Source organism: Carcharodon carcharias, chromosome 11, assembly GCF_017639515.1.
Source record: "Carcharodon carcharias isolate sCarCar2 chromosome 11, sCarCar2.pri, whole genome shotgun sequence".
In the NCBI taxonomy this organism is placed as follows: Eukaryota; Metazoa; Chordata; class Chondrichthyes; order Lamniformes; family Lamnidae; genus Carcharodon; species Carcharodon carcharias.
The window spans coordinates 94,546,048-94,671,364 of NC_054477.1; the positions used below are offsets into that span (position 1 = coordinate 94,546,048).

The 125,317-nt window shown below is 43.0% G+C and overlaps 1 protein-coding gene across 1 annotated transcript; it reads left to right on the forward strand.

Moving 5' to 3' along the window:
- Window positions 1–14,379: 14,379 nt before the first annotated feature.
- Window positions 14,380–98,628, forward strand: LOC121284135 (piwi-like protein 4). The gene is made up of 19 exons (XM_041199308.1): window positions 14,380–14,456; window positions 22,360–22,485; window positions 33,126–33,340; window positions 36,960–37,081; window positions 41,120–41,200; window positions 45,018–45,215; window positions 46,439–46,550; window positions 51,829–51,955; window positions 53,832–53,949; window positions 59,320–59,431; window positions 61,737–61,921; window positions 71,813–71,885; window positions 79,545–79,742; window positions 80,403–80,503; window positions 82,358–82,428; window positions 87,192–87,345; window positions 93,450–93,575; window positions 94,352–94,499; window positions 98,512–98,628. The coding sequence occupies exons 1-19, from the start codon at window positions 14,405–14,407 to the stop codon at window positions 98,626–98,628; spliced, it is 2,436 nt and encodes an 811-aa protein (XP_041055242.1). The 5' UTR covers window positions 14,380–14,404.
- Window positions 98,629–125,317: the final 26,689 nt, after the last annotated feature.

Here is a 125,317-nt window from a genome sequence, read left to right on the forward strand (position 1 = left end):
CTGTGTTTTTTTCCATCTTGTTTATTTCATATTTCATTTTCTTTCCTTTCAGAAGACATTTAGGATCCTGTCATTACACCCCTCTAGATGCATCTTTTGTATCTTTACTTGTCCTATTACTATTTCCTTTGGCCTTGCACTATGAAACCTTTTGTCATTTAATCTCTCTTGCCCTCAACCCCATTACAGATATTTCCCTTTTGTTCTTTGTCCAGCTTCTCCTTTCACTTGCTCAAACGTATTACGTTTCTAATTTTGCGCCAGTTCTGAAAGATCAAAGATTTGAAACTGTGTTTCTCTCTCCACAGATGCTGCCAACCTGCTGAGTATTTCCTGCATTTTTCAGTTTAGTTCAGATTACCAGCATCCATATTATTTTGCTTTTGACCAAATGTGATATGCTGTATACTCTGCAGAGTCTGTCCAGGAAACCATTTCCATTCCTCCTGGGAGCATAGCAAGTCACAGGGATTTTGGAAAAGCATATGGAATCTAGCTTTATGTATCTGTGAGAATCTACAAAATTGCCAAATTCTGAACTTGTTTGTAGCAAGAACGTAACTTTGTTCTTGCAAATCTAAAGATCAGACCCAGAAGCTGATTTAACAATGCCATGCTGAAGTCCTTTATAGGATTAAAATTAAAATGCATCCACACTGAATATGGGGAAAGAGTGTCTGAATTCATTATGCTCACTTGTGGCAGGTGAAGCTCCCAACTGGGAATGAAATTTCATAATATCTGCCCTTATGGTCCTTGCCTATTGTTATGATAAGGCAGGTGGTAATTGCCAGGCTGACCAAATCTTAAAGGGAAACTTGGCCAAGCTATCACAACGGTTTGCAATTTGTATTTTTATTACAAGGAGGTATGTGTACTGAAGTCAGAAGTAAAGATTCCACCACCACTTTTAGAGATTTTAAATGTTAAATTGAAAAATTAATAAAAGAAAAGAAAACTTAAACACATAAGATTACAGATACACAATTAAATTTAGTCTTACAACATTTCCCAAAAGGTTTCTACTTAGCAAGACTCACAAATAAACATCCTTTTCCAGGCCTCAGTACCTATAGATTCTTAATCTATAAAACATTCAGTAATATTACCGCAAAGCACCCAGTGTTCTATAAGGGAGGTATTTCACAAGCTTCTCTTTCCCTCTCACTCAACAATGGAAATCCAAGGCTTGCAGCCAAACCTTGCTTTCTGGAACAACCAGACACTTCACTTGGGTGGCTAGAAGCTGCTTACTTCACAGGACTGTGCTCGCACAGCACATCCTTCAATATCGCATGGCCACATACTCATAGAGCTTTTAACCTTTCCTTAACCATGTTTTTCCCCTTTCATCTTTAAACCCATTGTTCTTAACTTTCTTTTGAAAGTTACCTTTCCCAGAATCCAAAAATCTTTCATGTTGTCTTTATGGCCACCACTTTCGGGAAAAATAAACTTAATAACTTTGTTTTATTTACTTATGATCTTTGCCAGTTGTAAAACTTCCTTTTTCCATCTTTGAAATTCAATAGCTAAAAATTCACTTCTCATTCATCTCCAAATGCAAATTCCTATTCATGCTGAACTACTGGTATCACATCTTAGCTCACCCATCTCCAGTTCAAAAATGCCTGCTTTACGCCTATCCCTTTGATGATTTAAATATTGCAGTCTGACTGTCTTCAGTCTAATTAAATTAGTCACACATACACAACATACACACAGCCTCCACAAGCCCGCTTCACAGTATCCCACAGTAATATTGGGAAAAATATTTTCTTTACATTGCCATATGTTATCTGACCTATACTGCTTTTGAAAACTCTTAGGCTTAATAACAATCTCTTAATTTTTTTCTTTGTTTTGAGCGTACAATCTCATTCAAATTTTCCTGTCCCATTACAATCCATTCTAATTTTGCCGAGTGTTACATCTCTGGCAGGTGAAAGCAATGCTAATTTGCTTGCAGATATAAGCGATGAAAACAAGCATGTCTGTCTTTTATTTGTATGAATTTTAGATAGAGCAAGTCTGAACTTTAAAATGGCTCAGTTGAATATGACTTGAGATGACTTAGTATGGCTAACTTATGATATAGATGGCTAAAACAGCTTTGCAATTGCACCTTGTCTGATTCATTGCTCTTTGATTTAATGGGATCTGTTGCTTGTACCTCTCCATGAGCGATGGGCAGATGAAATATGTAATATCTTCTTTTATCAGATGTTGAAACCCAGGATCTTTGGGAGGATATAAACACCAACAAGGAGATGCTCATTTTCTGAACCATCATTGCATCATTTATCATTATGGTTACATGCTTGGGCCCTGTTTATTCAGGACAATTTTCAATGGGACAGTTTTTACAATGAATGATGACGCTTGTACAACCAAGAGTCTCTCGTATGGTCTCCAATATAACCTTAGTAAGTAATGAACAGTTATCTCATGTAAACTGCCCTAGTACTAAGAATTTGCTATCCCGCAGTAAGCCCCAAGAAAATGTTAGCGGAGCTGAAACGAGGTGGTAGGTCTTCCACTTTGATGTTTTCTCTGCTACCACTCTCACTCACACTATTAACTTCATTAGCCAATCCACTGTGCACAGATGCAAGATTAAGTAAGTGAATTGCATTGTTTTTTCCCAGGAAGCAAATTTTATTTCACAGCATTGCAGCATGACAGGGCACTCAACATTAGAGCAGTTGGAATATCAGAGATCCAAGCAATCATAGTTTGCACTGTGACTCAGATTTTCACCGTCAGTGCCTTTGGCTACAGGAAATAACTTCAATGTGTTCATTTGTGAGCAGAAACACAGTTTGAAAGTTTTGAATTCTTACATTAAAAATGATGCTTTCTGAAACATTTTAAGCACTTTGATACTTCAGAATTAATAGATTTTTAACAAAAAGTGATATTTTGATTTCCAGGTGGCAAAATTATACTTTGACTAAAAATCACTTTAATGATCAATCTGTGCATTCTGTTCCCATACCCCCACATTGCCATGTCAGTTCAGAGACACTCTATCCTCTTCAGACCCTGTCACAGAAACCCATTGTTCAACCTTTTCTGACCCAGTTCAAGCAGGTACTCTTCTCCCAGAAGGAGGAAACAATTAGGACCAGTACTCTTATTTCCCAATTTTTACTGATGTTCCCTTTTAAGTATACAAGACCAGTGCAGACTAGTGTTCTTATTTCCCAGTTTTTATTGGTTTTTTCATCTGTGCTTTCACCCACTCCAGTTCAACCTAGCTCTCTTCTTCCCCTCAGTTCATGTTGGCATTACTTCCCTGTTCAAGTCCCCCTGACCCCTCTCCATTGGCTAATGCTGACGGTCTTTCTCCCCACTCAATCAGTTCATGCTGACACCTGCTTTCCTCCCCACCACAAAGCACTATTTTCAGTTCAGTGCTTTTTTTTTCTTTCTGCTTCTCTCTAGCCTTCACTACAATCCCTTTCCCTATAACCTTCATAAAGACTTCCCTCACAATCCTTTGCCCTCCAATTCTGCCCTTTCTTCTTCTTTTCCATGGCATTGAATTGCATATCTCCATCACTCCACCTTCCCTTCCATGTCACTGCTGTCACCCCCCTTCTCATCCCTGAATCACAAGCTTACTTGAGTCCAACACCAAAATACTGGATTGAGCCTCTCTTCCATCATGTAGTAAGGGCAATTCTTCAGCCTCTGTAAGTGGAAAATTCTGTTCACAAACGAATTACTGTTTACCATGTACAAGGAATTATTAGGTGGGTAGAGGCCTGATTCATGCTGATTTCTGTTATCAATCACCTACATGTTGGCCAAACAGGCCCCCAAAACACCGATGTCTGTGACAAACCCTGATAGTTGCAAAGCAAGTGATAGGACTTGATTGAATTTTTTGAGGAGGTGACTAGTTGTGTAGATGAGGGTATTTCAGTTGATATGATCTATATGGACTTCAGTAAGGCTTTTGACAAGGTCCCACCATGGGATTCAGGGCAATTTGGCAAATTGGATCCAAAATTGGCTTAGTGGCAGGAGGCAGGGGCTGATGTTCGAAGATTGATTTTGTGATTGGAAGCCTGTGACAAGTGGTGTACCACAGGGATCGGTGCTGGGACCCTTGCTGTTTGTAATGATTTAGACGTGAATATAGGAGGTATGATCAGTCAGTTTGCAGATGAAATGAAAATTGGTGGTGTCGTAAATAGTGAGGAGGAAAACATTAGATTACAGGACAATATACAGGGCTGGTAAAATGGGTAGAGCAGTGGCAAATGGAATTTAATCCTGAGAAGTGTGGGGTGATGCATTTTGTGAGAACTAACATGGCAAGGTAATATACAATGAATGGTAGGGCCCTAGGAAGTACAAAGGATCAGAGGGAACTTGGTGTACATGTCCATAGATCCCTGAAGGTAGCAGCACAGGTAGATAAGATGGTTAAGAAGGCATATGGGAAACTTGTCTTTATTAGCCAAGGCATATAATATAAGAGCAGGGATGTTATGCTGGAGCTGGTTAGGCCACAGCTGGAGTACTGTGTGCAGTTCTGGTCACCACACTATAGCAAGGATGTGATTTCACTGAAGAGGGTGCAGAGGAGATTTCTCAGGATGTTGCCTGGGCTGGAGCCTTTCAGTTATGGTGAGAGACTGGATAGACTGGGGTTGTTTTCCTTACAGAAGAGGGGACTGAGGGGAGACCTGATAGAAGTATACAAAATTATGAGGGCATTGATAGGGTAGATAGGAAGAAACTTTTCCCCTTAGCTGAGGTGTCAATAACCAGGGGGCATAGATCTAAGTTAAGGGGCAGGAGGTTTAGAGGGGGTTTGAGGAAATATTTTTTCACCCAGAAGGTAGTTGGAATCTGGAACACACTGTCTGATGGGGTGGTCAAGTCAGGAACCCTCACAACATTTAAGAAGTATTTAGATGAACACTTGAAACGCCATAGCATACAGGGACAAGGCTACGGGCTAAGTGCTGGAAAATGGGATTAGAATAGATAGGTGCTTGATGGCCAGCACGGACAAAATGGGCCAAAGGGCCTGTTTCTGTGCTGTATGACTCTATGACCAACAAACTATTCTGAAATTGTCCGTGTCTGTTACCATAATTGTTTATCTTGATGGGATGGCAATGCCCTTGGTTCACAAACCTGAAAGAATATGTAATGATGATGCTCCTTTCACAATAATTGTGCATTATTTCTCTCAGCAAATACATAGGAATCCAACTAGTTTTTCACCTAGGTACTCTCTCCACCTCACCAGGTACATGAACTATGACACAGTGAGGGGCGGTTCCACCCGATGACTGACAGGTGGTGAGAGGCGAGTTCTCCCGATGACTGACAGGTGGCGAGGGGCGGTCTTTCCTTCTGAGTGACAGGTCGGCGAAGTTGGTGCGGGTCAGTGAGTTGTGGCTCAGAGCGTGTTTCAGGTCTGTGAGGCGAGGGCATTGCCAATTGGGAATACCAGTACAACTCAGTTAGCGAGCTGACCTGGGAAGTGTAATGCGCATCTAATCACAAATTAAGCAGTAGCATTTTTTCTCTCCTGAATAATTAGGCAGTCGTTTCGAAGCTGTTAAAGACAAGTAATTCACCCGCCCTTGTATTGTTAACTAGAATAATGTGTAAAGTGGGAACTACCTGCGATTTGCTGAAGTCCGTCCGTTTGCAGAACTGATCATGATTGTTGCACATTAGCAGCGAGATTGAAAATAATTTCAAGTTTATTTGAATACCGAACTTGCGATAAAGAACTAGCTCACTCAGGTTCCTTTGCAAAGCGGATAACAATATGTAAAGTTTTTTTTATTGGTTTTAGTGCAACAGAATATTAAACTTTTTCCCAATGTAAATAGTCTGCAGAATATAAGATGTTGAGCAGTATTTAAGCTATGTTAGCTGGCAAAAATAGAAGTTATCATAAGAATTTTAGAAGTGTATTTTGAGGCAGCTGTAATGTTGGCAAATTTAAATAAGTTTTCTTAGAGCGGACTAAAATGTGCAATGGTGGGGCCATTTTTTCACAGTTTTAGTAAATCAATTTACAAACGTTGGAATGTTGCTTGAGCTGAATTTTTCCAATATATCTGTAATAAATTAAGCATTTTGCCTCAGATATGGTTGTTAGGTTACAATGATGGTTTAGCACTAATTAACTATGAAAAGGGGGATCATTGTGTACAAATGAGGTCATTGTGAGTAAACTACTGTTCCCAACATTTGTGGTTAGGGGTGGTAGGCATCTTTTCATTCCACATACATAAATAATGCAAGGTTGCTATTTTCATATAGTCACTGATTATAGAAGGGCAGGAATATTACTGTGGATGTACTAAATGCAAATCTCAAATTGGCAACCTCAGCTTTACATTCCATAAAAAGTTAAGCCACTTTTACCTATCTGATTGTAGCTCTTGCATTTCCAACACTGGCTGCTCTTCCTGCTGCCTTGGAATGGTCAGAATGCTTATTTGATACGGCGGCCTTGGATGAGGTAAACTTCAGCTCAACCCTAAACTCTGCTGCCTGTATGCAATCCAACAGCAAGTCCTGCTCACCGTCATGCTTATCATTGCTTACCTGCTTTGGCTCCTGTTTTCCAAACACCAGGAACTTCAAAAATATCTAATCTTTAAATCAGTTCACAACCTTGTTCCTCCATATTTCTATAGCCTGGTACAACCTATGAGAATTCTCTGGTCTTTTGTGCATTCCCCACTTTTGTTTTGACATCCATTTTGTTTGGTTAAGCTTATGTACAGTTAGAGTGATTAGTTGGGAGAAGTCCCATGGAAATTCTTCTGTAATAACTTTTGTGATACAGGCACTTTACTGTGATAAAGAATTAAGTATGTGAAGAGAGCCACCAGATCTCTAGGAATGCAATGTTTTCTACTCTATATATCATGATAATTCCAAGTTGCACCACTAGTAATGGTGGGATGTGGATTTCTGCTCTTGCTTTGGTTGAAATATTAGTGAAGAAGACGTTGATGTTCTTATGAAATTCTATTGCCTTTTATTTTAATGGAGCTGTTAACCAAGCTCCTAGTTAGAAATGGATTATTAATAGTGGGCAGATGAGCTTCATGTGAATCATGGAATGCTTATGGAACAGAAGGAGGAGGCCATTCAGCCTGCTGTGTCTGTGCCGGCTCTCTGCAAGAGCAACTCAGCTAGTCCCATTCCCCCATGCTTCCTTGTAGTCCTGCAATTTTTTTCACGTATTTGTACATTTCCTTTTAGAAAACCACAACTAAATTTGCCTCCATCATATACTCGGGCAATGCATTCCATATCCTAACCGCTCACTGTGTGGTGGGAGGAAGAGGTTATTCCTCATTTCACCATTGATTCTTTTGCCATTCACCTTATATTGGTGACCTCAAGTTCTCAACCCCTCCACCAATGGCAACAGTTTTTCTCTCTGTGCTTTGCCTAGACCTCTCATGATTTTGAGCACATGATTTTTATCAAATCTCCTCACAGCATCTCTAAGAACAGCAACCCCAGCTTCTCCAAGCTATATGTGCAGCTGAAGCCCCTTATCCCTGGAACCACTCAGAAACCTTTCCCGTTCCCTCTAAAGCATTCATAGACCGCAGTGCTAGATTTAGACACAAAATACTCTGGTTGAGGCCAAATGAGCATTTTATGAAGGCTCTTCATAGCTTCTTTGCTTTTAAACTCTAAGCCTTTAACAATCCATGCTGACTTTCCCTAATTTTGTCCTGGATTATCATTTCTAAAAGCTTTTACACCAGCAAAGTTAAACTCACTGGCCTGTAGTTGCTGGGTTTATCCTTATACCCTTTTTCAACAAGGCTGTAACATTTGCAGTCCTCTAGTACCGCTGCTCTGTCTAAGGAGGATTGGAAGTTTATGACCAATGCCTCCAGAATTACTGCCCTTATACCCTCAATTCAAATGAGATGTAAGACAGAGTGGCAATTTGCTATCACCCATTTTTATACTCTCGCATAGTCAAAATATACCCTAATATGCTTGTGCTCCTAGTGGGCAAGGCTATGGCAGCAAGGTTGTGCAGTCAGAATATCCTTTTTCTTCCTAGCTTTTATTAAAAGAGTAGGATTTAAAACCAAACTTATTTTTTTCTTTCTATAGATGTGCAGTTTTGTTGCTTGAGTTAAAATTTTAAAAAGTAATGAACTTGTAGATTGTTGTGACTTTTTATTTGTGTTGATGGAAAAAAAATCTTTGAATTCATGCACTATGGTGAATCTGAAATCTCTATCTAAGCTTTGCATGTAATCAAACTGAAATATATTAGCTACTGCTTTCCAAGAGTACCTGAAGGTAGCAAAGTTTCAGCTTTACTCACATGGTTCAGGGAAAAATGTAAGATAATAAGTTGTTTTAAAATTGTACTCTCAGAGTTACTTGCAGTTATAGGAGTCCAGAGATGACTGGAAGAGCATATGGAAATGCCCGAGGGCAAGCCTTATTGAATGAAGGACAGATACGTTCAAATGTACATCTTGTTAGGTCCTGTGGTATCTGAACATTTTTCTTAATATGAAAATCAAAATATTATAGCACAGCAAATTGTCGTGTCTACTGTTATCTGTGAGCTGGAGGGGTATGTTACAAGTGATAACAGCTTTAAAATCTCATGTTGCTGGCAGTGCTGTTATATCAGAGTTCCTCATGATATTTTGCTTACAGTTTAATGTCACAATATGTGCGGGCATGTTATACCTGATTCGGAATGTAGGAGTAGAAATTTTATGAATGTGAAATGGCTGCAATGAGGCACAATTTCGGGGGCTAATATCCTGTGCCCAAGGATGCCTAAAGAACATCCGACCTCAAATTTCCTAAAATAGGCATTTAATCCCTTGGAAATGTTAAGGATCCCTCTCTCGCCACCTGTGTTGCTGTGAGGCCTTCGGCCCGTTTGGCTCAGATTTTCTGGACATGTATGCAGCCTAGCTAGTGTCTGTCACCAAAAGGTAAGTGTAGTTATTTATTTTTAAAGTTGATGTGGAGTGCATCTTCTGACTCCAGGGCACTCCTGTTGTTGAGGCAGGTGACCCAAATTTGTATTCTTCGGTTGGCTGATCTGCTGATAGAGGTGTGATAGGCATTAACGGCTTGTTATTGATCAGGGTCAAGGACTAATCGCTTCAGAACTGTTCGAAACTAATTTCCAGGGCAGTATTGTTACTAATATTTTCTGTTTTGCTGCTGCAATTGCTAACCAATTATCTAATTCTTGAAATTTCACATGCAGGCTGGAATGAATATTGCAGAAGTTTGGATGTGCTCTACCTGAGTTTTTGTCCATAGGAATGGAAAATTGTGGGGAGTGTGTCTGCAATTTTCCCATGTGTATTCCCAGTAGGTGAAGCTTCCTACCAGGAGCACAAATTTGTAAAATAAGCCCTTGTATAAGATAAACATGTGGGCCAGATTTTCACTACCAATATGTTTTCGATATAAAGGGCCCCAGGAAAACCAATTTTCACTCCGGGGAGGTGGGGGCAGGGTTGAGTCAGACCCGCCAACCCCAGAAGCTGATCGGAAGCAGCCATCGGGGTGGGTGAGTGCCAAGGTGGGCTGGTTAGAAGGCCCATTTCAGTTCTCTGGGACTTCATCGCAGTTGTTTTAAAAAAAACTCTTAGGTCCTTCAGCTCTCACTCCACATACCCCACCTCCCCTCACTTCTCATGCCCCCTCCCATGGGCCTTCCATGCCCCCATGCCCTCTAAGGCCTTTCCATGCCCACCTAGTCTGCAGAATGTACAGAATCAATGAGACATATAATAAGACTTGCAAGTCTTGAAATTCTGAGAAAAAAAAACACCCATTCAGAAATGTGCTTTGAAAAACAAACTGCTGTTCTTACAAACCTATAAAAGTGTTTTTTTTGTTCATTCATGGGATGTGGGCATTTCTAGCTAGACCAGTATTTATCACCCATCCCTAATTGCCCTTGAGAAGGGTAATGAGCCACCTTCTTAAACCACTGCGAGCCATCTGGTGTAGGTACCCACAGTGCTGTTATGAAGGGAGTCCCAGCATCCTGACCCAGTGACAGTGAAAGAACAGTGATATAGTTCCAAGTCAGGACGGCGTGTGACTTGGAGGGGAACTTGAAGGTGGTGGTGTTCTCATGTATCTGCTGCGCTTGCCCTTCTAGGTGGTAGAGGTCGCTGGTTTGGAAGGTGCTGTCAAAGGAGTCTTGGAGAACTCATCAAGGAGTCCAGATGAGTTGCTGCAGTGCATCTTGTAGATGGTACACACTCCTGTCACTGTGCAACGGTGGTGGAGGGAGTGAATGTTAAATGTGGTGGATGGAGTGCCAATCAAGCAGGCTGCTTTGTCCTGGATGGTGTTGAGTTTCTTGAGTATTATTGGAGCTGCACTCATCCAGGCAAGTGGAGAATATTCCATCACACTCCTGACTTGTGCTTTGTAGATGGTGGACAGGATTTGGGGAGTCAGGAGGTGAGTTATTCTCCGCAGAATTCCCAGCCTCTGACCTGCTCGTGTAGCCACAATATTTATATGGCTAGTCCAGTTCAGTTTCTGGTCAATGCTAACCACGAAGGTGTTGATAGTGGGGGCTTCAGCAATGGTAAGGCCATGGAATGTCAAGGGGAGATGATTAGTTTCTCTCTTGTTTGAGATGATCATTGCTTGGCACTTGTGTGGTGCCAGTGTTACTTGCCACTTGTCAGCTCAAGCCTGAATATTGTCCAGGTCTTGTTGCATATGGATACAGACTGACACTCAGATACTGAAACAATCAGGCAGAGCCATTAATAATATCAATAATAGAAGTTTTCTGTCATTTCACACCTCTTAATCTTGTCTAAATAAACATTCAGATATTAACAAAGCAGAACCAAGAATTGTTATCACCCATAAAGATGCCAATCAATCAAAACAAACACTCCACTTCCACCTGCCAAGACAGAACAAAAATAAAAATACCTGGAAAAACTCAGCAGGTCTGACAGCATCTGTGGAGAGGAACACAGTTAACGTTTTGAGTCCATATGACTCTTCAACAGAAGTAAGGAAAAATAGAAAAGAGGTGAAATTTAAGCTGGTTTAAGGGGGCATGGGACAAGTAGAGCTAGATAGAGGGCCCGTGATAGGTGGAGATAGCCAAAAGATGTCATAGACAAAAGGACAAAGAGGTGTTGAAGGTGGTGATATTATCTAAAGAATGTGCTAATAGGTGAAATTAAGGATAGAAAGCAGGACGAGCAAGGTACAGATAGCCCTAGTTGCGGTGGGGTGGGGGGAAGGGATCGAAATAGGCTAAAAGGTAGAGATAAAACAATGGATGGAAATACATTTAAAAATAATGGAAATAGGCGGGAAAAGAAAAATCTATATAAATTATTGGAAAAAAGGGGGATCGGAAAGGGGGTAGGGATGGAGGAGAGAATTCATGATCTAAATTGTTGAACTCAATATTCAGTCCGGAAGGCTATAAAGTGCCTAGTCGGAAGATGAGGTGCTGTTCCTCCGGTTTGCATTGAACATCACTGGAACAATGCAGCAGGCCAAGGACGGACATGTGGGCATGAGAGCAGGGTGGAATGTTAAAATGGCAAGCGACAGGGAGGTCTAGGTCATGCTTGCGGACAGATCGAAGGTGTTCTGCAAAGTGGTTACCCAGTCTGCATTTGGTCTCTCCAATGTAGAGGAAACCGCATTGGGAGCAGCGGATGCAGTAGACTAAATTGAGGGAAGTACAAACGAAATGCTGTTTCACTTGAAAGGAGTGTTTGGGCCCTTGGACGGTGAGGAGAGAGGAAGTAAAGGGGTAGGTGTTGCACCTTCTGCGGTTGCATGGAAGGTGCCATGGGAGGGGGTTGAGGTGTGAGGGTGATGGAGGAGTGGACAAGGGTGTCCCGGAGGGAACAATCCCTGTGGAATGCTGCCGGGGGGTGGGGGGGGGGGGGGGTGTGAAGGGAAGATGTGTTTGGTGGTGGCATCATGCTGGAGTTGGCGGAAATGGCAGAGGATGATCCTTTGAATGCGGACGTTGGTGGGGTGATAAGTGAGGACAAGGGGGACCCTATCATGGTTCTGGGAGGGAAAGGAAGGAGTGAGGGCGGATGCGCGGGACATAGGCCGGACATGGTTGAGGGTCCTGTCAACCATGGTGGGTGGAAAACCTCGGTTAAGGAAGAAGGAAGACATGTCAGAGGAACTGTTTTGGAAAGTGGCATCATCAGAACAGATGCGATGGAGGCGAAGGAACAGAGAATGGGATGGAGTCCTTACAGGAAGCGGAGTGTGAGGAGCTGTAGTCGAGGTAGCTGTGGGAGTCAGTAGGCTTGTAATGAATATTGGTGGACAGTCTATCACCAAAAATTGAGACAGAGAGGTCAAGGAAGGGAAGGGAAGTGTCAGAGATGGACCATGTGAAAATGATGGAGGGGTGGGAATTGGAAGCATAATTAATAAATTTTTCCAGGTCCAGACGAGAACATGAAGCAGCACCGAAGCAATCATCAAAGTACTGGAGAAAGAGTTGCGGAAGAAGGCCGGAGTAGGACTGGAACAAGGAATGTTCCACATACCCCATAAAGAGACAGGCATAACCCATAGCCACACCTTTTATTTGGAGGAAGTGAGAGGAGTTTAAGGAGAAATTGTTCAGTGTGAGAACAAGTTCAGCCAGACGGAGGAGAGTAGTGGTGGATGGGGATTGTTCGGGCCTCTTTTCGAGGAAGAAGTGGAGAGCCATCAGACCATCCCGGTGGGGGATGGAGGTGAAAGAGATTGGACGTCCATGGTGAAGAGGAGGCGGTTGGGGCCAGGGAATTGGAAATTGTTGATATGATGTAGGGTGTCAGAGGAATCATGGATGTAGGCGGGAAGAGACTGGACAAGGGGAGAGAGAATGGAGTCAAGATAGCAAGTAATGAGTTCTGTGGGGCAGGAACAGGCTGACACGATCGGTCTGTCAGGACAGTCCTGTTTGTGGATTTTGGGTAGGAGGTAGAAGCGGGCTGTCCGAGGTTGGGAGACTGAGGATGAAAGCTGTGGAAGGAAGATCTCCAGAGAAGATGAGGTCAGTAACAGTCCTGGAAACAATGCTTGATGTTCAGTGGTGGGGTCATGGTCCAGGGAGAGGTAGGAGGAAGTGTCTGCAAGTTGGCACTCAGCCTCTGCGAGGTAGTGATCAGTGCGCCAGACAACAACAGCACCACCCTTGTCAGCGGATTTAATGACAATGTTAGTGTTGGACCTGAGAGAATGGAGTGCAGCAAGTTCAGAGAGAGACAGGTTAGAGTAGGTAAGAGGACTGATGTCACGCCGACAGTTCTCAATGAAAGGATCAAGAGAAGGTAAGAATCCAGAAGGAGGGGTCCAGGTGGAGGGAGAATATTGGAGGTGGGTAAAAGGATCCGTTGAACAGGGAGAGGACTTCTGCCCAAAGAAGTGAGCACGGAGACGAAGACGGAGGAAGAAGAGTTCAGCATCGTGCCAAGCCCGAAATTCATTGAGATGAGGGCGCAAGGGTGTGAAACTGATTCCTTTGCTGAGCACTGAACGCCAAAACAGAACCCCTGCTGATCTAATCCATGAGCCCTGGAGCTCAACCAAGCATTAATAATGCATCATAAAATCTGAGAGTTCTCTTCTTCTTAGTGGGCCATTGCTTCTCCTGAATGGCAAAAGCAATTATCCAGTGGCCTCCAATGCATAGCTGTAACTTACCTTTGAAAATGATTGTGCCTTTAAAAAGGGAAATGCTGCTCATGGTTTCTTCACAATGCTATTTGGCCCCTGGAGTGTGCAGCAGACAGCAGCACTGAAGAACAGGTCTGTGGGGCAGCCATGGGTAACCAAGATACAATCAGACAGTACACATATGCCCTAGGCCCATCTTTCATTTCTTACCCTATCACTATTCCTTTTAGTTCTGTTAGACTAACTCTTGTGTCATTCAATCTCTCCTGTCTTTCATCCTATCGAAGACTTTCCTTTTGTCCTTGTCCCATCCAGCCATCATGCAAAACCTATTACATCTTTAACTTTTCACAGCTCTGATGAAAGATCATTGACCTGAAATGTTAACTCTGTTTCTCTGTCTGTAGATGCTGCCTGGCCTGCTGAGTGCAGCATTTTTTGTTTTTGTTCACCCACCCTAATCTCTCCTGCTTTGGAATGGTGTCAATTTTCTTTTATTTTGCCTTTATGGAGGGCTTTGGAACATTTTTCTGCAATAAAGGTACCATGTAAAAGCATGCTGTTGTTGTTATGCATCAATTATATTTCTAAGAACCACAAAATATAAACAAATTTGATATAATAAATCTGTCACCTTTGCAATATCATATTCTCTCTCATTTTGTTTTAGGTATTATCTGTGAATCAGAGAACATCTACCCTTACACAAATGGAGACCTTTGGAACTAACCACACTCAAAAAAAATCAGAAGCATGCAGCCGTGAGTTCATTGTAAATTATTATTGGAGGATTAGAGATTAAATGTTTCCTGAGACTCCACATAATTCATGGGGTGTTTATCAGAAAATCATGATGACTTGCCCATAATTTCCCAATGAGCCACTTGCTGAACTGCAGAGTCTCAGATAATTTTGCATGGTGTATATCAATGAGGATGCAAAGCTATAGATGGTGCTGAAAACAAGATTATACTGAAATTCCTTTCATATTTTTATCTTTTGTTCATGTCCCATGTTTTCATACTCTTCTTACAACAGGTGGAATGGTGTAATCAATGGAGAAGCGTAAAGTATCTCTGTGTTTTTGCGCTCCTGGTGCATAAAGTGGAGTTTTGTAAACTCTTCAACATTTGAAAATGATCAAATTATTATTTTTCTGCATCAATCTCTGTTTTTAAAATTTATATCTCTCCTTGCTGTTACTCCTGGCATACATTCTCAGCTTATAGAATCATAGAATGATACAGCCGAGTAGGAAGTTATTTGGTCCATAATGCCTATGCTGAGTCTTTCAAAGAACTATCCAATTATTCCCATTCCCTGCCCCGGCCCAAAAACCCTGCATTTTTTTCCTCTTCAAATATTTATCCAATTCCCTTTTGAAAGTTATCTTTGAATCTGCTTCCACCAACCTTTCAGCCATATCATAATAACTTGCATTAAAATAAATGCTTCTCATCTTGCCTTTGATTCTCATGCCAGTTACCTGAAATCTGTGTCCTCTGCTTACTCTCCATTCTGACATGAAAACAATTTCTCCTTCTTTATTAAAGCTGTTCAAGTTTTTGAACGCACATGTAAAATCTCCCGTTAACCTTCTATGATCGAAAGAGACAATGCCAGTTTTCTAATCCCTCCAAGTGACTGAAGACCCCCCATCCTGAGACCATTCTGGTAAATCTCCTCTTCACCCTCTCTAAGGTCTTGACATCCTTCTGAAAGCGTGGTGCCCGGAATTGAATGTTATACTCCAACTGTGGCCTAAAGCATAACTTTGTTACTTTCATATTCCTTCCTTCTCCTGGCATTCTAAAACATTACTTGTTCCACAAGCTGAACTTTACTTTCACCAAAAATGTTAGCATTTAGCTCAAGATCTTCAAGTTAATTGGTACTTTTGTTGGATTGGCCCCTTGAATTAGACCTAGGGGTGGAATTTTACGGCCCTATCGCTTTGGGGGTGGGGCTGTAAAATGCGGCAAGCCATTCACAAGTCCACTGACTTCGGGAGTGTAAAATTCCGCCCTAGGAGTCGATTCTAATGTTACTCGCTAAGCAGAAACAGAGCAGGCAGGTAGCTAAAATACTTTTGAGTTACTTACCACCGTAAGGTCATCAGGATCCTATCATGAATTATTTTATCCTGGTCTCCTGAGTTGGGGTTAAGGACTCAAAATGGAAAATACTTGAAATACTCAGTAGGTCTGGTAGCACACGTCGAGAGGGAAACAGAGTTAATGTTTCAGGTCTGTAACCTTTTGTCAGAACTGGGAGAAGTTAGAAATGTAATAGGTTTTGAGTGAGTGAAAGGGGGAGAGTGGGAAGAAGAACAAAAGGCGATAGTGGAGGGCAGAATAGATTAAATGACAAAAGGTTTCATGCTGCAAGACCAAAGGGTGCAGTAATGGAACAAGTAAAGAACCAGACGATGTGCCGAGAGGAAGTGTGAATGGCAGGATAACTGCTGTCTGACTATAAAGTGGAAGAAGCAAGGGAAGAAATGAAAGGGAAGTGAAACAAATCAGCAAAGAAACACAAAGCAAAATGAGGACGAGGTTATGATCTAAAATTGTTAAGCTCACTGTTGAGTCCAGAAGTCTGTGAAGTGCCCAGTTGAAAGATGAGTTGCTGTTCCTTGTGCTTATGTTGAGCTTCATTGGAATACTGCAGCAAGCCAAGGACAGAAAAGTCAGAGTGGGAGCAAGGTGGAGAATTAAAATGCAAGTGACTGGGAGCTCAGGATTACATATCTAAATTGAATGGAGGCGATCCGCAAAGCAGTCACCCCATCTGCATTTGGTCTCCCCAGTTTAGAGGAGACCACATTTTGAACGGAGAATACAGTATACTAAATTGAAAGAAGTATAAGTAAATTGCTGTTTCACTTGGATAGACTGCGTAGGGCCATAGTCATTAAGAAAGGAGTAGGTAGAAGGCAGGTATTGCAGCTCCTACACTTCCATGGAAAGTTGCCATGGGCTGTTGTATTATAGGAGCATGAGAGTCCCCTGGCAGAGTCCCATTTGGGCTTGGAGCCGTACTCTGGGTATAACAGGAATGAGTGACTCAATACCAAATAATATGTGAAAAAAACATTTTTACTAAACAATTATTAATGATAAAAAATGAAGGAACGATAACTTTATTAACAAGAAAGAAAAAAACATTTTGTGTGTGTATGTGAGATTTTATATTAAAGAAACAAAAGGAAGGCAGCTTTATTATAGCAGAAATGATAACCACACATTCTTCTGTTCGAGATAGTTCCCTAAAGTGATAAAGTTTCCCTTGGTTCACACATCAAGTCTCTGAATAACCTTGCATGGGGGTGGACTCTCCTGTCACTCGTCCCGTCGAAGTTCCTTCCTCCGTAGTCTTCAGTGGCTGCCTAATCTACCCCAGCTGCTGCCCAACTGCTGGATGTTGGGCCCCTTTAAGTCCAGTTTCTGGCTCCATTCCAGAGGCCTCCGTCCAGGATTTGTCAAAACAAGAGTCTGGCGACTGTGAGTCCTCATCAGATTCTTCTCACAGGCACGGTGAAACTTGCAGGGCCCAGGCTGTTTACACATCTTTTTGATGGTGTCTCCCATCTGCCATCAATTGGTTTATGATGTCTGTCCAGCAAACTGTATCTCCTGATTTCACACCATAGTTGACCACCCCATTGCAAGGTAATCCATTGTCCTGGCTCTAGTTCAAGGGTCATTGAATGCAGTAAGAATTGATTCCTGTAAAACAATAGATAACTTTTACTTTAGCAAATCTAGCCTGAGAAAAAAACAGTAGCTTAGACAAGGCAGCTATGAACATGTGTGAGCTAAATTTATCTGGTTTAAACAAGTGCCATCTCAAACAACCATCATGGTTTAGGTTCAAGTAATATCCTAGATGTACTTTTCTACACCATTAATTAAGGGCTTGAAAATTTGCTCCTTTGCATCTCTGTCAAGATGTGGTACAAAGGGAGTGAAAAATCCATTTTTCCATCCAAGCTGGATTTGTACTGGATCAGCATCCGAGGCTCAGAGTTTGACCTGCTCCGTGGTACAAGTCTTGTTAAAATATTAGTGGTGTTCCAAGGGTGTACTTTCCAGCCTTGAAAGGAGGTGACTAAGAGGTGACCTTGGAGAGCTATACATGTTAGCAAGCAGTATTGAAAAGGTAAGTCTGGAATATTACTTCAATCTTAATTCTGAGAATAGGGTAAAGGGACTGTGCTTCAAACTATAAAGGGAAAACTTAAAGCAGATATTAGGAACCTCTTCGCACAAAGCGTAATCGATGTGTAGAACTCTGGGTGGAGTATTGCTGATTAAAAACTCTGCCATCAGTCATAAATAATAACATGCAGCAATAAGGAGAATCTATCTGGTGGATGAACTATGATAGGCTAAGTGGCCATGTTCACCTTTCTTTATTGTTGATCATTGCTATATAAGTATCCAGCAGCAGACCCGCACTGGTTGCACATATTTGTGACCTTAGTGGACAATAGTAGATAAAGAAATGCTGAAATTCATCTGATCTTTGTTCTGTTCTTTTTCTTGTTAAGGCAATAACTGTGAAAAGCTTTTGGGTAGAATTACTGCCTTTGGATCACAAGTTTTATTAGAATGGACTAAATTAATAGAGCTATTTCAAAACATAGCTATTCATCATAAGAGATAACTGCTAATTGCTTCCTAATTACTATTACTAAAAATCATTAATAATCCCAAATACACATGGAATTGCAGCACAGAAACAAGTCATTTGGCCCAACTGATTTCTGCCAGTGTTTATGCTTTGCATGAGCTTCCTCCCACCCTACTTTATTTAACCTTATCAACATATCCTTCCCCTGCTGATGTGTCCAGGCCAATATTTAACTCTCAGCTAGCACCACCAAGTTACATTAACTAGTCATGTCTCCCATTGCTATTTGTGGGAGCTTATTTACTGTGCAAAGGGACTGGCAATTTTACCCCACATTATAACATTGGCCCACTTCAGAAACGTGTTTTAACATCCTCAGGATATCCTTAAGGTATTTTTTAAATGCAAGTTCTTTCAATCAGTCAAACTGACATTGTGATAGTTTTCAGTGTTAAAAATAGAAATTGTTGCCTGTTCAGAAATGAAGAGGAAACTATCAATCCTCAGATAATAGGCTTCCCTTTGAAAAACATATTGATGATAGTAATAAACTGGAGGCAACATTTTTAAACAACTGGCTCAAAACATGCTGAGAACCTGGGTATTGGTAGAAAGCAAACACGAGAGTGAGGAAAATAATCAAGGATTGACTGATATGCACAAACCTTTACCTTAGTGTGTCCTTGAAATTAACCTCCATTATTAATGCTCCATTAAAGTGAACATAATGAAAAATAGGTGTTCCACATTCTAAAATATTGGGAAATGGTATCTAGGAAGTTCCCACTCTGAAATTAATAGCCCCAATTTTAACCCTTTGCCCTGATGGAAATGAAATATGCAAATGGATAAAATTTTTGCTGCGACCTATTTACCCTATTTTTCCTGGCCCCATGTAGAGTGCAATTTTAACAAGCATCGACTGGCCAGCCAGCAGGCGCCTTGCATCTTAAATTGGTTGTCAGTCGGGTTTGCAGTATGGTGCATTTGCGTATACTGGAAGCTGCATATATTAATATACAGGGCTCTTGTCTTTGTAGACAGAAAGAACATGTACACACATTGTGCCTGTTTCAACTAAACAAAATAAATGATGGCCATTCACTGACTCCTTCCTCAGGACAATGCCTTGACCAATCAGGGCCAAGCTGCCTGGTTTAAATTTCAAACAATGCTTGGCAGTTAACTGTCAGTCACCATCAATTGGTGCATTCTCTATGGCAACACCTCTACCAATCAGAGTCCACTTACCAACCAATCAGCACTATCTTCTCCCATAGTATAAATTGTTGTTTTCCCTTATATTGGTATTCTTGCGAAGTGTCCTGATGAGTGCAAGATGGAGAACTTTGACATGTCTTTTTTCAGCAATACATTTCTTTTATTGCATCAAAAGCATGTTCATATCTTAGTACAGATGCACTAAAGTTTTAGCATACAATTGACAGCTTTGCCACACAAAAACATCATACCTCAAATGATAGGGACAGATTTTCATCTTCACCACCTAGGCAGTAATATAACAGTGGATCACCTGGTAACAATCCTATGGATTTTATATAATGGTAGGATGAATTGGTCTGCTAGATTACCAGCAGACAGTAAAGACTGTTTGATAACCCAACCCAGCAGTATACTATGTGATCACTTATTTATAACCACGTTCCACATATCTAAGTATGCATCTGCTTCTTCAATTTTCAGCATATCAAGCCTACTCTGTGTAATAAGATGTTGAAGCATAGGTGGCAGAAACAAATTGCTGCTCAGATTGTTTTGTTGGGGACTATGGAGTTACATACTTTGTTAATGGTGGCTTGGGACAGACAACCTCCAATGCAGTTGGACTCCCTCTTGGTATTCCCGTTGACCATCTCCTTGTCTTCCACCTTACAAAGATGAATTCCCAGAAGAACATGCAACCTGTTATATTTAAGGTGCTAAATAAGAGTTATACTCTTTGCAAAGGTAAGGGGTGAAAAATAGAAGATATTAAAAATGCTAAAAATAGTGTGATGAAAGCTAACAAAAATGCAGCTAACTAAATGCAATGAAAGCAGCAAGAAGAGTCAGAAGATAAGGAAAATCTCCTGAAACTTAAATCAGCGCACCTTTTTGGGGGGGAAAAAAATCACTGTGAAAGCCTAGGATGTGAGGTACAAAAGATTCTGGCTTTTTAATTGCCCAAAGAAACAATTTTGCTTCTCTGGGGCAAAAGGCACAAGGTGAATGGTGGAAAGCTCTGCCCTCATTCACATATATATTAATGAGCTTATGTTACACCATCATTTAGGGCCTCAAGTAGCAGCAGTTCAGCCTCATGGACCCCAATATTAACCCTTTCGTGTCAGAAGAGGGTAGAGGGTGTGTTAAGTATTGAAATAACGACAATGTGTCTCTCGTATGCTATGCATGTTCTTGCTGCCATTTTTGTGGCAGTGGATGCCTAAGCATCCAAGAGCTGCAACAAAGCAAGGCAGGACAGTTAATTAACATATTTTGATCAGGCTTGTTCTCTGCAATTGGGAGTCCAATTTAAAATTAGCTGTTGCTGTATGGGTTTTCCAAGGATTGGGATACTTGGCAGTTAAAGGGAGGAAAGAATAGTCATTTTGAATCCAGAGGAGGAAGTGCTTCCCAGACCACTCAAAGAAATTTTTAGCTACACCCAGTCCTGATCACCAGAATCCCTACTCCCCCTCCACTCTCCCCAGCCCTCCTGCTTGTCAATCTCTCTTCCTCCAGCTCCCAATTTCTTGTTAATTTTTTCTTCCCTCTCTCCATTGCTTTCTAACTTCTTTTTTCCGCATCTGATAACCTGCCAACTTATCTTTATTCTCCCATCCCTACATTAGCTTGCTGACATCTCTCCTCTCTCCTGATTGCTAGGCAGCATCCTCAAGTCTCCGTTTACAGCCCCCTGCCATTGGTTTTCCTTGCCAGGCTCTCCAGCTGGCTGGCTTCAGGAAATGGAGCTAAAATGCAGGACCTCTGGATTTGTGGCCTTGCTGGGTTCTTCAGCTTTTCTCAGCCACCTTACTGCACCTTCACCGTCTTCCCTTAAACAGAGGGGCCATGGTTTGAATGTACCCAGTGCTGAGTAGGCACAGGGCCTAATACCAGGCTTTTTACAAAGCCCTCCACTTCCCAAATGGTTATCTATGTGACCTTTGCACACAATTGTTGATGAAGTAGCGCTGGAATGTTCTTCATACTTGTTCTGTTTTTTTTCTTGTTAATTTTTTACTTGACATTTTTGTCAATAATTGTTAAAGTATTTAGGTAAAGCTACTGTCGCTTTGTCACGTTAATATTATTAATATGGACTAAAATGATAGAACTCACCGTAAGATATGACTGAGATTCCCTTTCTAATTTCTATTTGTAGAAAATTATCAACAATCCCAAATGTACTTTGAGTTATTTTGTATTTCACCAGTATTGCCCACACTTATGTGTTAATAGTTGTTAATTGCACCGTGGAGAACGTCTGGGACTAATTCTATAATGTCCCAATGAGCTAGCATTATTTTTAAATTACACAATTCATTTTTAAAAATACCATTGTTGCACTGTTCATGTTTGCACAAGGAAACGTTTGAAATTCACAGTCCAGTGAAATAATCAAGCTGATAACATCAGAAATATCTAAGGTTATTTGGCAAGAAAATTAATTGTGGAATATAAATAGTGAACTGTGTGTTTTTCTTCTGAGTTCAATAGCTGACCAGACAAATGTAAGTGGTCTTTTGGGACCTGTGCTTGCCCGATCTACTGCAGTGGGATTCTGTAGGCCTGTGGGCTCTCAAATCCTGCAAGGTCCTAACCATCCCCATTTCCTTTGGGATTCTACCTGTCTAGAATTTTAGTGGGAGACCGGGAGAACTGTAGAATTTTAGAACCATATGTTCCCTAATGTTTACATTAGGAGGGGAGTTTTACAAAGATGTATGCTTCCAGGGGATAGGGCTCTCTGGAGAAGAGCTTCATGAAATGAGGCTTAAAAGTGATCATTTTCTTGCTCAACAGTGACAGTATCTGCTGGTTTTGAAAGACAAGTAATGATGGAGAGAGGACGTCCGAGGAGGCGCAATATCTTTGATTTTGGTGTAAATACAAGAAAAGCAATGGAACATGTGAAAGATTCTAAATCAGGTAAAAAAAAAATACTTGGCTTAAATATTTTAAGTAATTTTTAAGTCAGCCGCTGTAGAAATCATTAATATATTCCTGTGAAAATTTATCTTAAGTGCTCATGATTGCATATAATTGAAGCTGTTATCAGGCAGCAAACAACTAGAACAAGTTGTTTGTAATATGACTTAATTGATGAACTTCAAGATAATGTACGCATTATATTGTGTTATTAACAATGACTGAAGTTCGAATGATTTGGGCTTTGGATTGTAGACACCATAGGTTGAACAGTTTCCCATCTGTTCTGTAAATTGTTGCTGGAGGTAAGGTGCAGTGTTGCAGCGAAGAAGATGGAGAAGAGAGTTGGTGCAATGACACAGCCTTGTTTGACCCCTTTCTTCACTGAGATGGGGTCTGTGATGGTCCCACTGGTGAGGATCACCGCATGCATGTCATTGTGGAGGAAGTGGAGGATGGTGACAAATTTCTGAGGACAGCCAAATTTGAGGAGGATACTCCATTAGCCTCAATGGTTGACAGAGTCAAAGGTATACTTGAGTTCAAAAAAGGCCTTTTACAGTGATTGGTGCTGTTCCTTGGATTTTTCTTGGATTTGCCACACAGCGAAGATGCAGAGAGGCAGTTGCGGCTTCAGAGATGGCGCACAAACCTCCAATCAACTCATCCACCCAAATCTTCAAGGACCATTTGCAGAGACTGCGGATCGAGCATGGGACTTATCAGCCATCTCAGAACCCATCAAACTGTAGTGGAAGCAAGTCTTCTCAATCCTGAGGAAGCAAGGAAAGATATAAAGGCAATTGTGACTGAAAAACAGAGGGACAATTACCTGATCAATGCTAAAAATGGACAGTGCTTCTGGGTACATCGGTGTCAGTTGTGTGGTAAATTCATTCTGCAAACTCGGATCATTTAAATAATTTTAATATCCTTGTGCACAGGGAATACGCTTGCTCAGGAGGGTGGGTAGTCTGGATAGTCACAATTCTTGAAGGGATGTTGCACTTAAAGGGGAGCACAATCTTGTTTTTTGTGAAACTGACTGTTTGCAATGGGGATAGTTGGAGAACCCTCAGAGCTGACCATTGACTGAAAATAGCCCAGATGTACCCCTGGGGTACATGTGCAGAAAAAAGTGACCATTTTTGAATTAATCCTTCAAACAGTAGTGACACCATAGAGCTTAGTAAGGTGAAGGCATTATGTCTGCCGTTATGGTATCTTGAAACCGCCATGTATTATTCTGTTGTGGCCAAGGACAATCTGGGCATTGATGATATAGAACATTTTAAGATTCATAAGTACCATTTGGCTGCAGTTATGCATCCTGAAGCTATATTGGCACTATTAATGAGGCCCTGCACTTTAAGAAAACCAGCTACCTATCAGGAATACAGCAGCCTCTCAAATTGTGACCTTTAATTCATGGAGAAAAGGCAATAAAAGTGGTGTAAAACAAAAACAGAATTACCTGGAAAAACTCAGCAGGTCTGGCAGCATCAGAGGAGAAGAACAAAGTTGACGTTTTGAGTCCTCATGACCCTTCAACAGAACTGAGTAAAATTAGGAGAGGGGTGAAATATAAGCTGGTTTAAGGAGGGGGGCGGTGGGGGTGGGGGGGAGAAGTGGGGGGGGGGTTGGTTGTTGTAGGGACAAGCAAGCAGTGATAGGAGCAGATAATCAAAAGATGTCACCGACAAAAGAACAAAGAAGTGTTGAAGGTGGTGATATTATCTAAAAGAATGTGCTAATTAAGAATGGATGGCAGGACACACAAGGTACAGCTCTAGTGGGGGTGGGGTGAAATAAGACTAACAGGGCATAAAAGGTATAGATTTAAGAATAATGGAAATAGGTGGGAAAAGAAAAATCTATATAAATTATTGGAAAAAAACAAAAGGGAGGGGGAAGAGATGGAAAGGGGGTGGGGATGGAGGAAGGAGTTCAAGATCTAAAGTTGTTGAATTCAATATCCAGTCCGGAAGGCTGTAGAGTGCCTAGTCGGAAGATGAGGTGCTGTTCCTCCAGTTTGCGTTGAGCTTCACTGGAACAATGCAGCAAGCCAAGGACAGACATGTGGGTAAGAGAGCAGGGTGGAGTGTTAAAATGGCAAGCGACAGGGAGGTTTGGGTCATTCTTGTGGACAGACCGCAGGTGTTCTGCAAAGCGGTTGCCCAGTTTGCGTTTGGTATCTCCAATGTAGAGGAGACTGCATTGGGAGCAACGAATGCAGTAGACTAAGTTGGGGGAAATGCTGCTTCACTTGAAAGGAGTGTTTGGGCCCTTGGACAGTGAGGAGAGAGGAAGTGAAAGGGCAGGTGTTGCATCTTTTGCGTATGCATGGGGAGGTGCTGTAGGTGGGGGCTGAGAAGTAGGGGGTGATGGAGGAGTGGACCAGGGTATCCCGGAGGGAACAATCCCTACGGAATGCCGCCGGGGGGGTGAAGGGAAGATGTGTTTGGTGGTGGCATCGTGCTGGAGTTGGCGGAAATGGAGGAGGATGATCCTTTGAATGCGGAGGCTTCTGGGGTGATAAGTGAGGACAAGGGGGACCCTATCATTTTTCTGGGAGGGAGGAGAAGGCGTGAGGGCGGATGCGCAGGAGATGGGCCGGACACGGTTGAGGGCTCTGTCAACGACCGTGGGTGGAAAACCTCGGTTAAGGAAGAAGGAGCACTTGTCAGAGGAACTGTTTTTGAAGGTAGCATCATCAGAACAAATGCGACGGAGGCGAAGGAACTGAGAGAATGGGATGGAGTCCTTACAGGAAGCGGGGTGTGAGGAGCTGTAGTCGAGGTAGCTGTGGGAGTCGGTAGGCTTGTAATGAATATTGGTGGACAGTCTATCACCAGAAATTGAGACAGAGAGGTCAAGGGAGGGAAGAGAAGTGTCAGAGATGGACCATGTGAAAATGATGGAGTGGTGGAGATTGGAAGCAAAATTGATAAATTTTTCCAGGTCTCGACAAGAGCATGAAGCAGCACTGAAGTAATCATCGATGTACCGGAGAAAGAGTTGTGGGAGGGGGCCGGAGTATGACTGGAACAAGGAATGTTCCACATACCCCATAAAGAGACAGACAGAGCTGGGGCCCATGTGGGTACCCATAGCCACACCTTTTATTTGGAGGAAGTGAGAAGAGTTGAAGGAGAAATTGTTCAGTGTGAGAACAAGTTCAGCCAGATGGAGGAGAGTAGTGGTGGATGGGGATTGTTCGGTCCTCTGTTTGAGGAAGAAGCTAAGGGCCCTCAGACCATCCCGGTGGGGATGGAGGTGTCCATGGTGAAGAGGAAGCGGTTGGGGCCAGGGAACTGGAAATTGTTGATGTGACGTAATGTGTCAGAGGAATCATGGATGTAGGTGGGAAAGGACTGGACAAGGGGAGAGAGAAGGGAGTCAAGATAACCAGAAATGAGTTCCATGGGGCAGGAACAGGCTGACACGATCGGTCTACCGGGACAGTCCTGTTTGTGGATTTTGGGTAGGAGGTGGAAGTGGGCCATCTGAGGTTGGGCCACTATCAGGTTGGAAACTGTGGGAGGAAGATCTCCAGAGAAGATGAAGTCAGTGACAGTCCTGGAAACAATGGCTTGATGTTCAGTGGTGGGGTCATGGTCCAGGGAGAGGTAGGAGGAAGTGTCTGCGAGTTGACGCTCAGCCTCCGCGAGGTAGAGGTCAGTGCACCAGACAACAACAGCACCACCCTTGTCAGCGGGTTTGATTACAATGTCAGGGTTGGACCTGAGAGAATGGAGTGCAGTAAGTTTGGAGAGAGACAGATTAGAATGGGTGAGAGGAGCAGAGAAATTGAGACAACTGATGTCACGCCAACAGTTCTCAATGAAAAGATCAAGAGAAGGTAAGAATCCAGAGGGAGGGGTCCAGGTGGAGGGAGAATATTGGAGGTGGGTAAAAGGATCCGTTGAACGGGAAAGGACTCCTGCCCAAAGAAGTGAGCACGGAGACGAAGTCGGCGGAAAAAGAGTTCAGCATCGTGCCGAGCCCGAAATTCATTGAGATGAGGGTGTAAGGGTATGAAACTAAGTCCTTTGCTGAGCGCTGAACGTTCAGCATCGGAGAGGGGAAAGTCCCCATCTTCCAATCCCAGACCCGGCCGTGTATTCACTATACCCTCTGACCATCCCCTCTCCTCAATTTCCTCAATTTGCTCTTTTCTAGTCAGTTACAGTGTAGAACAAATACAGAGGCAGGAGGGGAAGGAACACCATATGTAATGGTCAGTGTTAGGGTGGAAGTCAGCAGTGCTTAAATGATAAACTGGATGATGACACAAAGCAAAGGGATTGGCAACAGAACATGAAAAGAAACAAAAGCTGGGTCCAGAAGAGCTGTAAAATGCATTAACAGAGTCGAGGCTAAAAGCACCATATCTGAATGCATGAAGAATTCATAACAAATTAGATGAATTAGCAGTACAGATAGAGATTAATAGTTTTGATCTAATAACTCTGACAGTGATGTGTTTGCAAAGTGATCAAGGTTGAGAACTAAATATTCTAGGTTACTTAATTTTTACAAGAGATAAGCATATGAAAATGGAGGAGGGATAGCCCTGATGATAACGGATGGATAAAGAGATTAGAGAGAAAAGACCTTAGCTCAGAAAGTCAAGAAGTGGAATCAGTTTGGGTGGAGGAAGGAAACAGCAAAGGCCAAAGAGCATGGGTAGAAGTTAGAGTGACTGTGCAGAGTAGAAAAATTGAAGTGGCTGATATCATGCCTGCAATTCATATGAAAAGCTCTACAGAGTCAGAGGCCAAAGGAAAGTTTTCAGGTGGAATGAGAATTCTTTTATTCATTCATGGGATGTGGGCTTCGCTGGCTGGGCTAGCATTTATTGCCCATCCCTAGCTGACATTGAGAAGATGGTAGTGAGCTGCCTTCTTGAACTGCTGCAGTCCATGTGGTGTAGGTACACCCACAGTGCTATTAGGAAGGGAGTTCCTGATAGTGGGGGATTCAGTGATGGTGATGCCATTGAATATCAAGGGGCAATGGTTGGATTCTCTCTCATTGGATTTGGTCATTACCTGACAATTATGTGGCGTGAATGTTACTTGCCACTTGTCAGCCCAGACCTGGATATTGTCCACGTCTTGCAGCATTTGTACATGGAATGCTTCAGTATCTGAGGAGTTGTGAATGGTGCTTAACATTGTGCAATCATCCATGAACATTCCCACTTCTGACCTTATGATGGAAGGAAGGTCATTGATGAAACAACAGATGATGGTTGGGCCGAGGACACTACCCTGTGGAACTCTGAAGATGGGAGAAAGGGTCTGCTTTGCAGGATTAAGACACCCAGACAAAGAAGTGGACACAGAGGCAAAGACAATGTAAGAAGAGCTCAGCACTGTGCCAACGTCAAAATTCATTAAGATAAGTACATAAAGAGATGGAGCTCTGGCCTTTGCTGAGGATTGGTCATTTAGAGTCAGAGAAGTAATGATCAGAGGGAATAGCGAGAATATGATAAGTGGTGAGATTGGAAGAAGATATGGGATCAGAGGGATCTTGGTATCCAAGACTATAAAGTCATTTACGAGCAGGAGGTCATCCAGCCTATCGAGTCTATGCTGGCTGCTGGTGGAGCAATCCAGTCAGTCCCCCTCCCATGCTTGGTCCTCATAGCCCTGCAAGTTTACTTCCTCCAAGTGCCCATCTAATTTCCTTTGAAAATCAATGATTGTTTCCACATTCACGACCCTTGTGGGCTATGAGTCCCAGGCCGTTATTACCCAGTGCGTAAAAAAGGTTTATCCTCACATTCCCCCTACATCTCTTGCCCAAAATCTTAAATCTGTGTGCCGTTGTCCTTGTACAATCAGCTCGTGGGAACAATGTTTCCTTGTCTACCTTATCTAAGCCTGTCATAATCTTGTACGCCTCTATTAAATCTCCCCATAATCTCTTTTGCTCCAAGGAGAACAACCCAGCCTTTCCAACCTAACCTTGTAACTAAAATCTCCCATCCTTGAAACCATTCTGGTAAACCCCCTCTGCACCTTCACAGAATCACTGAATTGTCACGATGCAGAAGGAGGCCATTCATCCCATCTTGTCTGCACCAGTTATTTAAATGAGCATTGTGACTCAATGCCAATCTCCTGCCTTTTCCCTGTAACCCTGCACATTGTTTCTATTTAAATAATCATCTGTTGCCCTCTTGAATGCCTTGATTGAACCTGCCTCCACCACACTTCCAGACAGTGCATTCCAGACCTGAACCACTTGCTGTGTGAAAAAGTTTTTTCTCACATCATATTTGCTTCTTTTGCAAATCACTTTAAATCTGTTCCCTCTCATTCTGGATCCTTTTACAAGCAGGAACAGCTTCTCCCTATCTACCTTGTCCAGCCCCTTCATGATTTTGAACTCCTTTATCAAATCTCCTCTTAGTCTTCTCTTCTACAAGGAGAGCTTCTCCCAACTTCTCCAATCTATCTATATAACTGAAGTTTCTCATCCCTGGAACCATTATTGTAAACCTCTTCTGCACTCTCTCCAGTACATTCACATCCTTCCTAAAGTGTGGTGCCCAGAACTATACACAATACTCCAGCTAAGGTCTAACTAGTGCCATATACAAGTTCTGTGCTCCTATTAATAAAGCTTAGGATACTGTATGCTTTATTGACTGCTGTCTCCACCTGCTCCTGCACACCCTTTAGAGTTGTATCCCTTATTTTTTATTGTCTCTCCATATTCTGCCTACCAAAATGGATCACTTCTCTGCATTGAACGCCATCCGCCACCTATCTGCCCACTCCACCAACTTTTCTATGTCCTTTTGAAGTTCTGCACAGTCCTTCTCACAATTTTCAATGCTTCCAAGTTTTCTATCATCCGCAAACTTTGAAATTGTCCCCTGCACACCAAAATCTAGATCATTAATTAGATATCAGAAAAAGCAAGGGTCCCAATACCAACCCCTGGGGAACTCCACTACAAACTTTCCTCCTGCCCAGAAAATATCGATTAACCTTTACTCACTGTTTCCTACTACTCAGTTATTTCTCAAGGACATTTACATCTTTCCTAAAGTGTGGTGATTAGAACTGGATGCAATAGTCTAGTTTGGCCTAAACAAAGCTTAAGAAATGTTCAGCATAATTTCCCTGCTTTTGTACTTAATACCTCTGTTTATGAAGTCCAAGATCCCATATGCTTTGTTAACCATTCAGTATGTCCTACCACCTTAAAAGATCAATGCACATGCATCCCAAGGTCCCTATGTTCCTGAGCACTTTTTAGAATTGTGCCATTAATCTATATTGCCTTTCTTCATCCTTTCTGCCAAAATGTATCACCTTATAGTTCTCTTTATTAAATTCCATGGGCCACTTGTCTACCCATGCTGCTAGTCTAGCTTACAGACAATTCATATCATCCTCACTGTTTGCCACTTCTCCACGATTGGTAGCATCTGCAAATTTTGAAATTTACTCCGTATTCCAAGATCCAAGACGTTTTAAGTAGCAATAAAAGCAGTGGTCCTAGCACTGACCCTTGGGGAATGCCACTGGCAATCAGCCTCCAGTCTTAAAAAACAATCATTTACTGTGACTTGCTGCTTTCTGCCTTTAAGCCAATTTTTTTTATCCAACTGACCCTCCTATTTCATAAGCCTCAATTTTGTTAACCAGCCTTTTATGTGGCACTTTGTCAAACTCTTTCTTAAAATCCATATGGACAACATCCACCACATTCCCTTCGTCAACCTTCCCTGTTACTTCATGAAAAAATTCAATTGAATTAGTCGAGCACAATCTGCCTTTCACATATCCATGCCGGCTCTCCATAATTAACTCAAACCTCTCTAATTGTCTGTTGATTTTTCCTCTGATTGTGGATTCCAAATCCTTACCAACCATGGTTGTTAGATGAACTGGCCTGTAGTTGCTAGGACTGTCTTTACACCCTTTCTTGAATAAGTTTGCCACTCTCCAATCTTTTAGCACCTCCCCCATATCTAGGAGAGCTTGAAAAATTAAAGCAAGCCCTTCCTCTACACCACCCCACTTCCTTTAGCATCCTGGTATACAAGCCATCCAGACCAGGTAACTAACCGAGCCGAAGCAGTGGCATCCTGTCCAGTACTACCCCCCTTTCAATTTTCACATTATCCATGGCCTCCACTATCTCCGCTTCTATTGATATTTTGTCAGATTCCTCTTAGTAAACACCAATACAAAGAACTCATTGAGTGTTCTAGCCTTGACCTGTATTTCCAATCATATATCAACCCCTGTTTCCTGAATAGGATCCACTCCACCCCTTAATACCTGCTTACTATTTACATGCTGGTAAAAGATTTTTTGCATTCCCTTTTATGTTGACTGCCAATCATTCTATTATACTCTTTCTCTGCCCGTCTTATTTTCCTCTTCACCTCCCCTCTCAACCTATTGTATTGGATCTGGTTTACACTTGAAGAATTCACCTGACATGCATCATACACCCTCTTTTTTTGTTTCATCATGGTCACTATCTCCCTTATTATCCAAGGACCCTGTTTTTGGCTCCCTTACCTTTCTCCCATTTTGAAGCTTGCGGTCCCATGACATCTGAAAGAAGGAAAAATGTTTTCTGCTAAAACGCAGGATGAGATGAAAAATGAAATGGAACTGCCGAACAGGATACCTCTGAAATAGAGTGAGCTAGTGCTTTAACCAGAGAGGTGTCGAGAGCATGCTTGAGGCAGTGCATGGCATTCAGCATGGATCTCCGGAGGTGGTGAGAGCAGTGGCATATCAGAAAGTTGTGGATAGATAAACCCATGAACTTTACAAGGCAGCAATAATTCCAAAGCACCATAAAATGCTCTATCCTGTCAGTATATGTTGGCAACTCTGTCTGTTACTAGAGAACTGTAGTATCAGGAAGTACGGATGAAGTTGATCAGTTGGTTTACACAAAGATCCCGGTTGAGTGGGGGAAGAGAAGGATAAAGGTTTTCAGCTACAGACGTAGGAGGTAATGAACATGACCATGTTAAGATTTATCTCATTTGCTGTGATTTGACCGACTTGCATAAAGATCCAATGTGCCCAGACTTTAGGAGAAGACCAGATGCTGAAGACAATGTTCTCAGTGCTCCACACCCCATCCAACATGTTGCAGGAAACTGAGGTTGGAAGTGGTCTTGATGTAATTAAGGTATAATAGTTATCTGTATATTTTTTCACTCTTGCATGTTAATATGGAAGAGATAACTCTTCTGTGAAGCACGACCTTGGTGTTCTACTTATGCCTCTTAGAAGCAAACAGAGTTCAGTTAGCTCATGGAAGTAAGGATAAGTTGTGTAAGGAGACTGGCCTCATGTAAACTTGGGCTGGAGGTTCCCTCTGGGGCCGGAAACGGATGTCGGGGCTGTTTCTGGATCCCAGACCCTCCCCAGGAGGAAACACTCATTGGGATTTTGACTAGGGAAACCACATTAATTGGCATGAAGATGAGCTCTTTGTCCAATTAAGGATGGAGAGAGGGCTCTCCAAACAGGGGCCTTCCACCTTGAGATGATCAATAGGATATAATGGAAGCTAAAGTAAAAGAGAGGGCATTTTAGCATGGAGGTCCCACTATCCAACTTTATCAAATCTTTAATTAAAAAATAGATTCAGCAGCCAGGGCACCACTTGCTGAAGATTGGGCTCAGGGGGATGATCTGTGGTTGCTCCTGCACCCAGGCAGACAGGGAAAGCCTGATGAGGTCATTTGAGCTGGGTGCCAGCCTTCCAGAGCCTAAACTCACCTCATCCTGGTGTAGGAACCTGGTGGAGGCTGACTGGAAAATTCATGTTCGCCTCTTTCAGTTGGCTTCAAGTAGTTTGTTAATGAGCCTGATTGACTACCCAAGGTTTACTGTAGCCATGGCGGAGGAGAAGAAAGCCCCAATTTCCAAGAAGGGTACCAAGAAAGCCCAGAAGAGGGCACCACTGAAAGGTAGCAAGAAGAGGAAGAAATCCAGGAAAGAAAGTTACTCCATCTACACCTACAAAGTGATGAAGCAGGTTCACCTGACACTGGCATCTCTTCCAAGGCTATGAGCATCATGAACTCGTTCATCAGCGACATTATCGAGCACATCGCAGGCGAAGCTTCCTGCCTGGCCCGCTGCAACAAGCACAGCACCGCCAGCTCCCAGGAGATCCAGACCACCGTGTGCCTGCTGCTTTCCGGGGAACTGGCCAAGCACGCCGTGTCGGAGGGCACAAGGGCGGTGACCAAATATATCAGCTCCAAGTAAAACTCCACACTAGTGAAAATAATACCCACCATGTGCGGGTGGGCAACCCTGTCAATGCCAATCCCGCCTTTGCAAAAATGGCCCAGAGGTGGGATGGAGCTAGGGAACCGGCATGCGAGTGAGTGGGGCTAATCTTTGGCCCCAGGCATCTTCGACCTTGGCAGTGGTTGAAAATCCGGCCATTGACTCTGAGGAACCTGACCCCCTTAAGTAATTTGACTGACCGTGTGCTCCGCTGAATCAGAACCGGATTTGTTGCATACATTTGAAGCCTACAGGATGTAACCCACTATGTGGTACTTTCCAATGCTATGTGAAGTTTCTCCTAAATTTATTGAATTGTTTAATATTGGGTATTTGCAGGTTCCAGCGGGATTCCAGTGAAGATCGTCACAAATCTTTTTGCCTTCAGATCACCCCCAAAATGGCGCCTGTACCAGTACCAAGTGACCTTCATGCCGGGCATTGAATCAAAACGCTTACGAATGGCACTGCTGTTCAGCCACAGTGATCTATTAGGAAGAATCAGGGCATTTGATGGAGCCATGTTGTTCCTTCCAAATAAACTACAAAACCAAGTAAGAAGCATACTTTTGACCCTGCTCACTAATGCTGATCTTTTAACATTGGGAAAATGTTAAGAGAGAGTTAATGTTGAATAGCACTACAAAAATCAAACCAGTTTTAGCATCTCTAATTTGGTGATGGTGTGGCGTGGTAGGTCCCTCGTCACCAACATGTATTTGAAAATCACACAGGCGGGGTACCACACAGCTGATGCAAACAATTTAGACAATTGAGCTGTGTTTTGTTTTAAAATGAGCTATATAAATATGGATCAGAATTTTAATCAACGCCAGTAGGCTCACTCTATGTTACAGTTGAAAGGCTTGTGCATGAAAGTGTTAGCTCAAGGGTATCGATTTTGTTTCAGAGTAATGATTAACTGATAAAGGACATGCTTTTATTTTTGTCTTGCTATGGTTACTTATTGTCGAAAATGTCAGCTTTATAGGGGAGCCCTGCAATCAGTACTTCCTTTTCAAAATGGGCCTGAGTTATTTGAAAAATTAAACAATTTATTTAGGTCACTAGCCGTGCCAGGTTAATGACCTCATTTTTCATGCTGATCTCATCAGCACTCACCTGTACTAAGGTAGTTTACTTTCATTTACCCATCAGTAAATTGGCATGCTACCACTAGTACGAGCATCTGCTGGAGATAGCTGTCCACTTTCCATTTAAAGGCACAGGTGGAAAAATATCACTTGCATGCATTCTTCAAAGCTTATTTGAAATAATTTGTAGTTACAGATGTTCTTGACCAAATTAATCATAATAACCAGTGTCAAGCTTTATCCCTGCCAGATCTTAAGATTTCATTAAAACAGAGTGCAAGAAAAATATATTCTGCTGAAATGAAAGAACAAATTGAACACTATTGAGACTCCAAGGATGAATAAAAACATAAGATACCAATTGTGGGTTAGGAAAGAGGCATACATTAAGTACATAAACAGCAAATAAGTGCATGTTGAGAGAGAATATGAAGAGATTAAGAGAGAAAAAAGTTAAGAAGGCAAAGAAGAATTATGAAAATAAGTGATCAAGAAACATAATAAAAAGGAAAATATTTTACAGGCACATCAATTAAAAAAGGGAAGACTAGGATGGGAATAGGACCATTAAGGGATAGACAGGATTGTACCAGGTAATGATAGGGATAATTATTAATTAAATAATTATTTTGCTTCAGTATTTATCAGGGAGATGGAACAAGTAGATGTGACGTTGAATGATGAGGTGAGTCATGAGATAAGTACATTTAAAATTGAAAAAAGGGCATGGATTGAATACACTAATCAAACTCAAAAAAGTTAACCCCCAACTCATCCTCCCACATCCACACCCCAACTCCGGAGTCTGGATGGATTCCATCCACGCATTCTAAAATAATCTAGAATTGAAAAGTAGTGAAGTTATGCTAAAGCTTGGTTAGGCTATACTTGGAGCACTGCGTAGAACTCTGGTTGTCATTATTATAAAAAGGATGTCAAGGCACTGAAGAGGGCTCAGAGAAGATTTACAAGGATGATATCAGACATGTGTGGGTAATATATATCAGGAAAGGATTGACAGGCTAGATCTCTTTTCTCTTGATAAAAAGAGGGCTGAAGGATGACCTGATAGAGGTCTTTAAAACAATGAAAGGTTTTGATAGAATAGAAACAGACAGAATGTTTGCACTTGTGGAGAAGAGCATAACTAGAGATCATCAATATAAGACAGTCAGCAAGAAATCCAATAGGGAATTCACTAGAAATCCCTTTACTCAGAGTGGTGAGAATGTTCATCACCTCATCACCACATGGAATGTTTGAAGCAAATAGTATACATACAGTTAATGGGAGGCCAGGCATTCATACAATAGAGAAAGGAATAGAGGGTTATAGTGATATATTTTGGAAAGGAAAGATAGGAGGAGGTTCGAGTGGAGTGTTGGACTGATTGGGCCTAATGAATTGTTTCTGAGACATTTAACCTGTGTAATCCTATGTAAAGCCTTTCATCATGACGATATTTCTCCCATAGCATGTATGTCATTGCACTCAATCCTGCTGTCTTGTCTCTTCAATGCCTGTCATTCTCATTTCACTTTTTCTTTCCCTTGCTCAGATTCTTAACAAAAATTCTCTTTCTCACCCAACTACGGCTACTTCGTTCTTGTATCTATCTTGCAAATTCCATGTAGCTACTCCTGACTTGGTGTCATTTTACTAGAAGTTCAAAAAACCTACTTCTGCACATAAACAGGATTCTGCTGCACTTTAGGTGAAGTAACACCAATAGAGCAGGAGCAGGTCTCAGGAATTTTCTGGCCCATGTTTAATTGTTCCCAGTGCTTCTGAGAAATGCTCTTCAGTTATAGTAAGGCCCTCTGGTACCTTAGTTCCCGTATCAATGCTTCCAGCACTTACCAGTAGTCATCAAAGCAACTCTTGTGCACCTAGAACTTAAATGCTTGCATTGCATAACTGTTGCTGAGTAAACACCTTGTTTCTTCTTTTGCAAAGACTGACAGGAAAAGAATGGCAAGAAGCGCCAGGCAAAAGTGAATTGAAAAGAAATCAAATGTTGAAGCATGAATCAGAGTCTTTGGCTAAATTATGGTGCAACCCTTTTTCGATGACTGCTAAAGTGGAAGTGATGCTGCATGAGGTGGTTAAAATGAGGATAGCCCTCGTTTGCTCATCCCCAGAGGTCCATATTACAGCATGCTTGGAAAGAACTGGAGGCACAATTGAGGTTGCAGCTGATCAATGTTGTGCCCACACCATGGTGCTTGTTAGTTGCAGATTTCCTTTTTGCAGACTGCACGGCACTGCAGTTGGCCCATACTGACCTTGAACCCATGAATACAGCTCACTATTGTTGATACCAAGTAATATGCTAGGACATGCAGAAATGATTGGTTCCATATTGGCTGATGTGGCCATATAGGCTGTTGAATTCCCTGCAATGTTTTATTTCATGCAATGCCACATGAAGCATGACTTACTATGATTGAAGAGCTTACCAAAAACTATCAGGTGTTGTGGTTAGTCAGACTTCCACATATTCATGCTATTCAATCTGGATAGCCTCCGTTACACCAGTGTAATTTTATTTTTTGACAACTGTCATCCTTAAAACACCTTTAAGTTGCATTTCTATCAGGGTCAGTTTTGTACTGTGTTCTTACATCTTACTAGGTTGAGATTATCCATTTAGGATTCTTGCAGCAAGTAGATATAGGACAATTTATCCTATCAATCTGAGCTGAATTCAAACTCAAAGTTCGGAGGTGAAAGTGTTAACGCACTGTTTGCATTCAAACTTCACTGAGCCTATATTCTGAGCAAAAAAATCTGTTTGATCAATTCATAGATATCCATAAATATTTCACCCCAGGTAATAGCAATTTTAGCATCTGTCCATCAGTAAACAAGACATTTCCAAGGTTTTCTAGTTCCCACAGTTCGAGGAAATCATTGGGGATAGCCATTCTGCTATCCTCCAAGAGTTTGGTCTTACAGAATTAAAGCATTTCCTTTTGTCTCCGGTTGTAAGATTGTAAGACTCTCTTGAGTCAAGAACATTGTGTACCTTATTTCACTCGCCTTGAAATGCAAAATTAAACTCAAATCTTATTTTTAGGTTACAAAAGTGACAAGCCTGATGAAAGATGGCCAAATAGTGAATATAACTATTGCTCTGACAAGTGAATTTCCACAGGATTCTCCCATGTGCATCCAGTTCTTCAATATCACAATTAAAAAGTGAGTTGATTCTCAGTGACATAAAATAAATTGCACAACATTCGTATATTCGATTGGAGTAGTCAAACTATATTTGAAAATCAGAAAACAAATGTTCATAGGCTCCCACACGTTTTTGCCCATTGAAGCTTGCTGAACATCTTGGGCACATTGTAGGCCTCATCTCTGTGCCTATTTTTCTGGAGCATGGTTGCCTTGTGCACTTCAACACCATTGCATTATGCACACCATTGTATACCTTGGAGTATTCTATCCTGCTTGTCTATACTTATTGATATAATCTTAAGTACTGGTCTGGGCATTCTTGGGATCCTGCTTCAGTGTATTTAAGCTGGCAGCACGGAACCCATGCCCCCCCTTCACCCAAGGCATGAGAGCCATTCCCAAATTTTGGAAATAAATTGCAATTTTTTGAGTCATTTGTATAGCTAGGATATGTCAATATAGTTCCATTGCCATGGTCCAGTAACAATCATCTTGTTTACTGGCAATTACATTGTAACTCTTTCGAGTACAAACATGTTTCCATCTATTTCAGATGAAGTTACATTGTTTCATAGTTTGCCATTGTGAGATTTGAACTCTTGATAATCTTTTTAAATGAAACCAATTAAACTAAATCAACAAAATTGGGATAAATCAGGCACAGCCCCTAATTCAGGTCAGATGTAAAACCAAGGACAAAATTTAAAGGAACCTTACAGACTTTAAATCAAAATGTGATTAAAGGGGTCAACAAAACACCCCAGTCCCCGCGGTGCCCACCGAGCACGGAAGGCCTCGAGCGTGTCAGCAGACACCGCGTGCTCCCTCTCCAGGGACATCCGGCAGCAAACGTAGCTGCGGAAGAGGGACAAACAATCGGGCGGGACTCCCCCGTCGATCGCCCGCTGCCTGGACCTGTTAGTGGCCAACTTGGCCAGGCCCAGGAGCAGGTTCACGAGGAGGTCCTCCTCCTTCACGACCCCCTTCCGCACCGGGTGCCCATAGATCAGGAGCGTGGGGCTGAAGTGCAAACAAAACATCAATAAAAGGTTTTTCAAATAACTAAAAAGGGAGTGCAGCCTACAACACCCTATATATACATGGTCCACGGACTCCACAAGACCGCAAAAAGGGCACGTGTCCTGAGAATCCATGAACCTATGCATCCTCTTATACGGGAATGCTGCATGCAACACCCTCCAACCCAGGTCCCCGATAGAAAGGGGGAGGACACCTCCGTAGAGGGCCTCCCATTGGGGGCCTCCGCCGCCGGACGGCAACAAGGCACGCCAGGGCGTGTCCAGGCGGCGGACAAGGGCGAGAAAATGGAAGATGTGCAGCAGCAGTCCATACAAAAAGCTCCTCTTTGCCGTGCCAAAAGGCACGGAGGGCATGTCCCCGAGGCGGCTCATATTGCGGGGCACCAGCACCCGAGGGAGGGTTCGGGGCTTGGGGCCAATGTGGAATTCTGTCCGAACAGGGGAACGTTCAGACGGAAGACCACCGTGCACCTGGGCCACCTCAAGACCCAAAATAACGTCGGGTCCGAGCACGACCATTCTCAGGTCTTGGATGGCATCGGCTGCGACCTGGACACTCACAGATGCACGACGCGCCAACTCCTGCAGGAGCATCCAGCCCAGTCCTCCGCCTCCCAGCACATCCCCGATCCTGGTCACCCCTGCGGCCACAGCCCTCCTCTCCGCCAACCACTGAAAAGGACGGAGGGGCAGTAAGATGTAACTTTCGAGTACAAACCCGTTTTCCATCTGTTTCAGATGAAGTTACATTGTTTTTTTTATATTTTGCCATTGTGAGATTTGAACTCTTGATAATCTTTTAAATGAAAACCAAATCAACAAAATTGGGATAAATCAGGCACAGCCCCTAATTCAGGTCAGCTGTAAGACCAAGGACAAAAATTTAAAGGAACCTTACAAACTTTAAATCAAAATGTGATTAAAGGGGTCAACAAAACACCCCAGACCCCGCGGTGCCCACCGAGCACGGAAGGCCTCAAGCGTGTCAGCAGACACCAAGAAGATGTAACTCTTTCGAGTACAAACCCGTTTCCATCTGTTTCAGATGAAGTTACATTATTTCATAGTTTGCCATTGTGAGATTTGAACTCTTGATCTTGGGGTTACAAACCCAGTACCATAACCATTTGGCTATTTAGGCCAAGCTTAGAAGAGAAGATGTAACTCTTTCGAGTACAAACACACTTCTATCTGTTCCTATTCAGATGAAGTTAGATTGTTTCATAATTTGCCATGGTGAGATTTGAACTCTTGATAACTCTTTCGTACAAACCCGTTTCCATCTGTTTCAGATGAAGTTACATAGTTTCATAGTTTGCCATTGTGAGATTTGAACTCTTGATAATCTTTTAAACGAAAACCAAATCAACAAAATTGGGATAAATCAGGCACAGCCCCTAATTCAGGTCAGCTGTAAAACCAAGGACAAAAATTTAAAGGAACCTTACAAACTTTAAATCAAAATGTGATTAAAGGGGTCAACAAAACACCCCAGTCCCCGCGGTGTCCACCGAGCATGGAAGGCCTCGAGAGTGCCAGCAGACACCGCGTGCTCCCTCTCCAGGGACATACGGCAGCGAACGTAGCCACGGAAGAGGGACAAACAATCGGGTGGGACTCCCCCGTCGATCGCCCGCTGCCTGGACCTGTTAATGGCCAACTTGGCCAGGCCCAGGAGCAGGTTCACGAGGAGGTCCTCCTCCTTCCCGACCCCCTTCCGCACCGGGTGAAATATGAGTAACTCTTTCGAGTACAAACCCATTTCCATCTGTTTCAGATGAAGTTACATTGTTTCATAGTTTGCCATTGTGAGATTTGAACTCTTGATCTTGGGGTTACAAACCCAGTACCATAACCACTTGGCTATTTAGGCCAAGCTTAGAAGAGAAGATGTAACTCTTTCGAGTACAAACACATTTCTATCTGTTCCTATTCAGATGAAGTTAGATTGTTTCATAATTTGCCATGGTGAGATTTGAACTCTTGATAACTCTTTCATACAAACCCGTTTCCATCTGTTTCAGATGAAGTTACATAGTTTCATAGTTTGCCATTGTGAGATTTGAACTCTTGATAATCTTTTAAACGAAAACCAAATCGACAAAATTGGGATAAATTTGAACTCTTGATTCATAGTTTGCCATTGTGAGATTTGAACTCTTGATACTCTTTTGAGTAAACCTGTTTCCATCTGTTTCAGATGAAGTTACATTGTTTCATAGTTTGCCATTGTGAGATTTGAACTCTTGATCTGGGGGTTACAAACCCAGTACCATAACCACTTGGCTATTTAGGCCAAGCTGGCAATTATATTGTATTGCAAATGCATTGTTAAGACAATTTCATTGTTAAAACAGGTGATGTGCATTAGCTCACTTATAAATGGGTACAGCTGTAACACCCCAGAGCGCAAGGGACTGGGAGTTTGTCATTTTGCTGAGCTGTCTTAAGAATAAACCTGAGGTAAAAGACTATCTTTGGGCTCATTCTTCCACAATAAGCACTTATTGCAACTAACAGGGTAGGCTGCTGGCATCTGCAAGAGTGCATTAATGGCACCTTCCCCAGCTCAAGCTAATCCATTCCTGTAAGGCATAATAGAGTACTCTGAAGGCCCAAATTGAGCCCCTCTAGACAGAAGGTAAGCAGTATCCCCTGGGATGGATAACCTTACTCTAGTGATGAGTGGCCCATAACTCCCTATCTAGAATTTAAAGGTCCAGTCATAATAAGAATCCAAGTGTGGCTGGGATAAGTCCATATGCTGATACAACAAAAATTCAACTCACAACCTCCCCTGCCCCTGTTTTGTATTGTCACAAATTTTTAATGGAATTGTCATAAGATAAACTGATAATAAGATTGACTGGTTCCAAAAGTTTAAAACATTTTGAACTTATAGTTGATGAATACAAGTGAATTCTATAGTCAATAATGCAAATAATTTTTTTTGCATAATAGGCCAACCTTTTTACATGAATTAAAACTTTGAAACAATTCTGTTTTTAAACAGAGTTCTGAAAATGCTGTCTATGTACCAAATTGGGCGGAACTTTTATAATCCATCAACTCCAATTCAGATTCCTCAACATAGGTAGGCTGTTTCTTCGATTATAGTCCTAATTTTCTGCAATGTTGGTAATATTACCACTGTGAACTACAGTGAATTACTGCACTGATATTAGGAAACAAACACTTTTTCCTGTCTTGGTTGTAAATAGTTAATAATTGTATTTTTGTAGAATTTTACCACTATTGGTTTCTACACTTTATCCACAGGTGATTTGGGAAAACCAACTTCATTAGCAGGAATGGCAGTAAATTGGCTAATCATAATGCATCTGTAATATTGCTACTTTTACATTTATCAAGCAACAATCATCTATTTAACTGATATAAATGCTGCCCACTCCTGTGATTGCCTGCTCCTCCTGGCCTTGCCAGGGCAAATCTTCCAGTCTAGTAGTTAACAGAGAAAATAGCCTTTTCTCTCTACAGACTGCAGCAGCTGTCTTATTCTCTGTTCCCCTGTCTCTCTCTGTTCAAAGCCTCTAAGATGGAAAGTTTAAAGCCTGCAGTAACATCTGCTTCTGCCTTTGTTTTCAGGTGTTCAACCTGGCACATGCATTTCAATAGCACATGACCTGGGCCCCTGGTCCCCATGGTAATCAAGTGTTTCAGGCGTGTTACCAAGCAGCACTTGTAGCAGATCACATGACCCTCTTCACAGCTCCATTTTATCTTAACTTAAAGAGACAGCTTAAAACATAATCATCTTATAAAACCTCACATTCGTAACAAAAGCTTCTTTGGCAGCACATTCCAAAACTCCACCAATGGGAAGAACAGGTACATGAGAACACCATTGCCTTTAAATTCCTCTTCATTGTCCTGCCTGGGGTGTATTTTACCATTACATCATTGTGGCTGGTTCAAAGTGCTGAACCACCCTAACAATTTCATTCTGGAAGCACCTTCATCATATAGACTGCAGTGGTGCAATAAGAAGGACCCATCACTGGTGTTTTTTAGGAACGGTCAATGAATTTGCAAGCATTGTAAGAATTTTTTAAAAAACACACACATTCACGATAGCACAGAGACAGTGGATGGGATCAACCAAGGTGGTGGTGAGGTAGAAGTGGTGTTATCAGCACTCATCAGCACTCATGTAGAAACTGACTCCATGGGCTGGATAGTAAGCTCCCCAATCAATGGGTTTGTAGGTGAGAGGCATGTAATATCCAGCAGGTGGCATGTAATATCCAGCAGGTGGCATGTAATATCCAGCAGGTGGCATGTAATATCCAGCGGATGGCACGTAACATCCAGTGGGGGGGGGGCACGTAATATCCAGCAAGTGGCCTTTGCGCTGCCTACCAGCCTGCCCCAACCTGTCTGAAATTTTATGGAGGACCGGGAGGCATTGGGTGGCTGCCTGTTCTTGGGTCTGTCGATGCCCTCAAGCAGCCAATTAATGGGGGAAGCCCAGCGTCTTTAGTTGAGCAGGTTGGTGTCGGGCAAGGGCCTGGAGTCTACCTTGGGGACCCCGGGCCTATTGGAGGCACCACCCCCTCCTCCAAGGTCATTTCCCAACCCCCCCACCCTTTAACCCTCCCTCTGGCCTCTTGAACCTTATCCCCATGCACTTCATCCCCTCACTGGGACCCCTACCCCAGACTTACCTGGGCTCCTTGGCGTGGTGGAACTGGTTGTATTCCCAGCAGTGGCCACCACTCCCAGCTGACTCTGCTGGGAATGCAAAGTGCCAACCATCCAACTGGCCAGGATCTCTCTAAGACTGGACTTCCTCCCGAGATAAGGGCAGGAATCTCACCTTAAAGCAATTAACACTGCCCCAGCATTAGATTGCTGTGGGGCAACTGTCAGGATGGTCGGTGGGCTCCATACTGACTTTTTAGCTGGTGGGAGGGGGACGGTGTGATGCTGTGGTGCAGTGCGGTGCCAGGGACAGTGATGCCCAAATATTCAGCCCCATGTTTGTGGATGGACAACATTATATAGGAGGAAAAGGGGCAATCTAAGGATGAATCCTTTGGGTGACAAGAGGATTCGTTGTTAGTGATCCTCAGGTAGATAAAAATAGAATCAAACACTGGCAGTCTCAATGAGCTGGACAATGAGGAGAGACATTGGAAGGATATAGTATGCTTGACTGCATCAAACGCTGACATGGCCACCATGTCATACTCCACAGTAAGATCATAGATGGCAAGGGCCTTGTTCATGAATGGACAGAAATTTTGGAGGAAAATACAAAGAGGGGTCTGACTGTTAATCCAAACTTTAGTGGTGGGGGAGAGTGAGATGAATGGGAAGGAGATTGGTGAGGTAATCCCTCAGTGGACATGCTGGGAAGGAGGATTAGAGAATGGAGCAGTTGGGCTTGCTGCTCATAATAAAGCCATGATGATTATCTCAAAGGACCTTTTGGAGAATGCCATGTGGGACACAGGGTGGCATTGGGATTATTAAAGAGGGATTCAACCTGAGATTGGTGACAAGGCAGAACATAAGAAATAGGATCAGATTAGACCATACACCTATTGAGCCTGCTCTGCCATGCTTAGATAATTGCCAAACTTCTACATCGACACCACTTTCCTGCCCTAACCTCATATCACTTGATTCCCTTAGTAACCATAAATCTATTGATTTTAGTCTTGAATATTGTCACCAACTGAACATCCATAGTCCTCAGGTAGAGAATTTCAAACATTCACTGCCCTCTGGGTGAGGAAATTACTCATCTTCTCAGTCCTAAATGGCTGACCCCTTATCCTGAGACTATTATCCCGAGTCTGGACTCTCCAGCTAGGGGAAGAGAGGAGAGAAAGGCCTGTGGAAATAATGGACTCTGCTCTAGAACAGCAGCCAGAATGTGAATGGTCACAAAAGGAAATACATGGCAGAGATTAAGTGAAATTGAAACATAAGTGAGTGAGAAGACAATGTGAAACAGAAGTAAATGTTTGTGGTTGGTTCAGGTTGACTTGTATACAGCTTGGATCATCCGTCCTTTCAACTTCAGAGTCAATATGGAGAGGAACTGTATCTTGGAAACATGGAAGGCAGAATATCAATGGAAGCATTACTGGAAGTTATTTAGTGGAATTAGAGAGCCAAGGAAGTGTAGAGAGTTGATCATGAGCCAACAAATGATGATCCTGGAGACCATTGGAAATGTGTAGAGGCCTCAGGTGTTGCAATGTGCCCCTGTGGACCTAATGTACCAGCAAAAGAGTGAAGTGCAATAGAAGTAAGACTCAGTAACCAACAGTAGTGAAAGCCATGAACGGTGTACAGTAAATCCATGGGACCTGTGCACATGAGGGACCTGGTCCAAAGATCATCTCTAAGGTGGTTAGGAGCACACACAATTGGGAACAGCATCAAGACCTTGAGGACCTGGTTCAGACAAACCTTGTAAAAGATGATTGAGGAATTCCAAAGGATGATTGAAATCAAGCTCAGTCAGCAGTCACAGGAATTAAATTGATTGTAATTAAGCAGAGAATGTTTAGTATCATGGGAACAGTATTCACAGCGGGATGATACCAGCAGAAACAAATCACAACTAGCTCAGATAAGGCTGAAATGTCCCAATGGAGAAGTAGGAACTGAGCCTAAAAGAGCTGGCCAGGTAGACCAGCAGAGAAAACAACCTTAATCGGTAGAAAATTTGCAAATTTCTACTGTTTCTCAGGTCTCTGAATCATGCTATATTCTGAGCATAGATCCCTTATGTAGCCATCTTTGAGTTCTCTTCCTCTTTCACCCTGAAATAATCAAAATTGAGATTCATCTTAATTATTAAATATATTATTATTAGGAGAGGTTTAAATACACAGCTGCCATGTGTTTAAAAGTTATACATGTTCTACTTCCAGGTTGATTCTATGGCCAGGTTTTTCGACTTCAATCTTGAGATATGAGACCAAGACCTTATTGTCTGTTGATGTAAGCCATAAGGTTCTACGCAGTGAAACGGTATTAGACTTCATGACTGAGCTATACAACAGAATTGGTGACCAGCATTTCATTGATAGCTGTATGAAGGAATTAGTGGGATTCATTGTTCTTACAAGGTAAAGAAAGAAAAAATTCAAAACAGAAAAGTGGAACAGCTACGATGCTACTTAGCATGAAAATGTTTATCATCTTATTTTGATCTGATAATAACAACAAAGATGAAAATATTTTTGAAATTACACTGATTAAAAAGTTGTAACTACAAAGAATAAAATCAAAACCAAACAGAAGTTGCAATCCTTATAGTTATTAGTGGAGCAAGCTCCTCATTCAGCTGTTGAAATAATAAGCGCAGCTGAATTGCAGCATTTCTGGTAAGAATATCTTCAATTCATGATTCTCAGTTAAATTAATCAGTTAACATAGTTGTTCTAGGGTAGTAAAAAGTTCTGGGTTAGAAGTTTTACTTTTCTTCATGTTAGTTGTGATTTCATAAATTATGCCTGCTGTACTGTATATCTTGAAAGAGAAAGCTCGATGGATTGTTCACATAAAAATACAAGTATAATTCTTCATTGTTGAGTAACTAGCATAGTATTTTCATGTATATTGTTGCAAATTATTTGTTGCAAAACATGTAGTAATAATGTCACAAGATCATAAACAAACTTTCACAAATGAGATTGCACATCAAGCTAAGAGGTTAATTGAGAACAATGCCACTCGCCATTTTTAATGAAAGCTTTCGTGAGTGTCAAGGTAAATTAATGCCCTTTGAAGGTCTGTAATACAATCCATAATTCAAAATATGAGGATTTTTGAGTATCTTTTACAGTTCTTTTTCACGCCATTATTGCAGAAAATGGAATGACTGCTATTAACCCAATTTCAGTCCTATAGACTGAAAAACATTAACAGGTTTTGTTACAGAAAATGAATATTAGACCTTCCATTTTGCTGTAGTGTTAGTGGAGATGCAGAAGAATGAAGTTTCTATAAGGGTGCATCTTGATCCTGGCTTTTGACCTTAGACTTATTCTAGACAGAGAAAGGCTTGGAGGTCTGCTGCAGTGTTGCATGGCCAGCTTCCTAAGTGCAGACAGTTGAATAAATAAAAAACTGCATGCACCCATATTTGGATAGACATATACTCAATGTCAGTTCAACGAAAATACCAGAGGTGGCAGGGGCTAGTGGAGAACGAGCACAAGGAGTTGCCAAAAATTTACTGCTGCACTTTTATTGAATTATGCCAGGAAGCTGGCATAGCTTGAAGGAAAATCTAGACCGTCATTTTGTCGAAAGGCTTTGAAAGTAATGCATTGCTTCTATCTCTTAGATACAATAACAAAACATATCGCATTGATGATATTGACTGGTCTGTGAAACCTACCAATGTATTCGAAAAAGCAGATGGAACTGAAGTCACTTATGTTGATTATTATTCACAGGTGGGAAAAATGAACCATAAATAAAATAAGATACATTTTCTGACCAGTGAGATCAATAAACTGGTTGGCACTGGGCTAAAAATATAATACAATGGAATATATTACAAAGACATGAGGAGTTTGTATGTGAATTTTGCTGGTAATAGAATTTATATCTATGCTTTATGGTGTTATTAAGGGACATAGGTTTGTTTGATTGCTCAAGCTTCATATCAGAGAAAAAAAACTAACCAAAGAAGAAAGAGCAATGGATAAATACTAGCTGCAGTATGAACTAAACATATTTTCTTCGTTAATAAATATGAATTTCAAACTGTTGAACAAAATAATTATCATTTTGTAGTAAATTCCGGAGGTCTGATGTGAAAGGACAGCTTATTTTTTGATCATGCAAAGCTCATTTGAGAATGCTTGGTGCTGGGCAGAAGTACAGTAAGCTGAATGCACACAATTTTCCATAATGGAATTATGTGCATCGTTACTCAGTTTCCCGTGCAGTTTTGGCTATCAGAAGGGAGCAAGCACAATTATGGGCAATCAGAAAATTGTGCTGTAGGTGGAAAATAAAGGAATGTATCTTTAAATGTGTTTAAAGCATGGAGCCAGCAATTCTTTGAGCTTTTGGGAAGACCAAAAATATTGAAGGGGAAGATAGATAACAACAACCAGGAGTAGTCAAGTAGCAAATGAAGTAAAAGAAATACAAAAGCAAAATACTGTGGATGTTGGAAATCCAAAAACAAAATGCTGAAAATTCTCAGCAAGTATGGCAGCATTTGTGGAGAGGGTATCAAAGTTAACATTTCAGGAACCAGTTCTGATGAAAAATCAGACCATAAACATTGGGCTGAATTTTACCGTGAGCTTCAGGGCCCTGACATTGGCCCAAAAACCGGGTCCTGAGCCCATGCTTGCCAGCAGTAGCATGAGCTTGGCAATTTCCAATTAAGGACAGTGGGTGGACCCCTGATGCTGCCAGCTGTAAAGATGTATATCAGTTTTCAGGTATGATGGTGCAGCCCATATTTAACACCCTTTTAAGATGAGAATTTTTCTTCTGTCAAGAGGGTTGTTGGTCTGGAATTCTCTTCATCAGAGAGCGGTGGAGGCAGGGTCATTGAATATTTTCAATGCTGAGTTAGCTAGATTCTTAATTGACAAGGGAGTTAAAGGGTACCGGGGCTAGACAGGAAAATAGAGTTGAGGCCACAATCAGATCAGCTACGATCTTATCGGATGGCAGAGCAGGCTCGACGGACTGAATGGCCTATACTGCTTCTAATTCATGTACTAGTATGTTCATTTACAGGCCATAATGGAACTGAAAGTCAGAGCAAAGATCTGTTCACCAAGTATGAAATAGATAGATATGCAGCTTAAAATACCCTTGAGGTCTAAATCCCTCAGTACTCCAAACCAGCTGTAGGAATGTTAAGGCCTAAAGGTAGCCCAAACAGAGGGTGGACAGCTTTGGAGCCTCAGCAGCACCACTACGGGAGGTGGGCGGTGATGGGGAAGCGTCCCGATGTGGCTTCCTCCATTCCTGCTGCATGGGAGCCAGTAAAATTCAGTTGTTTATCCTCAGAATGAATCAAGCAAGCTGCAAATACAGATCAGGAGCTCCAAAACAGCTTTTTCTTTATTCATTCACGGGATGTGGGCTTCATTAGCTAGGCCAGCATTTATTGTCCATCCCTCTTTGCCCTGGAGAAGGTGGTGGTGAGCAGCCTTCTTGAACTGCTGCAGTCCATGTCGTGAAGGTACACCCACAGTGCTGTTAGGAAGGAAGTTCCAGCATTTTGATCCAGCGACAGTGAAGGAATGGTGATATATTTCCAAATCAGGATGGTGAGTGACTTGGAGGGGAACTTGCAGGTGGTGGTGTTCCCATCTGCTGCCCTTGTCCTTCTAGATGGTAGTGGTCATGGGTTTGGAAGGTGCTGTCTCAGGAGCCTTGGTGAATTCCTGCAGTGCATCTTGTAGACGATATACACTGTGCATTGGTGGTGGAGGGAGTGAATGTTTGTGGATGTGATGCCAATCAAGTGGGGCTGCTTTGTCCTGGATGGTGTCAAGCTTTTTGAGTGTTGTTGGAGCTGCACTCATCCAGGCAAGTGGGGAGTGTTCCATCACACACCTGACTTGGGACCTGTAGATGTGGACGGGACATGAAGATGGTGGACAGGTCTTGGGAAGTCAAGAAGTGAGGTTCTCATCACAGAATTCCTAGCCTCTGACCTGCTTTTGTAGCCACAGTATTTATATGGCTAGTCTAGTTAAGTTTCTGGCCAATGGTAACCTCCAAGATGTTGATAATGGGGGAGTCAGTAATGGTAATGCTGCTGAACATCAAGGGGCAATGGATTGATTCCCTCTTGTTGGAGATGGTCATTGCCTGGCATGAATATTACTTGCTACTTGTCAGCCCAAGCCTGGATATTGTCGAGGTCTTGCTGCATTTGGACATGGACTGCTTCAGTATCTGAGGAGTTGCGAATGGTTCTGAACATTGTGCAATCATCAGCGAACATCCCCACTTCTGACCCTATGATGGAAGGAAGGTCATTGATGAAACAGCTGAAGATGGTTGGGCCTAGGACATTACCCTGAGGAACTCCTGCAGTGAAGTCGTGGAGCTGAGAAGACTGACCTCCAACAATCAACCATCTTCCTTGGTGCTAGGTATGACTCCAACCAGTGAAGCGTTTTCCCCCTGATTCCCATTGACTTCAGTTTTGCTATGGTTCATTGATGCCACTCTCGGTCAAATGCTGCCTTGATGTCAAGGACAGTCACTCTCACCTCACCTCAGGAATTCAACTCTTTTGTCCATGTTTGAACCAAGGCTGTAATGAGGTCAGGAGCTGAGTGGCCCTGGCGGCACCCAAACTAGGTGTCAGTGAGCAGGTTACTGCTAAGCAAGTGCCACTTCCACTTAATAGCACTGTTGATAACCCCTTCCAATGCTTTACCGATGATTGAGAGTAGACTGATGGGCGGTAATTGGCCAGTTTGGATTTGTCTGCCTTTTTGGGTACAGAATATACCTGGGCAATTTTCCACATAGCCGGGTAGATGCCAGTGTTGTGGCTGTACTGGAACAGCTTGGCTAGGGGCGCGGCAATTCTGGGGCACAAGTCTTCAGTACTATTGCCGGAATATTGTCAGGGCCCATAGCCTTTGCAGTATCCAGTTCGTTCAGCTGTTTCTTGGTATCACATGGAGTGGAGCGAATTGAATTGGCTGAAGACTGGCATCTGTGATGCTGGAGACCTCCGGAGGAGGCCGAGATGGATCATCCACTTAGCACTTCTGGCTGAGGATTGTAGCAAATGCTTCAGCCTTATCTTCAGCCAAGGTTTTACAAAACGTAGGCCTATGCGAAGGCTGAGACCCCTAGCAAGGTTTTTTTTTGGGGAGGTGGGTTTGGTGTGGAGCAGGGAGCATGTTTGGCAGGTAGGTGGCAGGCTGATAGCAGTCTTTAGTGCAGCCAGGATAAACTCTGCTGCTCCTCTGATTCGTGAAAATACTGAACATTTTCCACATTTTCGGACCTGCTTTAAGCAACCTTCAATGATCCCATGAAAGTAGTCACTGCTTAGGCAGCTGAAGACTGGGAAATACCAGTCATAACTTATGCTTCTGAAACTCTGACAAATTTACGAGTCTGGGGCTAAACGGGGCTTATGCTCATTTCAGGTGTCCATAAGGCATCTGTGCTGCCAATTCAGCAATATGTGCCTGTTTTAGACACTTTTTCGATTCAGACACATTTTCAATTCACTTGACATGATTTTAGTGTTTGAAGTATGTCCTCCTTGTGGTTTTTTTCATCATAGATTATTCTTGTGTTTGTTTCGGCATTAGTTTAATTGGTATTTCTTGAGATAGTAAATGAGTTGAGTTTATACAGATATCAAATTCTTTTTCGCCCCAAGAGCTATATCTGACTCCTTCTTGAAAACATACAATGTTTTGGCTTCAACTACTTTCTGCGGTAGCGAATTCCACAGGCTCACCACTCTCTGGGTGAAGAAATTTCTCCTCATCTCAGTCCTAAATGGTCTACCCCGTATCCTCAGACTGTGACCCCTGGTTCTGGATTCCCCCACCTTCAGAAACATCCTTCCTGCATCTACCCTGTCTAGTCCTGTTAGAATTTTAAAGGTTTCTATGAGATCCCTCCCTCATTCTTTTGAACTCCAGCGAATATAATCCTAACCGACTCAATCTCTCCTCATATGTCAGTCCTGGTAAATCAGTCTGGTAAACCTTTGCTGCTCTCCCTCTATAGCAACAACATCCTTCCTTCCTCAGATAAGGAGACCAAAACTGCACACAGTATTCCAGGCGTGGTCTCACCAGGGCCCTGTATAATTGCAGTAAGACATCCCTGCTCCTGTACTCGAATCCTCTCGCTATGAAGGCCAACATACCATTTGTCTTGTTTACCGCCTGCTGCACCTGCATGCTTACCTTCAGCGACTGGTGTTTGAGGACACCCAGGTCTCGTTGCACATTCCCCTCTCTCAATTTATAGCCATTCAGATAATCTGCCTTTCTGTTTTTGCTACCTCACATTTATTCACATTATACTGCATCTGCCATGCATTTGCCCACACACTCAGCTTGTCCAAATCACCCTGAAGCATCTCTGCATCCTCCTCACAGCTCACCTTCCCATCCAGCTTTGTGTCATCTGCAAATTTGGAGCTATTACATTTAGTTCCCTCATCTAAATCATTAATATATATTGTGAATAGCTGGGGTCCCAGCACCGATCCCTGCGGTACCCCACTAGTCACTGCCTGCCATTCGGAAAAAGACCTGTTTACTCCTACTCTTTGTTTCCTGTCTGCTAACCAGTTTTCTATCCATCTCAGTACACTACCTCCAATCCCATGTGCTTTAATTTTACACGCTAATGTCTTATGTGGGACTTTTCCGAAAACCTTCTGGAAGTCCAAATAAACCACATCCACTGGCTCCCCTTCATCAACTCTACTAGTTACATTCTCGAAAAATTCCAGTAGATTTGTCAAGCATGATTTCCCTTTCGTAAATCCATGCTGACTCTGTCCGATTCTGCCACTGTTTTCCAAGTGCTCAGCTGTTAAATCTTTTATAGTGGAGTCTAGAAATCTCCCCACGAATGACATCAGGCTGACTGGTCTATAATTCCCTGTTTTCTCTCTGTCTCCCTTTTTAAGCCTTTACAAGTTTATTTTGGCACTGAATATATTTTGTTTAATAGCATCTTTAATTTTTATCTACACAGCAATATGATGTTTCCATCACTGATCTGAATCAGCCAATGCTGGTCAGCCAGTTAAAAAGTAAACATTATGTCAAAGATGTGGCTCCACGTATAGCTCACCTCATTCCAGAATTCTGCTTCCTCACAGGTAATGAAAGATTTCTAGCCAATTGGCAATTCTTTACATGAATGCTGAGAATATACTTATTAGCCTGATTCTGCCATTGGTTGTCTAGTTTTAAGCTGATCAGTTTACGTTTGGGCTGGCCAACTGTCCATCTTCATAACTGAAAAGCAGATGAGACGAATTTGCTTACTTTATTGTGTTGTATTATTTGGGAAGTTAAGCTCTATTCTTGAAAATTGTAGCTAATAAAAACAGTTTATACTTATATAGCAACTTTAAGACATTTTATATTGAAGTGCTTTGCAGGAGCAAATAAAATAATATATGACACTGAGCCACGTAAGAGGATATTAGATTTGATGACCTAAGAGTTTGGTCACAGAGGTTGGTTTGAAGGAGTGACTTAAAGGAGAAAAGTAAGGTGAGGAAGGAATTCTAGAGCTTTGGACCAAGGCAACAGAAGCCACAGCCACCAGTGGTGGAGAGATTACAATTGGGGATGCTCAATTGGAGGAGAGTAGATATCTCAGATGGTTGAGGGGCTGGAGGAGATTATGGAGCTAGGGAGGGGTGAGGCCATGGAGAGACTTAAAAACAAGGATGAGAATTTTAAAATCAAGTTGTTGTTTGACCAGGAGTCAGGGATGTCACAGGGATGACACAGGATGGCAGGTAAAAGGGATTTGGTGTGAGTTAGGATATGGTCAGCAGAGTTTTCGATGACCTCAAGTTTACTGAGGGTTTAATGTGGGATACCAGTGAGGAATGTGTTGGAATAATCAAGTCTAGAGGTAACAAAGGCATGAATGAGGATTTCAGCAACAGATGAGTTGAGGCAGGGACAAAGTCAAGAGCTGTTATGGAAACAAGTGAATAAGTTGAGTATTAGTGAGTAATACAAATAATTGAGCTAGACATAACACGAAATGACAGTTGACACTTTCTAACTCTAAAACATTGGGAACTAATGTGATTACTGAATATGTGTGAGGAGCATGTGGAATCATGTACAAAAGATTAGTAGAGCTATAGATAGATTCAGCATTACTGTTGGCCAGTAGCTTTCAGAATTGCCATTATCACACCATCCTCAAAATTCCACTCGCTGTACCTTCTGTATTTGAAATTTATCACTCCCAATGCATCAAATTTAAAATTCTCATCCTTGTGTTTAAATCCTTCCATGGTCTGTCTTCTCCCTATCTTTGTAACCTTCTCCAGCCCTAAGTGGAGGAGTTCTCAAGGTACCATGGGAAATTACAAAGCCTTGGAGAAGTTCTTGCCAGCTAAGAAGTAGTATCACTCCTTTTTGCGCCAATGTTAATCTGTTCTAGAGGGAATCAATTTTCTGTTTAAAAAAATACTGCATTTGGAGTCAAAGAGAAAGAGGACTCAATTGATTATAAGGCCCTAATAAGTCCTCCACTTCCACCCTTTACGCTGCTCAGATTTTGCAGGATGATGTCAGGATGAGTGCTCCTGATGAACTGCTAGCCTTTTCTGTCCATGCATATGACCCTGTCTCTGAGATTTGGGAGAGAGCCTGTTTCTCTCCACTTGAGCTGATTTGGGGCCTGCTCTACCATCCTTCTGTTGGCTGAGTAGCCCTACGAGAATTTTGGAGCCATGGTCTTTATGTTCACACTTAATGGACAAAAAGATTAATATTTCACCAGACTTTTAATATTGTCTGCAATTTGTTTCATGGTTTCTTGGGATCAGGTGGCTTTAGTATGGCTGTCAGGCTAATCATGGTGCCCCCACCATTTGGAGTGGAGCAGATTCCCCATGATTGATGTCATTGGAATAACCTACAGTGAAGTGAAATTCTAATTGACATTCATTTCACTCATACAAATATCCATATTGATTAATTTTGCCAAACATTTTTCCACAGGGCTAAGTAACCAGGCCCGCTCTGATTTTCGTATAATGAAGGATCTGGCTGCAGAAACACAGCTGACTCCTGAAAAAAGGCAGCAGCGACTTCATGAACTGATTGATAATATTCAGAGGTAAAGAAAATGGTTTATAGGACAAATGTTTACCTTCATTTTTAAATGTAAATTTGGAAAAACAGCAGCTAAATAGTATTTTGTGGATTGATCTGTTGTCATGGATGTTAACATGGAAGAAGGTGAGGTATATTAGCCCTAGGAATAGAACACCTCAATTTTAGGGATTCGGTGAAAGCAATGTGCACTTTCAGATCAGTCTTAACACAGTTACATGTTGTGTAAACTTTCTTTACTCATCCACAATCATATAGTCAGCCCCAAACTCAAGAGAATCTCCAAATGCACTAGTTGATATTTACTTAGTCCTACAGCAACGAATAAAGATTTGTGCATTGGAATGTACAATTTCAATATGATGACATAATTATAATTTTACTTCTAATGTTACCAATTAGACGGCTAGTTGAGTTTTCACCTGGTGATTCATAGTTTACAAGTGAGTACAAGCACCCTGATGAAAGGCGAGCGACCTGAAATATTGACTCTGTTTGTCTCTTCATAGATGCTGACCTGCTGATTATATCCAGCGGTTCCTGTTTTTATTTCTGCTCTTACACAGTTAAAAGTGGAGCTCCCTTTGGGGTGGGTGGGGAGGTGGGGGTCGTCATGGGCTCCAAGGCCCAGAAATCATTGGACAAAACCACCTCAGCAGTCAGGGCAGCCTGTCTCTACCTTTGCTGAAGCCACAAGGGATGCAACACATTGAAGTAGGAGGTAAAGTAAGAGAAAACAATTATAACTCACCAAGGATATGCAGAAGGTGTTTGAAAAAGTGTTATGTTGATAAGTTTAACTTTGTTATCATGGTTACATTTTTGCATGCTGTGCAGGAACTTAAGTTTTAATTTTTTTGTGATGAATGTGGAACCATGGTCAGAGTTTTACAATAACCCTCCCCCCCGCCCCACTCCCAGTGGGCTGGCAGGTGGGTGGAATGGGCATAAAATTGGGTGGCATGGCAGGCTGCACCATGCCTGTCACCTGCCTAATTCACTGGAAGCTCCTGGACCATTTGAGCGAGGGTGGTGGTGGTGGGGTTGGTGGGGGAGGGGTGGTGGTGGGGGAGGTGGGGCGGGGGGGGGGATTGGGGTGTGTGTGTGTGTGTGCGTGCGTGCGCGTGTGTGTGTGTGTGGTATCCATGTCATGTGACAAGGTTGCTACTCAACCCTGGCAGCCTGACAGCATCTAGGGACTGCCACCTGTTCTGTGCTCAATGAAGGCTCCTCCAAAAAGTGATCCCTCCCACCACGTGTTCCCCCATTCTCCCCACCCAGCCCCCCAGCTATCCAATCACGCCTCTCACCCCTGGTCACTGGGGCCTCCCTGACTGGCCCCAGCACAACCAGCGTACTTAGCCCACCATCCGGCCTCCAGTGGTGCTCCTCTCTGGGGACTGGATGCAGTCTCAGCAATGGCCACTGCTCCTGGTCAAACTGCTGGGACTGGAGAGCTGATTGGCTGGCAGCTCTCACTAGTGGGACTTACAGAATCACCGCCCAGATGAAGGCAGAAACCACAACTCAAGTCAATTAATGGCCTGACGGCTGTACAATCGAGTCAGGAAACAGTTTTATAGTCTGCCTGATTTTATTTTTCTGGAAAGAAAATCGGGTGGGATACAAAATAGAGTGGTGATTGGCTGCTGCCCCTTTAGAATACGAACATACGAACTAGGAGCAGGAGTAGGCCACTTGGCCCCTCGAATCTTAGAGAATTACAGAATGATACAGCTCAGAAGGGAGCCATTCAGCTCATCACACCTATGTCAGCTCTTTGAAAGTATGATCTAGTTAGTCCCACCCTTCTGCCCTAGCACTACCACCAATGACAATGAGCTGCATTTTCCCAGCCCCAATCGGACCAGAACAGACCATAAGACATAGGAGCAGAAATTAGGCCATTCAGCCCATCGAGTCTGCTCCGCCATTCAATCATGGCTGATAGGTTTCTCAACCCCATTCTCCTGCCTTCTCCCCGTAACCTTTGATCCCCTTACCAATCAAGAACCTATCTATCTCGGTCTTAAATACACTCAATGACCTGGCCTCCACAGCCTTCTGTGGCAATGAATTCCATAGATTCACCACTCTCTGGCTAAAGAAGTTTCTCCTCATCTCTGTTCTAAAAGGTCTTCCCTTTACTCTGAGGCTGTGCCATCGGGTCCTAGTCTCTCCTACTAATGGAAACATCTTCTCCACGTACACTCTATCCAGGTCTTTCAGTATTCTGTAAGTTTCAATCAGATCCCCCCTCATCCTTCTAAACTCCATCGAGTATAGTCCCAGAGTCCTCACACATTCCTCATATGTTAAGCTTTTCATTCCTGGGATCGTTCTCGTGAACCTCCTCTGGATCCTCTCCAGGGCCAGCACATCCTTCCTGAGATACGGGGCCCAAAATTGCTCAAAACATTCTAAATGTGGTCTGACCATAGTCTTATAAAGCCTCAGCAGCACATCCCTGCTTTTGTATTCTAGTCCTCTCGAAATAAATGCCAACATTGCATTTGCCTTCCTTAAGAGAATCCTGGACTAGGACTCCCAAGTCCCTTTGCACTCCAGATTTCTGAATTCTCTCCCCATTTAGAAAATAGTCCATGCCTCTATTCTTCCTACCAAAGTGCATGACCTCACACTTCCCCATGTTGTATTCCATCTGCCACTTCTTTGCCCATTCTCCTAACCTGTCCAAATCTTCTGCAGCCTCCCCACCTCCTCAATACTACCTGTCCCTCCACCTATCTTTGTATCATCTGCAAACTTAGCCAGGATGCCCTCAGTTCCTCCATCTAGATCATTAATGTATAAAGTGAAAAGTTGTGGTCCCAACACTGATCTCTGTAGAACTCCACTAGTCACCGGCCGCCATCCTGAGGAGGACCCCCTTATCCTCACTCTCTGCCTCCTGCCAGACAGCCAATCTTCTATCCATGCTAATACCTTGCCTCTAACACCATGGGCTCTTATCTTACTGAGCAGCCTCCTGTGCGGCACCTTGTCAAAGGCCTTCTGGAAGTCCAAGTAGATAACGTCCATTGGCTCTCTTTTGTCTATCCTACTCGTTACCTCCTCAAAGAATTCTAACAGATTTGTCAGGCATGACCTCCCCTTGATGAAACCATGCTGACTTTGCCCGATTTTATCATGCACTTCCAAGTATTCTGAAATCTCATCCTTAATAATGGACTCTAAAATCTTACCAACGACCGAGGTCAGGCTAATCAGCCTGTAATTTCCAGTCTTTTGCCTCACTCCCTTCTTAAACAGGGGGGTTACATTAGCGATTTTCCAGTCCTGTGGGACCCTCCCTGACTCCAGTGATTCCTGAAAGATCACCACTAACGCCTCCACTTTCTCTTCAGCTATCTCCTTCAGAACTCTGGGGTGTAATCCGTCTGGTCCAGGTGATTTATCCACCTTCAGACCTTTCAATTTTCCTAGCACCTTCTCCTTGGTAATGGCCACCATACTCACCTCTGCCCCCGGACTCTCTTGAACTTTGGGGATGCCACTCATGTCTTCCACTGTGAAGACTGACGCAAAGTACCTATTCAGTTCCTCCGTCATTTCTTTGTTCCCCACTACTACTTCTCCAGCATCATTTTCCAGCGGCCCAATGTCCACTTTTGCCTCTCTCTTACCCTTTATATATCTAAAAAAAACTCTTCCAATATTCTTTTATATTACTGGCTAGTTTACCCTCTTATTTAATCTTCTCCCTCCTTATTTCTTTTTTAGTTGTCCTCTGTTGGTCTTTGTAGGCTTCCCAATCCCCTGGCTTCCCACTGCTCTTTGCCGCATTGTATGCTTTCTCTTTAGCTTTTATGTTGTCCCTGACTTCCCTTGTCAGCCATGGTTGCCTCGTCCTTCCTTTAGTGTGCTTCTTCTTCCTAGGGATGAATTTTTGTCGTGTCTCCCAAATTACTCCCAGAAACTCCTGCCACTGCTGTTCCACTGTCTTTCCTGCTAGGCTCATCTCCCAGTCAATTCTGGCCAGCTCCTCCCTCATGCCTCTGTAGTTACCTTTATTCAACTGTAATACCGTTACCTCTGATTCCAGCTTTTTCCTCTCAAATTGCAAATATTACAGTCAATTCCTCCTAAGGGTTCCTTCACCTTAAGCTCCCTTATCAAACCTGGAACAGAGATAGGCAAGTGAAAAAAAATGGCCGGAAGTCCCATCTTCGTTACCACCCTTCCCGTTGTTCCCAAAGGTGGGACACAGCGTGGACCTCTGAACTCACCTGCGCCAATTATCAGACCAGTTAAACCCGTTGGAGCTTATTAAAAGCCTGTCTCCCACAACTTTTTGGATTTTCCTGGAGGTGGCCAGAATTTAGCAGCTGTCTGTGTTAGACCAGTTGCATGGAGGTGAGCATCATGTCTGGGGTGAATGATGGAGGTGGGAAGAGATTAAAAAGGTAAATAAAACTCCTTTTGAAAGTTTAAATGGCTTAATCCTTTAAAGTTAAAGTTGCAGCAGTGCAACACAGATTGGAGAAGGAACCAGAGTTAAGAACTCTGCCAGTTTAGGGGAACCTCACCCTCCTGGCATTGCCAAGCATTGTGTGGGCATCAGTGCAACTGAAAAAGGTGCTTGGACTCCATCCCAGCATCACGAAGGCTGGAGCTGGAAATGTGTGCTTCACCCTCAGAAATCGAGGCCATTGAAGGTGAGGAGCAACAGCCTGCATAGGAAGGACAGGGTGCTGGGCATCAGGAGGCCAGAAGAGAGGGGCAAGGGATATGAAGGAAAAGGAGACACTATCCTGAGCACAGGATCTATGGGCAGAAGCAAAGAGCCCTGTACTTGACTGAGAACCGCGCTGAAGAAGATTGTGACACTGTAGGCAGATGATCACAGATATCTGTGAGCTCATTAGCTGTGGACCTCTGTAGCATCTCACAGGCAGCTGCACTTTGGTGCATCACCTAAGTGACAGATGCCCTCTTTACCGGTGATGACATGGCATCTTCCTGCCGCCCTCTGGGAAGAGGACCTCTTTCCTCTTCCTTATGGGTGCCAGGCCTCCGCCTCCAATGTGCCATCTTGAGTCCCTGTGCTGCAGTGACAGGCTTTGGCACAAACTCTCTCCCTCAGGACAACCAGCAACCTCTGCTGGCTGCCTTGGGTGTTTGAAACTTGCCAAAACTCACTGTAATTGGACAGGAAACTCATCACCAATCAATTAAGGGCTTAACAGGGAAAATCTGATACTCAAGTCAGTTTCCCACTGGAGGCAGATTTTTCACACAAAAACAGTCCTGGCTCCTGTTTCTAATCCCCAAGGGGAAATTCCAGCCCAACTTGACTACTTAAGGGCAGATGCATAATGAAAGAATAACATTCTGACAATGCCCTTTACAGAAATACAGTAGCACGGACTGAGTTGGAAGGATGGGGATTACGTCTTGATGAGCAGATCTCATTGGTAGGCCGTGTCCTACAGACTGAGAAAATTCATATGTTTGATCATTCTGTGAGTATCCATCACCTTCTGTTAACGTAACAAGATTTTGCTTCCAAAAACATCATCGTGCTGAGTTGTGTCATTCAGCTTGTGTTTCAGAGGATTATTCAATTCATAAAAAATGCAATTTATCTGTAATGATCACACTTTATTTTTAAAGTTTGATGTCCTGTGTTTTCTGTAAACAATATCCTTAATAACTGCATTTTATGTCAAAGCATTAAGGCAAGAGAGTTGGAATTACTGTTTGAGATGTTACCCTATGATACTTTTGGGCACTCAAATCAAATTCCTTTCTCCATTATTATGATCACTATGACCTTGTTGTTGCTGAGAGGGTGATAATCACTGGATTATTGCCCAAGCAATGTGCAAATTAACATAGAGACAGACAGATCAGGGAAGTTAACAGTTTAAGGGCTGATGTGGGATAAAGGGCTTGGGCTTCCTTTTCATTGGTCACTGACACCACTGACAGGAAGGAGCTGTACTGATGAGACGGGCTTCACCTGAACCAGAATGGGACCAGTCCCATCAGAAAGGATAAATAGGAAGGAGGCAAAGGCTTTAAACTAGTTAGATAGGGGAAGAAATCTACAAAAAAAATGAAACAAGTTTAAATGTGAATGAAATAGAGAAGGAGAGCATAGTGCAGACAAAAAGGAGGACATAAGTGGCCAGGTAATAAACAGTTCTAGAACAGGAGTGTAAAATGATAGTTAAAAATAAAGTAGCCCTTCTGGTTTTTAGATCTCTCTCCTTTGACTAGGGGATCCACGGGCCAGATGCATACACTTTGGCAATCCCCTTATCTTGGGAAAGCTATATGCCCCCTCATCCTGCATCTCCATATTGAGGATGAAAACAATGGGCAGGGTCTTCCTATTGAGGCCATTGAAAAAGTAATTAAGGTCGTTAGTGGACCTGCATGTCTAACCTTAAGGTTGACGGGCAGGCTTGGAGTGCTGGCGGGCTTCGGAAAAAGCATAAAACCTCATCCACGGGCGGGATGAGGTTTCATGAGGGTTTTAAAATATTTTAGAAAGGTTTCAATAAAACTTACGGATATACTCATATGTGACTCGTGACAGTGTCTTCCTGGTGGACGTCTCGCTGGCTGGGCCTTAATTGACCCATCCACGATCGGGGGCGCACCCGCTGCTGCACTTCCCCGCCCCCCCCCCCCCAACGGGGGGAAAATTTTTCCCAATGTGTTCCCCGTACCTTGTGCAGACTTGACTTACCAAATCATGTTGCCCCCTTGAATGTAAGCAGCAGCTCTCCAAAACTTCTCCAAACACAATCCACAGCACTTTCATAAACTTTAACTAAACATAAGTAAGTCAAAAGAACCTGCCCTGCAAATTGGTGGCTAACCTTTTAAATGAAGCTATTTGGGGAGGTCTCTTGTGCTACTGAATGCATGTTCAGCTGTGATTCGCGCAGGCATTCAGTGGATATGCACAGAACAAGTTGGTGAAACAAGCATCAAATCAAATGGAACAGGTATTTGACATCATGATACCATCTCTTCTAACACTTCCAGCATATGCACGCCACACACGTGCCAACAAACTTCACAGCCTGTGGTGCCGTACGGGCTGCTCTGATACCGGCCTGCAGGGTGTTGTGTGATTTTAGATCATCCGGGCTTCTGTATTGCTGGCCTGAATGTTGCTATGGAGCCCAATTTTGTGGGCAGAGACAGTGGGCTGAATCTTCCGTGTGGGGGCGGGCCCAACACTCCAACGCGTACGATGATGCGTGATAGCATGAGGCTTGCATCCCAAATAGCGATCCCAAATCGCTATTTCGTTCTGGCGTGTGCCAGCCATACTGTCAACGCCCTATTAAGGCCACTAAAAAAGTAATTAAACTTGTTAACAATGCTGCCCATCCAACATAAGGTTAGCGGGCAGGCGAAGAGTCCAAGCGGCCTTCGCGTTTTTCAGGAAACCTCATCCACGGGTGCGATGAGGTTTCCAGAAGCTTTTAAAAAATAATTAAATAAATTTTCCAAACTTCACAAATATGTCCCAGCTCGTGTGACACTGTCACACGAGGGGACATTTTTAAATAAATGTTTACTTTATTTATTAAAATGTTTTGTAACTCATTTAATCTCCCTGAGACAGCTCCGAGCCTCAGAGATTGCTGCACTGAAGGATGGGAGGAGGCTCAAGTGGAGCATAAACACTTACATGGACTCATTAGGCCAAGTGACCTGTTTCTGTGCCATATATTCTATAATTTTAATAAAAGGTATAAAGCCATTTAATTTAAACCATTTGTCCTTTTTATTTCCCACCTCCAGTGCCAGCCAATGTCACCAGTAGACTGGTCCAGGGAGACTCGAAACTCCAGGATTATTGGCAGTCAGCCACTTCAAGACTGGCTGATGCTTTTCGGTCAAAGAAATTGTGAAACTGCTGGGAAGCTTTTGGCATGCCTTAAAAAAGTGGGACCACCAATGGGTTTTTCAGTTGAGAATCCAAAAATGTAAGTCCAAAACAACAGTGAATAATATACTTCAACTTTGACACTATTTATTGTTACATAATCAAAGGGAAGGTTCATTCTAGGAGTAAACATTGCTGGGGCAAAATGTTGTACATTGGAAATGTTTCCAACAAGAATACAAATAATTGTCATGTTGCTTCAGTCAACATGTTCATTTAATATTCAAGGTTACCAACATGAATGACTCTTTGTCCTGCAGTAGACAGTAAAATATTGAGAACAGGTTGCTAATATGAGTTCTGATATTCTGAACACATATGATAAAAAGCACAGAAACAGGCCATTCGGCTAACAAGACAGTGCCGGTTTTATGTTCTACTTGAGCCTCCTCTCAACTTTCCTCATCTAACTATCAGCCCTCGATTCCTTTCTCCCTTAAATGCATCCATACAATTTGCTTCAACCACTCCCTGTTCCATGCTCACATCTCTTTGGGTAAAGCAGTTCCTTCTAATTTCTCTATATTTCTTGGTGACTATTTTATATTGATGGCCTCTTGTTCTCCCCCACAAGTAGAAGCATTCTCTCTGTATCCTCTCTATCAAAACCTTTCATAATTTTAAAGACTTCTATTAACCCCTCAGCCTTCTTTTTTTAGAAGAAAAGAGATCCAGTCTGTTAATGCTCTCATAATAAGTATTGCCCCCCCCGCCCCCCATACCCCCTGATTCTTGGTATCACCCTTGTGAATTTTTTTACACCCTCTTCAGCACCACTATGAGCAGAATTTTCTGCTTGACGTGTGGGGTGTGGGCCCCGCATGTCAGCATGCGCCATCATGATATTTCGCTGGGCGGGCGTGCGATGAAGTTTGATTAATTAATGGGCTAGTTAAGGCCCTTAAATCGTCAATTGGTGGTGATTTTCAGGCGCCCGTGCGATCTTCGGGTTGGCGCACAGGCACAACAGGCAGGCGGGTAAGAGACTTTTTAATAAAACTCATCCATTGATGGGATAAGAGGGCTCAGTGGGGTTGTCAATCTGGTCTGTGAAGTATTTATTGCTGAAAGTTTTTTAAACTTGCCTGTGTGATCTGTAGCAGTTCAGACTTAATTTCTGTGTACTTTGAACCTTCAGGTCAGCACCCTGCAGTCAGGAATCTTTATCAGGCCTGTAGGTTTCCGGAGGCCTCCATTTAGCCTGGGTATGTGTTCTCAGATGTCCACTGGAGGCAGCTACTCTGAGGAGGAAGGGAGGGCTAGAATAAGGAGGAGGCCAGGAATGCACATTCAACCTCCGGGGAGCTCATGTTTGGGAGGACAGGAGCATGTACAAGGGGTGCAGGGCCAAGAGGTAGTGCAAAGTGGAAGGGGCCGCTGATGACACCACTATCCTGCTGCCAGGGTTTACAGGTGGCGAAGCAGCTACCTCAATATGTCTGAGGTGCAGTGCCGAAGGAGGCTCCGTCTCTCAAGGGAGACAGTCAGCTATATCTGTCAGATGATTGGCCCTGAGATCTCTCCTAACTGTGTGGGTGGACACCCCATGCCAGCGGCTCTGAAGCTCACAGTTGCCCTCCACTTCTATGCCTCTGGCTTCTTCCAGGGGTTGGTAGGTGATCTTTGTGGTGTCTCCCAATCAGCTGTGCACAGTTGTGTCAAGCAGGTTACAGACGCTCTGTTCAGATGGGCATTGACCTTCACCTACTTCTGCTAGGACAAGACAAGCCAGACATAGTGAGCCAGAGGCTTTGCAGCGATTGTTGGCTTCTCCTGCATCCAGGGTGCTATAGACTGCACACATGTGGCCATCAAGGTGCCAGCAGGTGACCCCAGTGTCTTTGTGAACAAGAAGGGCTTCCACTCCATGAACATGCAGATAGCGTGTGATCACAGGATGCTGATTCTACAAGTCTGTGCAAGGTACCCAGGCAGCTCCCACGATGCCTACATCCTCAGACACTTGCAGGTGCCAGGGCCCTTCAGTGCTCCAGCCTGGCTGGATGAATGGTTGGTGGGTGACAAGGGCTATCTCCTCAAAAGGTGGCTTATGATGCCTCTCCGCCATCCAATGTCAGAAGCTGAGCAGCGGTACAATAAGAGCCACACCTCCACAAGGGCTGTGGTGGAGAGAACCATTGGTCTTCTCAAGATGCGCTTCTGATGCCTGGACCACTCAGGGGGAGCACTCCAGTACCCCCCAGATCATGTGTCACTGATAGTGGTTGCACGCTGCACTCTCCACAACCTTGCGCTGGAAAGGGGGGATGGAGTGGATGATGAAGACGTTGTTGCAGTGGATGCAGCTGTACATGATGAGTCCAGCAGTGATTCTGAGGATGAGGAAGCACAGGGGAATGATGAGGGGCTAAACGCTGACCCGGGACTACACCAAGGAGGGACATCCGGGAGACTTTAATCCAAAGAACTTTCAGCTAGCTCAACACAAATGGATCAGCAGGACCGGCCTTCCCTGGCGCTTCCATACTCGGCACCTAAGTGCTAAATCTGCCAGATCATGAACTGCAACTAAGGGCTTTTGGCATAAACCTCAATGTCCACTCAAACACTCATGACACGTATGTAGAAAATACAAATGCAGAACAAAGGAGCCACCCTCAGCCACGGTAACACATCTGGTTTTAATTTTCACCATCATAAGGTCACACAAAGTCAAAACAAAATGTTTTCCAAGCATAAACAAATAATAATTCCCTAATCTAGGGCCAACACAAAAACACCAGTGAGAAACCTGTGTGTACCTAAGGTGCCTTATGCTTTAGTTTATGGGTGCTACGTCTTGGTGCTGCACCATCGCTCGGAGTGGCATCTGAGATAGCCTGCTGTCCTGTTGGCCTTGATGACCTTGGCAGATGTCCTCTGACCCATGGAGCCTGTTCTGGCCCCACTTGGGAGGGATCTGCCAGGTCCACAGCTGGCATCTCCCCAGTCGTCACAGCCGCACCCGATTAAGCGGTCACTGGGAGAGGGGCGGAACAGCTGTTGCCCTCATCTGGAGCGCGGTGAAAGGAGCCCGCAAATACGACAGGCAGCTGCTCTGCCGACATGAGGTCGCCCTGGACCTCCCTGCTCACCGTGGATGGATGGGCAACGAGCTGGGGAGCTTGAAGCCCACACCATCTCCCACATTGGCACTGACCAGCTGTGGCGACTGGTGCTGTGAGGGCTTGCAGGTCCGAGTGTAACCTCAGGGGGACCTGACTGTTCTCTTGGAGATGCCTCTCCATGAGAGTTGCCACTCTCTCCATGGAGGAAACATGATGCTCTGCCATGAGGCTTATTGAATCAGTGATGCTCCGCATGGACTCCTGCAGCATGGAGACCAAGCGAGGCACAGCCTCATGTATCACTCCCAGATGCTCCCGCACAACCGGCTGCATTTCCTGTGTCACGGACGACTCCAGAAGCACATCATCAGGCACCGACTGAGCATGTGCCTGGTTCCCCACAGTCCTCCGATTGCTGGAGGCATCGACGCTCTCTGTCTCTGCCAGCTCCTCCAGCGATTTTGAAGAGCCCTCTCCACTGTGCCCCAAGACACTAGCCGATGTTCCAATACCTACCAAGGTGCTCGTATCTGTGCTGGTGCCTGCCTCGCAGAAATGGTGTGACGCAGGTGACAGTTGAGGGCCCTCAGGTGTGAGAGGGGGCATCTGGAATTGCTCCTGGCGGACAGGCTCTGATGATGCTGAAATGAACAACAAGGACAGTGGATCAGTTAGCGTGCATACAGTGACACATTTCATCCCTTTCCCCTGGCTCATTATGCGTTCAACCTTCCAGAACCTATGGAGACGAATACTGGCGGGGTTGCAAATGATCAGGAGGATAGTCTTACATTACAGGTGGATACAGACAGGCTGGTCAGGTGGCCTAAGGAATGCCAAATGGAATGTTATGTGGATAAGTGTGAGGTGATGCACTTGGGCAGGAGAAACAAGGTACAGGAATACACGAGGAATGACAAGACCATGGAAAGTAAGGAGGGTCAGAGGGACCTTGCTGGGCATGTCAATAGGTCCCTGAAGGTAGTGGGACAGGTACATAAGGTGTTTAAGAAGGTAAATGCCATATTTTCCTTTATTAGCTGAAGAATAGAATATAGGAACAGGGAGCTCATGTTGCAAATGCAGAAAACGCTGCCTAGACCACAGCTATAGTTCTGTGTGCAGTTGTGAAATGCGCTTCTTGGGAGGGATGTGATTGGAGTGGAGAGAGTACAGAGGTTGTTGACCAGGATTCTGTCTGGGCTGGAGAGTTTGACTTATGAGGAGACGTAGCATAGACTGGGGTTATTTCCTCTGGAGCAGAGGAGATTAAGGAGTGACATTATTGAGGTTTATAACATTATGAGGGACATGGGTAGGGCCAACAGAAATAATTTTTCCCCTTAGCGGAGGGATCAGTAACCAGGTAGCATAGATTTAAAGTAAGGGGCATGAGGTTGACAGGTGAGGTGATGAGCAACTTTTGCACACAGAGGGTGTTGGGAATGTGGGACGCGCTGCCTGAAAGGGTGGTGGACGCAGAAACCCTCCTAACATGTAATAAGCATTTGGATGTGCAGTTGCGATGCCATGGCGCACAAGGTCACGGGGATAATGGTCGGAAATGGGATAAGGCGACTTTGGAAGGTGCTAGAGATGCGCATCCTCGAAGAGCTGAGGGACCTTTCTCTATGACCCACACCTCTGACTCTATCACTCTGTGACCGAGCAATGTTGCAACAATAACAAATTAAACAATCATCAGTGCTATGGATGGTGGGAGGACATTGCGGATCTCACTGTTGGCCTCAAATACCTGGCTGTTCCACCCCAACCTCACCGACACCAGTTGACCTGGGTGTATGGCGCCTCTCAAGATCTAGGGCCTCCTGTTCAAAGTGCCTTAACATCATGAAGCGAGCCTGGCTGCCTCCAGTCCACGAATGCTCAGATGCATTATGAGCATTCTTTTCCTGAAAAACAGAGCAGACCATTCATTGTGGCTAATCGCACAGGGACTCTGCACACGCACACCACACCCAACCCCAGTGGCCCAAATCAGGCCTCCAATGCCTCCTCTCCCCGCTACTGCTGATCAGTCACACAAAGATAGTACGCCTGCTCCCAACCCCCCCAACAGCCACCTTGGACACATTCTGCATACATCACTTTGGGAAACACACGGTCTTTGCTCCCATAGCAAGGAGGTGCAACTATGTGCAGCGTCGAGGGCAGCTGATGGCTCTTGGCCACGGCACATTGAGGCTCCCCTTCCACCATCTCATCATCGTGAATAGGGCATGTGTTGGAGTTATGAGTATGTGCCTAGCTGCATCTCTTGCAGGTTGCCCCCAGACCAACCATGTGTGACTAAGAGCAACACATAGTGCAGGGGAGAACTCATCTCCTCATGGCCCACTGAGGCGGATGTAAGCATGGGCATTATCTGCTTGCCCACCCAGCGTACGAGAAATGTCCAGCATGATTCAATGCAGTCACAACAGGAAGACTTGGGGGGTGGGAGGAGCCTCAAAGGCTAAGGCTACCTGCTGGATTAAATGCCCAACACCAACATGGTGCTCACCCTGCCAGAGCTCAACAAGTTGTTGAAGTGCTTACGACACTGGATCCAGGTGCGCTGCACTATGTCGTGGGAGCTCACCACCTCCGCCACCTCCTCCCAGGCACGTTTGGTCATGTGGGGGGGCCTCCTCCTCCCATCCTGGGGAATCAACACCTCCCGCTGTGCTGCCACCTCCTCGAGGAGGACTGCAAGGCAGTCATAAGAAAAGTGAGGGGCACATTGGCCCCCTGCTGGCCTACCCTGCAGCCTGCCCTGCTCCTGTGGCCTTCCTCCAGTGTGCCCTGTGGTCTGACCTGGACGTGACCATTGTGAGCAGCCGACAGGAGGCTGCCCGGCCTTCCTTTAAACAGACTGCTGGGTCGCCATTGGACCCGGCGGACTGTGCACACCCGCCACAGCCCGCGCACTCCCGCTATTCATGGGAGTCAGAAATGCGCTGGGTGGGCTTTAATTGGCCCACCCACGTAAAATGGTGGTGCGGCCCTGATCACGGGCGCCGATCAGCTCTGCGGCCGCTCCTGCTCAGCCTGCCCAACAGGCAGAAAATTCTGCCCTATACCTTTCTTATACTATGACGAACAGAATTGTATGCAGTACTCCAGATGTTTCCTGGCCAAGGTTCAATACAGGTTTAACAAAGCTTCTTTACTTTCCAGTTCTTGTTAACCTGTGTTGCTACTTCTAGTGATCTGTGTATTTATGTTCCCAATCCCTTTGCTCCTCTACCCCATTTAGGTTCTTATTTTCTAGGTAATATGCAATCTCCTTATTTTTGTTGCCAAAATATTATAATTGTGTTGAAATTAATTTGCCAATTTTATGTTCACTCTGCAAGTTTATTAACTTTTTGTAATTTGTTGCTGTCATTCTCAGCATCTCCCTCAATTTGGAGTCACCTGGAAATTTAGAAATTGTTTTGTTTTAAATTCCAAATTGTTACTACAACTCATGAACAACAGTGGTCCCACCACTGATCCTTGTAGTGTCCCAGTCGCCACCTTCTGCCACTCTTAATAACTACCCTTTACCTCTACTCTCTGCTTTCTGTCTTGAGGCCAGCTAGCTATACATTCTGGTACTTTGTCCCCTGACTCTGCATTCTCTGACCTTATTCATTAGATTATTAATGTGGTACCTTTATGAAGGCCTTGTGAAAATCTAGATAAATTACATATACTACATTACCCTTGTCTACTCTTTTTTTTAAACCTTGTCCAAAAATTCAACATGGTTAGTTAAGCAAGGCCTTCCCTTTTGAAATCCATGCTGACTATTATTATTATATTTTTGGCTTTGAGATGTTCTTTCATTCTTTCCTTCAGTAGGGATTCCAAGACTTTTCCTACCGTTGATGTTAAATTGACCATGTTATAATTCCTTGGACATGTTCTGTCTCCCTTCTTAAATTAGGCATCAACTTGTGGTACCTCATCACTCCTGATTGCCACTGATCCACCCCCTCCAAGATGGTGACATCTATCCTAAAGTGTCATGCTCAATTGGACACCGTTGTAAATGTTTAGCATAATATCTTTCTTTTTTCCTCCATGCTTCTGTTTATGAATTCAAGGATCCTGTGTGTGTTTTTTAATGACCTTATTGCCTTCTCCGGCCACCTTGTGAATGTGAACCACATGTACCTGATTTTTAGGCCCTACTGGGGCTGCACACGGGAGCTAAAAATAACACAGATGGCCTTTGTGCTACTTCCCTGGCTCCATCCTGTCCTGGGCCATTTACCTGCAAGTGGGATGGGCAGGGGGCAGAATGGGTAGCCTATTAAAGTAATTAACTGCCTGTTAACAGAGGCCTACTGGTTCCAGTCGGCCCGCTGATTCCCACAGGCAGTGTGGGTCAGTTTAGATGTCTGGAGGTAGGTTCCTGGCAACAGAACAGGAGGTCAGCACTCCAGGCATGCCTAGGCCTCCCTGCTTAGGTGCAGCAGCAGCCTCAGGCCACCCTGTAGAGGGGTGTCCCAAAAGTGGTGGCCTGGTAGCAAAACCCTTTTTTTAAATTTTAAATTCAAAAAGGTTTGAGAAAGGGCACCTCCATTTTGAAGCTAATTTGAACCTTTATTTTGGCCATCACAACCTATTGCTCCTTTCAAGCTGGAAGGCAGCTGATTGACCCTCTAAGTTTGAGATGCTGCCCACTGTCCTCAACTGGCCACCCCAGGGAAAATCACACTGAGTGACTGTTTCCCACACAGTGCAAGGCTTCTGGCCTACGTTTGAGCCTGATGACAGGATTCAGAAGCTTGCACAGAAAATCCTGCCCAAGATCTCACCCCCCTTTAAAACTGTGCCATTTAATTAATGTTGTCCCTCCTCATCCTTCCTTCCAAAGTGCATCACTTCACTTTTCTGCATTAAATTTCATCCGCCATGTTTCCATCCATTTCACCAGTCTGAAGTCTGCCATTACTCTCATCGCTATTTACTGCATTCCCAAGTTTTGTCATTTGCAAGTCCAGTTCATGTATCTATCAAAAGGAGCAGTGGTCCTAATCCTGACCTCTGTATACTTCCATCCAGCCTGGAAAACAACCATTCATCAGTACATCCCGCTTTCTGTCTCTTAGCCAATTTCCTATTCACACCACCACTGCCTCTTTAATCCCATGAGCATCAATTTTGCTAATTAATCTACTATGTGGACACTATCATGCACCTCAAACAATAAATGCAGATTTAGTCTGCATATTTTGAAGTTCATTTACTCAACATCAACTGTACTATCTTCACAATCAACTCTGTTATTTCATCAAAGAATTCCATTAAGTTGTCTGACAAGATTTTCCTCTGACAAATCCATGTTAGTTGTCATTTATTACCCTATGTTCTCAAAGTGACAATCGATTTCATCCTGGATTATGGAGTCTAGAAGTTTCCCAACTGCTAATGTTAGACTGATTGGCCTGTAGTTACCCAGGTTTAATCCTCTCCCCCTTTTAAACAGCAATGCAGCAAGTGCAATTTTCTAGTCCTCTCACACTACTTCCATAATTAAGGAGGATTGAAAGATACTTGCCAGGGCCTCCATTATTTCCTTCAGCAAACTGGGATGCATCCTAATTGATTTTTCTAGTTTGAGCACTGCCAACCTTTTTACGTACTTTCATAATTAATAAATAAATAAATATTTAATATAATGGCCCAGAACTTCTAATCTCCGGGGTCATACCAGGGAGGTAGCCCAGAAGATGTGTTGGGACTGCCCGGGAAGTTCAAACTTCTGATGGGCAGTTACCCTGCACTGAGAACCATCGAAAATTCTGATCTAAATCAGAAACCTCAGATGGTTTCCACTCACTTAGCAGAATAGCTACCCAGGATCAGTTAGGACAATTAAAACCACTTCTAACTCCTGGGTAACAATGGTACTGAAGGCTCCCCCCTCCCCACCCCAGAAGTCCTCACTGGATCCCACCACATTCCTGATTACCCTCCCAGCCCTACAACTATTCACCCACTCCCTCAATTAACCCCCTGCAGCCCTGATTACCCTCCCGACCCCATGACTACTCCCCACCCCCTCAATTAAACCCCCACACCCCCGACTACTCTCCCAACGACCCAACTACTCCTCCACCCCCTTGACTAACGCCCCTCTGGCCCCTGATCACCCTGCCGGCTACCCTACTGATCCCCCCCAACTACCCCCAGATCCTTCTGATCAGCCCCCAACCCCTGACTAACCCTCCGCCACCCCCCCACCCCTGACTACCACCCCACCCCTCCAACAGCTCCCTAAACCCAACTACCCTCCTGACCACCCCCAGCTACCATCACCAACATTGACTACCCCTCCCCACCTCTCTGACTACCTGCCTTGACCCCCAACTACCTCCCCACCCCTGGACTACCCTCCCAACCCCTGACCCATCCTACCCTCCTCCCCTTCCCCCATCCAACCCACCCCCTTTCTCTCCCCATTCCCCATCCCCCCATCCCCCCCCTCCCCATCCTATCCACTGACACATTTACCTTCTGCCTGGCATCTCAACGTGGCTGGTTTAAACTTAACTGGCTTACTACAGCTAGTGCTGTAAAAACGGGGCATAGCTTCCCCCGCCCCGCCCCGCTGCTGCTCTGCACTGAAGTCTCCCAGTACACTGCACATTTCTTAACAGGCCTGAGTCAGAAGGCCAGGCGAGAAATCTGCCACTCATAACTAAGGTAAGTAATCCGACTGTGATTGCCACTCCTCGGAAGTCCTGGCCCATTATTTTAATGAGAATGCTTGAACGCACATGTTTTCTATTCTCATTACCTTGGGTTGCTAACCTAATTTACTTAAACAATTACGTCTTGATAGTTGACTTGTGATGTGTTTACAGGGTACAAGTAAATGAAAGCCCCACATCCTTCATACAAGCTTTGAGGCATCACATCGCGAGCAGTACACAGCTGGTAAATATGCAGACTAAATCTGTATTTATTGTTTAAGAGGTAGTACAAAGCTTCTGCAAAATTAGCCTTAGATATTTTATGACGACTATACTTGGTGCACACTGGAAACTTAAAATAGGAACTTTCTTTCTGACTATAGAGTTCTGCGAAACAATGATGAGGTTTTGAAGAATGTAGTCTCCGTGTTACATTAATTCCACTCCGGTCATAAGCTCATCTAATAGTTTACTCTTAATGAACATGATTATCTAGCTGTTATCACATTGCTGTTTATGGGAGTTTGTTGTCTGCAAATTAGTGGCTGTGTTTCTGAGATCACAACGAGGGCTCCTCTTCAAAAGTACCTTCAGTGCCTGCAAGGCAATTTGGGGAGTCTTGAAGCCATGAAAGGTACAATATAAATGTAAGTCTTTTTCAAATATTAACTATAAATACCTAAGATTGATTAATTAACACCTGAACTTGCAAGAAACCAGTTGTTCAGAACTATTCAGATAGTGTGAAATGTACACGTAAATGCCGATAAGCTTAAAATTATTATTTAACTCAGCAAATAATTTATTCATGGCAATTACATTTGCTAAAAGTAAAGCACCTATATGTTAATTTAAGGTTTACAGTTTATGGTTTTTTTTCTCTGTTCTCGTACTATTACTTCGGGTCCATTGAGGCCCCTTTTTCTTCTCACCGCCCCTCAGTGACTATATCCAAAAACATATCAGCTTCCACATGTTCTTTGGGATGCTTTGCTATGTTAAAGCTGCTATATAAAGGTAGATTGTTGTTGTGGAGGAATGAAGAGGGTGACCCCATTGCTCCATCGCTTCAGGCTACCCAGATAAAACTTTTTCCATTTTAGGGTTAAAAACGTACCAAAATATTGTGGTGGAATCTATGGGAAAAACTTGCATTTTTTGTGGCAGATCCAAATTGAAAAAAGAAACTGAAAAGGGAAACTGTCACTTCCAAGTTGCTAGAGAAACTGAGGCTGAAACTGAGAATGGAAACCAAAACCTCTGGCTGAAAATATGTAAAAGTAGACAGAGCCATCAGAGTTCAGTAGAAATTGATGAGTCCACTGGCTAGCTGAAGAAAACAGAGGCACAATCCAGAAGCTGGGAATAAGCAAAGATACATTTGCTGCAGCTGCTTCTATTACTTGAAGATTACGTTGGTGAATCTACACTATCCGAAGTGAATTGAAGAGGTTCTGCAGATATGTGCTATTTTTGGTGAAGACCGTGCCTGTGAAACCCAGGTTGGTGGTCGGCTGGGGAATCAGGCTAAATCCTAGAAGAAGAGGAGCTGAAATTCTTTGTGAGGAAGACAGAGTTTTGACGGACATTGTGACTAAAATTGATGACATAAATGCTAAGTAGCCTGCTGAGCCAATTTATAAGATCTCTCCTAGTTGTATATGCCATTTACTGTGTAGGTTATAGTCTGTAATCGCCCATAATTTGTCTGTCAATTCACGTTTAACTTATAAAAACAAAAAACTGCGGATGCTGGAAATCCAAAACAAAAACAGAATTACCTGGAAAAACTCAGCAGGTCTGGCAGCATCAGTGGAGAAGAAAAGAGTTGACATTTCGAGTCCTCATGACCCTTCAACAGAACTAGGTGAATCCAAGGAGAGGCGTAAAATATAATCTGGTTTAAGGTGGTGGTGGTGGTGGTGGTGGTTGGGGGGTGGGGCGGTGGGGGGGGGGGGGCGGGGGGGGAGGGCGGTGGGGGGCTGGAGAAGTGGAGGGGGGTGGTGTGGTTGTAGGGACAAGCACGCAGTGATAGAAGCAGATCATCAAAAGATGTCACAGACAACAGAACAAAAGAACACAGGTGTTGCAGTTGGTGATATATATCTAAACGAATGTGCTAATTAAGAATGGATGGTAGGGCACTCAAGGTATAGCTCTAGTGGGAGCTTAGCCTAAATAGCCAAGTGGTTATGGTACTGGGTTTGTAACCCCAAGATCAAGAGTTCAAATCTCGCAATGGAAAACTATGAAACAATGTAACTTCATCTGAAACAGATGGAAACGGGTTTGTACTCGAAAGAGTTATAGCTCTAGTGGGGGTGGGGTGAGCATAAAAGATTTTAAAATAATGGAAATAGGTGGGAAAAGAAAAATCTATATAAATTATTGGAAAAAACAAAAGGAAGGGGGAAGAAACAGAAAGTGGGTGGGGATGGAGGAGGGAGTTCAAGACCTAAAGTTGTTGAATTCAATATTCAGTCCGGAAGGCTGTAAAGTGCCTAGTCGGAAAATGAGTTGCTGTTCCTCCAGTTTGCGTTGGGCTTCACTGGAACAATGCAGCAAGCCAAGGACAGACACATGGGCAAGAGAGCAGGGTGGAGTGTTAAAATGGCAAGCGACAGGAAGGTTGGGGTCATTCTTGCGGACAGACCGCAGGTGTTCTGCAAAGCGGTCACCCAGTTTACGTTTGTCTCTCCAATGTAGAGGAGACCGCATTGGGAGCAACGAATGCAGTAGACTAAGTTGGGGGAAATGCAAGTGAAATGCTGCTTCACTTGAAAGGAGTGTTTGGGCCCTTGGACGGTGAGGAGAAAGGAAGTGAAGGGGCAGGTGTTACATCTTTTGCGTGGGCATGGGGAGGTGCCATAGGTGGGGGTTGAGGAATAGGGGGTGATTTAGGAGTGGACCAGGGTGTCCCGGAGGGAATGATCCCTACGGAATGCCGCGGTGGGGGAGGGGTGGGGGGGTGGAGGGAAGATGTGTTTGGTTGTGGCATCATGCTGGAGTTGGCGGAAATGGTGGAGGATGATCCTTTGAATGCGGAGGCTGGTGGGGTGATAAGTGAGGACAAGGGGGACCCTATCATGTTTCTGGGAGGGAGGAGAAGGCGTGAGGGCAGATGCGTGGGAGATGGGCCGGACGCAGTTGAGGGTCCTGTCAACGACCGTGGGTGGAAAACCTCGGTTAAGGAAGAAGGAGCACTTGTCAGAGGAACTGTTTTTGAAGGTAGCATCATCGGAACAGATGCGATGGAGGCGAAGGAACTGAGAGAATGGGATGGAGTCCTTACAGGAAGCGAGTTGTGAGGAGCTGTAGTCGAGGTAGCTGTGGGAGTCGGTAGGCTTGTAATGGATATTGGTGGACAGTCTATCACCAGAGATTGAGACAGAGAGGTCAAGGAAGGGAAGGGAGGTGTCAGAGATGGACCACGTGAAAATGATGGAGGGGTGGAGATTGGAAGCAAAATTAATAAATTTTTCCAAGTCCCGACGTGAGCATGAAGCAGCACCGAAGTAATCATCGTTGTACCGGAGAAAGAGTTGTGGAAGGGGGCCGGAGTAGGACTGGAACAAGGAATGTTCGACATACCCCATAAAGAGACAGGCATAGCTGGGGCCCATGCGGGTACCCATAGCCACATCTTTTATTTGGAGGAAGTGAGAGGAGTTGAAGGAGAAATTGTTCAGTGTGAGAACAAGTTCAGCCAGACGGAGGAGAGTAGTGGTGGATGGGGTTTGTTCGGGCCTCTGTTCGAGGAAGAAGCTAAGGGCCCTCAGACCATCCTGGTGGGGGATGGAGGTGTAGAGGGATTGGACTTCCATGGTGAAGAGGAAGCGGTTGGGGCCAGGGAACTGGAAATTGTTGATGTGACGTAAGGTGTCAGAGGAATGACGGATGTAGGTGGGAAGGGACTGGACAAGGGGAGAGAGAAGGGAGTCAAGATAATAAGAAATAAGTTCCGTGGGTTAGGAGCAAGCTGACACGAACGGTCTACCGGGACAGTTCTGTTTGTGGATTTTGGGTAGGAGGTGGAAGTGGGCCATCCGAGGTTGGGCGACTATCAGGTTGGAAGCTGTGGGAGGAAGATCCCCAGAGGAGATGAGGTCAGTGACAGTCCTGGAAACAATGGCTTGATGTTCAGTGGTGGGGTCATGGTCCAGGGAGAGGTAGGAGGAAGTGTCTGCGAATTGATGCTCAGCCTCCGCGAGGTAAAGGTCAGTGCCCAGACAACAACAGCACACCCTTGTCAGCGGGTTTGATTACAATGTTAGGGTTGGACCTGAGAGAACGGAGTGCAGTAAATTCAGAGAGAGACAGATTAGAATGGGTGAGAGGAGCAGAGAATTTGAGACGACTAATGTCATGCCAACAGTTCTCAATGAAAAGATCAAGAGAAGGTAAGAATCCAGAAGGAGGGGTCCAGGTGGAGGGAGAATATTGGAGGTGTGTAAAAGGATCTGTTGAATGGGGGGAGGATTCCTGCCCAAAGAAGTAAGCCCAGAGACGATAGTCTCTGATAGTCACCCAACCTGATAGTCACCCAACCTAGGACGGCCCGCTTCTACCTCCTACCCAAAATCCACAAACAGAACTGTCCCGGTAGACCGATCGTGTCAGCTTGCTCCTGTCTTACGGAACTCATTTCTCGTTATCTTGACTCCCTTCTCTCTCCCCTTGTCCAGTCCCTTCCCACCTACATCCGTCATTCCTCTGACACCTTACGTCACATCAACAATTTCCAGTTCCCTGGCCCCAACCGCTTCCTCTTCACCATGGACGTCCAATCCCTCTACACCTCCATCCCCCACCAGGATGGTCTGAGGGCCCTTAGCTTCTTCCTCGAACAGAGGCCCGAACAATCCCCATCCACCACTACTCTCCTCCGTCTGGCTGAACTTGTTCTCACACTGAACAATTTCTCCTTCAACTCCTCTCACTTCCTCCAAATAAAAGATGTGGCTATGGGTACCCGCATGGGCCCCAGCTATGCCTGTCTCTTTATGGGGTATGTGGAATATTCCTTGTTCCAGTCCTACTCCGGCCCCCTTCCACAACTCTTTCTCCGGTACATCGATGATTACTTCGGTGCTGCTTCATGCTCACGTCGGGACTTGGAAAAATGTATTAATTTTGCTTCCAATCTCCACCCCTCCATCATTTTCATGTGGTCCATCTCTGACACCTCCCTTCCCTTCCTTGACCTCTCTGTCTCAATCTCTGGTGATAGACTGTCCACCAATATCCATTACAAGCCTACCGACTACCACAGCTACCTTGACTACAGCTCCTCACACCCCGCTTCCTGTAAGGACTCCATCCCATTCTCTCAGTTCCTTTGCCTCCGTCGCATCTGTTCCGATGATGCTACCTTCAAAAACAGTTCCTCTGACATGTCCTCCTCCTTCCTTAACCGAGGTTTTCCACCCACGGTCGTTGACAGGGCCCTCAACCGTGTCCGGCCCATCTCCCGCGCATCTGCCCTCACGCCTTCTCCTCCCTCCCAGAAACATGATAGGGTCCCCCTTGTCCTCACCTATCACCCCACCAGCCTCCGCTTTCAAAGGATCATCCTCCGCCATTTCCGCCAACTCCAGCATGTTGCCACAACCAAACACATCTTCCCTTCACCCCCCCACCCCTCCCCCACCGCGGCATTCCGTAGGGATCATTCCCTCCGGGACACCCTGGTCCACTCCTAAATCACCCCCTATTCCTCAACCTCCACCTATGGCACCTCCCCACGCAAAAGATGTAACACCTGCCCCTTCACTTCCTTTCTCCTCACCGTCCAAGGGCCCAAACACTCCTTTCAAGTGAAGCAGCATTTCACTTGCATTTCCCCCAACTTAGTCTACTGCATTCGTTGCTCACAATGCGGTCTCCTCTACATCGGAGAGACAAACGTAAACTGGGTGACCGCTTTGCAGAACGCCTGCGGTCTGTCCGCAAGAATGACCCCAACCTTCCTGTCGCTTGCCATTTTAACACTCCACCCTGCTCTCTTGCCCATGTGTCTGTCCTTGGCTTGCTGCATTGTTCCAGTGAAGCCCAACGCAAACTGGAGGAACAGCAACTCATTTTCCGACTAGGCACTTTACAGCCTTCCGGACTGAATATTGAATTCAACAACTATAGGTCTTGAACTCCCTCCTCCATCCCCACCCCCTTTCTGTTTCTTCCCCCTTCCTTTTGTTTTTTCCAATAATTTATATAGATTTCTCTTTTCCCTACTATTTCCATTATTTTTAAATCTTTTATGCTCCTCCCACCCCCACTAGAGCTATACCTTGAGTGCTCTACCATCCATTCTTAACTAGCACATTCGTTTAGATAATATCACCAATCTGTGTTCTTTTGTCTGTGACATCTTTTGATGATCTGCTTCTATCACTGCTTGCTTGTCCCTACAACCACACCACCCCCCTCCACTTCTCTCCCCCCACCCAACACCCCTCCCCCCCCCGCCCCACCCACCACCACCTTAAACCAGCTTATATTTCACCCCTCTCCTTGGATTCACAAAGTTCTGTTGAAGGGTCATGAGGACTCGAAATGTCAACTCTTTTCTTCTCCACCGATGCTGCCAGACCTGCTGAGTTTTTCCAGGTAATTTTGTTTTTGTTTTTTCATGTTTAACTTATGTTGATTCTGGGTTTAAGACTATAGACGATCACCTAAGATAGTATTTAGTGTTTGCTACGTTTGATTCTTGTATATAAAAGATTCTTCTGTTTAAACTGTAGAATCTTGTGGCTTCATTCTTTCAGTAAATAACTGAGATTTTGGATTTGTGGTTTCTAATGAAATCACAACAATACTTAAAAGGAATTTAAAGGCATTAAATAAACTTTAAAACTTAAATATGCTTCAGAATTTTTAAAATAATTCTCTGCATTGCTCTAGGTGCCTTGTGGCTTTTAACTGCACAGATCCTGTAGGCTGCTACAAGCCGGTCCCAACAAATGATCCGGAGAACCATTGGGTTCTACTAGCAGCTACTGCATGGTAGAAGAAGGATTTGGGGCCTGAGAAAAACCTTATCCATCTATTATTATTTACTTAAGGTGGACTGAGCACACAATAGGCAATTAATGGTTGCTTCCAGCAGACTCCAGGAAATTGGCTTTGCAAGGATTTTGGAGTGGGGATCTCGTACTGGGGCTTGCTTTTCCTCTGCTCTCCTCCCCTCCCGCCAGTAGGAAAATCTAGCCTAAAATATTTGAGGTGCGAGGATCAATAGAAATTGGACTCAGGCCTCCTCTTTATTTGCTGAGTGAGCTGCCAGTGCTGGCTGCAACTCCACCAGCAGCTCATCCTTGTGACAAACCACTCATTGGTTGTCTGACTCACCGGTAGCAACCCTGAGGTAAGTTCTTGGAGAAGGCTTGGAGCTGGCTATGGTAGTGGGTGAGGCAGTGGGTGTCTCCTATGGAGTCAAGGTATTCCTAGCTCTGTCGGAAGGGAAAAAAATTGTTGACAATCACAAGGGCTGCCATCTACTCATGTGGTGACTAATTTGTCAAAGGTGTCCTTTCACAAGCTTTAGGTCCTTAATTTGCATATCGAAGAGGCCTAGTACTTGGTTGAAATAACTGTCCTAAAAAGGTACCTAAAAGGAACCCCACAAATTTGGGAGAGGAACCAACGTCTGCTCCAACTGTGCGCAAGCTATTGCACTGCTAAACTGATTTTTTTTTGCCTGAGAAGTGGTCACAATATATATCGATCTCTACTCCAAATCCAAACAGAAAATACTGGGAACAGTCAGCAGGTCTGGCAGCATCTATGGACAGAGAAACGTAGTTAACATTTCAACTTGTTAACTCTTGTCAGAGCTTTTCTTTTATATTAATTTCTATCCTGATGTATTCTAACAGATGATCTTTTTCTTGAATTGCAGGTATTGTGCATCCTACCCTCAAATCAGAAGAATAATTATGACTGTATAAAGAAATTCTTGTGTGTAGAAAAGCCAATTCCAAGTCAATGTGTGGTGGCCCGTACTCTAAATAGAGCAAATATGATGAGTATTGTCACCAAAATTGCTTTGCAGATGGCTTGCAAAATAGGGGGAGAATTGTGGATGGTGGAGATTCCCGTGAGTACTCTGTTCTATATCTTGTCTAAAGTTAAAGTTTGGCTTTCGTTGACTTCAACAGGCACATTGTTCTGTTTTAAGCTGTATTAACAATTTAATCATATTGAAATATTCATACATTTTTCAAGTATTCTCTAAATGGATCATTGCTGTCTTGAATCTACTTGATTGCAGACGGTTGATCTTTAAAGCATACACTTGATCTGTCCGAAATTTATTTCCCTCTTATGTACAGTAATTACAGTAATACTGCTCCACCTGTCTGTATTTTTGTCATCTTCATTCAACTTTCACTTTTTTAAAATGTATTTTGGGATTTTATACCACTATACAAATGGTTGAAGAAATTTGTGAGCAGATCACAGGCATCTATCACAAACACTCAAGTCATTAGATGTCATCATCAGTGTAGTTGGAAACTCTCCTTGTCTGCAGCCCCATATTTGTTCAGGGCATAATCCTAAATGTGTAGAAAGATCCTGTCATTCAAGACTCATAGGAGGAGGAAACTTTGTGTATAATGTAAAGTTTACTGACCATGTTACACTTAGATTTTCCAGACCCGATTTTCCAGACTTCCTTTTTATTTAACACTCGTATATGTACATGTGAGTGATGTGGGTGTTGTGGTAATTAGATAAATTAAACATTATTTTACAGTTAAAGTCATTGATGATCATCGGTATTGATATTAACCGTGATGCACTCAGAAAGGGGATATACGTTGGATTTGTGGCAAGTATCAACACTACAATCACAAAGTAAGTTTGGTTTAGACTCATTGTACCAAATTCCAACCTTTCAAGTATTACATTTTCATGGCAACTTTCAGAATACACTTTTTCATTTGTTCATGGGATGTGGGTTTTGCCAGCATTATTACCCATCCCTAATTGCCTTTGAGAAGGTGGCGGTAAACTGCCTTCTTGCATCTTTGCAGTCTATGTGGTGTTGGTACTCCCACGGTGCTGTTGGCTGGGGAATTCCAGGATGCTAACCCAGCGACAGTGAAGGAACGACAATATTTCCAAGTCAGGATGTGTATGACTTGGAGGGGAGGTTTAAGCCTGGCAACGACAGGCCTGTCAGTTTAACCTGGGTGGTGGGAAAGCTTTTAGAGATGATAATTTGGGACAAAATTAACAGCCACTGGGGCAAATGTGGATTAATTAAGGAAAACCAGCGCAGAGTTGTTAAGAGCAAATCATGTTTAGCCATCTTGATTGAGTTTTTTGATGTGGTAACAGAGTGTTGGTTGCTGAGGGTAATGCGGGTGATGGAGTGTACATGGACTTTCAAAAGGCATTTGACAAAGGGTAACATCGAATCATAGAAATTTATTTAATTTAAGGAGGCCATTCAGCTCATCATGTCTGCGTCAGCTGACAAGTAGCCATCCAGCTTAATCTCACCTAGAACTGTTGGGCCTAGTCTTGCAGATTATGGCACTTCAGGTGCATGTCTAAGTATTTTTGAAATGTTATGTGGGTTTCTGCCTCCACCACTCTTTCAGGCAGTGAGTTCCAGATCCCCAACACCCTCTGGGTGAAAAACTTTGTCCTCGAATCCACTCTAAACCTCCTACCTCTTAGCCTAAATCCATGACCCCTAGTTATGAATCTTTCAACTAAAGGGAATGGGCCACTCTACCTAGACCCTTCATAATTTTGTTCACTTCAATTAGGTTTCCCCTCAGTCACCTCTTCCAAAGCAAACAGCCTTAGCCTATCCAACCTTTCCTTATAAGTAAAATTCTCCAGTTCCTCCTTGTAAATATCCTCTATACCCTCTCGAGAGCAATCACATTTTTCTTACAGTATAATGAGCAAAACTACAGGCAGCACTCTAGCTGTGGAGAACTAGCATATTATATAGTTCCAGCGTAACCTCCCAGTTCTTATCTTCTTTGACTTGGCTGTAAATATCCTGAAGGCATTCTGGGGCACCTTCTCTACTAGTCCAACGACTTGCAGGGATTTGTGGACATGCACTCCAAGGTCCCTCTGTTCCTCTACAGTTCTCAGTATCTCACCTTTTATTGTGCATTCCCTTGCCTTTGTTAGCCTTCCCCAAATGCATTGCCTTGCACTTACCAAATTGAGCTTTATTTACCATTGTTCTGCCCACCTTAATGGCCCATGGATATCTTCCTGCAGTCTAACATCCCTGAAGTACTTACAGTAAGCAAGGAAAATTGGCAATATTGTTGTTGGCAGCAACTTATAACCATGTATCTGATGGAAGAATTACAGTGAGATTTGGACTGCTTTTGCATTTCCTGTACATTTCCACTGTCATTTAGCATAATGCACATGACAGAGAAACTAATTTTCAGTGTATCCAATTCTTAATTCAAAAAGAAAATATTTCCCTTTGAGATATAGTTTGGCATTGGATTTTTTTTTTGGCCAATGAGGAATTAATTCACATTTCATCTGATCTGATTCAACAAAATTGATACATAGTTCAACTATCTAAAACAGATTTTAACCTTTTTTCCTGTTTTTGACTCAATCTTACAATCGATCCACATAATAATCAAAATGATTCAATAGAGTGAATTTGAAGTAAAACTGTTACTTTTGATCTCAGATTGACTTGATTGTTTTGTGTAGATGGTTGTCTCGCTGTGTCTTCCAGCCTTCCAATGTCGAAGTAGCTGATTGTTTGAAAGTTTGCATGAGAGGTACTGACATTTGCCCCTTTGTTTACTTTAGGCACTGTAAATTTTGGTTGATAAATGACACATGTATGGTAACATAGTGATAATGGGATTGGCCTAGTAATCCAGGATGTGGAAGTTCAAATCCACCATAACAAATTGATTAAATTGAACTTACAATCCACAAATTAACAGATTTTTTATCAGAAATTAATATGAAAGATCCTGGATTTTGTAAGCACTCAGCAGGTTCACTAACTTCCTTTGTGGAAGAGAACCTGCACATCTACAAGTGACTCCAGTCACACAGTAAGCAGTTGATTCTTATTACTTTTGAAGACCGCTAGGGATGGGCAGTAAATATTGCTTTTCCATTGTCACACAATCTCACAAATTAAAAACATACATAGAGCTTCACCTCTTTTTGATGTGTTTTGATTTCAGTAATAATCCATAATTACAGACCATCAAAAAATTAATACCAAAACAGCACTAGTACCTGCTTGTTGCTGAGTTCTAATTTGAACAGTGATATTAACCAGTGCATTTTAGTTGTGCTGGCCAAGTGACACATCGCAACACAGTAAGTTGCTCTATTTCATTTAAATTTCATAATGCCATTACATATGAGGTAGCAAGAATTGCACACATGCCCGCAAATGTTTCTATGCGCTTCACATTTCAGAGGTTCAGAGACCCAACATGCAGAGCCAAGAAAAATATATTGTGCTTCCCTATTGGTGTATCATTTGTCTATTTAAATAATTAGATTTGTGCTGGTAGTTAAGAATAACTGGTGGCCTTGATGTATTTTATGATATTGTAATGACATTGCATTATGGAGCTTTTTATTATTTCCTTGTATTACTCTTATAACTGATAATACTCTCCACCAATACCTACCTGAGTCTTATCAGGGGTTAAAAAAATATCAAATGCAATGAACAAAATAAATATCAATTATAATACATTTCAAAGGGAGAAATAGATTGGCAGTCTTATCCAGGATTATTGAACAGGTTTCCCCATTGGCATCTAGTAAAAAAATCGAAGAGTTAAGAAAATAGTAAAGTCACTTGCATCTTTCTCTGCCTACCAAATATCTCAGTCATGGTACTTAACTGTTACCATGCCTTGATGCCTGTCCCTCTCTGATTACCTGCCTGGTTTCAATCAGCCTCTCCTGATTTCAACCAGTTGCTGTGATTAACAATTCTATTCAATTAAAATTGTTCAATTCAGTAGTGCCACTGCATTTAACAAATATTGTTGGAATTATTAAGTATTGCACCCTTATGGTTTTCACATAACAAATACTGCTTTGTTTTGTGTTTTCTCTCAGACATAAATAAAAAAGAATCAATCAGCTTAACCCAATGTATTGCAAAATAAAAGCAGTATGAAATTTTGAACACAAAGTTTTATCTGTCACACCAAAAATGTGGTATGAACTGTAGGCATCCCAATGAGTCATTGAATTCAGGAAAAGAGAATGAAAGAAATTAAAGTTGTTTTGGTGGAGAATGTTAATTATATCAATTGAAGTTAAGAACATACAGATGGAGGGTATTGATTGGAGACACTTAACTGACACAAGCATGGAGATATATGATACATACACTTATATATAGGTTAAAAACAAAATAAAAACAAAAAAACTGCGGATGCTGGAAATCCAAAACAAAAACAGAATTACCTGGAAAAACTCAGCAGGTCTGGCAGCATTGGCGGAGAAGAAAAGAGTTGACGTTTCGAGTCCTCATGACCCTTCGACAGAACTTGAGTTCGAGTCCAAGAAAGAGTTGAAATATAAGCTGGTTTAAGGTCGTTGACAGGGCCCTCAACCGTGTCCGGCCCATCTCCCGCGCATCCGCCCTCACGCCTTCTCCTCCCTCCCAGAAACATGATAGGGTCTCCCTTGTCCTCACTTATCACCCCACCAGCCTCCGCATTCAAAGGATCATCCTCCGCCATTTCCGCCAACTCCAGCATGATGCCACCACCAAACACATCTTCCCTTCAACCCCCTTATCGGCATTCCGTAGGGATCGCTCCCTCCGGGACACCCTGGTCCACTCCTCAACCCCCTCCTATGGCACCACCCCATGCCCACGCAAAAGATGCAACACCTGCCCCTTCACTTCCTCTCTCCTCACCGTCCAAGGACCCAAACACTCCTTTCAAGTGAAGCAGCATTTCACTTGCATTTCCCCCAACTTAGTCTACTGCATTCGTTGCTCCCAATGTGGTCTCCTCTGCATTGGAGAGACCAAACGTAAACTGGGCGACCGCTTTGCAGAACACCTGCGGTCTGTCCGCAAGAATGACCCAAACCTCCCTGTCGCTTGCCATTTTAACACTCCACCCTGCTCTGTTGCCCACATGTCTGTCCTTGGCTTGCTGCATTGTTCCAGTGAAGCCCAACGCAAACTGGAGGAACAACACCTCATCTTCCAACTAGGCACTTTACAGCCTTCCGGACTGAATATTGAATTCAACAACTTTAGGTCGTGAGCTCCCTCCCCCATCCCCACCCCCTTTCTGTTTCCCCCTTCCTTTTTTTTCCAATAAATTATAAAGATTTTCCTTTTCCCATCTATTTCCATTATTTAAAAAAAAAATTTAAAAAAAAAAACCCCACTAGAGCTATACCTTGAGTGCCCTACCATCCATTCTTAATTAGCACATTCGTTTAGATAATATCACCAACTTTAACTTTAACACCTATGTGTTCTATTGTACTATTGTCGTTGACATCTTTTGATGATCTGCTTCTATCACTGCTTGTTTGTCCCTACAACCACACCACCCCCCCCTCCACCTCTCTCTCTCTCTCTCTATCTCTCCGCCCCCACACACACACCTTAAACCAGCTTATATTTCAACTCTTTCTTGGACTCGAACTCAAGTTCTGTCGAAGGGTCATGAGGACTCGAAACGTCAACTCTTTTCTTCTCCGCCGATGCTGCCAGACCTGCTGAGTTTTTCCAGGTAATTCTGTTTTTGTCTTATATATAGGTTAGGAGCTATATACCTGTAGTGTTTCACTCTGTGAATAAACCTATTTCAAATAAGACAGGCTCTGGATTCTTCCTTCACCAGCTGGCTTTCAGGAGTATAACAGAGGATGCTCAATGGTAAATTAAACCTATGTCCCTAACTCCGGGATGCTCTGTGTTATAGGGAAACTTGCTGTGATAATACTGAACAAATGCTATTTGACTCTGTTATCACAGCCATTTGGACCAAATTTTTGAAGTGTTGTGATATCTTTGACAAATGAACCACAGGAGGCTCAGGTACAGGTCACGATCTTTTATTTGAGCAATTGCAAGGAGAGAACCACCTCAAAGCAGCTTGGAGGTAGCACTCTACCAAATTACAAGAATACAGCTTATTTATACATCACTGACAAGAACATTGCTCAGCCTTCATCCAGGCAGAGCCTTCTTCCCCTATCTAAGCTGGGACCAACTGTCTTTTCCTTATCTGTTGACGAGCACACTTAATCTATATTATTTTCATCCTCTGTCTCCAGTCTGGTTCCCAGGGTATTTCTGATGATTGCAGGCTCTAAGGGTGTGCAAAGTTCATCTGGTAACCCTTAACTGTTAATGTACTTGATGACACTGTCTGCCTGGAGATTCTAAGTAATTCCCTTTCAATAAATTCTTACCGTATTCCCTCTAACAGAAGAATATTTGCAATGTCTTAATATAGTTCTGATGTTGCGCAAGCATTTGCCTTAGTCTGATAGGAATTCTGGAACATTGAATACTCAACTGGCAAGGTCTTGGGTACATCACATTTCGCCTCCAATATCTCATCCTCTGGATCACCTCATGTCAATTACACATTTAGATTTCCTATACTATCACATATTAACCCATTTAGGCTGTTGAGTGCAAGTGAGAGGGCTCATGAGTTTTTGCTGGCAGTGGTAAATGCTGAAGATTATTGAATTGTTTATTTTCCCCCTGTCTCTGACATTAAAGGAGGCATTGCCACCAGGTGTCTTCCCTGCAGCATATTGGCAACAGCCTCCAGTTCCTCTTCTTGGCTCCTTAGTTGAACTTCTGGGATCCAGGGCTCTTCAGGGGTGAAGTCCAGATTGCAGCCAAAGGGATGCTCAGCACTATTGTTGTGGCGATCCTGATGAACAAGGCAGCACTGCATGCTGCATCCTTTAAAGTTGAGGCCAGCACCTACCTTTTGTCCAGGTAATGCTGAGATCAGTGCCTGTTGCCCACCCCAATGACAGCATTAGATAGGCCTCATGTCTCCAGGTCATTAATTGACCAGCCGTCATGTGATCACAGACAGTTGGCAGCGTTCCAACGGTGTGGCGATAGTGCCTGCTTCCAGGTCTGCCACTGAGACCTTTGTCACACAAATTAAATTTAGTCCAATGAGTTTCCTTCTATCTCCTTTGTCCTTTCTGTTAACTTCATGTAAGTGTCAGAGTATGAACTTCAATAAAGAGATACCATTTCTGATCTTTGATCATGAGCATTTAGACAGCAGTGTAGACTAAGCAGTGTTCTATGTTAAACAGTTGGTGCATCTCCCCTGAGAATGCTTGATGCTAACACTGGATTCTCAGGTGATGTATAGCAAGCATCATGCAATGGATAATGCATCCATTCACCAGAAATAATAGCTGTCAACTTTGTGAACTTAAGGCCCGTAAGGATTTATTGTAAATATTTTACTTGCACTTGTGAAACAGTCTGGGAAGTGTTACCCATTTGATAATGTTATTTCATGACTAGCATGTTATTTTATAGGTGCTCTAAACAAATGGCTTGAAGTGAATCATGTCCTACCTGGCCGCATTGTTGTTTATCGCGATGGTGTAGGAGATGGTCAACTCATGACATTAGTAGACTATGAAGTGCCCCAAATACTGGACAGCTTCAAGATGGTTAACTCGGACTATAGGTAAGGTTTTCATATTTTTTGTCAGAAACACTGAACATTTAAATTGCTTGAGCAGAGAGCTCTCAAAATCATAATAATATGCATATTTATAAATAGGAAAGGACTAAAAGGTATGCACATGTAGCAAACCTCCTGTAACAATATCTTGCGCTAAAGCAAGAATGTGATATTTCTGCATACTTCTTATTTTCAAATTCCTAAGTTTAAATCTTACTTTATAAAAATAAAGCTAAATGGAGCTACATAGATTTATAATTGCAGTTGAATATCCAGCTGTTGTAATGTAGGTAGACTGGCAGCCAATCTGTGCACAGTATACTCCCACAAACAGTTATGTGATAATGAACAAGAATTTTTTTTGTGTGATGTTAATTGAGGGACAAATATTGGTCAGGACACCACAGGTAACTCCCCTGTTGTTTTTCAAAATAAGTGTCATGGGATCTTTTGCAACCACCTGAAAAAGCTGATGAAGCCTCAGTTTTAACACTGCATCTGAAAGATAGTACCTCCAACAGTGTGGCCCTCTCTCAATACTGCGCTGGATTGTCGGCTTTGATTTTTTTCCTGGAACTGGACTTGAACTCATAACCTCTGTCTCAGGCGAGAAAGTTACCAACCAAAAAAAAAATGTAAAGAATAATTTTCTGATAATAATTCAAAGTTTATCTTTTATTAGTTTGAATCTAGTTTCTTTAGTCCTACTCTCACTTTTAGCTCCCCAAACTTATTATTTACCCATTATATAGCATGTGAGCTTGGAAGGAATCTGAAGGTTACCACCATTGAAGTTTGGCTGTTAAGCCTGTTTCCTAAATGCATTTTACAGGATTTCAGCCTTAGTCTTTCCTATGGTACTAGCTTCCACATGGACTGTAATTGCAACTTGCTCTTCCTTCCCTTCCATAATCTAGTTCAGCCCTTGTTTAATGTCTGTTAACCTAGCATCTTGAAGGTAACAAAGCTCTGAAGAAGAGTTATACGGACTCAAAGCGCTAACTATGTTTCTCTCTCCACAGATGCTGCCAGACCTGCTGAGTTTTTCCAGCATTTGCTGTTTTATTTCAGATTTCCAGCATCCACTGTATTTTGCTTTCATAACAAAGCAGTTCGATGAGTATTGCAAAAGATCTCACCTGAAAAGTAGCCAGGCAGCAGGTGAAAATTTTAGGGGAGTCAGGTGCACCTCTGCTGCCCCATTGTTGCCCAAGGTCAGTCTGATGCAGATCTGCCAGAAAGATGGGGGAAGCTACTGTAAAATGCAAACTGGGATCCTATGTTTTTTGTAGGACCCTGATTGAAATTAACAGATACTAATGGACAGAATGTACACCAAGTGACAATGTGCACCATGTGATGCTCTATCCATTTGCACAAGGTATTTAGCCAGTGTAAACTAACAACTATTAAAGGGACTACCAGAGGTTGCTCGGAAACAGCCCAGAAACCATTTAATTTTTGCTTTATGGAACCAGGAGGAGCATGGGAAATGGCACTCCCAGATCTTTTTTATGACTTGTTTATTGTTACAAATGCAAGGTCTTATAAGATTAATATGCTTCAGGACTATGTCTTTAATTTACAGTAAAGTGGAAGAATGCAGGAGGGGATCATGTAACCTGCACTGAATTCTGTTGCTATCAAGCCTGGGTGGTTTGGTTGTTAAGGATGGGGGGACGGGCTGGTTGCTTTAATGGGGAGCATGTGGAAGATATTCACACCTGTGAACAATGACCCGAGCAACTGTGCTGACAGTGGATAGACTGTCAGACCCAGATCTTTGCTCCAGAGGTGATAGAGTGAGTTGGGAAATTTCCTGGCTCACCACACCTGCCTTGGGAGAAACTCCTCCAGATGGTGGGATCTTTGTTCCAGAGGAATGGGTGCAGGATGGAGTTGGGCCCATCACCCCTGGATGCAGATCAAAGGTCGTGTAGTGGCTGCTGAGTGCTGAGATGAGCTGTTTAAAAGGCCCACCTTGGATCTCTGGGGTTTTGTCCCAGTTATTGGGTCATATTTTAAGCCCTCCAGCCCTCACTCCCTCATCCCCACTCTCCATGCTCCATTCATGAACCCACTGACACCTCATGCCCTACATGCCAACTCAACATTGTGTTCAAAAGACCCAGCTGAGTTTAGGTTTCCTTATGTGTGACTCATGTCCTGCCACTTTTCAGCTATCAGCATCATAGGGATCTGTCGGAAATTGGGCAGAACTTCCAGATCCAGGTCCCACCGGCCATTTTGGAAGGTCCACTAAGCCTCCTCGCTTCTGCGAGAATCCGGGCCTTAGTCTCCAAGTCACAGGGAGGTGTTAGGAATGTCCAGAGTACTTAAGGAAATGCCCCTAGAAATAATGGATGCATCTTCCGGGATTCTATAGACTCTAGAACAGTTCCTACAGATTGAAGGGTAGCTAAAGTAACCCTATTATTTAAAAAGGGAGCTAGAGAGAAAACAGGAAATTATAGATCAGTCAGCCTGACGTTGGTAGTGGAAAATTCTAGATTCCATTATAAAAGATTTAACAGCTGAGCACTTGGAAAACAGTGGCAGAATCGGATAGAGTCAGCATGGATTTATGAAAGGGAAATCATGCGTGACAAATCTATTGGAACTTTTCGAGGATGTAGCTAGTAGAGTTGATGAGGGGGAGCCAGTGGATGTGGTTTATTTCGACTTTCAGAAGGCTTTCGACAAAGTCCCACATAAGAGATTAGCATATAAAATTAAAGCACATGGGATTGGGGGTCGTGTATTGAGATGGATAGAAAACTGGTTGGCAGACAGGAAACAAAGAGCAGGAATAAATAGGTCTTTTTCCGAATGGAAGGCAGTGACTAGTGGGGTACCGCAGGGATCGGTGCTGGGACCCCAGCTATTCACAAAATATATTAATGATTTAGATGAGGGAACTAAATGTAATATCTCCAAATTTGCAGATGACACAAAGCTGGATGGGAGGGTGAGCTGTGAGGAGGATGCAGAGATGATTCGGTGTAATTTGGACAAGCTGAGTGAGTGGGCAAATGCATGGCAGATGCAGTATAATGTGGATAAATGTGAGCTTATCCATTTTGGTAGCAAAAACAGGAAGGCAGGTTAATACCTGAATGGCTATAAACTGAGAAAGGGGAACATGCAGTGAGACCTGGGTGTCCTCATACACCAGTTGCTGAAGGTAAGCATGCAGGTGCAGCAGGTGGTAAAGAAGGCAAATAGTATGTTGGCCTTCATAGCGAGTGGATTTGAGTACAGGAACAGGGATGTCTTGCTGCAATTATACAGGGCCCTGGTGAGACCAAACCTGGAATATTGTGTGCAGTTTTGGTCTCCTTATCTGAGGAAGGATGTACTTGCTATAGAGGGAGTGCAGCGAAGGTTTACCGGACTGATTCCTGGGATAGCGGGACTGACATATGAGGAGAGATTGAGTCGGTTAGGATTATATTCGCTGGAGTTCAGAAGAATGAGGGGGGATCTCATAGAAACCTATAAAATTCTAACAGGACTAGACAAGGTAGATGCAGGAAGGATGTTCCCAATGGTGGGGGAATCCAGAACCAGGGGTCACAGTCTGAGGATACGGGGTAGACCATTTAGGACTGAGATGAGGAGAAATTTCTTCACCCAGAGAGTGGTGAGCTTGTGGAATTCGCTACCGCAGAAAGTAGTTGAAGCCAAAACACTGTGTGTTTTCAAGAAGGAGTTAGATAAAGTTCTTGGGGTAAAAGGGATCAAAGGATATGGGAAGAAAGCGGGAGCAGGCTATTGAGTTGGATGATCATGATGAAAGGTGGAGCAGGCTCGAATGGCCTACTTCTCCTATTTTCTATGTTTCTATGTCAGGTTTTTTAAACGGTTATACTTTAAACTGCCTATTTAATTCCAATATAGAATAGAGTTTGGAGTCTAGAGGGTAGCTAATTAGCATTTTTTACCTGGATTTCTACCTCTACCAAGGCTTATGTCATTCACGGTGCCAGGGGAAGTATCCATAGGAAGTCATTGTAGCATCAGTTTGCAGGCTTTCCTAAATATTACAGAACCTCACAGGCATGGTCAGTCTGCAAGAATCTGAGAGAGAGCAGAGAGAAAGAGGCAGCAAGTATCTGTTGTTCACCATGAAAAATGCGGGTGGGAGCTCAGACTCTGAAGAGACCAAGATCATGAGGGCTTAAACAAAGCTGAAAGATTCACTTAGCTTTTGCCAGAGAGAGGGATCTTCAGGGCAACCACACCATGAAAGTGAGTTTGAGGACTACAACTTTTCCGCCTAGACAAGGGAAAAGTAGCTGAGAGTCACTTTGTACTGGTTCCTGGGGAATGAAGTGTCTACTTAAAGGGATAGACTGAAGTATAACCGTAGAGGACATTTTCAGTCATTTTAAGTGTTGAACCTTTTCTGTATAAAGGATAGATTGCCTACTGAAACAGTGTTTAGTCAATGTTGTTTTAGTTTGTCTCTTACAGTAAAAAGTCTTAAAACTTAAAATCTTGTTGTGTGATGCTTTCAGCCATTCACTGGAAGCTTGAATTTCTTCTTAAACGTTATCGGTCTCTACGGGGTCATTACATTATGAAATTTCAGTTTCTCCTGTAGCCCCATATGTATGTCCCAATCACATATTTTGGTCTCTTAAATTTTATTTAAAAGTGAAGGGTAGCAGTGCATGTTAATTCCTGGTTTGTTGTCTGTGAAAATACTTCAATGCTATTGGCTGCTTACCTTGCTCGATTATGTCACCTTCGTTGGGTGCTTGGAGGTGTCCTTGAGATGGCGCCTGATTCATACTGACATCAAGGGGAAATTTATGCTACAGAGATCACTAGATCTTTGAGGGAAGTTTTCAAGGTCATCAGTGAGCACTGTTATTTCACCATTGACAACAAAATCTGGGCCTTTACAACTACATTCCTGATTGAATTGATTAGCCACCCCTTCTTCCTCCCCCCCGCCCCAACCCTATATCAATCCAAATCATTTAGTATAACTCAACTAGTCCTGCCAGTAGTCTTCATCTTCCCCAGTGGAAGCCAATGCTTTAAACCTATTGGAGAGAAAAAATGGTTCTGCGAGTCCAGATTTAACCTACCCCTCCTCACTTTTCCTGATAGTTACCACCCCTTCCCCTACCACTGTCTGTTTTTTACTTATCTGCAGGGTGGTGTTGTGGTCACTTTGACAAACGGACCACAGGAATCTCAGGTACAGGTCACGATTGCTTATTTGAGCAATTGCAAAGGGAGAACCATCTCAATGCAGCTTGAGCTAGCACTCTGCTAAATTACAAGTGTTCAACATATTTAAACATTATTGGTCACGTATAAGAACAGTTTCCAGATTCCGTCTCGTCAACATATGGGTTTACATTAAACAGACATCTCTGGTAACAGGTACATGCATCGTATGTGCATATTTTTCACCCAGGCAGAGATCTTCCCTCCTACCTGAACTAGGACCATCTGTTCTTCCCCTATCTGTTGAAGGACACACTTAATCTTAGTTGTTATTGCCAATGATCTGACTGCAGTCCGGCTCCCAAGGCCGTTGTTTGCAGGCCCTAAGGCTGTTCAAGGTTCATCTGGTAACATTTAACTGCCAATGTGCTTGGTAGCCCTGGTTGTGTGGAGATTTTAAGTAATTCATTCCTTTTCAATAAATTCTCCCTTACCATAAATTCTTACTTACTTTCTTCCCCCTAACAGTGGTAACCCTCATGTTTGAAAAATCTTTTTCCTTTCCTGATGTAACAGATTGCCCCCAAGTGTATCAGAAGTTTTGAGATCTTGCGTTTTAAATAAATTCAGTTTGGAACAGTTCCTGTGGGCATGCCATTTAAAATGTGCAAAACCTGCAGGAACTGCACAACGTATCAGGTCCAATGCTGTCATTCTTACTATAACTGTTAATCAAATTATAGTTCACTTTTAAGTTTAAATTTCAACGATGTGGTAGGAAGAATGTGTAATATGCTGGACAATGATCCAAAATTAGTTGACTGCGAAAAAGGTTTTAATGAACAATAATTCACTTTTATCATGCAGCCTTAATTCTCCCTTAGTTCTAAAAATAATTTCATGAAAATCTTTCTGATTTTTAGCCCCAAAGTAACAATCGTTGTAGTTCGGAAAAAAGGTAACTGCAGATTCTTTGCTGACGTGAACGGAATGCTTCAAAATCCACCAGTTGGCACTGTGATTGACAACGAGGCAACTCGCCCTGAATGGTTTGTTGGAGCTATAAATGAATGGATTTGTTTACACATTAAACAGCAATCACGGCAAATCTGAGGTTATGCAAAGATCGCAAATGTCGAGGCACTCCAGCCTTACATTGGGGGCCCACTTCATCTACATACAAGATAGCCACGTGCCAGCTCACCTTTAGGCACACCTTCGTGCCTGCCTGCGCTATAAAACCAGGCTTGAGTTGAAGTCCAGAAAATGTAATACTCAGATACCCCTCTCTGAGGCACCATCCCACTGCCTCCCCATGCCAAGACTGCATCCAGAAATCCAGGTCCTTTGTTTCACTGTTTTTGTGACATGTCAGGTTCCAGTAATAGGCTAGATTCCTTCTGAGTCATGAATTACTCTGTGTGCACAGTGGTGCACAAATATTTAAGATGGCTGTGCACTTAAATCATCCACGCACTCAAAAAAAAAATTACACAGAACTCTGGCCTAGCCTCATTTCAATGACTTTCCTCAGACTTCTACCCAAACCAGGTCAGTTCCACTAGTAAACCACTCAGGAGCAGGATCTTCTGGCACAGGAAGTCACCACCCATGGCCCTGGAACATTGGGGTCACAAACTTGTTGGAGGCACTTGGAGGTTTTCCCCCTTAGCACAAGCAAAATGCCAGAAGATAAGTCAATAAGTTTAATAAGTCAATGAATTATCCACAAGTACTTAAATGCTGCAGATCTCTCCTCATACAATGACACCAATCTAGATTAGTGTTCTGAATGTGACCTTATTTTATTTTATAATATTGATAGGTATGACTTCTTCCTAATCAGTCAATGTGCACGCCAAGGCACTGTTTCTCCAACATACTACAATGTTGTGTATGACAACAGCAAGATGAAACCAGACCATGTGCAGAGATTAACCTACAAGATGTGTCACCTCTATTACAACTGGCAAGTAAGTAGACTTTTAAAATTGAATGCATTATTATTTTATTTCGTAGCTGTTTCCTCCTTCGACTGCAATATCCAACTATTTTCAGTAACTGTTACCATAATAAATTGGGCACTAGTTTTCAGGAATCAAATTTTTCAGCAGATATTGATTTTTGGATAATGTAATGCTCTCTTTACTAAATAAAAGCAGATCAGAACAGACTTTAATCCTAAAAGCCTACTTAAAAAAAAATGAAATCAGTATTCAATAGTGAATTCCTGAGCATCCTGTTTTCTTGTTCTAAACTGATTATAAAAACTCAGTTTACCAAAACTGGATGTATGGAATACGCTTAGTTTTTGTTTATTTTGTTCTGTGCCATTATAATGTAATTTAGATTGTGAAGGCTGCAAGCTCATGCCCAGGATTTCACTGCACTATTTCTTGAGTATCTGCTTATTAAGAGAAGGTGCATGGCTGTTTTAGTTGGTGGAGTGACTTGTCTGGTTAATTCTGATAATGAACGAGACTCCTCCAGGCTAAAATTTTAAGCAATCCCTGAGCAGTCCGTGTCCAACCTCTTAGAAAGGGAGAAGTGGTGTATAGCCACACAAAATTGAGCAATGACAGGTCTGTGACAGGTCCGTGATGCCCTTAGATGTTCAGGACTACACGCGCTACACTGAATGAATTAGTGTGCTTCTGCCCTATGCCGCCAGGTGTGGGTAACCTGTTGAACCCACAAAACTCCATCTTTGCCTTGACAATAACTGGGAATGGAAAATGTCACATTGGTGCAGTGGGACTGCTTTTCTTACTCAGGGACTGAGATGTTTTTGGAGCAGAATAGGAGCATCTAAGTATTTTATATCAGACCAGAGAATGCCTGATGCTGAAACTGGGTAGGATTGGGAAGAGTTCCATTTTGCTGAAACAGCTTTTCTTCTAAGTAAAGGAGAGAAATATAATCAAAAAAGCTGCCACTTTAAACTAAATTAAATCGTTTATACATTATTGAATTTGCTGCTCGTACTTAATTAAATATTCAGCAACATTGCTCTCGATTCTTTTGATAAATAACTAGAAAAATAAGCAAACATAAAAATAGATGGACTTTAGTTGTTTTCCAAAAACTCCTTACACTGAATGATTTGCCTGAAGTTCAAAGATCCAAGGATTAAGAAAGTTACCTTTCTATTTTTTTCCCTTAATTATCCATAAACAGAAAATGATTCAGCTAGAAATAAGAAAGGTGAGGCAATGCATGAGAATTAGGTATCAATGCTACAAAATTAATTAATAGCACTAATCCTTTCGGGGACGGTTGTGCAGAAGCGGGCGCAAGCAGGATGCTCCCTGTGCGGGTGGGGGATTCCCTGAGCTGGTCTGTGCGCTCTTTTGCGCATGCGTGCGGAAGAGCGCACTGGTCTCCCTGAGGCAAAATGCTACCTCAGGGAGATCGGTTGAACTTTTAAAAATTTATTAAAGGTAAGAACAAAATTTTCTGACGTGACCCCTCATGTGACACTGTCACATGAGCTGGGACATGTCCATTCCTTCTATTAAAAAATGTTCCAAACATATTAAATCCCTCATGAAACCTCATCCCACCCGTGGGTGATGTTTCATGCTCTTTCAGAAGGCCACCTGGGCTCTTTGCCCGCCCGACAACCTTAAGGCTGGACGGGTAGGTCCATTAATCATTTTAATTACTTTCTTAATGGCCTTAATAGGCTGTTGACAGGTCGGTGGGCTCGCAGCCAAATTGGCTGCACGCTTGCTGAACTGAAAATCAAATGACGGGTGACATCAGGATGCACGCCCCAGGTGACTGATAGTAAATAGTGCATGTAGTTTGATTCAAGAACCCTATAAAGAATGCCCTTTGAGATAAATTAGTAAAAAGAAAGTAGTAAAAAAAAAATCAGCAAAAATCATAAATGTTGAATTGCTAAGAATCTGTTTTTAATAAGTGGTAGAAAATGATATATCTATACATAAAAATAGATTTAGATTATTCTTGACATACATTGCCATGTTAAATCGAACAGAATTTTATTATTGTTGACTTAGTCAATTAACTCTCATTCTAGAGCATTAACTATAACTTGTGAGAAACGATACAGTTCTTTAACATAGTTTGACATGAAGTGTTTTCGAAGGCTATAACACTTTTTAAAAAAAAATGGAAACTGCATTTGAAACTGCTCCAAACTGAAACAGAAGTTGTCTCCTTTCCCTAACAGCTTTAAGGATCTAAGATATAAAAAATTTGACCAGTATCAATCCAGTTTATAGAGAGTGTTACTGCTATAGCCTCATGTATTCACTGCACCTTCGGTGGCTCAGGCACTAGCCTCTATATTAACAAGGTGGGAGGAGTGGGAGCAAAGGTTGTGGGCTGCAAAGTAGGCAACCCACCCAAAACAACTGAGACATCAAGTCTCAGTGAATTTTAACTACCAGGGCCCATTGTTCCCACCTGAAAATCCCTGCGCCAACCTTTTTTAATTTCTGTGTGCACAGTGGTGCAAAAATATTTAAAAGGGCCGTGCACTTAAATCATCCATGCACTCAAAGAAAAAATAACACAGAATTTTGGCCTAGCCTCATTTCAATGACTTTCCTCAGGCTTCTGCCTAAACCAGGTCAGTTCCACTAGTAAACCACTCAGGAGCAGGAATTTGGTTCTTTTTTGCTGATGAGCATGCATGCAAACGTTCCCTGTAGTCAAGCAAGTCATGGAGGGGTGGCATGGAAAGACTGATCGCAACTGGGGAAAAGTAGAGAGGCTCAAGACTTCCTTGTGAGGCCTGGATGACTGCATCTGCCTGTCCTGGCCCACAAGGAAACCTAATCTGGCATACACTCCCGACAGATTTGGCCTGACATGGAAGCTGTTACTACTCCACAGTTAAGCCTCCAATTTATAATGCAGTTGCATTGCAAGGTCATCATCAGGACTCATTTTGCAGATTTAAAGAAGGAAACCTGCTCATTAATACCAGAACCCGGTAGGAGGGCAGGTCATTATTTTAACTGCCTTCTCTTGCCTGGTTTCTGCCAGGCATTGGAGAATTAAAATTGGGACCACTGTTTCAATTCAATTGAAGTGGCAGCATAAGTATTTTTACATTTGAAGTTCTGGGTGCTATTCCATGGGATGAGAGTTGACACCCCATATGATGAAGAGCTGATCTCCAACATTTTATCATAGCGAGATGGAACTCCTGTTATTCAGTTTTAAAGCATATTGGTAGTGTTCTACATTTGGTTCACCCCGCTTTCTCTATGGAAAGTATGGAAGCCAAAGAAGCAAAAAAAAACTTTAGAAAAGTAGCCTGTTATTGTCTCCCATATATACCATTCTGTAGATAGTTTTCTGTGTTTCATTAATTGTGCCCACCATTTTCCAGAAAGAAGCCAAGGATGGAAACCTTTCTTTATTTGACAGGTTTATTCCTATTTATATCTATAAATTGTAAATTAAGCCCTTTCAGGTTACTAATAGAAATCCTCTAGGAGGCTTGAAAATAAAGCAAATATGATTTTATGTCAATAGCAGTTGTAATACTGTCTATAGATTCTCCTTTTGTTGAAATTAGCTTACTTCAAAGCATCCTCTTTTTTAAAAAAAATCCCAATTGTATTTCATTCCCTGAAAAGTAGGATCTAGGCACTTGTCTGGACCGTAGTGAAACTTTGAAGCTTGCTGGGAGGTCCTTTGTATAATTTGTCAGTGTAAATCCATCTGTTTTTTATACTTTTACCCTCGTCTTGTGATCATTGCGAATAAACTGTATTTAAACTAAATAGGGTTACCCATCTGGAAGTTCATGAGTTATTTGGCTCTTTTCTCTCCGAAATGGATGGCATTCAATTTATTTCTAACCTTTCTGGATCACCTGAGTACAGCGTTACCAATCAATGCATAATTGCTGAAGACACTTTGTGAGGAGTAAACAGTTTTGACTGCTTTCTGCCCCTTTTCATCTTTCACTTTTTAATATACACATATTTTGCCCTTTTTCAGGGTGTGATTCGAGTTCCAGCTCCATGTCAGTATGCCTTCAAACTTACAACTCTGGTGGCTCAGAACGTTCATAGAGAGCCTGACTTAGAGTTAGCTGATCGCCTTTTCTTCCTGTGAAAGTAAACTTAACAATCCAGGAAGCAGTTAGTGGAATTTCTCATTTCTTTATTCTGAAAAGTCAAAAAACAATACATTTGTTCATTGTTTTAAAATCCAGAATAAGCTGTGTTTTTGCCAGACTGTAAGTTTATGTTTGTTTTTAGGGAAGTCTCTTCTGTTTCTGGAGGTTTCTTTTGCCTTTAAAGAAAATAAAGTTCATTTTAAGTGTCACCTGTTCTCTGTAATCTACAATTGAAGAAGGAAAACTATATTAAAATATATAAGTATGTTCCAGACCCTCAAACCTTACTTAAGAAGAAGGTAAAATATAAGCGGATATCTGTAATAAAAAAAATGATCAACGTTTATAACATTTTTATACTTTACGACACATAAGCAAAATGTCGTGCATTTTCTTCAAGTCAAACATGTTCTGAGATTGCACAATTTCTTATAGAACAGAAAAGAACAATTTTGCATAAGTGTAAATTTCTTTGTTTTTGAATAACTGAGTTCACCTAAAATTATGGCCACATATTTCTTTGTTAATTATATTTTAATCAGAAGACTGCTTTTTAAAATTTTGCTGAAGATGCAGGACTCCTAGCCAATAAGTAAAGGTGTTTAATAGAGAATTAATGAGTTATCTTCCTTATTCTTTTATTTATTTTATAAAATGTTTGGTTAATTTTTTAAATATTATTTAAAATACTTTATTTTTGAGCAAACTTTGTTTCAACCTTAAATGTTGCACAATAATAATTATTAAAATGCACACTTCATATTTAAACTAGTGTCCCTGTTATTTGAATGTGTTGAAAAGTTAATAGTCATAATTTTGTTCATTAAAAATTTTCTTCAACAGTTACGTTTGTGTGTTTTGTATTGGATAGGTGTCACATTTTATTACAGTTTGGCTATATTCCAATGGCTATGTTGTTGTTCTGTAAGGGATTTGGACTCTGGTACCTCCAAAGACCTCTGGGCAAAAGTAATTCTTAAGTCTTTTACCTAGCAATGTACCATTTCATTTGGCTACATGAAAGGGTTAATTACAGGAAGCTGATACTTCCATTCACCAATCAAAGCATCACAGGCTTCTAAACATAAATCAAGCAGATCATTTCTAATACTGCATTATACATCATAACTAGGCATCAGCATTTACTTATAACAGGTATAAGATGGGCATGAGGTGGAAATATTTTGTTTGATATCTTTTTCAACCAAGTGGACAAGAAAGCATATCTGCTACCAGTTTACAACATGGCAATAAGCTTACCAAAGTGTCCAACAGTATTTTAATCTTTTTCAAACATTGTGCCCAAACCCAATATTTCTTCCCTTTAGAAGGATGAAATCCTATGCTATATCATAGATAAAGAAGTTTGTTGAAAATCTGGAAAGTTATTTTACTTTATACTTTATAGCAATAACATACAAAACTTGTGATTGTGTGTTAGTTGAGTGGTTTTTAAAATTTGCCTATGTTATGATTCTTTTCGGGACCAGTAACTTGTTCTTTAAAGTGGGCATAGTATGAGATCCAAGGTACTTACTATGAAAATGAAGCTACAAGATTCCATGGTTTTTGAACAACCAAAATAAACTTTACAATACAAAGTCAGAAAAGTAAAACGATTTACAATATCTATCTTATATCTAATATTCAGAATTAACATGAGGTAAATGTGAATTGACAGGCAAACTGTGCTCTAATACCCACAATACAAATTAAATAGCAAATGCAACCAAGACACTTGCCACAAATTTCTCAGTAACCCACCCAGATATCATTGTTCACTGAGTTACATGATCTTGTTAAAACTCTATCTCCCTTATGAGGAATTGCAAGCCTTCACTCTTAAAGATCTAGCTTCAGGATTCCCTCCAAAAGTTGCTCCAATTCGGATTGCCTCAGTGGCTGCTCACCTCCCAGGGTTTCAATCTTGTCCCCTGAGACTATGTTCCCCTGAATTCCCAAGACTGCACTCCAGCACCAACTCGCAGGCAAAACTCCAGCTCTTCAGCCACGTTGAATGGGACATCTTGGCTCCAAAGGGTTACCTTCGCCTCAGCAGCCCAAAGCACACAATCACCAACCTTCTGCCATTTCGGCTCCTCAGGACTTCTTCTGAGCCCTCACTAGTTGGAGCCTGTCAGCCACAGCACTTTTGCTGCTCGGAGCCTCTTACTTTGATGGTTCTGACTGGTAGTCTCCTCCCCCTGGTGGCTCCTTCTCTGTCTCTCTCTCTCTCTCTCACACTCTCCTCGTGATTGGGTTTTCACACCGTTTTTTCCCACGCAGGCACACTGGGCACTTGTTCCCGGTCTGAAGATCTCATAATGTTGAACCCGCTCCCAATCCATGTATGCATCAAAACTCCCTGGGCATGTCGAGACTTGTGGTTCCTGAACTCAGCTCGGGTATCAGTTAGAGTTCCTAACGCCTAAGATTCTAAGTTAGGTCTTTGGGTAAAATTAGTCTGGTGCACAGATCCAGCACTATTAGAAATTTTGCTTACACCACAATGTGCAATGAGGCAAATGAGTTGTTCATCAGTTTATATTAGTGAAAGATCCTCTATTTCATCCATGGATCTGTGAAATCAGAGTCACAAAACAACGAAGCTGTACCTCTGCATAACAACAAGACAGCCTTATTTCATCCATTACCTCTGCCCCTACCCCATCTATGATCAGTGATATGATCATTCTGCTTTGCTCATGAAACTCATTAATACCTCTGAAGCATACATGTCTGGATTGGCACCCAATACAAATGATGTAGATGACAGAGTGCTGAGGTTTGTATGATGGTGTCACAGTACTGACTTCCACTCTAGGAACTGCGGCCTCTCTGAAAATAGAAAAGGATGAGCAAAATGGCATTGTTAAGATTACCATCGATGCAATGACAGTTCATGTTGTTTCACGACAGCACAAGCATTGCCTTGAATCTGACAAAAGTGAAAACCATGTGATTAGTGTGACACAAACCATGAGTCTCATCATCTTCACACACTTAAGCATCCTTTCAGCTTTGTACAGTTTCCCAGCATTGGGAGGTGGGCTTGTAGCAGGTCAGAGTTATTACTGTTACATGCCATCGCCAGCTCTTCCTGAAGCCCATCTTCATTTGCAAAGAAAACAGTACTGCATTTCTTGATAGGTAATTTTTTGGAGAAGCAAAGAACAACTTTGGGAAAGTAAGCTTTCAGAAACATAATATAAAAAATCCGAGCAGAAGTAGGCCTTACATCCCCCTCTCCCACCTGCTCGACCATTCAAACAGTCATGGCTGATCTTTAAATTCAATTCCATTTTCCCTGTGAATCTCCATATCCCTTTGAGTCCAAAGTTCTATCAGTTTCAGCTTGGAAATATTCAACAACTGAGTGTCCAAAGCCCCAGGGTACAGAGCTCCAAAGCTTCTCAAATTCTTGAGTAAAGAAATAGGAGAAATAGTGGTGTACTGGTAATGTCACTGGGCTAATAATGCAGATGCCCAGGCTAATGCTCTGGGGACATGGGTTCAAATCACACCATAGCAGCTGGTGGAATTTAAATTCTATTAATGACATCTGGAATTGAAAGCAATCATCGATTGTCATAAAAACCCATTTGGTTCACTAATGTCCTTTAGGAATGGAAATCTTCTATTATTGCCTGGTCATATGTGACTCTAGATCCAGAGCAATGTGGTTGACCCTTTTGTATTGGGGCTGTCCAAGTAGGTTCAGCAATGGTATGCCAGATGGCTGAACTGCCTCAGATCAGCTGAAGCTTGCCTGAATGAGTCCATCCTGTACATCCCTGGCAGCTAAGTTTTTGGCAGCAGGCACCCTGGCCTCTTAAGTCTCCTCCTCCTCTCCCTCTGATTATGCTGTGTGGTCCTCACCTTCCTCCTCCTGCAACTCCAGCCCTCTTTGTTGCACTATGTTGTGCAATGCATAGCAAACTACTTTCGTCCTTGACATCCTTGCAGGCGCATACTGAAGATTGTGCCCAGGTCAGACCAGGCACCTGAATCACACCTTCAGCATCCCGATAGCTTCCTCAATGACTGCTCTTCTTTTCATAGTCCTTCAATTGTACCTTTCCTGTTGGTCAGCGGTTGGGCCTTTCAGAGATGTCATCAGCCAAGTTCTTAGAAGGTAGCTTTTGTCTCCAAGAATCAATGCTGACTCTGTTTTTAGGTGCAAATATCTTGAAGACCTGACTGGTGCAAACAATGAAGGCATTATAGCAGCTTCCTGCTTACCTTGACATACCATTCCAGGGGAGGCAATGGCGTAGTGGTATTGTCGCTGGACTAGTAATCCAGAGACCCAGGGTAATGCTCTGGGGACCTGAGTTCAAATCCCACCATGGCAGATGGTGGAATTTGAGTTTACTAAAAGTCTAATGATGACCATGAAACCATAGTCAATAGTTCATCTGGTTCACTAATGCCCTTTACATTACCTACATGTGACTCTTAAATGCCCTCTGAACAAGGGCAATTTGGGATGTGGGCACCACTGGCTAATGAATTAAAAAAAATCTTGTGCAGATATGCATGAGAATCTTCCAGTGGAACATTAATGGAGTGGAGTTTCTTTCTGATTTGAGAGTGCCTTGATTGCCAATTGTGTGAAGTCTATGACACCGGTATCTGTGGGAATCCAGCAGGAAAAGCAAATCTGAGTGCTCTCCCATTCTGAGTGGCCCCATTGAAAAGGAGGTGGACATGATAGAGGCCTTGGCAAACATGACATTGGTCATCTGAGGGATAACCTAACTGCAGCAGACTGAGAAAAGATTCCACCAGCAGATCCCTGGAAGGAGCCAGAGGTGAAGAAATCAAGGGTTACGCTGACCTTGACTGTCACTGGCAATATATGTCCACCTGGTCACTTGGGAGGAGGTCTTCTTCCCAGAGACAGCAAATAGCAATGATGTCATACTTCCAAGTGTCTATCTGCACGTCTCAGCTGATCTGCCACTAGACTCCTTGCATTCAAATACGTACCACTAATCATTGAAAAACTCCTTTGTTGTATATTTTCCAGCTTTTTTTTCTTCAATCTCCTATACTCGCTTACAAATTTTCTGATTTCTATTCCAGCATTGCTTCTCTTCCTTCTGAATCTATTCTCAGATTCTCTTCCTCCTGCCAAGTTTATGTAAACTCTCCCCAACAGCAATGGCAAACCTCCCATTTTCTCCCATTGCCCCACCCCCCCCATCCCAACCATGATGTTGGTTCCTGCCTGTTGAGTCGGGAGTGCACTCTTTCGCACGAGAGATGCCTGAGAGAAATTAGTTTTAAGTTTAAACAGCACAGTAAAAGTGTTGGGAAATTTTTTATGACATGTCCCCTCATGTAAAACTGTCACATGAGCTGGGACATGTGAATTAATTTTAATAAAAATTTTTCTGAAAATTTTAAATCATTTTGGAAACCTCATCCTGTCGCCTTACAGAGACTACAAAGAGGGATTACTAGATTAATTCCTACGATGAGAGGGCTGTCCTACACAGTAGAATGAGTCTAAATTCCCTGAGGTTTAGAAGAATGAGAGATGATCTCAGTAAAACATATAAAATTCTTAGAGGGCCTCAGAGGGTAGGTGCTGAGAGGCTATTTCCCTGGTGGAGAGTCGAGAACTAGTGGTCATAGTCTAGTGGTCATAGTCTAAGGAAAATGGGGTGGTCAGTTCAGACTGAGATAAGGAGAAGCTGTTGTCACTCAGAGTTATGAAACTTTGGAATTTTCTGCCTCAGACAGCTGTGGAATGTTAGTCAATGAGCACATTTGAGACTCAGCTGGATACTTTCTTAGACACAAGGGGGAGCAATGTATATGGGGATAGGGAAGGAGAGTGAAGTTGATGTAGAGGTTTTGCCATTATCTTATTGACTAGCAAAACAGATTCCAGAGGCCTTATGGCATACTTTCACATGGAATCTAAGTGTTGCTGGCTCGGCCAGCATTTTGCTACCCATCCCTAATTGCCCTTGAGAACGTGGTGGTGATCCACCATCTTGAACCGCTGCAAGCCATCTGGTGTAGGTACATCCATGGTGCTGTTAGAAAGCGAGTTCCAGGATTTTGATCCGATAACTGTGGAGGAATGAAGATATAGTTCCAAATCAGGATGGTGTGCTGCTTGGAGGGGAACTTTCAGGTGGCGTTGTTCCCATGTCCCTGCTGTCCTCCTCGTTCTAGGTGGTAGAGGTCAGGGGTTTGGAAGGTGCTATCAAAGGAGGCTTGGTGAGTTGTTGCATCTTGTATATGGTACAAACTGCTACCAATGTGGTGGAGGAGGGGGTGAATGCTGAAGGTGTTGGATGGGGTGCCATTCAAGTGGGCTATTTTGTCCTGGTTGGTGTTAAGCTTCTTGAGTGTTGTTGGAGCTGCACTAGACAAGTGGGGAGTATTCCATCACACTCCTGACTTGTGCCTTGTAGATGTTGGACAGGCTTTGGGGAGCCAGGAGTTGAGTTACTTGACACAGAATCCCCAGCCTCTGATCTGCTCTTGCAGCCACAGTATTTATATGGCTTGACTGATTAAGTTTGTTGTCAATGGTAACCTCCAGGATGTTGAAGGTGAGGTATTCAGTGATGGTAATACCATTGAATGTCAAGATGAGCTGGTCTCTTGTTGGAGATGGTCATTGCCTGACACTTGTGTGGCACAAATGTTGCTTGCCACTTATCAGCCCAAACCTGAATGCTGGCCAGGACTTGCTGCATGCAGGTGCTTACTGCTTAAGCATCTGACGAGTTTCAAATGGTACTAAACACTGTTCAATTGTTGCACCTGCCCGGAGGGGTGGGGAGAGGGTGGTGATGATATGTTGTATTTGCCCAAAACAAAAGAAAGAACTGGAGACACTGTGTATAAGTTGAAGTAGCCTTTCAGGGAATATAAGGGAGATTTAACACACAATTAGTACCATCGCATATGTGAGTACTAGCATATTAAACAAATAATTAGATATAATAATACAAACTCATTGCAGTGTTATAATTTTACATGTCCCTCTAAGGAGTCAAATAATCCAAGCCCCAGTGGTAAACCTAGTTTCACATAATCTAATGGGAGCTCCTCTTTCCTATGCTCTTAGGCCTATGTTCTAGGCCATTCAGCCCCTCCAGCCTACTCTGCCATTCAACTAGATCACAGCTGATCTTTTACCTCAATGCCACTTTCCTGCACCATCCCCATATCGTTTAATGTCTTTAATATCTAAAAAGCTATCAACCTCTGTCTTGAACATACTCAGTGACTGAGCCACAACAACCTCAGTTAGGGAATTCCAAAGATTCATGACCCCCTGAGTGAAGAAGTTCTTCCTCACCTCAGTGCTAAATGGCCTACCTCTTATTCTGAGACTGTGTCCCCTGGTTCTAGAAACTGCTCCCCTGCAGACTCCTCCCCCACTGCCCGCCCCCTGCCAGGGGAAACATCCTTCCTAGCCTGTCGAGTCCTATAAAAATTTTGAAAGTTTCAATGAAATTATTTCTCATTCTTCTAAACTCTAGAAAATACAGGCTCAGTGTCCTCAATTTCTCCTCATAGGACATCCCTGGAGTCAATGACTTAGAAGAGGGGAGTGAAGACATGGTAGCTAAATTTGCAGCTGGCACAAAGATAGGTAGGAAAGTATCTTGTGAAGAGGACATGAGGAGGTTGCAGATGGATACAGATAGGTTGAGTGAGTGGGCAAAGATCTGGCAAATGGAGTTTAATGTGGGAAAATGTGAAGTTCATTTTGGCAGGAAGAACAAAAAAGCAGAGTACTACTTAAATGGAGAATGGCTGCATAATTCTGAGGTGCAGGGGGATCAAGGTGTTCTAGTAGATGAGTCACAAAGTTAGTATGCAGGTACAGCAAGTAATTAAGAAAGTTAATGGAATACTATCCTTTATTACCAGAGGGATTGAACATAAAAGTAAGGATGTTATGCTTCAGTTATACAGGGCATTGGTGAAACCACAGCTCGAATACCGTATGCAGTTTTGGTTTCCTTATTTAAGAAAGGATGTAAATGCATTGGTGGTGATTCAAAAGAGGTTTACTGGATTGATACCTGGAATAAGCGGGTTGTCTCATGAGAGAAGGTTTGTACAGGCCGGGCCTGTTTCCACTGGAGTTTAGAAGAGTGAGGAGTGATTTGACTGAAGTATACAAGATCCTAAACAGTATTGACAAGGTGGACATCGAAAGGATGTTTCTTCTTGTGGGCGAGTCCAGAACTAGGGGGCAGCATTTTAAAATTAGGGGTCACCCTTTTAGGACAGAGATGAGGAGACATTATTTCTCTCAGGGGGTTCTGCGACTTTGGAACTCTCTGCCTCAGAAGGCAGTGGAGGCGGGGTCATTGAATATTTTTAAGGCAGAGATAGATAGATTCTTGTTAGGCAAGGGAATTAAAGGTTATCGGGGTTAGATGGGAATGTGGAAATCGAAACACAAGATCAGCCATGATCTTATTGAATGGCGGAGCAGGCTCGAGGGACCATATGGTCTATTCCTGTGCCTATTTCTAAGGCTCTTATGATTTTATCCCGCTATCCCAGGGATCAGTCTTGTGAACCTTCATTGCACTCCCTCCATGGAAAGCATATCCTTCCTTAGGTAAGGGGACCAAAACCATACACAATACTCCACGTGTGATCTCATCAAAGTTCTGCAATTATAGCAAGACATCTTTACTTCTGTACTCAAATTCTCTTGCAATAAAGGCCAACATACCATTTGCCTTCCTAATTGCTTGCTGCACCTGCATGTTAGCTTTTAGTGACTCATTAACAAGGACACCCAGGTCCTTTGGACATCAACGCTCCTAATCCCTCACCATTTAAGAAATACTCTGCATTTGTTTTTCCTACCAAAGTGGATAACGTCACATTTTTCCACATTATATTCCACCTGCCACGTTCTTGCCTACTCACTTAACTGGTCTAAATCCCCTTGAAGTATCTTTGCATCCTCCTCACAGCTCACATTCCCACCTAGTTTATATCATATGCTAACTTGGAAATATTACCTTTGGTCCCCACATCCAAATCAGTGTTATAGATTGTAAATAGCTGGGGCCCAAGCACTGACCCTTGCTGTACCCACTAGTCACAGCCTGCCAACCTGTGAATGACCTGTTTATTCCTACTCTGTTTTCTGTCCATTAACCAATTCTTAATCCATGTCAGTATATTACCCCCAATCTCATGTGCTCTAATTTTGTTTACTAACCTCTTGTGTGGGATTTACCTTCTGAAAATCCAAATATACCAAATCCTCCTTATCTATTCTGCTCCTTACATCCTCAAAAAACTAGGTTTGTCAAACAAGATTCCCCTTTCATAATTCTATGTTGACTCTGCCCTATCCTACTATTATTTTCAAAGTGTCCAGTTACCACATCCTTTAAAATAGATTCTAGCATTTTCTCTACTACTGATGTCAGGCTAACAGGTCTGTAGTTCCCTGCTTCCTCTCTCCCACCTTTCTTAAACAGTGGGATTACATTTGCGCCCTTCCAATCTGCAGGAACCCTTCCAGAACCTATAGCATTTTGGAAGATGACCACCAATATATCCATTATCTCTAAAGCCACCCCTTTGGGGTGTAGATCTTCAGGTCCAGGGGATATATCAACTTTCAGTCCTATTAATTTCTCCAGTACTACTTTTTTACTAATACTAATTTCACTCAGTTCTTCATTCTCGCGAGTGCCTCGGTTCTCTAGTATTTCTGGGAGGATTTTTGTATCTTCCTCCATGAAGACAGACACAAAGGGTGGAATTTTCCAATCCCTGCTCCACATCTACTTTAATGGCAGGTGGGGAGGATAATGCAAAGGGAGCTAAAAACTCAGTTTCCCGCCAGTGTAACATGACGGTGGGATCTTCTGACTCCGCCCACCATGGCAGGTCGTCATTCCCACCAGAAGCTGGCATGAAACCGATTTGCATCCTGTCAATGGAATGCAGATGAAGGCCTGACCGGAACCGCCACTGCCCCCCTCAACCCCCGATCGTCCGTGCCAGCAGGAAAAATTATGCTGGTCGAGAACACATCTGGACTAATGTGGTGTATACGTGTCGGCACTTACCTGAAGTAGACCTGAGGCAGCTCACGGAGCTCGGGATGGGGTCGCCAGTGACTGGACCCTGGAACACCACGTGCAGCAATGGGTGGGTGGAGCATCAGCCACGCGGATCTTCTCTGCGCCGCAGCATCCAGAAGGTGGCTGTTCTCAGCGCAGCAGCTTCTTCCAGGGTTTAGATCTTCAAGCTGCAGGTGGGTGGCTGCTGAAAGTACTGGTGGGTGGTGAATAGATGGGGAGGAGAGGAATGAAGGGGTGGGATGGGTGTGGAGGTCTGGAGGGGTTAGGGAAGGTTGGGTGGGGTAGGGGAAAGAGATGCTGCAGCGGTTGTGGATTGGGTGAGCTGGTATGGAGCGGGAGGGTGTGAAGGGCCGTGGTGGTGGGGGGCTGTAGAAGTGTGGACGGGCATAGGGGGGTAGATAGCAAAGGGGTTCAGAGGGAGGGGTCTCTGGAGCCAATGGAGGATTCCTGGGGGATGTACTGAGAGTACCAGTGGTAGGAGGGGATGGTGACAGTTAAAGGGGGCAGTGGGAGCCAATAGGGTGGGTAGGTGAAGGTGTAGTGATATCATGAAGGGGCATTGAGTGTTGTAGGAGGGGATGTGGAAGGTGACATGGATTTGGTGGGTTGGCAAGATGAGGGGGGCCATGTCTATCATAACGGGGATAGGCTGTTTGGGAAAGTAGGGGGCTTCCTTATCTGAGGAAGGATGTTCTTGCTATAGCGGGAGTGCAGTGAAGGTTTACCAGACTGATACCTGGGATAGCAGGTACTGACACATGAGGAGAGATTGAGTTGGTTAGGTTATATTCGCTGGAGTTCAGATGAATGAAGGGGAATCTCATAGAAACCCATAAAATTCTAACAAGACTAGACAGGGTAGATGCAGGAAGGATGTTTCCAATGGTGGGGGAATCCAGAACCAGGGGTCACATTCTGAGGATATGGGGTAGGCCATTTAGGACTGAGATGAGGAGAGATTTCTTCACCCAGAGAGTGGTGAGCCTGTTGAATTCGTTACCACAGAAAGTAGTTGAGACCAAAACATTGTATGTTTTCAAGAAGGAGTTAGATATAGCTCTTGGGGCGAAAGGGATCAAAGGATATGGGGAGAAGGCGGGAGCAGGCTATTGAGTTGGATGATCAGCTATGATCGTAATGAATGGCGGATCAGGCTCGAAGGGCTGAATGGCCTGCTCCTGCTCCTATTTTCTATGTTTCTACATTTACCTGTATGGGATGGAAGGTGATGGCGGAGGGTTGAAGGGTGACTGTGGGGAGGACAAAAGTGATTCCTGGGGGGGGGGGTGGGTCAATGGTTATGGGGTGGTGGGGGAGGGTGTGGGTGACGGTGGGGGAGGGAAGGTATTAGAATTGACTTCAAATGTTACTAACACCACGGCTGCTCGCAACTATGCAGAGCCTCGTGGTGGAGATCTCGAGATGCTGCATGGAAGTTGGGTCATCGGAAATGGGCGGAGACGCAAGGCGTCTCAACTGGACAACTGAAGGGGAACCCCAGCATGTAGTACTTACAATGCTGGGGCTTTGGGACAGATGAGAGCGTGAAGGGCAAAAGCTCAGTGTGTGCGGGAGACTTATTGCACATGGGTCGCAAAGGCCCTGGCAAGGACTTTTGCCTCCTTGCACATGCCTGATTCCAGGGGACATCGGGTGTCCCTTGGAAGATGTTTGGGTGGAGGTGGCGGGGAGACACAGGCTTAAGAACTAATGCAAATAAACCGTATCATGCATGACTAAAGTACAAGTGAACTATATTTACAAATGTGATATGTGTAATGATCATAGTGCACTTTTGAATTCAGAACTTAAGCTTTCTTTCCCTACCACTTGTTCTAAGTGTTCCCCTGATATCCTCAGCCAGATGGAGGCAGTCTGCTGACCTGTTTGTCCTGTTGCTTTGGGTGACCATGGTGGCCGTCCTCTGGAGAACTGAGGCCTGGAGAGCCCCGGTTTACTTTGGCTGTCCAACCATGGGGCAGCTGCTCCCTCTGCAGTCACAGAGGACGAGGCTGAAGGGATCATAGGCAAGGGGCATTCGAAAGGGCTGGACACCCCCAGAGTGTGTCCTGAATGGAGGTCCCTGGAGCATCCAACTGCCGCTGCTCCTCCCTTTGGGTGCCCGAGGGCCAATGCCTGACTCCTTGAGAGGGAGGGGCACATGGCAGGAGGTTAAGGTGCCCCGTTCCCTCTCGGCTAGCCACTGCAGAAGCTCACTCATTACTACAGCAATGAAGTGCAGGTCTGTGCACATCTCTGGCAGAATCTGCTGGACCAGGTTCTCCATGGAGACCTCCAAGCAGGCGCAGGTCGGCACCACTTCATTAGCCAGCAGGCAGACGATCTCCTCCACCTAGCTTGCCACTCTGTTTAAGGGCCCCCCCACATCTCTGCCTGATTTTCCTCTTTCGCTTGCTGCCTCTCCAGCATCTCTTCGGAAGCTGATTCCAGAGACCTGTCATCAGGCTCAAACATCACAAATGCCTCTTCCCTAGCAGATCTCCAAGTGCCAGTGAGCTTGGCTGACCCTGCCTCCTCCTGCTGTGGACATGTGTCCGTGTAGTGTCCCATTCCACCAGAATGGGAGACCCTTCCTAAACTAGAACTGATACTCACCGGGGTTCGTGTCTCTGGGCTGGTGGAGGGTGCAGGTGTCTGCTTTGACTCCTCTACAGGTGCCCTTTCTTCACCAACAATGTCCTCGCTCCTTTCTGGGCTTACCTGTGTGCTGGACAGGGCTTCCTCACTTTTGGGCCTTGCCTTCTTACTGGTGGCACCTGTAAGTGAGAGGAGAGAGTGAGTGACTGCATGAGCTGCCTCCAACATGGAGGAATCCTTGACCCTTAGGTTTTTATGACATGTATGGATCCTTACAGGATGGAGGCCACAAGCTCATCTCTCTATCTCTGATGGATCTCTCCCGCTCCACCCCTGCCAATTGGGCTGCCCACTCCTCGGTCAGTCAGTGTGCTCGGCCTCCTCCTGTCTTCTCACTCTCTCTCCTATTATGGCTTAACTTATCCTGCTAAAAGAGAGAAGATGGGGTTGAAAGCAGTTGGGTTCCAGGTATCATTCTCATGCTTCCAGTCCTATAAATAGCCCACTGGATTCTGTGCCATCTAGTTGATGCCCAGCATGTTGTCCAGAAGGTTCTGAGCCAGCACGCTGCAGAGCGGTGAGCCCATGCAGATATAATAATAAGGCTCAGAGAGGCATATCATTAACTGTGCTTGCTGTTACCCCCAGTGCCTGACCACCTTCCTCTCCACACCTCCCTGACAGCATGTGAGCTCTCTGTGTGGAAGGCTGAGGGATCCACAGTGGCCTCTCCACTTGCAGAGTAGATGGACTGCAGTGGGGCTATGAGGCATCAGCTTATCAAGTTGTCACTAAGGCCCATGTGCCCTGTGCCATTCAGTAAGGTGAGTGTGAGCAGTTGAGGGTTCACTTACCCTGGCCTGGCATTGCAGGACAGTCCTCTGTTGGAGGGCTTGGGAACTGACTGCCCTGAAAACTTGCCCCCATGCAAGGTTCCTCTCCCTGCTCCTCCTCCCATCTTGGTGTGTTCCTGTAATGCATCTTGTAGATGGTGTACACTGTTGCCACTGTGCATCAGTGGTGGAGGGAGTGAATATTTGTGGATGCAGTGCCAATCCAGCAGGCTGCTTTGTCCTAGACGGTGTCAAGCTTCTTGAGTGTTGTTGGAGCTGCACTCATCCAGACAAATGGAGAGTATTCCATAACACCTCTGACTTGTGTCTTGTAGATGGTGGACAGGCTTTGGGGAGTCAGGAAGTGAGTTATTTGTCACAGGATTCCTAGCATCTGACCTGCTCTTGTAGCCACAGTACTTATATGGCTAGTCCAGTTCAGTTTCTCATCAATGGTAACCCTCAGGATGTTGATGATGGCGGATTCAGTGATGGTAAGGCCATTGAATGTCAAGGGGTATTGGTTAGATTCTCTCTTGTTGGAGATGGTGATTGCCTGGCACTTGGGTGGCACAAATGTTATTTGCCACTTGTCAGCCCAAATTTGGATACAGTCCAGGTCTTGCTGCATTTGCACATGGACTGCTTCAGTATCTGAGGAGTCACGAATGGTGCTGAACATTGTGCAACCATCAGTGAACATCCCCACTTCTGACCATATGATGGAAGGAAGGTCATTCATGAAGCAATTGAAAATTGTTGGGCCTACGACACTACCCTGAGGAACTCCTGCAATGATATCCTGGAGCTGAGATTATTAATAGCCAACAACCATAACAATCTAAATGAAGGAAACAATGAAAGTGTGAGGGGAAAATTGTCTGTGGTAGACACACGAAAATACATTAAGATCTATATTGGTAGACAGGCAAATTTACATTCCTTTGAAGCACAAAAACCTAACAGGAAAAGTAATCTGACCATCGCAAACAAAAAAAGTTAAAGAAGTTTCCTTTGTGCTAGGTATGAATCCAACCAGCAGAGAATTTTATAAGCCTTTTCCTTTGATCTAACGTAATCTTTAACTTCTTTAACTTTTTTTGTTTGCGATGGTCAGATTTTATAATAATATTTCCTATTAGGTTTTTGTGCTTCAAAGGAATGTAAATTTGTTATAAACCATGTATTAATTCTTTAAATGCTAGCCTTTGCCTGTCTACCAGCATAGATTTTAATGTATTTTCCCAGTCTACCACAGACAATTTTCCCCTCACACTTTCATTGTTTCCTTCATTTCAATTTAGCTAGTTTTGGATTGAACTGCATCACTTTCAAACGTAATGTAAAATTCAATCATATTATGGTCACTCTTTCTTAAAGGCTCCTTTACAATTAGGTTATTAATTAGCCCTTTCCCATTGCACAATAATAAATCTTAAAATAGCCCATTCTCTAGTTGGTTACTCAAAATGCTGTTTTAGAAAACCATCTTGTATATACAGCATTAGTGTTAATTAGGTTTACCCAGTCTATATATAGACTGACATTCCCTATGATTACTGTATTACCCTTGTTACGTGCATCTCTAATTTCCTGATTCATACTGTGCCCTGCATTACCACTACTATTTTGTTGTCTATAAACAACTTCCACCAATGTTTGCTGCCCTTTGCTGTTCCTTAGCTCCACCCAAACCGATTCTACATCTTAATCTTCTGATCTAAGATCCTCTCTCACTAATGCACTGATCTCATTGTTGATTAACTGTGCTATCCCACATCCTTTTTTCTTTTTGCCTATCCTTCATAAATGCTGAATACCCTTGAATATTCAGTTCTCAGCCTTGTTCACTCTGCAGCCCTATCTCCATAATGGCAATTGAATCATACCCATTTTTTCTATTTCTGCCATCAACTCCTTGTTGCGAATGCTGCTCGCATTCAGATAGAGTGCCTTTAATTTTAGCTTTTTAACACTTACCCATATTTTAACCCTATTTGATGCTGGCTATGGACTTGGCTCTGGCTGCATTCCTCTGAGGAAGTATCGTCCTCACCAGTAACCGAAACGGAAAACCGGTTAGTGAGTGAGATGGACTCAAGGGCTCCTGCACTATCTGCTTGTCCTCCTAGACTATCTGACAATCACCTATTTCCTCTCTGCCTGCAATTTCTTAACCTGAGGTGTGACCACCTCCCTAAACATGCTATCTATTTAGTTCTCAGGCTCATGAATGTGCCGCAATGACCCCAGCTGTCACACATGCTCCAAAACCTGGAGCTCAGGTTTCTTCAGCTGGTGACACTTCCCGCATATGTGGTTGTCTAGGCCACCGGATGTGTTCACAGTCTTCCAATTGTCACAGGGTGTGCATTCCTTGCAGCCAAGCTGCCCTGTCATGCTTTAACTTTATTTTACAGACTATTTATTGTAAACTGGAGACTAGAAAGTACAAAGTAGAAGTGATTCAAAGTACTCACCAATCAGCCCCTCCCCCTGTGCCAAGGTCACTTTTTATTCCCAATGCCACATTTTGAATTCTGTCTGTGCTCCGCTCCCACCAGCCACTCTTTATGGCCTGCTCATGTCTCGCTCTTACCTTACAATCTCCAAGTCTTGCTCTTGTTTTTTATGCCCCACTCAGTTCTTGCTGCTTCCCACCACTCTTCAAGTGTTTTTTGTTAATCGATTTAATTTTTCCTAATTAATTTATAATTAATAAACCCTACTACCCCAGTAATCTTTACTACATCTAAAAATCCTTACTATTACTAATAAATAACACAAGTTTTGAAATTTGCTGGGTCCACTCCTCCTTGCTGGTCCACAATCTCTCACTGCTCCTTACACTGTCTAAGCATGCTGCGTCCACCATTATGATTATAAACTTCTGTTGATACCAAAATAATATATCCATGGTTTACTTCACTTTAAGATAACATCTCACAAATCATAAGGATTAAACTATAATAAACAAAGCAGTAATCAAATATTGCAGTATTTGACTCTACCATTGCTACTTTTGTTATGGCTATTCTTGGCCACTGGAAATAAGAAAATTGTAACTTGGTTCAATGCATAGAGTAATACCAGCTTTCCTGAGTAATGTCAATGTGAATCATAAGTTAAGAACTGTTCAGAACATTAAAAACATAGTTAAACTCATATATCAAGGAAGCATCCTCCATTATTTGGTTATACTATACAACAATTTATAAATGGAAAGACATCATCTTACCTAAAACAAAAGGAAGAACAGGAGACACTGTATATAAGTTGAAGTAGCATAAGGGACTGATAATATGGCCTTCAGAGCGCAGTATTTCCCAGTCTTGAGCAAATTGGTCCATTGTCTCTATGGGGATGTTTGGTTGAGAAATCACTTCTAAGAGAAAAAGCTAACAGAAGGCATATTTTCAGCCATATGAACATACGAATTAGGAACAGGAGAAGGCAACTTGGCCCCTCGAACCTGTTCCGCCATTGAATAAGATTATGGCTGACCTAACCTCAGCTCCACACTCCCGCCTACCCCGAAAACCTTTCACTCCCCTTGCTTATCAAGAATCTATCTACCTTTACCTTAAAAATATTCAGTGACTGCTTCCACCACCTTTTAAGGAAGAGAGCTGTAAAGACTCACAGCCCTCTGAGAGAAAAAATTTCTCTTCGTCTGTTTTAAATGGGCGACCCGTTATTTTTAAACAGTGTCCTATATAACTGAAGCATAACCTCCCTACTTTTGTATCCAATTCCTCTCGCAGTAAACAATAACATTCTATTAGCTTTCCTAATTATTTGCTGTACCTGCATACTAACCTTATGCAATTCATGTACAATGACAGCCAGGTCCTTCTGCATCTCAAAGCTCTGCAATTTCTCACCATTTAGCTAATATGCTTCTTTTTTATTCTTCCTGCCAAAATGGACAATTTCACATTTTCCTACATTATACTCCAATTACCAGATCTTTGCCCACTCACTTAACCTATCTATATCCCTTTGTAGCCTCCTTATGTCCTCTTCACAACTTACTTTCCTACCTATCTTTCTGTCATCAGCAAATTTAGCAACCATATCTTCAGTCCTTTCATCCAAGTCATTTATATAAATTGTAAAAAATTGAGGCCTCAGCAATGATCCCTGTGGCACCCACTAGTTACATCTTGCCAACCAGAAAATTATCCATGCCGACTTCCTGTTTCCTGTTAGCTAGCCAATTTTCAATCCATACCATGAACTTTCATTTTCCACAATAACCTTTTATGTGCCATCTTATCAAATGCCTTCTAGACATAAGTACATCCACTGGTTCCCCTTTATCAAAAGCACACGCTATTCTTCAAAGAACTCCAATAAATTGGTTAAACATGATTTCCCTCTCACAAAACCAACTTCTGCCTGATTACCTTGAATTTATCTAAGTGCCTTGTGATAACGTCTTTGATAATAGCTTCTAACATTTTCCCTCTGACAGATTTTCAGCTAACTGGCCTGTAGTTTTCTGCTTTCTGTCTCTCTTTCCCTTTTTAAATAAATGAGTTACATTAGCTATTTTCCAATCTAATGGAACCTTCCCTGAATGTACTGAATTTTGAAAAATTAAAACCAATGCATCAAGTATCTCACTAGCCACTTCTTTAAAGATCCTAGAATGAAGTCCATCAGGACCCTGGGACTTACCAGCCCACAGGTCCAACAATTTTCTCAGCACCACTTCTCTGGTGGTTGCAATTTTCTTGAATTCCTCCCTCCCTTCCATTTCATGATTTACAGCTATTTCTGGGATGTTTCTTGTATCCTCTATAGTTAAGTCTGATGCAAAATACCGGTTCAATTCATCTGCCATCTCCTTGTTTTCCATTATTAATTCTTCAGACTCACTTTCCATAGGACCAATGCTCACTTTGTTAACTCTTCTTTAAGTATCTATGGAAGCTCTTAATGCCAGTCCTTATATTTCTAGCTAGTTTTCTCTCGTACTCTTTATTAATCTTTTCGTCATTTTTTGCTGTGTTTTATATTCTGTCCAATCTCGCGACCTGCCATCCATCTTTGGGCAACTTATAGGCTTTTTCTTTTAAGTTTGATACTATCTTTAACTTTTTTAGTTAACCATGGATCATGGGTCCTCCCCTTGGAATTTTTCTTTCCCATTGGACTGTATCTGTCTGAGTATTCTGAAATATCCCCTTAAACGTCTGCCACTGCATCTTTATTGACTTATTCCTTAACCTCATTTGCCAGTTCACTTTAGCTAGCTCTGCTTTCATGTACTCATAATTGCCCTTATTTAAGTTTAAAATACTAGCCTTAGATTCAATCTTTTCTCCCTCAAACTGAATGTAAAATTCAATCATAATATGTTAGCTGCTACCTAGGGGTGCCTTCACCATGAGATAATTAGTTAATCCTATCTCGTTGCTCAATACCAGGTCTAGTATAGCCTGTTCTCTGGTTGGCACCAGAATGTGCTGTTCTAAGAAATTATTCCAAAAACATTCGATGAATTCCTCATCTAGGTTACCTTTGCCTATCTGATTTTTCCAGTCTATATGTAGATTAAAATGCCTCATGATTTTTGCTGTACCTTTCTGACAAGCTCCCATTATGTCTTCCCCGTCCTACTGTGTGGTTACTGTTAGAGGGCCTGGGCACCACTCCCACAGGTGACTTCTTGCCTCTATCATTTCTCATCTCTACCCAAACCACTTCTACATTCTGGTTTCCTGAACTTAGGTCATCCCTCTCCATTATGTCAATACCATCATTAATAAACAGAGCCATCCCTCCACCTTTTCCTAGCTTCTCATCCTTCCTTAACATATCCTGCAACATTCAGGCCCCAATCTATGTTATCCTGCAGAATGTCTTTGTAACGGCTATCAAATCATACTTATTTATTTCTATTTGCACTATCGGCTCAAGTGTTTTGTTTTGAATGCTACATGCATTCAGATAAGGAGCCTTTAGTTTTATCCTTTTATTATTTTTGTAACTTCCAGCCTTATCTGCTGATTTACTCTTAGATTTGTACTCTGTCCCTTCCTCTCATGGTCTGTTTATTATTGTCTATATTAAAACTTTCTCTCTTGACTTACCTCTACTCTTTGATTTACCACATCTTCCCAAATTTGATCCCTTGCCCCCACTATTTAGTTTAAGAACCCTCTCTATACTCCTAGTTACATGGCTCATTAGAACACAGGTCCCATCATGGTTCAGGTATAGCTCCTACTTTCCTAATACTGGTGCCGGTGCCCCACGGACCGGAACCCACTTCTCCCAAATCAGTCTTTAAGCCACGCATTCATATCTCTTTGCCAATTTACACGTGGCTCATGTAATAATCCAGAGATTATTATCTTTGAGGTTCTGCTTTTTAGGTTAGTGCCTAGTTCTTCATACTCTATGCAGAACCTCTTTCCTAGATCTACCTATTTTGTTGGTACCTAAATGGACCACAATGACTAGATCCTCCCCCAGTCATATACTAAACACAGAATGTTGAATAAACAAAGTGATATATAAAGAAAAATTTAAAAATTAGGGGAGAGTGATTTCTTGGGGGCCTCACACAATCATTAACAAACGTCCCCAATTCTGGCCTTATGATGGAAGGACTGCCATTGATGAAGTAGCTGAAGACTGCACACAGGTTGAGAAAGACAAAGGGGAATCATCTGCATGGTTACAGTCACAAAGGATATCATTTATGTTGTTGTTAAGGTCTGATTCAGTGACTTTGCAGGGTTAGAAATTTGATTGGAGAGCTTTAAACATGCATTGTGAAAAAATGCATACAGATTCTTGAGGTGACATGTTCAAGGACTTTGGGAAGATAAAGGAAGTTATAGAGATGGGGTGGTAGTTTGCAGGGACAGAAATTACAAGGGTGTTTTTTTTTGTTTTAGGAGGGGTTGATGAAGGCAGATTGGAAATGACATTCACAGGACATGTAGAGGAAACCATTAACAATATCAGCCTACATGAGGGCCAGAAAGGGAAATTGGATAGTCAGCAATTTGCTGGGAATAGAGTTGAGAGAGAGCAGGAGATGGGTCTCATCAACAAGATGAGATCACTGCTGGCAAGAGGGAAAATAAGAAAGGAACTAGAGAGAGATGGGTGTTCAATATTAGGGAGGAGAGAGCTTTGGGGAAAGTTGGGCTTTCTGGACTATGTGGAGCAATGTGGCAGAGGTAGCTGAACAAATGGCCTTAATCCTACTGCTAAAGAAGTCCATGAGCTCCTCACACTTATTCAACATGAGGGTGGAGAAGGCAGTGGAGGTAGTTTTTTAAAATTGGTTGGAAGTGGAGGAGAAAGCCAAGGTTATTTTTACACCATAGGATGGTCCTAGAGCAGTTACCTTTTTGGCAGAAAAGAGCATTACCTGATCATACCAGAACTAGAAGTGAATGGCCAAATCAGTAAATGTTCAGGTTTGTGTCCATTGGGCTTATTGAAAGGTAGATGGGGCCCTTACTGTTGGAATGACCAGGTTGGAGAAGAGTAAGAGTTTTACTGGGGACAAGGGCAACTAAAGTGGAGGTGAGGATGTGAGTAAGCTGCAGAAATATTGTGGTGACTGAAGGGCCAAAGGCTTGACAGTTGGGGAATTTGAAATTGCCATTGTTAGGGACCTGAGGAAGAGTTTTCCCAAGAATGGACACAGAATGAAGTGAGGTTGGAAAAGGGAAAGGCAATGTGAGTGGAGAGGGATACAAAGAATTGATCAGAGATGGCATTTTGTAATTGAGATGATATAATAGGGAGGCTTCATGAGAAAACAAAATCAAGAGAGTGGCATAAGTATGTGTAGGGGAGTTAATTTTGAGGAAGAGATAAGGGAGGACAGGAGGATAATAAGTCCAGAGGAGAGGGCAGATGAGTTGAGTGATTGACATTATGACAATGAGAAGTAGCTCGGTGCAGAGGCAGAGGGAGGAAAGCAGTGAATACATCGTGGTGAGAAACTTGGCATGGTAATTGGTTAGGCAAGAGAAGAAAGGATTTTTAAAGAAAGGTGAGGGGAGTGGAAAAAGATGAGATGCTCAAAGGAGGAGAAAATGACAGAGAAGTAAGGGGGGCAGGCCAACATGAGATTTGGAGATAGGCAATTTGGGTGGGACAAGCAGTAGAAGGTATGACCAGGCAGGGTGGTGTCAGTAAAGGGGAAAGTGTCATCACCTGTGAGCCAAATTTCTGTCAAGGTCATGATATTGACCTCAACCAAAATAAGCTCCTAAATGAAAAGGACCTTGTTCACGAGAAAATAGGCATTCTGCTGATTAAAGTGTGGTTCTAGTGCTATATAGGTTGGAATCTGGCCAAGGGAGAAACGTTGGACCCAGTTTTATGCAGTCAAATTAGTAGAAGTGAATTAAATTGAGCAAAATAGTCTATAATTCCATTTCTTGGTGAGAAGGCAAATGTAGAGAATTTGTGGGTAGTAGGTATCGTGTGTTTGGTACATAGAACAGAATGGATACAAAAGCCTAGAAAGTCGTTGAGGTCCATTTTCATGATTCACAATCTGCCTGTGCCTGTTCCCATTGAGGGAGGCTGCATTCAAACATTGTGCTGCTTCTTCAATTAAATGATTGTACCATTGGACCAAGCAGGGCCCACATTACTGGATGGCTGTGCACTGGTGATGATCTTCCAGTCTTTCTTAGACAAAGGGTTGGTGCTGGAGGACCGGAGAATTGTGAATGTTACACCCTTGTTCAAAAGGGGGTGCAAGGGTAAAGCCGGCAACTATAGACCAATCAATTTGACTTCAGTGGCAGAGAAACTTCTGGAAGCTATTGTTCAGGACAAAATCAATTATCATTAACACAAGTGCAGGATAATTAAGGAAAGCCAGCATGGATTCATTAAGGGTTTAACTAACTTGCTGCAGTGTTTTCAGGAGGTAACAGAGAAGGTTGATGAGGGCAATGCTGTTGATGTGGTGTATATGGATTTCAAAAGGCATTTGATAAAGTGCTACACAGCAGACTCGTGAGCAAAATTCTAGGTCATGAAATGAAAGGGAAAGTAGACATTTGAATAAGAAATTTGCTAAGTGACAGGAAACTGATAGCGTGTCAAATGGTTGTTTTTTAGATTGGAGGAAGGTTTGTAGTGGAGTTCCCCAGGGCTCAGTGTTGGGATTCTTGCTCTTTCTCTTATATATTAATGACCCAAACTGTGATGTGCAGGGCATAATTTCAAAACTTGCAGATGATGTGAAGATTGGAAATTTCACCAACTGTGATAAAGATAGTCTTGAATTTCAAAAGGACATAGACATTTGGTGGTTTGGGCAGTCAAGTGACAGACGAAGTTTAGAGTAGAGAAGTGTGAAGTGATTCATTTTGGCAAGAAGAATATGGAAAGACAGTTTAAAATAAAGGGAGAAATTCTAAAGGAGGTGCAGGAACAGAGGGACCTTGGTGTATACGTACATAAGTCATTGAAGTTGGCATGGCATGTTGAGAGAGCAGTTAATAAAGCATATAGTATATTAGGCTTTATTAATAAGAGTAAGGAGGTCATGTTGAATTTGTGTAAGACACCAGTTAGGCCTCATCTGGAGTACTGCTTCCAGTTCTGGGTACATACTTGAGGAAGGATGTGAAGGCATTGGAGAGAGTACAGAGGGGATTCACGAGAATGATTCCAGGGATAAACAACTGTAGCTATGAGGATAGATTGGCGAGGTTGGGACTGTTTTTCTTGGAGAAAAGAAGGCTGAGAGGAGACTTGACAGAGGTATTCAAGATCCTGAGGGGTATGGACAGGGTAAACAGTAAGAAACTGTACCCACTCAAGAGAGCATCAAGAACTAGAGGGCACAGATTTAAAATAATTGGTAGCAGAAGTAAATGTGATGTGAGGAAAATTTTTTCACCTAGAGGGTGGTTGGAGCCTGGAACGAACATCCTGAAAGGATGGTGGAGATAGGTTCGATGGAGATATTCAAAAGGGAATTGGATTGCTATCTGATAAGAAAGAATTAGCAAGGTTACAGGGATAAGGCAGGGGAGGGGGACTATGTGATTTGCTCTTTCAGAGAGCCAGTGCAGACTCCATGGGGTGGAGTGGGGAGCCAACGGTCTAGTAAACATGAGGAACGTAGGATATTATTAATAAAGAAATAATAATGGAGAAATAAATGAGACCTAAAGTTGACAGATCATCTGGCCATGAAGACCAGCATCCTAGGATTTTAAAAGTGGGATCTGCAGAGATAGTGGATGCATTCAGTTTGATCTCCTGCAATTCCTTAGAGTCTAGAACAATTCCCAGAAATGGAATGTAGTAAACATAACTGTGTGATTTCAGAAAGGAAGAAGAGAGAAAACGGAACTATAGGTCTGTTAGCCTAACATTAATAGTGGACAAAATGGTAGAATCTATTATAAAGGATGTGGTAACAGGGCACCTAAGAAAATCATAATATAATTAAGCAGAGTTAATACCGTTTATGAAAGGGAAATTATGTTTGACAAATCTATTAGTTTTAATGGATGTAACTAGTAAATGAATAAGGGAGAATGAGTATATGGAATGTTTTTGGATTTTCAAAAACCATTCAATAAGGTGCCACATAAGAGGTTATTACACAAGATTAGAACTCATGGGATGGGGTTAATGTATTAGCATGGATTGAGGATTGGTTAGTGGACAGAAAACAGAAAGTATGAATAAATGGGGCATTTCCAGGTTGGTAGATTTAACGTGGAGTATTGCAGGGATCAGTACTTGGGCCTCAGCTATTTACAATCTATATTCATGACTTAGGCGAGGGGACTGAATTTAACATATCCAAGTTTGCTGATGATATTAAGATGGATGGGAAAGTAAGCAGTGAGGAGAACAAAGACGCTTCAGAGGTATTTAGACAGCTTGGGTGAATGGTAGATGGAATAAAATAAGTCAAAGTATGAAGTTATCCATTCAGGTTGGGAAAAACGCAGAATACTATTTGAAAGATGAAAGACTGGGAAAAGTTTAAATTAAGAGGGTCCTTCTATATGAACCAAAGAAAGTTAACATGCAGTTACAGAAAGCAATTAGAAAGGCAAACAGTATGATAGAATTTGTTACAAAGGAATTAGAGTATAAGAGCAAAATAAGTCTTACTAAAATTGTACAGGGCATTGGTGTGAGCACACGTGAAGTATGTCTGCAGTTTTGGTCTAAGGAAGGACATACTAGTCCTGGAAGGAGTATGGCAATGGATCACTAGACTGATTCCTGGGATGAGGGGATTGTTCCATGTGAAAAGATTGCGTAGACTAATGCTGTATTCCCTAGAGTTTAGAAGAATAAGAGGTTATTTCATTGCAGCATATATTTTAAAAAGACTAAGGGACTTAACAGGGTATGGATGTTGAGAAAATGTTTCCATTGGCTGGGGAATCTAGAACATGAGGCCATATTCTCAAGATATGGGCTCAGAAATTTGGAATGATATGAGGAGAAACGCCTTCACTCATAGGGCTGTGACTCTTTTGAATTCTGAACTAGAGAGAGCAGTGGATACTTAGTCATTGAGCATATTCAAGACAGAGGTTGGTGGACTTTTGGGTACTAAGGGAATTAAGGGAACTGGGATAGTGTGGGAAGTTGGAGCTGAGGGAAAAGATCAGTCGTGATTTTGTTGAATGGTGGAGCAGGCTCGAAGGGCCAACTGGCCAACTCCAACTCCTATTTCTGACATTCTTACGTTCTTATATTTTTGTGACCTTTTTGGCAACTGGTAGCACTGCCCCTGCCCTGTTACGACAGTCCAGGTTGTGGTGAAGGTGGTGGCGCAGTTCAATTATCACCTTCTTGTTGAATTTTCATCTTCTCAGGCAGGGTTAATTGGAGGTAAAAAAAAGTGCCTTCTGTGCAAAACCCTCCCTCTCCTTCCTCCTCATAGAGGTTGCCTCTCTGCAACCCCTGCTCCATTTCTTGGTCATGTTGCAGACCCAGAGGCAGTACAACCACAGCCCCCATAGTACATACAGAGTTGGTCACCAGATCCTCTGGCCTCTTTGAATATATGCAGCAGCTCACCAGAAAAACTCCAAAAGCAAGTCTGAGCATTTTCAGTAACTTTTCAATAGCACCTCAACTGCAAGTTGACTGACCCTTTAAATAATGGTGGGGAAGGTTGGTGGGAGTGCAGGTGGGGGCATGATAGGAGGCCCACCTTGCTGCTGAACACCTGTTCAGCTGAGAGGGGTTATTGTAAGGTGTTCAGCAGACATTGCGTAGTCCAATTTTGCAAAATGTGCATGATGCTAGCCAGAACAGCTGATTTTCGTCATGATTAGACCTCTGTTCACACTGCCGACACAGTGCTCTGTCCAGCATGGGGCATTGTGCAGGACATGCTGGAAGTGGCTGGTATCCTGGCTGATGTCTTTTTATGGCTTTGAGACATCTCGCACTGACACCGCTACAGTGATGAAAATTGCAGTCAATGGGTCTGATGAATGTGTTGAATAGCAATGTCATCTGTAAGCAAATGGAAAAGTTAGTGCAACATAATAAATTGAACCTATATATTCAAGAAAGCTTTACAAGATCAACTTTAGGGTGCAGAGCCTCTTGAAACAAAACTCCTGTGTGATCAGAGAATCAGTACAATGTTAATATTGCCAATGTCATTAACACTGTCAACTATATTTTCATTTTTCTTCACTTTAATTTGGTGCTGTTTAGCAGTAGCACTTTATCTAAGCAGGTATCAATCATTTACTTTCTTTTTAAGAAAATTGTTGCTTTTTGGAGGTAGACTTTCATCCCTCTGTACTTATCCATACAATTTAAGAATAAATCCATGATTTGCAACAGCATCACATTTTTGCCTCCATTTTGGTGAATAAAATAATTAATGACAAGCAAGATGATAAGATTACAAAAATAAAATGCATGGAGACTCACTTGCTGATATTACTGAACAGTGATGGAAGATTGTGAAGAAAAATCAAGTTCAACCATTATGGCTCTTTCTACCTGATTTTTTTTTTAAGAGATAATAGGGACGTTATCTCTACAAAGATGAATATTGGCTGCGTGGCTAAACATCTGAACTCTGGCTGCAGCACAAAACATTTTTTCAGATTTCTAAATCCATGTTTCAGATTTGGAATCCTTCGGCACTG

Excerpts from the sequence above, each read along its gene's own strand:
- LOC121284135 (XM_041199308.1), top strand. The coding sequence starts at position 14,405 with ATGGAGACCTTTGGAACTAACCACACTCAAAAAAAATCAGAAGCATGC. Across the intron at positions 33,341-36,959 it reads CAAATAAACTACAAAACCAA|GTTACAAAAGTGACAAGCCT; the intron begins GTAAGAAGCATA and ends TCTTATTTTTAG. Across the intron at positions 71,886-79,544 it reads TCGCGAGCAGTACACAGCTG|GTATTGTGCATCCTACCCTC; the intron begins GTAAATATGCAG and ends CTTGAATTGCAG.